The 125,284-nt window shown below is 49.2% G+C and overlaps 24 protein-coding genes across 24 annotated transcripts; 9 read left to right on the forward strand and 15 right to left on the reverse strand.

Annotated features, from left to right (window-relative positions):
- Positions 1-8,564: 8,564 nt before the first annotated feature.
- Positions 8,565-11,071, forward strand: N7446_012321 (DUF3435 domain-containing protein; the record flags this gene model as incomplete). Its single annotated transcript, XM_058521063.1, has 4 exons — positions 8,565-8,905; positions 8,962-9,223; positions 9,271-9,593; positions 9,652-11,071. 4 exons carry the CDS (start codon positions 8,565-8,567, stop codon positions 11,069-11,071), a joined length of 2,346 nt encoding a protein of 781 aa, XP_058366429.1.
- Positions 11,072-13,694: 2,623 nt separating this feature from the next.
- N7446_012322 (uncharacterized protein) lies at positions 13,695-14,989 on the reverse strand (the record flags this gene model as incomplete). The annotated part of the gene is made up of 5 exons (XM_058521064.1): positions 13,695-13,998; positions 14,074-14,617; positions 14,696-14,732; positions 14,782-14,801; positions 14,851-14,989. The coding sequence occupies 5 exons, from the start codon at positions 14,987-14,989 to the stop codon at positions 13,695-13,697; spliced, it is 1,044 nt and encodes a 347-aa protein (XP_058366430.1).
- Positions 14,990-30,346: 15,357 nt separating this feature from the next.
- N7446_012323 (uncharacterized protein) lies at positions 30,347-32,486 on the reverse strand (the record flags this gene model as incomplete). Its single annotated transcript, XM_058521065.1, is given in 5 exon segments — positions 30,347-30,846; positions 30,868-30,881; positions 30,895-31,289; positions 31,342-32,171; positions 32,468-32,486. The coding sequence occupies 5 exon segments, from the start codon at positions 32,484-32,486 to the stop codon at positions 30,347-30,349; spliced, it is 1,758 nt and encodes a 585-aa protein (XP_058366431.1).
- Positions 32,487-33,993: 1,507 nt separating this feature from the next.
- N7446_012324 (uncharacterized protein) lies at positions 33,994-34,695 on the forward strand (the record flags this gene model as incomplete). Its single annotated transcript, XM_058521066.1, has 1 exon — positions 33,994-34,695. The coding sequence occupies one exon, from the start codon at positions 33,994-33,996 to the stop codon at positions 34,693-34,695; it is 702 nt and encodes a 233-aa protein (XP_058366432.1).
- Positions 34,696-35,948: 1,253 nt separating this feature from the next.
- On the forward strand, positions 35,949-38,165 carry N7446_012325 (uncharacterized protein; the record flags this gene model as incomplete). The annotated part of the gene is made up of 1 exon (XM_058521067.1): positions 35,949-38,165. One exon carries the CDS (start codon positions 35,949-35,951, stop codon positions 38,163-38,165), a length of 2,217 nt encoding a protein of 738 aa, XP_058366433.1.
- Positions 38,166-38,376: 211 nt separating this feature from the next.
- Positions 38,377-41,060, reverse strand: N7446_012326 (ATP-binding protein; the record flags this gene model as incomplete). The annotated part of the gene is made up of 8 exons (XM_058521068.1): positions 38,377-38,526; positions 38,581-39,000; positions 39,048-39,120; positions 39,176-39,362; positions 39,413-40,250; positions 40,300-40,415; positions 40,468-40,571; positions 40,627-41,060. The coding sequence occupies 8 exons, from the start codon at positions 41,058-41,060 to the stop codon at positions 38,377-38,379; spliced, it is 2,322 nt and encodes a 773-aa protein (XP_058366434.1).
- A 1,760-nt stretch (positions 41,061-42,820) lies between these two features.
- N7446_012327 (uncharacterized protein) lies at positions 42,821-43,276 on the reverse strand (the record flags this gene model as incomplete). The annotated part of the gene is made up of 2 exons (XM_058521069.1): positions 42,821-42,858; positions 42,919-43,276. The coding sequence occupies 2 exons, from the start codon at positions 43,274-43,276 to the stop codon at positions 42,821-42,823; spliced, it is 396 nt and encodes a 131-aa protein (XP_058366435.1).
- An 836-nt stretch (positions 43,277-44,112) lies between these two features.
- Positions 44,113-44,472, forward strand: N7446_012328 (uncharacterized protein; the record flags this gene model as incomplete). Its single annotated transcript, XM_058521070.1, has 1 exon — positions 44,113-44,472. One exon carries the CDS (start codon positions 44,113-44,115, stop codon positions 44,470-44,472), a length of 360 nt encoding a protein of 119 aa, XP_058366436.1.
- A 17,851-nt stretch (positions 44,473-62,323) lies between these two features.
- Positions 62,324-62,803, reverse strand: N7446_012329 (uncharacterized protein; the record flags this gene model as incomplete). The annotated part of the gene is made up of 2 exons (XM_058521071.1): positions 62,324-62,406; positions 62,530-62,803. 2 exons carry the CDS (start codon positions 62,801-62,803, stop codon positions 62,324-62,326), a joined length of 357 nt encoding a protein of 118 aa, XP_058366437.1.
- A 15,800-nt stretch (positions 62,804-78,603) lies between these two features.
- N7446_012330 (uncharacterized protein) lies at positions 78,604-79,176 on the reverse strand (the record flags this gene model as incomplete). Its single annotated transcript, XM_058521072.1, has 1 exon — positions 78,604-79,176. The coding sequence occupies one exon, from the start codon at positions 79,174-79,176 to the stop codon at positions 78,604-78,606; it is 573 nt and encodes a 190-aa protein (XP_058366438.1).
- A 205-nt stretch (positions 79,177-79,381) lies between these two features.
- Positions 79,382-80,194, reverse strand: N7446_012331 (ankyrin repeat domain-containing protein; the record flags this gene model as incomplete). The annotated part of the gene is made up of 1 exon (XM_058521073.1): positions 79,382-80,194. One exon carries the CDS (start codon positions 80,192-80,194, stop codon positions 79,382-79,384), a length of 813 nt encoding a protein of 270 aa, XP_058366439.1.
- Positions 80,195-80,507: 313 nt separating this feature from the next.
- On the reverse strand, positions 80,508-81,718 carry N7446_012332 (Short-chain dehydrogenase/reductase SDR; the record flags this gene model as incomplete). The annotated part of the gene is given in 3 exon segments (XM_058521074.1): positions 80,508-80,678; positions 80,696-81,022; positions 81,140-81,718. 3 exon segments carry the CDS (start codon positions 81,716-81,718, stop codon positions 80,508-80,510), a joined length of 1,077 nt encoding a protein of 358 aa, XP_058366440.1.
- A 962-nt stretch (positions 81,719-82,680) lies between these two features.
- Positions 82,681-83,473, reverse strand: N7446_012333 (Ankyrin repeat-containing protein; the record flags this gene model as incomplete). The annotated part of the gene is made up of 2 exons (XM_058521075.1): positions 82,681-83,354; positions 83,404-83,473. 2 exons carry the CDS (start codon positions 83,471-83,473, stop codon positions 82,681-82,683), a joined length of 744 nt encoding a protein of 247 aa, XP_058366441.1.
- A 1,544-nt stretch (positions 83,474-85,017) lies between these two features.
- Positions 85,018-85,838, reverse strand: N7446_012334 (bZIP transcription factor; the record flags this gene model as incomplete). Its single annotated transcript, XM_058521076.1, has 2 exons — positions 85,018-85,613; positions 85,676-85,838. The coding sequence occupies 2 exons, from the start codon at positions 85,836-85,838 to the stop codon at positions 85,018-85,020; spliced, it is 759 nt and encodes a 252-aa protein (XP_058366442.1).
- Positions 85,839-87,328: 1,490 nt separating this feature from the next.
- Positions 87,329-88,915, reverse strand: N7446_012335 (uncharacterized protein; the record flags this gene model as incomplete). The annotated part of the gene is made up of 3 exons (XM_058521077.1): positions 87,329-87,459; positions 87,501-87,709; positions 87,771-88,915. The coding sequence occupies 3 exons, from the start codon at positions 88,913-88,915 to the stop codon at positions 87,383-87,385; spliced, it is 1,431 nt and encodes a 476-aa protein (XP_058366443.1). The 3' UTR covers positions 87,329-87,382.
- A 4,449-nt stretch (positions 88,916-93,364) lies between these two features.
- N7446_012336 (uncharacterized protein) lies at positions 93,365-94,390 on the forward strand (the record flags this gene model as incomplete). The annotated part of the gene is made up of 1 exon (XM_058521078.1): positions 93,365-94,390. One exon carries the CDS (start codon positions 93,365-93,367, stop codon positions 94,388-94,390), a length of 1,026 nt encoding a protein of 341 aa, XP_058366444.1.
- A 522-nt stretch (positions 94,391-94,912) lies between these two features.
- Positions 94,913-96,293, reverse strand: N7446_012337 (SDR family oxidoreductase; the record flags this gene model as incomplete). Its single annotated transcript, XM_058521079.1, has 4 exons — positions 94,913-95,491; positions 95,543-95,725; positions 95,797-95,924; positions 95,993-96,293. 4 exons carry the CDS (start codon positions 96,291-96,293, stop codon positions 94,913-94,915), a joined length of 1,191 nt encoding a protein of 396 aa, XP_058366445.1.
- Positions 96,294-110,372: 14,079 nt separating this feature from the next.
- N7446_012338 (trichothecene efflux pump) lies at positions 110,373-112,612 on the forward strand (the record flags this gene model as incomplete). The annotated part of the gene is made up of 9 exons (XM_058521080.1): positions 110,373-110,564; positions 110,644-110,730; positions 110,794-111,295; positions 111,353-111,445; positions 111,503-111,617; positions 111,676-111,742; positions 111,795-111,959; positions 112,024-112,165; positions 112,227-112,612. 9 exons carry the CDS (start codon positions 110,373-110,375, stop codon positions 112,610-112,612), a joined length of 1,749 nt encoding a protein of 582 aa, XP_058366446.1.
- A 1,118-nt stretch (positions 112,613-113,730) lies between these two features.
- Positions 113,731-114,345, reverse strand: N7446_012339 (GPI anchored serine-threonine rich family protein; the record flags this gene model as incomplete). The annotated part of the gene is made up of 1 exon (XM_058521081.1): positions 113,731-114,345. One exon carries the CDS (start codon positions 114,343-114,345, stop codon positions 113,731-113,733), a length of 615 nt encoding a protein of 204 aa, XP_058366447.1.
- A 1,713-nt stretch (positions 114,346-116,058) lies between these two features.
- Positions 116,059-116,684, forward strand: N7446_012340 (uncharacterized protein; the record flags this gene model as incomplete). Its single annotated transcript, XM_058521082.1, has 2 exons — positions 116,059-116,325; positions 116,382-116,684. 2 exons carry the CDS (start codon positions 116,059-116,061, stop codon positions 116,682-116,684), a joined length of 570 nt encoding a protein of 189 aa, XP_058366448.1.
- A 7-nt stretch (positions 116,685-116,691) lies between these two features.
- N7446_012341 (uncharacterized protein) lies at positions 116,692-118,696 on the forward strand (the record flags this gene model as incomplete). The annotated part of the gene is made up of 3 exons (XM_058521083.1): positions 116,692-117,456; positions 117,513-117,659; positions 117,725-118,696. The coding sequence occupies 3 exons, from the start codon at positions 116,692-116,694 to the stop codon at positions 118,694-118,696; spliced, it is 1,884 nt and encodes a 627-aa protein (XP_058366449.1).
- Positions 118,697-119,570: 874 nt separating this feature from the next.
- Positions 119,571-120,326, forward strand: N7446_012342 (uncharacterized protein; the record flags this gene model as incomplete). The annotated part of the gene is made up of 2 exons (XM_058521084.1): positions 119,571-120,209; positions 120,270-120,326. The coding sequence occupies 2 exons, from the start codon at positions 119,571-119,573 to the stop codon at positions 120,324-120,326; spliced, it is 696 nt and encodes a 231-aa protein (XP_058366450.1).
- A 119-nt stretch (positions 120,327-120,445) lies between these two features.
- On the reverse strand, positions 120,446-121,552 carry N7446_012343 (uncharacterized protein; the record flags this gene model as incomplete). The annotated part of the gene is made up of 2 exons (XM_058521085.1): positions 120,446-121,035; positions 121,120-121,552. 2 exons carry the CDS (start codon positions 121,550-121,552, stop codon positions 120,446-120,448), a joined length of 1,023 nt encoding a protein of 340 aa, XP_058366451.1.
- Positions 121,553-124,437: 2,885 nt separating this feature from the next.
- Positions 124,438-124,891, reverse strand: N7446_012344 (uncharacterized protein; the record flags this gene model as incomplete). Its single annotated transcript, XM_058521086.1, has 2 exons — positions 124,438-124,833; positions 124,880-124,891. 2 exons carry the CDS (start codon positions 124,889-124,891, stop codon positions 124,438-124,440), a joined length of 408 nt encoding a protein of 135 aa, XP_058366452.1.
- Between the last annotated feature and the right edge of the window lie 393 nt (positions 124,892-125,284).

Here is a 125,284-nt window from a genome sequence, read left to right on the forward strand (position 1 = left end):
CCGGAAAATAAAAGGTAGGCTGAGGAGCTCGGAGTGGAAAATGAAGAGAAGAGAAAAAGAAATCATCGTCACGGAGAGGCTCGTCTGGGATGCCTCTGGAAATGGAAGGTCGCTGCCTTATAGTATTAAAGTATGCAGATTCTTCTGAATGATCATGTCCTGTACTGAATCCATAGTCGCCTTGAGTAATGTGGTGTCTGTTGCATTGGTGTAATGGATATAGATTTCGCGGTCTGGGATTCGGTTGATGCCACGGAACCTGTCCGCAAAGTACCGCGCAGAAGCATCATAATCGGTGTCAGAGCCAGTGTAGTCTGGGAAGTGCTTCGAGATAGGAGAGATGGCAAGCTTCCCCTTGAACAAATCGATCTTGTTGAGGAAAAGGATGATTGGCTTGCGCTTGAACCATTCACCGTTGACTAGAGATTCGAATAACATCATGGCTTCGTGCATTTGGTTCTGTGGTGGGGATTAGCGCTGGTCGAGAGAGCATGGGAGATATTGCGCTTACAGCGTTCTGGTCTTCCACCAGACATTGGTCGTATCCTGACAAGGCGACCATGAACAGTAGACACTGAACACCCTCGAAGCAGTGGATCCATTTCTTCCGCTCTGATCGTTGTCCTCCGACGTCCATCATTTGAAAGTTCATTTGCCCAAGTTCGAAGAGAGTTTCCGTGATACCGGTCGTCCGGAGTCGAGCTTGGAGCATGTCCTGGTTGTCCGGAAGCCAACCCGGTGTAAATATGCGATCCAGGGATTCGTAGAAACTGCGATGGTTAGTTTGGGCCCATGTAAGACACATGTTCCGAAATTGACTAACTAGCACAGGTTGTCATGGAGAGCGAACTCGTGCCCTCGCGCAACAGCTGTCTGCACACCTGTATCCTTCCACATCGCCCTCATAGCATCCCGAATCGTCAGGTCTGAGAAAGCCTCGTCCGATCCTACATCTGGGTCGGTGTTGTCTAATAACTCCGCGTATGACTTTCAAACTCGTTAGCCAAAGCACACTTCTTGTGACAAGAATGTCAAGTACCTTGGTCTTTTCCTCATTCTCGAAATTGATACCCTCGGCATTCATAATATCCAACAAGACCTTGAAGGCGATGACAAGGTTCGAGTAAATAACGGCGCGCGTCGTATACCGCTCCTCCTCGGGAAATCCTCGACTGTGAATGATGCGCATCTGCTTGATAATGGTCGATTTCCCAGATTCTCCCGCGCCTGGCCAAGTTGTCAGTACTGCATTCAAACAAACCGACATGGGTTCACTCACCTAGTAGCAGAATCTTGATGGTCCGGTCGAGCGTCTTCTTGTCATTCTTGATACCCCATTCTATACGCGCATTGCGCTGCAGCGCCTCCTTATCCGCCTCCGCCGGCGTCGAAACTAAGCAGCCCATGATTCAGGTTGAGGATAGATTATCTAGCGCGATGGTTGTTAGTAACGATTCATTGCAAGCTGAACTGGTGCGACGACAGACTCGACGCATTGGGTGTGCACGAACTGAGTCGGAGATGCGACTGGATTGCGCCACCTCGGGTGTCGACAGTCGAAGCTCAAAGACACAAGACCCGAATTCAACCATCGGGACCGAAGGCGTGGAGGTCGCCTACCTTCACAAAAGACCCGCGATTATACACCCGAAGCCTACCTTCACTGAGAAATGTGATAGGCAGAAGCTTGAAGGTTCGATTGTTCCCCACACCTTGCGACCACGTTCCGTTGCGAATTCGGAGCTACTCCATTAGATGGGGACGTGTTGGATCCCCTGTACTGATGGTATTGTCTTGTCACCTCTTTTGTTGACATTACCAAAAAGTTAAATCAGTTTAGCAAGCTGATTGGTCAGTCACTATCGTAGATCTGGTCAGCTTTAATTCCTTCTAGAACGCCTCAAATCTCAATCGGGGATTTGGGCTCATTGAAGCGAGGGAACTTTCGTCTTTGCCATTGGTGGCTGATAAGGTCCTATGCCGCGTAATACTGGTCGGCCCCTATCTTTTTGACCTTCTTTGCGTGCAGTGTGTGCATTCAACATTCAAGCCTCACATTGCCACCCAAACCAAGAACGCTAGCCCTTCATGCTTATAACAGCGGAGAAGGCGAAGGAAGCTACGATGCGAGAGACGGGTGATTGCATTGAGGAGGGGCCGTGTTTCCACGCCCTCCTCGAGCAGCTGGACATGGATGATGATGATGATGATGATGATGATGTATTCATTTGCCCGATCAGGCCTGCCCACAGCTGGAAAAAGGTGGTCGCCAGCCCACTGGGCGACCGTTGGAAACTCGTACGAATTTCTAATCAATCGCCCTCCAATGGAAAGATGTAAATTGAACAAAAGAAATGCACGGATCAAACATGATAAACAAAAATCCAAAATGAACGTCATTTACCCCTGATGGTGGGAGGCCCCGCCCACTTCACACCATTCCGACGTCCACTTCTCCCCAACCGTTCAGTCTTGTCGGCTGCCGCTTGCGCGCTCGCTCAGATCAAGGGAATGCAGTGGACCTGGCACTGCACTCCTCACGGGCGCCATCCTTCTTCTTGCGTCACACTGTCTAAGGGATCGTTATCTCCTAGCTGGACATGGACCAGCTCCCCCTTTGTTCTCACGGTGCCTGGCGAGAAAAATATGCCGCTTGGGGAAAATTTCGATGCCCTTCTCATAGTCAGCATATGGGTCTAAAACTGGGAATTGTGGCCTGCGAGAGGAAAGAGACCCGGTGTGGGAGAGGGTTGTGTATGGAGTAGACTTTCACTCTGAGATTTCAGGGACTGACGGAAAGCCACAGGCCATGAGGATGCCGTAGGTGCAGAAAAATTTTCTCCGAAGCTAGGCGGGGAAACTGGCGGAAGCGATGGCTACGAATAGGCTGATGATGAAACAAAGCAGCCAGCTGGCGTCGTGAATATTAAGTGCCGCTTGAACTCGAGCGCAATGTTCACTGTCAATCCAGGTGTGCCAGCGTTTCTCGACATCGGCGCTGTCGAGTATATCTTGTGATAGGCCAGGAAGAGGACCCAGCCGATTTGCAACAGCTCTCATTGCTGTTGTAAGTTGCCCACGGAGGGAGGCGATTCCGTCTTAATTTTAACCCAGGCAAAATTCCAACGCATTGGTTGTATGCTCAACCCAGGCGACAACCAGATTCGCACGTTGGCATTCTGTAACTCACGAGTAGTCATTGCGTCTCCTCTGCTGTTCCCATGTACAGTAGACCTCATGCTTGGTGACCTTTTAGACCAGCTGGTTTCGGCATGCAAACACCGCAAGCCCTCGCTTAAAAAGACAGAGCAACGAACTGATGCTTTTCACGAACCTTATTCCTGGGTACAAACGACACGATAGTAGTCGCAGCAACTAGGGAACGTTCGTACCGCTTCAATCTTCACGATGCAGCCGGTGGTATCCGCAGAATATAAGAGTCAGCTTTGCCCTCAGCTTAATTCTGCATCTCCTCCTTCGCAAAAAACCGCCCCTATTCAATCTCAACATGGTGGACCAGAAACTCATACTTGGCACCCAAATCCTCACACTCCGGTTATATATGGCTTTGGAAGCACATCCCCTATTTCAACCAACAGAAGACATCAAGCCCAGGCCCAATTCGCTGAGAAAGTTGTTGCGGGCATCCGCTCTGGATGGCGGCCCATTTACTGAAGACGGAAGCACGAGGGGTTCTTGCGCGTCATCGCCCGATGTAAGCCCCATATAATGCACATTCTGGGAATTGGAACTGAAAGATCACAGTTTCAAATCGAATCTCCGTCCTCGCTTGATGCACTATCCGACTGCGAAGAGGAGACCTGACTTGCTGTAGCGTTTACGAAGGGCCTGGCTCTTTGACTTGGAACGAGAACAACTATAGTGGACTCTAGATACAAGACGTAGCGCGAAGCAGCAGAAGGAAGGTAGCCTCCTCGCGTTCAGGAGAACCCAAATACAGTGACTGGCCATAAGTTTGGACATCCTCCTTAGACCCACTTTCATACCGCTTTTCTCTTTAGCCGACACCGCCTAGTAAGACACGCTAGCTACGCGTCGCTATTTCTCGCGATTTTAGCCATTCTAGCTATTTTATAATACTATTTCCATGAAGCCTACCTTTCAAAATCTGCTATTTTTACTATGGCTCCACGCTCAGAACTTACACCTGCTTTACGCGAGAGGATCTGTATAGACCTCGCCACGACCCGCGGGTCACCCTGACGACCCGGACCACGACCCGGACCTCGGAGGGTCCTGGGTAGTGAGTCCCGACCCTGACCCTCCATGAGGGGAGGGTCGTTGAAAGTGCCCCCGACTCTCAGGGCCACGACCCGACCCTCATGGTCGTAAAACAATGCAAACACCAGCATGTCGCGCGGTGCACAAATTATGTAGGTTTTAGCTGTATTTTTGAGTATCTCACTTACAGCAGTTCTAGGCTTACTTTGCTACCTTTGATCACTTTGAATGCATTAAACAGATAGATTGAAGAGATGAACTGAATAGATGAATTGAACGAATTAACTATATATCCAATATTTCATATCCATCAAGCAACCTTGAACGCTTGCGAACTCTACCAGATACTCGGTGCTGTATCTCTGGCAGGCATGTCACTTCACTATCATCTTCCTGGTCACCTCCTGTATCCTTGGCTATACTGCTTAAGCATCTTTTGCCAAGTGCGTTTGTAGATAGGCCTTGTGAAGCTGCTTGGCCAGGCGAAGTTGCTTGAAACTCTGTAGAAGGCCCCTCATCCTCTTCATCATCACTGATTGGATCAACGGTGATATGTTGCTGTGTTCTCTCTTCCTTTGCAGCCTGTATCTCCTGGGCTGAAAGATATTCAGACAGCATTATTCGCTCCTCTTCAAGAATCTCGAAACGCGACGTGCACATATACATCATAAGATCCGAGATTGTTTGAGGCTGTAGAGAGCCCCGCCGATAATGACAAATATCTCGCGCAGAGTTGAAAAGCCGTTCTACTCCTGCACCACTAGCTGGAATCGAAAGAATATCCCGTGCAAGCCTCGCCATTCTCGGGAATTCATCTTGGTGATATTTCCACCAAGTTCGAGGCTGAGCATTTGGTACTGTGTCTGAAAGAGAAATAAGTAATAAATTCTGTCGAAATTAAGAGAAACTTACTACTATCAAGATACCTTGTCAGCTCGTCAGATTGAACTCGCTGTGGAATCTGCGATTGCTGCGACTCGTCTCGAACACATGCTAAATCAAATTCATCCGTTTCTGGAATCATTAGAGGAGCACCTAATGTCAGCTGCTCCCGCGCAAGGTTCTCAGAGTACTTTTCGAGAGAGGACTCAAGGCTCTGGCGATAGGTTGCTCGGTAATCAATTCCGCCTTCCTCTGGGTCCCAGTCGGCGGTTGAGAAAAACTGAAGTTTATCCTGCGGAGAAAGGATTGTGCCAATGGCATAGAGATCGCCATCCATATTATCAGTGTCTTTATAGTAGACTGAGAGCTTGCTTTTTGCCGCTTCGAGTGACATAAGCATTCCTTGCTTCCAAGCGACCCTCTTCCGTCTAAGCCGTCTAATCGACTTTTCTATGTGATCAAATAGCTTATTGTAGACCTTAAAGACCCGGTGGATAGTGACGTCCTTCGACTTTGAAAGAAGAGTTGTGAATCGGTGAAAAGGCTGAAGGATGCAGATAAGATAGTCCACTTGTCGCCACTGCTCCTGACTTAGGGCAAAATGTTCTTGGTCGTACTGTGTACAGAAAGCATCGAAGGTTTGCTGGAGTTTCTTTGCGCGGACAAGCATTAAGAACGTGGAGTTCCATCGAGTAGCAACATCCTGAATTGGCACGAGCTTTGGCTCCTTAGTTTGTAAGTTGTAGAATGACTCTCGGCGCTGCGGACTCGCGTTGATATAGATCGCAAGGCTTCGAACCTAAGAGACAGATTAGGATAATGAATGGTAGAAAAGTTACGATATCTCACCTTATTTAGAGTGTCCACGATCTCGCGTTTCTGCTGTCTTGCACGAAGACTATCCACCCGGTCATCAGACCATGCCTGTTCAGCTACATCATTCTTTGGAGCAGCCTTCATCTTCCCAAGGAGGTCTTTAAGGCTTAACTGGATCACATGGGCAATACACGGTATCCGAATAATAACGACATCGTTGGCGGATTGTAGTGACTCAATCGCGTCGTGGACACTTGCCATAAGGGTAACGTTATTTGAAGCGTTGTCGGTGGTTACCGTAAGCACTCTATCTGTGATCTGATACTCCTGTAGCAGCTTGAAGAGCACTTCACTCAGATTTGCACCTGAATGAGATCCATGTAAGTGTTCGAATCTGAGTAGTATCTCATTGTACTCCCAGTCTTCGTCAAGAAAGTATCCCGTAATCGCTATAAATGCCTGCTTAAATGGCGATGTCCAGCAATCTAGAGCAAGTGATAGCTTCGCACCAGAAGGGAGTCTCTGAAGGATACTCTTTTGGTTCTCACGGACTAGGTCTCGAAGCTGCCGGCGCATAACCTTAGCAGAAGGAATTTCCGGCATTGACGGTGCAAGCCGGGCGTAGGAGATAAGATCACGGAACTCGGTGTGCTCGAGAAACAGAAAGGGGAGATGCGATACAGCAAGAAGCTTAGCAAGCTTCTGCTGCCAAACTCGCTCATCGAATCTTCGTACCGTCGCATTCTGCGCCTAAACGTCGAGGTCAGATTTAGGATCGTCACGGTTAGAGTTAGGTCTTATCTATACCGCATGCTCTAATGCAAGCTTGATATTTGGTTTCTTCCCTGCAGCTGAGGCAGCTTTTCGGCAATTTACCTCATTATAGTGCTTATTCATTGAGGTCGTCCCTGAATGAGCCCAGCCAGGGTGATCAAGCACCTTCCGACATTGATGGCACATAACCCCAGGCTTTCCATCTTTTTCAAACGCGACTTGGTCAAAGTTTTTCCAGCACTGGGCAGCTCGTTTTGTATCCCAAGATATCTGTTTCTTTTGGCCAAAATCGGTATGAAGCCACCACTGCACGAATTCGCTACCCATTTCCGGTGAGTATAAGATGTACGATCTGATCCGATCGGGGCAAATCCGTGGAAGACAATCAGGTGCCGCTCGATGTAGAGACGAGGGAAGGGAGGTAGTTTGACTTCCAGATGGGATAGAGGAGTAAAGCTGATTTGAACTATCATTAGCAATATATTCAAGAAAATCCGAGGGAGGACCCCCATAAGCAGATGAAAAGTTATCAGAGAACTGGGACATTATGAAGATGGTTAGGAGAAGAAAAGTCTTACCTCGATCTCTTGTGCTATTCAGTAAAGAACTCAGGGGTAGTTGAGTCTTGTAGACAAGGGTCTACTTCGCAAACAAAGGAGAAAAAGTGATATATCATATTTGATACTACCGATACTAATTGGCTAGAACAAGGATTATGAGGGTCACCCTGAGGGTTATGAGGGTCGCCCTTAGGACCCTAGAACTCTGGAGTCACATAATTGAACTTAATCGACATATTCTGCTTAATTTTAGCGTAGCATAAGTGTTTAGAGAGTGAATACAATATATCAAATACAATGAAGTCAGGATTTCCAGTGGTTTTAGGTTATATCCAGAAAAATGTTAGCCGTCTCTGGATTGCGGTGCGACTACGTTCTGCACTCAAAATATATATTTCCACATCGTGATTTGCCAATCTCTCCAATTCTTTACAATACACACCACAACGGTCTCCCTTAGACCTGAGAATCTGTCAATTGAGTATTACCAAGCAAGAAGACCTGAAGACATATTTCATAAAAATACACAGGGGTCGGATAGAAAAAGATGAATTAAGTGTGTGACAGACGAAACAGGTATAAGAAACAGTAATTTATTGCTATCTGTCAGCAAATTTATCCATCCTAATCAGGGAAGGTGTGAAGAATTTATGCATATGCGGGTCGTGAGGGTAACTTGGCGGGTGACCCTCCAAAGATTTTATGACCCTCAGGTGCGGTGAGGGTCGTCAGCCTACGACCCTCCCCTCCGGAGGGGCGGGTCAAGGGTCGCGAGAAGGGACCCACGGTCCGGGTCATGGCGAGGTCTATCAAAGTGCGCCGAAAATGGCCTCCTCGGCACCGATCTTCCGCACACGCACTTACGGCCCCAGAGCCACATTGCTCTCGCCTGCCCCCCTTTGTCGTGTTGTCACGCTCTTGTTCAGCCATGTCGGTGCCTGGGCGCGTGGCTCCCCTTTCCCTCGACCCTGAGCCCCGCTCCTGCTTTCCATCGACTTCTACCCACCTCCGGGCCTGGTCCTTGAGCGCTACGACGACCCTTCGTTTTCTGAGGTCGCCGAAAATGGCACACTCCGTCTCAGGCTCATTGGTCGCTGGGCAAATGTGGTCGATGGCCATAAAGCTGCCACCAGTCCCTCTTCACTCTTCTACGCAGCCCTCCTCTCATCTGGTACCTGTCCTTTGCTGGTCCCCCCTTCAGCGCGTGCCTCACGGTCGTTCGTCATTCCCGTTGATTTGTCTACCTACCTGGAGCGGCTTCGCGCACATCTTTGTTTCCCCAGAGGCAGCATGAGCAACGTTTCAGATCCATCCTCTGCGACCGACAGTGACACTTCCGGGGTATCTTTCCGGCCTGACTTCGATGCGACCGATGACTCCGATTCCGAGGAAGCCTCAAATTCAACCGAGCTGACAACTCCGGAACCCATCTGTCTTCCTGAGAATCGTAGCGGGCCTTCAACCCCTCCAAAACGACCAGTGCGACGCCTAGCGGACGCTGGGGTTCTGCCCGATTTCAGCGATGACCCTGATGACGACACAGACGAGGACCTTGCAGATATACCGCTTGATTATGGGCACTCGGAACAAACCAAGGTTCGGGGTCGTCGAATAGAAAAGCGCTGGCACAAGTGAGTATTGATTCAGACCTACGCATTGTGGAGGTGGTTACTGATGCGAGGAGTAGGTACTGCCGAGTGAAGGCTGCTCAGCCTGGTGCGCTTTTGAAATGGGATGATCCGGAGGAGGCATTGCGCGAGGTTACCCCTAATGACGTGCATCGATTTTTCAACTACTGCATGAAGCTGAAATACGGTGAAGGCGGTCGACATCTGAAGGGAACGTCGAAAGCTAGCGCCCTGAAAGCTGACTGGAAAGGATTTCGAGGTTACTACCGGAGAATTACACGGGCCAGGATAACTGCTGAAGATAGCGAAGAGATTAATGCGGTAAGTTATTCCCCTTCAACTGACGCTCGGAGCTGACTGAGTTCCAGGGTATTCGGAAACTCATCGATAAATTCGACCTCGATCAACAACAACGGGGCAAGGAGCCGGTGTACGTCCAAGACATGACTGAATTGAACGAGACCATTCTCCGAACACAGGAAAGACGGTTTCATTTTGGATACGAACGAATCCAGCTCTGTCTCTTCAACATGCTCGGTATTTTTACCGTGAACCGGCTGCATGCTCTTCTTTCGCTACAATTCAAACATCTGAATTTCTCCATACAACACAATCCCGATGGAGGCCCTCCCGTACTTTTGGCGGAGATCAAGTCGGAGCATACGAAGAAATTCCTCGGAACTTCGCAAGTGTATGTATGATGCATTGGACCCGGCGATGAAGGTCCTAATATTAACACTAATTCTTAGTAACAATTTTCCTTTTCCTGAAATCATCAACGATCCGTCGCTTGTCTTCAGTCCTCATACATTCATCTTCGGTATACTTTTTTGGCTTCAAGCCTTCGAAGTCCCCGCGCTTTCCTCCATGGAGCGCCTTCGAAAGCTGTTCGTGGAAGGCGGTCGACAACAGATGGAACTACCCTTGAAACGTGAAGTCGAAAACTATTATGTCTTCTGCAAGACAGACGTAGTCAATGGACGTGCAGTTCTCCAGTGGAACCAGCCGATGGCCGAGAGCGCCATGTCTGGACGTCTGAGAAATCTAGGGGAGATCCACGGCTTCCTTCAGTCAATGTTCGCCCATCGTTTTCGCTATGGAGGGGGAAAGATGTTAAACGAAAGCAGCGCGGTCAGCGAAGCACAGCAAAATCTGATTATGAAACACGCTGACACTCGCACGTTCTTGAATCATTATCTTCCACGCCACATCGACACCGATATGCAGAGCGTTATGAACGGCCGCGAATCCAACAGGTCTCTGATGCGCGCGATCACCCGGATGAGTAGGTGGATTGACAAAAGACGCCCTCGACATCTTACTTCGGAGCAGCGAGCGTCCCTTCGCGAACATCCAGAATATGTCGAGGCCACTCGGCGAATGAGGGAGCAAGCCGAAGAGTGCAAATGCGATCCCAGTGCAGCGATGCAATCGCGATTAGAGAAATTGACACGCGAAACCTCAAATACATTCGGTCGGTTGGAAAGAGCACTGAGACGAAAGGTCCGCCATGAGTTCGACCGCAAACAGGCCATAATAGACATTGAACGACAGCTCTCGGGGGCTGCTGTTGATGACGAAGAGGCGAAGAAGGTACTTCAAGTAGAAGACCAGATGCTACCAGAGCAGATTGATCTTCTTGAGAAATTATTCACATGGCCTACCTCTCAATCCCTGGAGGCGGAGTGGCAAAGAAGGAACGCTGCTGTGGCTACGATCTCCCGATACTGTTGTTTCCTTGAAGGTGGACCCTTGCGTGGGCGACGTAAACGGGCTGCACCAAGTGATGGGTTCGATGAAGAACAGACCAACGTGTTTCCAGAGCCGGCCAAGAAGAGTTGCAGCTCTCCGGAGCCCTCGCAGCAGGATATTCTTCTTGTGAAAGCCGAAAATTACATCAGAAAGGCAAAGAAGCCTCGACGATGTTTTCAATGTTATGGCGACACCCATCTTCCTATTCATCGCCGGACGCAGAAGTATAGCGAATATAAGCCGACTCTACGCCACTTTCGAGAGAAGCACTTGCAGGATCGAAGGTGTTATATGTGTGACGAGGATCTGCTACATGAGATGCATCTTCGCAGGCATGCAGAAGAAATTCATCGCCTCAGCACCGAACGGAATTACTATGTCAAAGAAGATACGGGATCAGACATTGACACTGATTAATTGGGAGGCTTGCAGGTTTTCTGTTAAATTGAAGAAATTTTAATGTTTTTGCTTGGGATCAACCTTTGATGCTTATTATATTTTCGGTGACAGTGCTCTGGTTTTTACCTTCATTAACTAAAGAAGTTGATGCGGGGTTGGACGGGCTTTGGTATAATTCCGGGCTTTTTGATCCGAATCCTTCAATTCGATGAGGGTGATTTTGGGTAACGTATTCGGCATGCGAGCTGGCCGGGTAAGCGAGCTGGCCACCCACCCAAAAACACCTCATGTAATTAGACCGTCTTTATTCAACCACCCACCATGCCACCAATTCGCTCTCAAAGCTCTCAAAAACGTACTGAGCAAGAGGGTAGGATCTTGTTAGCTATTGAAGCCATTCAGAAACAAGAAATTAGCTCTTTACGCAAGGCTGCAGAGCTTTTTGATGTCCCCCGCTCTACGCTCTCGGCGCGTCTTAGTGGTATCACCTACCGCGCCGAAACACGCGCTAACAGCCATAAATTGACTGTTTTCGAGGAGGAATCGCTATATAATTGGATCATCTCACTAGATGATCGTGGAGCTGCTCCTCGGCCGAGTACTGTACGAGAGGTAGCGAATTTACTACTGGAAGCGCGTGGATCTACTCCACCCATTACGGTCGGCGAAAAACGGGTCAAAAACTTCGTCAATCGATATCCTGAGCTCTCTACTCGATTCTCTAGGGCTTACGACTACCGGCGAGCTCAATGCGAAGACGAAAAGGCGATTTCAACGTGGTTTAACTTCGTGAGGTCTACGATCGAGAAGTACGGTATTCTAGACGATGATATCTACAATTTCGATGAAACCGGCTTCGCCCTCGGTCTTACAGCTACCGCAAAGGTTGTGACGAGAAGAACCTACGGTCGGAGAGCTGTTTTACAACCTGGAAACCGCGAATGGGTGACTGCAATTGAAGCTATAAGCGCGGCAGGGTGGGCGCTACCGCCATGCGTTATCTTTAAGGGCAAGGTCTTTATGGAGGCCTGGTTTAAGGATACCAACTTGCCGTGGGATTGGCGCTTCGAAGTCAGCAAGAATGGATGGACAACCGATGAAATAGGCCTCGCATGGCTTCAAAAGCACTTTATTCCATTGACTACTAGCCGGACGAAGGGAAGGTATCGTCTCCTAGTCCTCGACGGCCACGGCAGCCATCTTACGCCTAAGTTCGACGATATCTGCTCAAAAAATAGGATTATACCGATCTGTATGCCGGCGCATTCATCTCATATCTTACAGCCTCTCGATATCGGCTGTTTTGGGGTGTTAAAGCGGGCATACGGGAAGCTAGTTGAGTCGCAGGTAAAGCTTGGTGTCTGTCGAATCGATAAAAACGACTTTCTTACGGCTTATCCTGCTGCTCGAAATGAAGCATTTAAGCAAGACACTATTCTGAATAGCTTCGCAGCTGCTGGTATCGCCCCTTTTAACCCGGATCGCGTGGTTTCGAAGCTTTCTATACGCCTACATACCCCACCTCCTCCGAGCCGTGGAAGCGATTCGAGCCTCAATTTTACCCCGAAAACTCCGTATACAGCGAAGGATGTACGGCGACAAGCATCATCTATTAAGAAAATGCTACAAGACAACCCATCGCGGGTAGAGGCAGCCTTTGAGCAGATCGTAAAAGGCTGCCATTTAGCTATCCATGGCGCTACTATTATGCGTCAGGAAAATAGCGAATTACGGGCTGCCAATGCGAAGACTACCCGAAAGAAGCAGCGTACAAGGAAGCGAATAGCTCACGAAGGTGGCATGACTGTTTTGGAGGCTTTATCGATGGTTTCAGGACAAGAAATAGCTGATGAAGCAGGATCAGCTAGAGAAGGAGGGTCTTCGCCAACACCTACTCAGCCTCCTCAGAGAGCAAGGCAGCGGTGTAGCCTTTGTAAAAATGTAGGACATAAGAGAAATAGGTGCCCAGAGAGGTCTGAATAGCTTCAGTTTCAATTATAAGATGTTGTGGTGCTGAAATGTACAATTTAATGCTAGTAATAATTGGTGGGTGGCCAGCTCGCTTACCTGGCCAGCTCGCATGCCGAATACGTTAGTTGTTATTTCTGGTTAGGTTTTAGTAATGGCTTAAGTGGAAGATACTAAGGGAGATAGGGAGAAGATATTGACACGAAGCGAAGTGGCAACTGAAAAATACATACACCTAAGTGAAAGGCATTGGTTTTTTAGAGCATCATATGGACTTCTGATTGGCTAACGTACCCCTACACATCAAAGAGCATCCCGCCATTGGCAGGTCATTTTACATGATCGTTAAGCTTATTCCTGCGGATCAAAAAAACCATGGAAGCTTCCACCATTCTTCTCTGCACGGCCGTTTGAAGTATAAACCCGATTATCAATCTAGATAAACCCCGAAGCCCAACCTTGGTAGAAACATCGAGTCACACATGATGTATACATTCAACCAAACTAAATTGCCCAATATCAAATAATCAAATAATATCGAATCTATTATTCCAAAGAATTCATTATAGATACACACAAAAGGGTATACACAACCAAAAGAAAGGCACCAAAAAAGGTGCAAAGGCTAGGGAGAGCCAAAATAACTCATGTACAATATACGTGCACGTCATGGTCATGAAGACTCAACAGTCTGAGACACAGCGACCGTTTTCCGAATCCCATCTTCATGGTTATAAGACTCGCTCGCCTCGGGCGCACTAACGAACGAAATCAGATGGCTCTGATCACCGAATGCAGTAGCCTTATCCCATTCGGAGGCAACCTTGGACGGGGCGGACTTCCGTTCGCGTTCGCTTAGGGCCATGTTCGAGCTGTGTTGGTAGTATTTGTCCGAGGCTGTCTTTTTGTAGTACGCCAGGAGGACGTTGAGGATTGGGAGACAGGCGCAGATTAGACCGACGCCTCCTTCGGCATTTCTGTTGTTTGTTAGGTTCCTGAATGGAACGGGGATGGGAATGGAATGCAAAGGGAAAGGGGTGAACATAACATACCCAGACAAGATGACTCGAACAAACATCAGACTCATGTCGGCCGAATTATCAACCTTCAACAAGAGAACTAGACGGTACAGACTGAACCCAGTAGCCAAACCACCAGCACCGAGAATACCTATCACGCGCAGCTTGCGGCTCCGCGACATTTGCAGGGACCACGTGAGCGGCAGGGGCAGGATGAGTATGATGATATCGCTGACAACGCTGATAACCGAGTCGGCGATCAGAGCGGAGGCTTGGTCGAGACAGGAGCCGCCCTCCGCTGGACCGAGCCAGTACATTGGGATCGGGGCACACATGCGGATCTTGATGATGAGAGCGACGATGTAGTAGCAGCAGAGACAGCCTAGGAAGATGTAGATGAACCAGACTTTGCCGCGGTAAAGAGCGAAGATGCGGGTTAAGACTGAAAGAAGGGCGATTTTGACGGAGAGGGCCATTGGGCAGTAAAGGATTGTTGCGATGTAGCAGAACTTTTTGAATTGGATTTGGTGTGCGCCGTCAAGTTCGCCGAAGTGGTAGCCGTCGGCATGTTTGCCGACTGAGGGGGGGTTGTTAGAGGTGGTTTGGTTAGATTGGGATAGATAGGGATAGATAGGGATAGATAGGTGGTACTTACTGACGATACTTATTGCGCAGTATCCCATGAACAATAGCTAGTTGATGTTAGTCTCTGTCGAGGAATTCGAGGTTAATTGAACATACCCAAGCTACGATACAGCTATCTAGAAGAGCGGTTAGAAGGAGCTGAATAGTGAACAAGAAGAAACATACAATCATCAACCCCTAGGGGTTGCTTGAATCGTATCCGGGTGTAAAAGCGCAAGGCGACAAAGAGAGTAACGATCGAAATACAGAGACATTGTGTGACGAGATTGATTGTGTTGAGGACATCCGTTGGGTGGTCAGACATGATGGGCTGAAAGACAAAGGATCACATCGCCCTGGGGAGCTGATGGGATAAAGAAGAACAATGGAACCAGTTCATGCGACTCAATACGATCTTGAAAAAAAATCTGATGAAAAGGGCAACCGAAGCGCCGACGGCGATCCCCAGTAGAGACTAGAGGGCTATCGATCCGTGGGGTCAATTCGGAATACCTGCGTTGTAACACGCCAATACTAGCCCCTGAGGCTATGAGACGCCTTCAACAGCGATCTCTTAGTTATTTCTTCAATCAACTCGTTCAATTGGTTCCCTCAGCACCAGCATGTACGGATATCCTACGATCTGATAATATATCAAATTTCTGGATGACTGGTATGGTTTCACTAGTACAGCCACGTGGCATTCGACTCTTCGTGCAAGGAGAGGAGAAGTACAACATTAATTGCGGGTGGAAATTATGGTTGCAGTTGTGTGTCAAGCAGAGGCTAAGGACGACCCAATAGCGGTCTTCGGGTTGTACTGAGTAAGTAGACTTTAATGTTTCCAGGCCAATGATTTTGGGGGGCAAACTGTACCTCAAAACCGGCACGACCCTACCTTGAGGGTCGCTGAATCCATTGAGGGTCTGCCAATAGCTGCCTATACGGCTATAAATAAGGAGACTATCCTGTGGTCTTATGACAATAGTTGTGAGCAGATACACCAGTGGATCGCCTGGGCCGTTACCTGGGCGCCTTGTTGTTACGCGGTGCCTGATAGTCACTGGTGAGTAAGTGGAGGCTGGATGATATTACCTTATTGTAAACAAGTATGTCAGTCACCGAGTGTTACTACGAAGTGAGCTCCCCTACTTGTAGGTTATGTTGTCTTGAAGGTGAACTGTGAAGTGCAAAATGTTACGAGACAAGCTGTCAGCAACCTACGGGGGATGACAACAGCCAACCAAACCCTCAGAAAAGACGAAACCTCAGGAATCACGTACAACCAATCACATCACCAACTGATAAGTTCCCAGGAGCAAAACAAGAGCGTGTAAAAACGACACCTCGAGCATGAGACTGTGATCGATCCCTGATCGTTCAGGCGAACGTGACCTTGGGATCCACCCGACAGAGGAAATCCAGTACATAGATGCCTTCTAGGTACCTCATGTCCTCTGCCGTGAGGACACGCTGTCCTTGATCACCCTGATTGATCACTGAGCAGTCCCTGTGTAATTGTTCTTGAACGTGCTCCACTTTGCTCCTGGGAGCTTATCGTGTGCATGTTTTGTTCCTGGGAACTTATCAGTTAGTGCTTTGATTGGTCACACGTGATTCCTGTAAGTTACGTGTTGTGGTTTTTGAGGGTTTGGTTGGTTGTTGTCACTCCCTGCAGGTTGCTGGCGGCATGCCTCGTAATACTTGTTTGGGCTATCGAAAGCCACACTAGACTTATATTGCTTTAAACATTTCTAAATGGCTAGACTTGCGACCATAGAAGTCATTGAAATCTATTAAACCAAGTTTAAGCATGTCCTTTGCCTGAAGGTCACTCGGTTTGGGCCGGAAGCGTGGGGGATTTCATGAACTATTGAATATTGTCCAAGGAACAAGGATATGGTCCTAAACCGCCAACCAGCCTGCCAACCAATGAAAGGCCAGTATTAAGCGGTATAGCTAATCGGGAAGGCGGTAGTAAAGGGTAGTCTATGACAAGGTTCACGGAAGGTGGGGCCGTCTGTGACAGGTCATGGGACACCCTCCGTCTCGGTGCACGTTGAATATCACGGCGGCTAAGCTTATGGAGTGGATTAGGGTCGGAGATATAAAGACGGGCTGCCCGTCTTCTGTAAATAAGCTAATAGGAATGTCAGACAATCGCTTATCGTAAAAATCCGAAAACAAATCGCTCTTAAGAATGCCTTCACATGACTGGCTTTTGAGGAGCCCAGGGTTCTTAAGCGGTCGAAGATGGAGGGTAGGCGCTCATGAGATACCCATTTCAGGACACGCATAGACCTATGCTGGTTGTACCAAGAGCATTATACTGACAAGACACGTGGTGCCCCAAGAGAATAGTAATAGAAGTGGTACTGGGATAAAAGACTGATCTTGTATCTATGATGGAGCTATGTAGAGTATCCTGTAGGGTGTGAAATGAGAGGACGTTTACAAAACTTCACTACCAGCTAGACCGTTTCAAGAGCAAGGTTCCCTTGGAAGGCTGAGAATAAAAGAATTCTTTCAAGAGAGTCCGGGTCATGGGAGAATCCTCTTGAGAGGAAATTAGTCACAGTAGGGCCAACTGAAGAGCACATGCGACGGAATACGTCATATGAGCTGGGTCTTCGTACTATTTCTCTCTTAGTCCAATCATTCTGGGCCTGGGCCAGTCTTGAGATGGTCTACAGCGGACCACAGGGTTGCGGACAGCGGTTTAGCTGGACGCTGTTCAGTGAGGATTGCGTTCATTGGCTTATCAGCTTGCTGTAGGAGCGGGGCCCTTCAGTGGCTTTCATTGGACGACAGTGTAACAGCGCTGCGGACGCTAGATTGTGACTGAGTGCGGAGCTAGCCTATAAAGAGCCACTAAACCCCTTTCTTGGCAGTCTTCTAGTACAGCCGTAAATTACAGCTTAAAAATAGTTTTTGTATTCCACTCGTATGGTCCTCAGGGGTTCCATGTTGACGAAGCAAATGGGCACGACGGGCCGACAATGGACCCGAGCCTAATGACATCACCTGCACCGACACATTTCTCCGCAATTTTATGACGGTACTCATTGTTATCATGCGAAGATAATGCACTGTACTCGTACAGTACGGTAGATCTCGTCCTAGTATCGAACTGGAGGGTTTAAGAGCCCCTTAGGGGCGTTTACCAAGAGGTCGAGGCAGATGAGCTTTACGATGAATTCAACTCACAAGCTGGACATGCGCTTCTTGTGCAGTATTCTGCATTAGGGGGCGGCAAGTCTGGGTACATGGGGCTTCTATGGCTTTAGGAAGAGCGTTTTCTGGCCTGTGTTGTTCCCAGGCTGAGAGAGACACAAACCCAGTGCCTTATGGCCAGGCATGTAATAGAGCTGTGGTGGGAAGGCTTTGGCTTTAGGCCCCGAGACCTAGAACAGTTGATTCGAGGCCACAGATTGAGGGCTGTGGACGTGGATCCACTTTGGACGTACGTCCACAGCTCTAGGTCTGCACCAGCCTCGAATCTGTCAACTGGCGGCCTGTATGGCTGAGTAGCCATGGGGGCCACAGGTCCGCTGACTACCGTCTATATGAGACACAGATCTTTGGATCGAGTCAAGCTGCTGCTGTATAAGTGGCCTGGTAAACGCTAGGAGCGGACCGGGCTGGCTTGCGTGTGATCCATTCTTATTTTGACTTGGTAGGGCGAGGCCAGCAAGATGGAGTACCGCCGTGTAGGCGGGCGGAAGTCACGGGTATTCGTTCTTTTTGGGTGCGATACAAGTATGACAGGTGAACCCTGACTGGGAGCCTGCAGTGCAGCCTCACTTTCACCCCGCTTTCTCTTGACGTTTCCACGACCAGCACTTCACAATATTTTCCTTCCTCCATTCCCCACAAATTCATAGTACAGGCCATTTTAAAGCAAAAATTGGGTTGTAATACAGTCCACTACGGATTTCAGGATCCTACTCCACGACGATTACACGGTCGGATGGACAAGTGCATTGCCGGTGGAGACGGCAGCTGCGAAGCTGATGTTGGACAACATACACCCTCCTTTACCTCGCCCGGCGATGGACCAAAATACTTATATCCTTGGAAGCATCGGGGAACACAATGTCGTTATTGCTAGCTTACCGAGTGGCGCATATGGCAATACGTCAGCTGCAACGGTTGGGATGCAGTTGTTGTCCAGTTTCACACCATCCGCTTTGGCTTTATGGTTAGTGTCGGGGGCGGAGTGCCAAGCAGCAATATTTACCCGTCCCAGGAACTATCTAAAGGGCCCTGGTATATACATCGTCGCCGCCCTACATGGAGATAGGGTTATGAGTGCGCAGAATGAAAATTGATATCTGGTATCCGGGTAAATGTAACTACTTCACGTAAAATCTTTCCATCTCTGGTCGTCTTTAAGCACGACGTAAGATACAGGACTCAAATAACGAACTTTGGAAAACCACTCCCACTATGCATTTCACAATATGGGATCCATCGATAATTCTCCGGTACGAGCCAGTTTGGGGAGCTTTCCCCTTCGACGTCCGCCCCCATATTTTATGGATAATTCTTCCATCGTAATTTTTATCGGCTTAGGATATGTGTTGCTCTGTTATCTGTCAGGGAAACGAAATAGGGGCGATGTAGAGCGACTATGAATTATTGATCGCGTCAAAACATACCAAACTTTCTGTCGAAGGCGGCCAATTTGGTGACTGTGACGCGAGCGTATATATCAATCCACTTTTCCTCATGCGCAGAACCAGGTAAACATCTGCTTCACACTCTTGAGAGTACTCGAAAGTTTTCTTAAACAGGCTGTGTCTTCCCTTAAGATTTTCTGACCGTCCCTCCTGGATTGTGATGTTTTTAAAAGAATACCTACCCGATCTAAAGAACAGCGTGTCGCACATGCTTGAGTGTCCATAGTGAGCTGAGTGAAATGGATTAGGCACACTTTCAAGCTGAAGGCCTTTGGTCTGGCTTTATGGGAGGAGCCTTGACTGATCTAAAAATAGGTTGTGGGTCTCGTGGAACTGAGATCGACCAAATCGTCTCCACACTGACGTAGATCCTTTTCTCCTTGCCCTGGAGACCTTCCTTTACGGTCAGAGACTCCCAGTGTCAGAGTGGTCGGGCAAATGGTGCTGAAGCGTCTAAAGAAATTATTTTATCTTCCTCAAGTCTTTGTATGAAGTTAACAAAGAGCTTGTTGTGGTAGTGGAGGTGCGTGGAAAAAGCCTATTGGATGTCCAACTTCGCGGTTCAGAACCGCCTACTCTGCGGCCACCAGGCTCACGGGGTCTTTACTTGGAGACTAGAACCTTCGATCCAGCATTGCCCCTCCATTCCGTCTGGTCGCGTACCATGCCCCTCACTGGCTTTAAATTGGTCGCTCCCCCCAGTCCCCTCTTCCGTCTCTTTTGTCCCCGACCTTCACTCCCAGCTTTGGCTTTCCCTGCTCAGGTGCTGGGCACCTTGTGCGTCCCATCCTTTTTGTACATTTGCCTCCCCTCCCCACACTCGTTTTCCTTGCCTCTTTATTGTTGGTCTGCATTAATACGGGAATTACAACATGTCCCAAGAGGAAGGCTTCATGCAGCAATGGGGGTCTGGACTATCTGAGCCGAATTGTTCGATATTGACAGATCCCAAGGACTCATCTTCAAATGGGAATTTATCGGGCTATCAGCAATTTGCAAGGTCTGAAGAAGTAAGTATCAGAGCTTGGATGTCATTAATAGGCTGCTGATGATTGTCAGTTCCCTGGTTTGGTTCGATATAACCTCTTAGCCCTTCAATCCCTTCCAGAGGCTGAGAGGCAGGATGTGGCCGCCAAAGTGGGTATTACATCGTTGATGGCAGCCATACATTGTCTCGACACGCCCGGAAATCAAGTCTTACTGGACTCGCAGGTTGGAGAAAATGACGGTGCATAGCTTGTTCCATTTCAACTGCTGCTTTGATTTGCTACGCAATTTATTCGACACCGCATGTACTGATTTTATATCTGTAGGTCCTACGACGGAAGCCACTGGCTGGGGTGAGTTCAGTGAGTTCACCCACGGTCTCGGTATCTCGCCCATACCTTCGAACTCGGAGATTAGTCCGCCAAAACCACAGCCTTTGGAAACAACCTCCTATCCAACCCCCCAGTCTGTTCCCAGTCCGGACGCAGGAACCAATACCTTAGGCTCTGATTTCTCGACTCCGGCGGATCTCGATCCTTTCCAGTTGCTAGATGTGCCAAGACCCGCACATTTGTACCCGACCCAGTCCACATTCGATTATACGCCGCGACCGACAACTGGCCTAGAGGATTCTACGCTACATAATACGCCCGAAAATATGAATGGCGTTGGCATGGGTCCACCACTGGCAGAGCCAGCGGCGCTCATCTCCCAAGCTGCTGAGCAATATTTAAGTCCACATATGGTGGATGACCCTGCTGAGGGAAATCAATTCGCTAGTCAGTCTCTTTCCCTTGAAGTTTTGCAACATGCCCAGGTCCCTGAAGTTGCGCCCCTAGACCATGCTCAAAACATGATACTATTGTTTCCGGATTTAAGTACAAACAAACTTCGACAAGCTATGGAACTAGGTGACCGTCTTTTTCCCCAAGACTTGGCCCACTTGGAATCACAAGTCAATCACTGGCAAGCTGAACAATTGTGGAGTTTCGTGGGTGTTTCACCAGGGTCGTCTGCAAGACAAAGGATCGCTGGAATCTGTAGATACATCAAAGACATGGGCAATCCAACCGCGGAAAACTACATGAGGATCCGACTCGCAAAAGTCCAAGTCAACATGCTCTATGAGGCCATCTACAAAGAGGAAAAGAATCGGCGTCTCGGTCTCGGATCGAGAAAGTTCACGACCCATGTTCTTAACTGCATCGAGGCAGCCATTAGCAATCCTGGTGACCGACGCCTTCCTGTTCCTAGAAAGTCACTTGTTCGCGACGCTATCTTTCGGTATAAGCAGGTTGGTAAAAAATGGTCGGTGTCACAAGGTCTAAGTATGACGTTGCTTGTTGGCCAAGACTGTGGAAGGACAATGTAAGCGCTACCATAAAGGTCGAAAAATCCCTGGCTAATATCATGCAGAGAAAGCGGCCAATTCACTGAGATGCAGATGAAGGCTTTGATGTTCCATGTTTCGGCAACTCGGCCTGATATTATCAGTCTCTGCAGCAAATTAGAACATGCTGTCAGCTATTTTCTGGCACATAATCAGTTGCCAGCGCATCCCACGTTGGACGACGTTCGAAAAATGATAGGGATTCACAATTCAATGACAGCGATCGTAGATTAACGGGGATGGACAGGTTAAATATTGCGCCGTTTTCTTCAGATGAATATCCAAGTCCAATTTGGCCTGCGCTATATGCGTTTGATTTTGCTTGGTCGAACTCTTTTCAGTTATCAGCAAATAGAACATGAATCAATAAGTCTCGCCTTACCGCGTTCGTGCAGTAGATCGTGTCACTCACTTCGTAGTACCAGGAAGAATCAGGAGCTCCGGGCAAATCGGCCGTTCAAGGACGAGGGGTTTTAAGCTAAAAGGTAAATGAAAATTGGATCGCTGTGAAGAACCTGATAGTCTTCGCGGAAAGAATTCCTCTGGGAGTATGCCTCTTTTTGTATGCACCACCAAGAGTGGAGTTAAAACTCGTATGTAGCAACGAGAAGCACCCGGGAAGGAGCTTTGTTACGGTACCGAACCACTGATTGAATTTGGCGGTTCGAGGGTAAATACAGTGGTGTATCATAAGTACAGTGGTGTAACATTAGTATTTGACCTCTAGTACTTCGGGCCTTGACCGCCTTTCATACCGCCTACTTGATTAGGTCATGAACATCCTATATACCAACGCGTTTTAACACAACTCTCGCATTCTTGTGCTTAAACATGCCTTTGATACACGGGAAAAGGGGTAGTGGCTGATGTTATTAATTATGAAGGATACTGTCGGGACATATCCTCCCGCCAGAATAAGCAAAGACATGTTGTACGTAATCTTGCTAAGCTGCGGCTCCCGCCGTATGGATTCAGGGGCTTTGGACCATGGCACGGAACACATATCTATCATACATGAATCAATCAACTTTCGCTTTAGGAGAATGAGCACTGTTCACTTAACTGTGTATACGGTACCTAGCTGGTGATACCAACAGATACCCTACTAGCTATTAGACTGAAACTGAAGTTTCTGAGGTTTCTGCACGGCAGTATAAAAAAGTGGGTCTTCGGTCAAAGTACCAGAGGTCAAATACTTATGATACACCACTGTACTGTGTGTCCATTGGTCGCACACCCTGTTGGCGGTTCGGAATCGCGACTCTGGAAGAACCTGTGCAGCCGCGATTCCTCTTTGCACCAAACCATACGATCTGCTTCCAGGAGTTTCGATCGCCTTAAGATCCGAGGCGGGTACAGTAACGTCCCCAAGGATGGAAGCAGTGTTTCTGGGTTCTTACAATCAGCTGCATCGAAAGGCCAGAGCGAAGGCTGAACTGGAATATGCTGTACAGTAAAATGTGACTCCAACCTAAAGGACGTACACGTGGTATCGTCTGCCCACAAGTTACAACAGCCTAGTATTTCCACTGACTTTACACTGTGCTTCTACAGTGTTGGTCGAGCGCCCTTTCAGCGGTTTAAAACAGCGACTCTGAAGAAAGCTATTTTGAACCGCCACTTTCTCATGCCACCAAACCTTACTTAAAGGAACAGAATCCACGGTGTAGACCTCGCCACAACCGGTTCATGGGTAGGCAAAGCCCAACCGCACCCCAACCGCACCCCAACCGCGCTAAATATGGTTAGGAATGCCAACCGCACCACAACGCAAACCCGCATGGTTAGACCGCGGTCAACTGCAGAAAAACCGTTTTGCATAACTGATCTAGATAGGCCATGCCAAGCTACATAACCTTGATGATTTATATTAATAAATTACTGTCTGGGGTAAGGGGCCTGTTTGACATTCGTGGCAGCTTGTAATCCATGATTGCTTGGTTCCCCTAATGGGTATTGTAATGACAAGATCTTGTAGGGGAAAGAAAACTTGAGAGAATCGACCGCAAGTCAAGGACAATTACGACCTTTAAATGTTGTGGGCTGAAGCGGTCATGTCAGCCTTCGAATGCATATTCACAATTATCTTTTCGCGAGTCAGTCTTATCGGCACCGGTTCTTAGGAGCACTGTGGATGTCAATATTGCCTCAAACGCGGTATAGGGGTAAGAGACCTCAGCAGATTAGCAATATCCTCAGAGTGGTCGTGTCTCTCCACTAAGCCAGCCTACATCGCTTCTCACTTGGAACGTTACGTCAGGTATCATCTCCTTCTATTCTGGCTGCTATTCTGGAGCCTGATCATCCTCTCGCATATTTGCTTGGATATCTGCTGGGTATTTATGACAGGGAGTTGAGAAGCTCCACCATCGCTTCATTTCCATACCGAGCTGCCCATAATAGTGGTGTCCGATCATTATTGTCCGTCGAGTCCACCTCCACATCATCTCGCTCAACCAGTAGCTTCACCACCGCTTCACGTTCATACTCAGTTGCAAAAGACAGTGACCCAGCCGCATAAGACAGTGGTGACCGACCGTACTTATTCTTCGAGTCTGCCTCCACATCATCTCGCGCAACCAGTAGCTTCACCACCGCTTCATGTCCACCCCAAGCTGCGTACGATAGCGGTGTCCGAGCCTCATTATCCTTCGAGTCCGCCTCCACATCATCTCGCCACAGTAGCAGTTTCACCACCGCTTCATATCCATTCAAAGCGGCACACGACAGTGGTGTCTGACCGCAATTATTCTTCGAGTCTGCCTCCACATCATCTCGCGCAACCAGTAGCTTCACCACCGCTTCATGTCCACCCCAAGCTGCGTACGATAGCGGTGTCCGAGCCTCATTATCCTTCGAGTCCGCCTCCACATCATCTCGCCACAGTAGCAGTTTCACCACCGCTTCATATCCATTCAAAGCGGCACACGACAATGGTGTCTGACCGCACTTATCCTTCGAGTCCGCGTCCACATCATCTCGCTCAACCAGGAGCTTCACCACTTCTTCATATCCACGCTCAGCTGCCCATAATAGTGGTGTCCGATGATTATTGTCCATCAAGTCCACTTCCACATCATCTCGCTCAACCAGTAGCTTCACCACCGCTTCACGTTTATACTCAGTTGCAAAAGACAGTGACCCAGCCGCATAAGACAGTGGTGTCCGACCGTACTTATTCTTCGAGTCTGCCTCCACATCATCTCGCTCAGCCAGTAGCTTCACCACCGCTTCATGTCCACCCCCAGCTGCGAATGATAGTGGTGTCCGGCCATCATTATCCTTCGAGTCCGCCTCCACATCGTCTCGCTCCAGAAGCAGCTTCACCACCGCTTCACGTCCATCCCAAGCTGCGTACGATAGCGGTATCCGACCCTCATTATCCTTCGAGTCCGTCTCCACATCGTCTCGCTCCAGAAGCAGCTTCACCACCGCTTCATATCCATTCAAAGCAGCACACGACAGTGGTGTCCGACCGTACTTATCCTTCGAGTCTGCCTCCTCCACATCGCCTCGCTCCAGTAGCAGCTTCACCACTTTCTTATGTCCACACTCAGCTGCGACAGAGAGTGGCGTCTGACCATTCTTGTTCTTCGAGTCCGCCTCCGCATCGTCTCGCTCCAGAAGCAGCTTTACCACCGCTTCACGTCCATACAGAGCGGCGAGAGACAGTGGCGTTTGACCGTTCTTGTTCTTCGGGTCCACTTGAGTACTACTTTTCGCTAATAGTAGCTCTTTCAGTCTGCCCTCAGCTTCTTCTGCGAGAAGGTGCAAGATTGTATTTCCTTCTTCATCCTGAACAGAAGTGTGTCGGAACGTCAAGACTCGGGCGAGGTCAGGAACGGCGCGTAAGAGTGATAATTGGTCACGAGGGTTGAGATTCTCCGCCGTGAGGAGAATGATCTCTCTTGGGAGATAAGCACGATCTTTTGGCGTTCTCATCGTCTAGCGCATGAGAGATACGGAAAGATAATAAAAACCCACAGCAGTCTGGTCTTCTTCTTGCCACGCTTAGAGATGTCGCTAACCTTGAGCGCTGTTTGGGGAAGGACGTGGTTGTTAGCAGAGGTTCGGGGCTTTCCGTTTTGTTATACGGTTGTATTCCTGCTCATCCCAGATATCTCCTCGATTCCACTTTCTCAGGATCATAAATACGGAGAAACTTGGAGGTGGTAACGTACTTAGGGGCGGGCTCTGCTTGAACTTGCCAGCCTTGTCAGAGTCCTCCAAAGCAAAGCGAGAGTGGAGGTGAAACATCAGCAGCGGACCTTGCCTTTTCCTAATGCAAAGTCGACAAGCTTTCTCGAAGCCTTTTTAGGACTGGAACCTCGTGGAGAGATCAGCCGTGGCTCAACGAATCGAACAATCTCGCTGCCCGAGTTACGCCGCGTGCCTGGTGGTGGGCCAGCAGGCATTGGACGGAACGGCCGAGGACAAAAAGTCAATTTGCTTCACTCCCAGCCGCTGTGTGAGGTCACACCCACCCGGGTGCCTCTCCATTCGGCTGCCTGTTTTCCTGTGGTCTGTACGGCTACAGCCACAAATCTTATCTCTGCGTGTTCCCAACAACATTCGTGCAAGACACCGGTTTCTGTCTCAAGTATATTCAATCATAGACCAACAAGTCATCGTCCTCAGGAGTTGCCAACGGAATGAACAAGACATCTCACACCGACGAGCCCCTCGAGGGTGACGGCTACAACCAGAGCCCCAATCCAAACTCCAACGACCTGACCACCAACGAGGACTTCAATGGCCTCGTCAATCGTCGGGCCGTGCGAGAAAGCGACTCACAGGCACTGCCAAACGCAGCCTCGAACGTCCCAGGGCAAATAGCCAGCGATGCTCCTACCGAAAACGACGGTCACGGCAAGGCCACCTACCGGCTGGCTCAGCGGTCAATTGATCGTGGCCAGTCCCCTAAGGGCGGTCTGCAAATACCTGGAACCGCCCACCCCCGGGTTGTCCGCCAGCTTCGGCTGGTGCTGACGCCGCCCGCGTCGCGCTGCCCCAGCGCGTCAGGAAGATGCTCGCTATCTTTGGCTCCTTCATTGGGCCGGGCTTTATGATTTCGGTTGCCTACAGTATGTTCAGGACGCTGGCATCCCGCAGCCTTCCCCTTCACCTAACTTACATGCGTGCACCCAGTTGATCCAGGCAATTACTCGACCGACATCGCCGCAGGAGCCTCGTACCGCTTCCGCCTATTGTTCATCGTCCTCCTCTCCAACCTATTTGCCATTTTTCTCCAGAGCCTAGCAATCAAGCTCGGCACCGTCAGTGGCTTGAACCTCGCCGAGGCCTGTCGCGCGTTTCTCCCGCGATGGCTCAACTACATCCTATACGCGTTTGCCGAGGCTGCCATCATTGCCACGGATATAGCAGAGGTAGGCCCCTGATTCACTCCCCGATTGGCTTGTGTGTCGACAAGTGCTGACTGACCAGGTGATTGGATTTGCCATTGCATTAAACCTTCTAATCCCTCAGGTACCGCTGGTCGCGGGGTGCGCCATTTCCATCATCGACGTAATGGTAATCCTGCTCTTCTACCGCCCAGATGGGTCCAGGAAGGGCCTACGGTACTTCGAAATGTTCATCATTTCCTTGGTTCTCGCCGTGGTCGTTTGCTTTTGCGTCCAGATGTCTCTGATCCGTGTCACTACCCCCGGTGAAGTCTTCAAGGGTTATCTTCCGTCAAAATCTCTTATTGAATCGGAAGCGTGAGTTCTAAGTTCCTCCATCGCCTTCATACCCGCTCTAATGCTTTCCCAGTATTTACCAGGCCTGCGGAATTCTTGGCGCAACAGTCATGCCTCACAGTCTTTACCTAGGGTCGGGCATTGTTCAACCCCGCCTACGCGAATATGATGAGCGAAGTAGGCTCTTGCCTCGTCAGCTTACATCGAGGTATTCGGTTCTAGATGATGGTATCGACAAAGGCTACTACGTCCCGTCCTTGGGCGCAATTAAGCACTCGCTCACGGTCTCGATTCTCGAGCTGGCTATTTCGCTCTTTACATTCGCCCTCTTTGTCAACTCCGCCATTCTCATCGTTGCCGGTGCCTCGCTATACAATAACCCAGATGCCCTCGACGCCGACATCTTTGGTATTCACGATCTGCTCTCCAATTCTATCTCGCCCGCGGCAGGTATGATATTCGCTCTGGCATTGCTGCTATCGGGAGTCTCGGCGGGAATCGTCTGCACCGTCGCCGGCCAGATGGTTAGCGAGGGCGCACTGAACTGGAAAATCAAGCCGTGGCTGCTCCGCCTCGTGACCCGCAGCATCAGCATCACGCCGAGCATCATCATCGCGGGAGCCGTGGGTCGCAAGTGGCGCTGAGCATCATACTGCCGTTTGTTACCGCGCCGCTCATCTACTGTACCTGTCGCGATATATATATGACGGTCCACCCCGGCAGAACGCGCTGGCGCATGGCGGGCAGGAACGACGAGAGTGAGGTGGACCAGGTAGTTGGAGAGGGAGCCGAGCTCGAACGCGAACGTATCAAGATGACCAACTCATGGTACACAGCGATCCTCGCCGTCTTGATTTGGCTTTTCATGTCAATCATGAACGTGGCTAATCTGGTATTCCTGGGCAAGTAAATGTTACGGTGCCGTAGTTATCTACAACTGTTTCGGTTTGCAAGGGTCAACACAATATTCCCAGTGATATTCATATATCATCGCAAGGAAATTCTAGGAAACTTGGTTGTATCGAGTATAACGTGAGTTTGAGATTGCACCTTATCAGTCTTTAAACTGTCCAAATGTCGCGGTGGGCAGTGGTGGCAGGAGTCGTCGATAACATATTGTTCAGGTAGTGGAAATATAGATTGACCATCGAATTATACATATCTATTATCATTACTCTTCAGGATTTTCCCAAGATAATTTAGGAGCGATCAAGAGCGCGTCATCTCTTTTACCTTAGTCCAGATGTCTTAATTCATTAAATATCGTTTGTTTGAATTTTGGGGATTTTTGTTCTAAGAAACCAGGGGGTGATGGGTTGAACCCAAATCGCCATAATCGCAGGTTGGTGCGGTTTTTTCCCGAGCAACCGCAGTCAACTGCATATCTGATTATCAGAACCAATCAGCCCACGAGAAGAGCAGATCAATAAAGCATGATCTATGCGGTAACCTGAGTTCTTTGAACTTGAACCAGTGAGGATTGTACCATCATCTCAAACAACCCATGTCGCAGATTGTAGCAAACAAAACCTCTTTTATGCTCTTACATTTCAGCGTTCCCCCCTTTCGATGCTGATGTCTTGAGCATTTCAATGAAGCGACGAAATACAGTAGATGACTAATGAGGATTCGCGAAGGCCTCAGGAGTTAAGACTATTAGAAGAGACAGGACCGAGTTTTTCGAATGTGGTTATTCTGAACTGCGAACTTGAAATTATGCTTGAAGTTAGGAATTGACCCTCGACCGCATATTAGGGGGTTTTGGAGGAATGGGGTGTTTGCGAACGCACAGCGCTTGTGGTTTTCTGGAGGGCTGATTGGACATCGGTATTTGGCGGTTTGGAACCGCGATCCCACAGCCTTCTGATCTGATCTTGGAAGCCTGGTATTTCTCTAGCCTCCACTGACCAGATACCTGAATCTGGGAGCTTCTACGTATCCTTGGTAGTAAAGACGCTTCTAGTGACCTGTTAACTCGGTTTAGGTACCCAAGCTAGTTAAAATGCTCCTTTCCAGGGGGAGCCGAGTAGGTGGGAATGCTGATGAAACCAGAGAAGCTGGAGACTACAGAAATTGTTCCCAGAAGCGCCATCTGACAAATAGTCAAAGGATCCCAAAGCCATTGGGGGTCTAACATCTTGAACGTAGTACGTGGATGAGAGGCAATGATGGTATCAGGGCAGCGGTGGCGACTGAAAGACATACCACTAGAAATTCATCTGAGTCTTTATAGTAATTCTCTGCTACCAGAATTTGTTATGCATGAGGTTGTGTAGTGATATGGGTAGCAATAATCAATAGGTCCTTGGCTCGCAGGGCAGATGTTTGAGCTCCTGGAAGTGTGAGGGTCTCACGTATACATAGAGGTGGATAGTGTTTCACGATGAACAATCAATATTAAGAACAACTATAGTTGACTCTAGATACAAGACGTAGCGCGAGGAAGCAAAAGAAAGGTAGCTTCCTCGCGTTCAGGGGAACCCATATCACTAAGTGGGTCCCGCGCAGATCATATCTCCATCCGTTCCGTATGCTTCATGTATATCCTTGACACGGTTCATGGATGCTTGGGTTTTACCACTACGCCATCTGGCCAAAAAGGCACAATGTTTGGTCAGCGACCAAACACCCAAGCTACTATATATGCTGGATCTCTGACAAACTGTATGGGTGCTCCCAGGAACCCATACTTGAGCCCCAGGAACCGGAAATTCGTTCCCAGGTCCTGATTAAAGCTTCTAGGAACAGATACTTTGCTTCGGGGAACTTGTGACGGTTCATGAATGCTTGGGTTTTACCACTACGCCTTCTGGCCAAAAAGGCAAAATGTTTGGTCAGTCAAGACTCTGCTCTGCACAAACCTCTCATCAGGATCGAAATGTTCAACCTTGGCCCGGATAGGAACAAGCATCTGGCGCTTTCCCCTAGAACCCGATATCGAGTATCGAGCGAGCAATCGAGACCTCAACTCGCGGAATTGCCCGAGGTGGTTCCTGCTCTGACTCGGGCTCTTCATTTTCATTGATTTCAATGGCGCCATCGGCATCCGCAAAGGGCAAGCGCGTGGAATCTGCTGCGGAAATGCCCAATCTCGTCGCTGGAGAGGCTGAAGCTGGGGACATGATTCGGTCGATCTTTTGGTGGGTGGCATTTAGTGTTGATGGTGGGCTTAGATGTGCCGCTTGTGGTATTGTCTTTGACTGGGGGTTGTGGTCGAGCTTCAGTTTGGACTCTGAGACGTGGTCGGGCCGGGTGGTCTTGTTTGTGGTTGTCTGGTCTGTGGTCGACACGGTGATGTGTACTTTGCTTCTGTGGCGAGGCAACCTGGGGTGGCTTTTGACCTGTCTGCGGTTGAGAGTCTTTTCTTGGTGGATGTGTAATCTTCCATGGCTGTTGATCCTGCCTTGGAGGAACAGGGTGAGTACTGTTTTGCTGTTTTGCGAACGAGTTTGATCGAGACTTCTGCGGCGACAGAATGTTCTTCGGTGGTTGAACAATTCGCTGCTGGTGGGAAGCCTGTGGCTCATGCTTGATTGCGGGAAGAGGTTTATCTAGGCTGCTAGGTGATCGCGGGGTATTTGAACTCGAGCGCTCGTTTAATCTCGGGATGACAGGTGATTCGAATAAAGATGTGCTGTTGATGTTCGAGCTGTTGCGAGAGTGGTTTGCCGATGCCTTAGACGGACTTTCGACTGGCAACGTATTGGACCTGATTAGAGGGCCTGGGCCGCGAGAGAAGTTCTGCGTGCCGAGTAACCGAGCCGCCTTGGACGGCTGTGAGCTTGGGAATAAGGTGAAGCTAGATCTCGCGGGCGACGTTGCCCGGCGTTGTGGCATTGGAGGTGGCGCAGGCGCTTTCAGAAATCCCTATATCATATCAGTAAGTTCTATATCAAGACATATTTCGGATAAGCCCTACATTTGCGTCCGGGACACGGAGATTGTCCAATGTCTTTGCCCTTCTGGCCAGCAGTGAAGGTCTCTCGTTCTTGTTGACAACGTCGCTGAACATGACACTATATCGCTCCATTCGGATATCCGGGATGTCGACACTCAGCAAGGGCCTTTGAACGGGTGGTTCCTCTGGAGGCGCTTTGCTCACGCTCAGTGAAAACTTCCGAGAACGTGGAGGGCTTTGATTAACGCCGCCCATGGTTGCCTTAGGGTCTACCTCAAAAGCCGGCCACTCTTTCAAAGAATTATTCCTTTCCTTGGGCTTGTTGGAGTTCTCGGGTTGCTGAGCCAAGCTTCCATGTAGTCGATTTGATGGCGATGTAAGTGCATTCTTTGCCTTGAACAGTCCCCCAATCTTCTTCCACTTGCTCTGTTTGTAAGCCTGGGGGCTTTGTGTCATTCGCTCTGGCTCGAAGATTGCTGTATCGAACCGAGGCGGCGGTAAAGGTTCATCTTCGTTGATCATGCCTGGGCTACCCAGTGCAACTCCTATCATATACTGCTCGGTCGGTCCGTTGCTAGATGGAATGACTTCATCCGGTGGCGATGTCACTTGGAAGTCGAAATTCGCACCAGGGCCTGGCGGTGGTCTTCTAAACCACCCCTCTACTGGAGAGGGCTGTCGGAAGTCCCATTGTCCAATAATTCCAGCCCGGGTTAGACGTTTTGAAGGTTGATCGTCAAGGTCGCGAAGGTCATTCCGGGGCAAGGCGTCGCTATAGGTCAACACGGGAAATGATATGGTCTCGGTGGGCTGGGTGCGAGACGTGACTGTTGTCGTGCCTCTCGCCACCTCTTATGGGTATACTAGGATCCAGCCAGTATGCAATAGAAGATAAACAGTAAGAAGTATAACAAGTTCAGTCGATTAAAATAAGACCCCAGACCTTAATAGTAGGGAAGGAAAAGCCTTCCAGAAGGCGAAACAAAATCAAAGAAAACAAATAACGAAACAGCAGGAAAGACCGATATTAAAGAGAGCAATTAGCGGCAATAGAGTCAGGGTGGAGCCAACAATAACGACGGACTCTGTAGATGAGACAAATATCAGCCCAAGTACTTAATGTTGTGCCGAGCCCAGATTGGCGCACGACGCCACATCTGAGGCATGTCTAGTCTGGGGCCAAATCGGACCAACAAGCGATCAAAGACGGGATCAGAGACGGATAAGAGACGGATCAGAGACAGGGTCAGGCCCACAGACAGGGCCAAAGACCAGGGGCAGAGACCTGACGGTCAGACGCCGCAAAAATCTCTAGAATTCGAGGGGCGCCTCAGCGCTAACATCGTTAGCATCGGGGCCTTCCCGAACGGCCCTACCGCTTAATACTGGCCTTTCATTGGTGGCAGGCTGGTTGGCGGTTTAGAACCATATCCTTGTTCCTTGGACAATATTCAATAGTTCATGAAATCCCCCACGCTTCCGGCCCAAACCAAGTGACCTTCAGGCAAAGGACATGCTTAAATTTGGTCCAATAGATTTCAATGACTTCTGGTCGCAAGTCTCGCCATTTAGAAATGTTTAAAGCAATATAAGTCTAGTGTGGCTTTCGATAGCCCAAACAAGTATTATGAGGCAGGCCGCCAGCAACCTGCGGGGATTGACAACAACCAAGCAAACCCCCAAAAAAACCACAACATGTAACTTACAGGAATCACGTGTGACCAATCAAAGCACTAACTGATAAGTTCCCAGGAACAAAACATGCACATGTCAGAGATCGAGCATATATAGTAGCTTGGGTGTTTGGTCGCCGACCAAACATTGTGCCTTTTTGGCCAGATGGCGTAGTGGTAAACCCAAGCATCCATGAACCGTCACAAGCATGTTCAAGAACAATTAAATTACACAGGGACTGCTCAGTGATCAATCAGGGTGATCAAGGACAGCGTGTCCTCACGGCAGAGGACATCGGGTACCTAGAAGGCATCTATGTACTGGATTTCCTCTGTCGGGTGGATCCCAAGATCACGTTCGCCTGAACGATCAGGGATCGATCACAGTCTCATGCATGAGGTGTCGTTTTTACACGCTCTTGTCTTGCTCCTGGGAACTTATCAATTGGTGATATGATTGGTTGTATGTGATTCCTGTAGGTTTCGTCTTTTCTGAGGGTTTGGTTGGCTGTTGTCATCCCCTGTAGGTTGCTGACGGCTTGTCTCGTAACACTTTGCATTTCGCAGTTCACCTTCAAGTCAACGTAACCTAACCACTCAGGCCAGGAGACACTGTTTCTATATCTTTAAGGGCCTCAAAACACCCCAGGGTAGGAAGACGATCGTGGAGCCACGTGACGAGAGCTTTCGACCTGACGCGGGCTGTGTTCTGAATTCCTGCTCTCCCCCCGTTCGTGTATCTCCAACCCCACTGGTTTGCCTGAACTGTGAAACCCACTGCGGGAGTGTCAACATGACATTCTTGACTCGGGGTGCCAGAAGCCTCCTCAAAAGCCATATTTCTCATTGGAACCTGTCAAAAACGGTCACATTCTCCACGCGACGGCTCAACCCGAACATCCACCGCCCATCACTTCACAATACCACACCACGGGCATGCGTGAAGAGGCAAATACTTCAATTCCTTGCTATATCGCTATCGTCTTCATCACCAGCCAGGATGCTCGACTCCAAACGTACTCCATCCATCCCCTTCTACCATAATGAAGCCGATGTCATCGAGAAGAACATGCTCGACGACGGCTTCCGGACATGGGGCCTCGTCATCTACAGATGCACTTACAAGAGCGACTCTGACTGGAAGGAGTTCATGCGTCGCTTTCTCTATCATGTGAGAGATACGCTCGAGTATTACGACGGCCTCGATATGCTCGATTCATTCGTGCCTGCGGTGATGGATGACAAGACGCGTTTTGATGGCGTGACTCCATCTATTGTGCGTGATTATTTCAACCAGTGGGCGCGTACTACGTGTGAAACCGAGCAAGGCGTTCCGTTTGATCGTGCCCAGTGGGCAAATACGGCACGGTATAAATTCTGTATCATGGTTGATGAGGAGGCGTTGCAGTCGGTTCTGGACATTTCACCTGAGGATGTCGTGCGTTATAATGACACCGGCTTTGTGGTTCTGGTTAATGGCAGGTGGGAGCCGCGATTCCTGAGTGAAGAGGAATTAGGAAGTTATACCAGTCCGCCGCAAGAGAATAATTTCGAGCCAGTGCAGGGGTGCACGCTGGAAGATGTGGGCTGGATGAAAGTGCGCTATGATCGGGCTCAGATAGTGGCCTCTGCTTTTATGCGCAATTGTCTTGACTGGGAGCTGCAGTATAGGCGTCCTCCTGAGATTACTTTCAACTGCTGATCTGATCTGACCTTTTCTCTTTTCTCCTGTTTCTTTCTTATCTTGGAGCTGGTTTTACTAACTAACCTACAGTAAGAAGCAATACACCGGAAAAACGTCCAATATAGACTAGTGTGTCTCTTAGCGTTGGAGCCTAGAGAATCAATCGAAGAGTGTAGGTGGTCGCACCAGTTTCGGGACGTACTGTAATCATAGGGTTGTCCGTTGCCAATTCTACCTGAATACCATAACGATGTCCTTTGCCGACCCTTGGCTCCATTGGTAGACCATTAGGTCAATGAGTCTCTACACAAAATAGAGGCTCACTTAGAGCTGCAGGCAACGTTCCAGACCTGGGACACCAGCGTCGCTCTACACTCAGGCTGTGCTTGGCTGGATTTACGGTATGGCAACGATTGCTTGCATCTCAAGGGCTTCGCAGTTCGCAGTTCGCGGTTTTGAATAGCAGTTTGGTTACAATTCCCCATTTACGTACTGGATCCTCAGTTAGCCTGGAGAGTTAAGCAAAAGTGGGAGTGTCGGCGGTTTGGAGTTCGCGGTTCTGAACTGTAAGACCTCTCCTCCACTAGGCATCTTACGCAATATTTAAGAGCCAATCCTCCCCGAACAGATCGATGTGTATCCTGGACTGACAGCTCAACCAGGACCATCAGCATTAAGCAAGCAAGCCCGTTCCTGACAAGGGATAGGGCAGGTACGTCTTGTCAATTCCGTTGGGTAATAACTGCATGATGTCTAACCCCAAAACTGGAGCATACAATAGGGTGTTACGCAAAACAGACGGACAACGAGAGAGGTAAGCCTATTCTCTCTAACTAGTTATTTGGAAAGAGCTTTTGCTGACTACTAGCATTCCTCACAGCGAGATCATACAACGCAGTTATGCTTCGAATCAAATGGCTTTTATTGGAGGAAGTGGGCCTCGCGAGTGCTACAAATTGAAATAGTCGTCTCGCTACGGTGACTGTACTTTGAGGATCGGAAGGAGGACCGAATTTATCTTGTACTGACGTGGCAAATCCAGATACCATCGAGTCCGGCGCATGTCTTGGAGACAATGCCTGAAACCAACCGAAGTGCAACGTGCATTGATGCCTGAGGCACCAACTGGGTCAAGAGATGAGTAAGCTGATAAACAACCAGACGAACATCTTCCCGCGACAGCACATTCCCTGCGCCAGCTGGCCCCCCACTACTTTGTTGACTCAGTTTGTTTCGTTCGGTTATCTGCTGAATATTTCTTTTAGAAAGGGATGGAGGAAACAATCGCCGAATTACGACGTCAGGTTGAAGAACAACAAAGGCTCCGAGAAGCGGCTGAGCGCCGCCAGGAAGAAGCTGAGCGCCGTGAAGAGGAAGAGAGGCAAGCACGAGAAGCGGCAGAACGGCGAGTGCAACCCAATCCACTATTTCACCTCCTCGATCGCTGCCACAATTCTCTGTCCCAAGCGATCCAAGTTGAGGCAGATGCGACCCTCACGACGCAGGGCGACGCGGCCGACCCAGTGAACCGACTCTACCCCAAGCATATCGTCCCTTGGCTTGACTTCCCCCAGCTACAGGAACAAGTCTGGGAGAAATTCGACCGCACCGCTGCCTTTACCGCGCGCCCCCTATTCCCTTCTGATGCCCAAATCGATTATGTCGTTACGAATATCCAGAACAAGCCGATCTATTCGGAAGCGTCTCTTCGGAATTTTGAGCGAGACACGGTGGATAACTTTGTCGAAAAAGTCATTAATGCTTTGCGAGACGATGAACCCCTTCGACAGGAGTTTGGAATCCAAGGCCGAGTCACCTTCTATGATCGCGCGAACCCATCGGAGACTTCGCTGGAGAACAGCTTGGAGCGAATGAGTCTTCACGACGTGCGTACACCCCGGCGGCCGGCGGACCCTAGGCATGGAAGGGGGAGAGGAGCGGCGCAGAGACAGAAGAGGAGTGGGACTGCACGAAGACGCAATCGGCGCGCCGACCAGTTCTGCGTGCACCTTGTGGCTAATGAACAACACATACCAGTTTATGCAGTGGAGTTCAAAGCGCCACACAAAGTGACAATTCCCGAACTGGTGGCGGGTCTTCACCAGACTGATCTGGCTCGCGATGTCATTGACCAAGAAGGTGACACATTTGAATTTTATGCCACCCGCCTCGTCGCCGCCGTGGTCACTCAGATATTCTCGTACATGATCGACAGTGGAGTTCGATACGGCTACATCTGCACTGGAGAGGCTTTCGTTTTCCTCCATATTCCAAAGGATGATCCTACCGTTGTTCAATATTTCTTGTGTATCCCGAATCAAGATGTGCAAGCGGACGATGAATTGCGCCTCCACCGGACAGCCATCGGTCAGGTGCTTGCGTTCACCCTTCAAGCGCTGGCCGTCGAACCTCCGACTCAAGAATGGCACGATGCGGCACACGACAAGCTAACGACCTGGAAGGTCGAGTATCTCGACGTGTTGAGGGAAATTCCCGAAACTCTCCGTAAAGACCCGCGGGCCTCTAATTATCGGCCCTCGCACTGGAAACGAGAGCGGAAACGAGATCGGAAAATACACAACACACGCTCTCGTGCTGGCGCTCGTTGTCAACCGGGCGCATCTACACCGAAGCACTCGTCGACTGAAGGCAGCGGCAGTGATCAAGAATCGCACTCGCCATCTACCGCGGCAGCATCGCGCATCCGATCGAGCCGTGGCCGAGGCAACAACCGCCAATCAACTAGGGGAAGCGAAAGGACACGAGCCGACCGGGACAACAAACAGACTTCTCGAAAAGACAGGCATTCTACACGACCATACTGCACCATTGCCTGCATCCGCGGCATGGTCAACCGAGAACCTCTGGATAAAAAATGCCCTAACTGGAAACTCCACGGTGGTCAGAGACACTCCATGGGACCGCAGGAGTTCAGACGCCAGCTTCATCGTCAACTTGCCCGAGATCGAGATCTTGGATTCGAACAGCTGCATGTCTGTGGTCGGACAGGATACCTCATGAAAGCCACCCTCCTATCGCGCGGATACACTGTGATCATTAAAGCCACGACTGTGGAGAAGCAGCATCGCCTCCAAGCGGAAGTGGACAATTATCACCATCTCAGGAGCTTGCAGGGACAACACATTCCCGTCTGTCTTGGAGACTTTAAGCCTCGCGTTGCATATTGGTACCACGGCGAATTAATGGCCCAGATGATGATCTTGAGCTGGTCAGGAACGCGGCTTCAACATGTCGTCAATGATGGGAATTCTAGCTTCTTCGACCGAGAGCGCGACAAAGCTCTGGCTGTGCTCCGGTCGCGCGGAGTTATCCACTGCGACAGTGAGTGGCGTAATATGCTGTGGGATGACCTGAGTGGCCGTCTGGTCGTCATTGACTTGGAGGATGTGAAATGGTTGAAGCGGCCTCGGGCCCTTGAACCTACGTCTGGCAATACACGGCGTGCTCGTGTCAGAGCAATGAAATAAGTGCCTGGCTTGAAAACAGTGGAAAATTTGCGATATGGCAGAACCTTAAGCTTCTAGCTGTCTATCCGAAAACATTGCAAGACATTACGCCACAAGACCTCGAGACCTTTCTATTAAGATCGTGAGTTAAATAGGCATGTTTGCAAAGAGAGCCCGATTGCTCGACAGGCTTGAGCGACGAATTATCCACATGATTTTTCCAGGTACGGTGCTAGAGATACATCCCATCAACCATCCCCTGTCGACCGAACTCCTTCGAAAATTTCTTATTCGATTCCGAGGCTAACTCCAAGAATTTATAGCTCACTTGGTTGCCATCCGCCTCAGCAAGAGCATGTGCGATTGCTGCAATGTTTTTGATCTAGTTCATGTTAGTCAGCAAGTGAGAAGTGCACAGCAGCGCTCTGGAACCCACCTCTCGTCCATTTAGAGCTAAAGACTCCAGTCGTCGGAGGTCGTGTTCCTCAACAACGGCAGGTCCTTGCATCGTACATGCCTTGGACAGAAACGTTGACCAGAGATCTCTGCGAAACTCTCTCGTCAAATTTTCATACTCGACGGTCAAGTGGATCCGGCTCAGGATTGCATCGTCAAATTGGATACCCCGATTCGAAGTCAAGAAGAGAACTCCTTGATAATATTCCAGCTTTCGTAGGAATATGGTTACTAGTCGATTGTGGTTGTCATGGAGCGCTGTGCGGCTTGCCATGAACGCGTCCGCTTCATCTAAGAGCAGTATAGCATTAAAGTGCTTCGCGATTTTGAAGATGACTTCAAGCTGTGCTTCAAGCGCATGAGAATCTCCGTGGTCAACAACAAGTTCGCCTGCGGATATCTGGCAAAGTTAGTAAGGCCACAATCTGCGCGACGAAGATTTCATACCGAATAGAGGGGGAGCTTGAAATATTCCGAGGTGGCCTCAACCGTGAACGTCTTTCCGACGCCCGGTGGGCCACTAGCATGTGTTAGACTGGACGTCTTGATATAGTACAGACGCTTTGCTGACATACTTCAGAAGGATGTTCAGTCCTTGGCCCTTTCCACCAATAACGTCGTCAAACGGTACCGTCGGTATCAGACCCAAGCGTGTTTTCGCCAATGACAAGAGCATTGTCTTGGTCTGTGAAGGGATCTGCAGGCAGTCGAACGATCCGGGTGACCAATCTACGCCCCGAAGAGCACTGACTGCGCACTCCACTGAAATCACATTAGCCGGACACTAAAGCATTGTCAGTAGTGTCACATACAGAACATTTTCTCCTTGAAGCTGAAACAGCAAACTGTTGGGCAGGCGACCAAAAAATCAGCCTCGCTCAGCTTTTGTGCATCCACACCGTCTCCTCGCATTTTCTCCTTTTCCCGCTCACGGTCCTCCATGCACATTGCACCTATGTCAATGACTGCAATTCCATCCTTTTCCTTAACCCCTCGGTCGCGGAGTGACGGTCGGGAGTAGTTTGGCTGCATTTCATGAAAGAATGCGGCGTCCACTGCCACTCGACTGTTGACGTTGACTTTGATCGCCTTCCCCTTGTTCATAAAGAACGCACTGCCGTTACAGTGCCGAATGTGCGAGCCGGCCAAATCCCGAAACTTTTGGCCTCTTTTGACCAAGACTTTCCGGACTTCCTCGTGCCTTGGATGGTAGCGGAGAGGGAAGGCCTCAAGGCTCTCGATCGGCCTTGAACCCCGGAACTTTGCGACACGCAAAAATATTCCGGCCTCGCCGAACTTGACTCCGTCATAATCGATGAATCGGCACTCGAGATTCCACCACGTCTCGTCATTTTGTGTCATCTCTTCCCCCGCGTCGAATCTGACACATCGTGGCTCTTTTGTGCCAATGCATGTGGTATAAACATGGCAACCGGGCTTGCAAAGCGCCCAAAGAAGGTCATAAGTAATATGACCGTGCTGCAACATTGATTCGAGACGCGGCGAGATAGAAGCATATGCCTGCTTGAGGTGGTCGATGAGCAGGCGGAGATGCTCCGCATGTGCCGAGTCATGGTCCGAGCTGTTGTCCATGTTCTCCGCACATCTGTCGAGCTCTGGGAGGAAATGGAAAAGGACGTTTTGCTCGATCTAAATCCACGTCAGCGTTCTCTTCGAGATTCTACTTAGTGCCAATTACCGAGGGCTTGTCCTCCATCAGGCTGATGGCCTTGATGCCGTGCAAAACCACACGCAGGATGTCGCGCAAGCCTGCCGATTTAATGTCTATGTACGGCGTCACCTCGGAATTCCGTTCTAATCATACTATTAGTATTGTTTCGGTCCGTCACGCAGGGGTCTGACGTACCGACACGTTCACGGACAACGAATGCATACTCAGCATAGTCGTCCAGATCAGTGCTGGTCTTCGTCGGCTCGGCTATCTTGTATTTACATGCCTCTTTGTCCCAACTGGACCTGTGTCAGCAATTCCCGAACAAGAAATGGTCTGATGGCTAGCTCATACGTTTCCACGACTGTTTTGAATTGGGATGCCGATGCCCATTTCTCAAACGATTTGAAATCATCTGGAGTAGTACAGATTGGACGATAGAGATCGATTTCATCTGCCGCCTCTACAACCTCTTCCTGTTCATTGTTGGCAAGGCCAGACTGAGCAGGATTAGTTGTCACGAAGGGTCCAACTGAAGCACCTTCATCGCTGGTGAGTTTCACCAGCAACTGCTTCAGTCGAATCATATCGGGGGCTGCTGGGGACTGGTCCTGGGAGACAGGACCGTTTGGAGGTTCTTGGTTGGCAAGGTCGAGCACGTTTTCAAGGAACACACCAAAGAGATGCTTAAGATCCTTCACGATAGCCTGAGACGCGGTTGTCCCCTTCGTTGGGCTATCTGGGGGCGTCAACCCTTGGTGACAGGGAGAGGAAGTCTTCAATGCCATGTTGTGCAATTTGAACAGCTAAGAAATATCGGTGCAGTATGGGAAGCTGGTATGAATTGTCTAAGAGATTGGAATGCCGATGATGAGCAGAAAGGTCGATGAGAGCCCGAGGAATTGCTTCTTCTTATATGTTCGTATCCTTTCGTCCATGCCGATGGCGTCCAGCGGTATGACATTGTGCCGCGAGATACACGATGGACGCCTCGAACATGTTCGATTGTTTAGACACCTTCCAACCTAGGTATCAATAGCTCGACAGGCGTGCATGATTTGCTGTACCCGTTATTCCGTGCGCAGCTAATGTAACTCCTTCTATGTCTGGTTATGGGTATTGGCTCGTGCATTCTCTTATTCAGTCGTGCTTGCTCTTATTCAGTCGTGCTTGCACTTATTCACTCGTACCTGCTCTTGTTAACTCGTGTCTGCACCACACTGGTTCGTGCAACGTGTGGCTATTTTTTGGTCTTTTCCTTTCTATGGCACAAGTATTCATCTCGTAAAAATCTATACTCAGATTAGAAAATACGCTTGCTTGGCCGCATACGTTCTGACTTATTCTTAGTTCGTTAGATAATCCTTGAACAGATTCCCAATTCGTTGAGCATGCACGGCTGAGTTCAGTGATTCGATTCGGCACGTGATCAGCCTTTAACCGTGTCCCTGACTGAAAGGTCCACTCTATGTATATAGAACACAAATCCTCTGAACGGAAACACACTCTCACGCAATACAACGCCATATAGTGGAAGCCCTCTCTTGGCTAGATACGTAATGCTGCCCGAATTGCTCCCTTCCGATCGGGCTGGTCTGGCTTTGTCAGGTCGCAACAACCGAGCCCCGCCGACACCCCACCAAAAAAGCCCCTCACCACTTTACATTCATACCCCTTCCAACTGGGGACGTATACAGTCTGCGTTGCTGTTCAGGTTCGACCGAAAACCCGTCATCCTTCACCCATCTGCTTCCGGAATATTAATCTGGCCCTGTTCCCCCAGTTAAAGTGAAATCTACTCGTGAAATCAATCTCCAACGATTCACAAAAATATAGCAGCACAGTTAGGTGGCTCCTCGAAGATTATTCTGGACAAATTCTGAAGACTTCCCAAGTCATGGCTGAGAAAAGTGAAGTGATAACACTGGATGCCGCTCCTCACGACGATGAGAGTCTTAGGAAGATGGTCCAAGAGAAGGTGGGAAATGTCCTGCATGTTTTAATCCTCCTACTAAAGTAATAAACAGGTGAAAAGAAATGTTACCCTCGACAAAAATTGGACAGTCGGCGTCAACCTTGAAAGCATAGATCCTTCAATACCCGCGTTGCTTTTAAAGAAAGATGGTGCATGGGGCGCCGTTAGGGTCGACACTAGCCCTGTGTTGAATGAGGTTTCAGGGCCAGGGATGGACCCTGGAATTGCCTTGATTCTCGTCAAACCTGGCGAAACCTGCAGGTTTTATCAAAGTCCTTCAGTTCGATACTTCCGTTACGCCAGTTAGATCCCGCGCGACTCGAATGTATTCGACCAACGCCTCACTTGCTCTAAGAGAAAGTTCAATGCGTGCGGTCCGTTCTGAGGAGGAGTCGAGGTTTATATCGATCCATGGCAATGGCGATCCAAATAAGGGACACATCAGTTTCAACCTTGGCGAACCAAGTTCATACTTTTGGAAAAAGTTCAAAAGCTCCGTGAACCCAATATCGACAACCGTGGGAGGAGGCTGAGTCGTGGAAGAGTTATCCTTCGGCATATCTGCTACTTGTATTAGTGATCTTTTCGTTGAGGAGCGACTTGAACCTTACCTGCTGTATATTTTTTTTGGAATTCATCGTTGCAGACTTCCTTGGCCTTGATGATAAGACCATTCGGGCACTTGCGGATGGTTTTCCACCATTGACGCACTTCTAGCACGGTTTCCTCCGAGATTCTTGCCAACCTCGTGATACTTATCGCTGTAGCAAAGAGGAAGAAAACCTCTTGTCCCAAGTGTCGGAGAATGTCAAATAAAAGCTTTCGCGCCCGTAATCTTCCGAAGCGTTGTGCTTCGGACAACCCAGCCAACACAGGACATTCAAGCAAAACCAAGCATAACTGTAGTCGCTCATCTTGATGATGGAGCAAAGGTCGGTTCTCTTCATCGAAAGTCTTTAGTTCCTTTTGGAGAAGCTGCAATACTCCAATCTTCGGCCGAGCCGTCTTCCGTCGTCCCGATGACGTCATTATAATTGATAGGAAATATGAGGGGTGGGTGAGTAAGAAGTTGCACGAGGCAGTCAGAGTGGATAAGAGAATTGAAGGGGGAAAAAATACTAAAGTAGGACAGATGGCGAGGGTAACGTAAGGGTGAAGACGAATATGTAAGAGTGAGGACGAGAACGTAGGAGTGAATAAGAGAGGGGTTGGGCGGTGGCGTATCTTAAATAGAATTTCAGCTGCTCCTCAGTAAAGTTCTCTTATTGGTCCGCTCACATAGCTCCATTCTTTACGTCTATGTTGAAAATGGCGCATTGGCGCTCTTCAAAACAAAACCCGCATGTGCATGGTTTTGATTCGCGGACGCCTGTGCAGAAACAGCATGTAACTAACAATGTGGCTCGAAAAAACCCTTGCTGCCACGTCAGTATAGTTTGATTGGATGGGGGCTGCCAGGCAAGTCGCCCTTGGGGCAGTTGAGCCTTGCATAATAGCAGCGGCCTCAGACCTGCGCACGCATCTGATTTGTTAAGCTTAAGCGCCCTACTAAATCCCCTCAGTCCGATTTCTTTTGTAGCTGGCCGCTGACTTGTGATGTGACAGCTGCATAAAGAGGTTTTAGTTCGGAAGATTCTCTCACGTTTATAAAAGCTGGCCCCTCGACAGCTGTGGTGAATCTTACCTCCCAACTGCTTTTCTCAGCGACCACTTGAACTAGCCAACATTTCGTCAATTCTATTCAACAGAGCTGTTGTAACAATTTACTATCGTGAATAACAAGACAAAGCTTCAGTCGCAAGGTAGATACTCTTCCCTGTTCTGTGAGAAAACACTTGTTGACGGCAACCAGCACCATCAACCACATGCCGAACAAGTGGAACAAAATCAAGGACGCCGTCCTTCAACATGCAAATGGTTACAAAAAGCTAGTGCGACCAAGTGTTGCCCTCCACAAAACCGCTTTCCCGAAGACTGCGGCAGATCTCGAGAGTCTAGGAGTGCGTTTCGACTTCGCAGGCACTATTGAGGAAAACGGGAAGAAATTCCACAGATTCCAGGTTCAGGTAAATTCGGGTAACAAGATCCCAACTTCCTGGAAGCAGTGGAGACAAAAACACGAAAAAGGGACACACGGAATCGTTGCAACTGTCAAAATCCCCGACGGTGGCACTAAGGAAGATGTCCAGGCGGCTCTTGACGCTGTCGATAGTGAGATCGACTAGATAGATTCTCCCTTCTCGGAGGCATAAGACATGTCGAGTTCGCGCATCCCGGTGATGAGGCCACTTTTGTATCTAATTTGTGCTCAGTCAGCATCCGAGGCCATTTACCTCAGGATCTACCCAGAGCACTTACAGTGGTGTTCCATGAGTATTTGACCTTGGGTGCTTCGGGCCCCACTTCAGGGTCTGACCGTCACTTTAGACAACCTACTATGTTTAAATACGAAGTTGGGCATTACGGCGAGACAACTCTTTCTTGGCAAAAACGTTTTCTTGAAATATCTAACCAATCAGAGGTCCCAAGGCCTCGTGAATTAGTTCATCGTAATCGTAACCTCAAGCGCTACGGCCTGATACCCTTTTCATAGGGGAGATGGCAGCGATGGTTGGGACGGGTGCGAACGCACAGATTTTGCCCCCTGACAGGAGAGGAACACCAAAAACCACGGCCCTCGCGGATCCGCCCCGATCCATGGACGACATCGCGGAAGGGGCCCGCCGGGTGCTTAACCACATCGAGAACAATGGCACGGAGGACCGGTACGTCACTGGATATATTCGTGCCGTCCGCCAGTACGCACTAAACGCCCAACGGGGAGACGGTCAGGGGATGGCCAAGGTGCTTGAGGCGCTGACCAAGATCAACGCCGGTACTGAACGCCTGAACCAGCGAATTAATACCATTGAAAAGACAACGAACACATTATCGACGGCACTATCTACCCCCGCGGCGAACTCTGCGGCAGCGTGGCGCAACTTCCGGGCCAAAGAATGGCAGCGCGACTTGGCTACGGCTGCGGCTCCTATCACCCGGAGCGGCGGCACATCGTCTCCAGGAGTACCGGAAATGGAACTTCGCGAGGACCGAGAGGTCATCGTCAAGGTCGGAATGAACCGCGAGCAAATCCGTGGATTGACACCAAAAGATCTGGTCGAGAGGGCTGAACGACAGAGGGTATCAAATGCCCGTCAGAAGAATTCAGGGGTACTGGCCGGACAGGCTTTCTTTGTCGCCGCTCGAAAATTGCCGTCGGGGGATGTGGCAATGATCGCCAACAGTGCGGCAGGGGCAGAGGTCCTCCGCAAACATGCTGCGTGGCTGAGAGCCTTTGGACCAGGCTCGGTGGTCCAAGAACCGTCATGGGGAGTGGTGGCGTACCATATTCCCGTGAGGTCGATGAAGGTTACCCCGGAGACGATGGTTGACGTTGCGGCTGAGCTGCTCAGGCAGAACAACTGGGGCGAAGGCGCCAAGATTCAGTATCTAGGATGGATGACCCGTCCGGGTGAGAGGGCGGAGGGCTCCATCCTGGTCGAGTTCACCAGCCCAGTCGTGGCTAATCGCGCGATCATCTCGGGAATCGTGTGGGGGAAGCAAATTCACAATGCATCACGATTCTGTCGTGAGGGGCGGATAAAGCTATGCAGAAAATGCCAAAAGCCGGGGCATATCCAGTCACACTGTTCCAACTTCTTCAAATGCGGTCACTGCGCCAACGGACACCCGACCTGGGAGTGTCCGTCGACGAAGGGGCAAGCGATACCAGTCAAGTGCGCCAATTGTGGCGAAGGGCATCGCCCTACAAGTCGGGAATGTCCGGTGAAGGTTGCAGCGATGAACGAAGCCAAACAAGCGCTGGCCAACTGCCCTGCATATCACCGCGTTCCTATGCACCTCCAAGTGACGGCAAGCACCGGCAACGAAGCACCTTCGACTAGGGCAGACCCCATGGTTGCGAATGGACTCGAAGCGTCGATACACGCTCCGGAGGGGCAACGGGGAGAAGAGCCCCCATGGAACCCCCAGGATGCTGTACTCGACGTGGAGACTGCAGCGATAGAAGTAGAAACATTACCAGAGGAGGTCACTGAACCGACTCAGCCTACTCAGCTCAAAAGAGGCCCTGGTCGCCCAAAGGGCTCAAGAACGAGGCCAAAGAATCCCAAACCAACAGTGATACCGCTGGCATGCCAAGGGTCCACAAGGCTCCAAGCGGCCTCGAAAAGGCGCCGCACAGGCGAGCCGGACGACACCATGGACGAGCAACCAGACGACAATGAATGGCTCAGCATTCAACCCACTCCGGCCAGTTTCCCTCAACCTGACACTCAGCAAGATAGCCTAGAACACCGACTTACCCAATTCATCAACGAGGTCACCACTGTCAATGAGGCCAGTAACACGTCCGGGCCTGATGACGAGGGAGAATTGGACCCGGAGAGCCCCGAATACCGCAAATTGGTGATTCTGAAATACACGCAGCGGCAAGCGATACCGATTGGATCATCTCCGCTGATTTTTACGACGGATGCACCAACAATCGAAGACCCAAATGATGAAGTATGGCACGAGGCCAGCGAACGAAGCGATGACGAACAAACTCATCAATGAAATCGTTTGAGATTCTTCAATACAACGTACACAAATCGTGGCCAGTGATGGCAACGTTCCTCAGAGACAGAAATGTCCTCGCGGCGGACGTCGTCGCGGTGCAGGAGCCATGGAAGAACGAAATGCAACACACAACACGCCAACCAGCGACGGCAACATTCCAGCTAATTTACCCACCAAAAGCAGCTGCCGACGGAACAACCCAAGGCCAGGACAATCAAGTCCAAGCCTCGGATCTCTCCCAACCGGGCGTATGCCTGTTTGTGTCTAAAAGGCTTGACCCGAGCACTTGGTCGTGTCAACTCGTCTCACAGGACTACCAGTTACTGAAACTTAGAAAGGCTCATCAGGGCAGAGACTGGACAGATCTCTTCATACACAACATATACAATAGGCCGGGCAGCAATACTCTTAGACATCTGAGAAATGAGCTGTCAAAACGACCTCATGGAGAACACATCATCCTTGGAGATATGAACGCGCATCACCCGAGATGGGGAGGAACAGGGACCAGGCTCGATCAGGAGGCCGAGCAACTCCTAGAAATCGCCAATGAATGGGGACTCGAGTTGACGACCCAACAAGGCAGACCTACCTGGTCTCGAAACGATCAGTCGTCGGTGATTGACCTCACCTTCATCACATCCAACCTTGTCAACAGGCTTATCAATTGCGAGAGGGCGGATGACATCGAACACGCATCCGACCATTTCCCGATCAGGACTGTGCTTGATATTATTACACCCATTGCAGTACAACAGAAGAGAAGAAACTGGAACGCAACCGATGATCAGAAACTCATCCAGAAGATCGAAGGAGGTCTACGGACAGGAGGCCTATACCGGGCAAATCCGCAAAGGATAGAAGCCAAATGCCAGGAGCTGATGGGAGCGATCCAAACAGCAATCGAGGAATCAACCCCATGGGCAAAACCATCCGCGTGGTCGAACCCCGACTTTGACGACGAGTGTAAAGTTGCGGTCAAAGAGGTTCGTCGCCTCCGTCGCAAACATACGAGAACTCAAGACCCCTACGACTGGATGTGCTACTCTGAAGCACGCAACAGAAAAACACGACTCGTCAAGAGAACCTTGTCAAGGGCGCACCGGCGCCGAGTCCAGCAGGTCATTGAAGATGGCCCACAGGGTATGTGGCGATTGGCTAAATGGGCAAGAAACCGAGATGGGGCCTACGAGAAGGGTATCACCCCTTCGCTGAAAATACAGGATCCCCAAATGCCTGGAACTCTCGCAGAAACAGTTGATCAAAAGGCAGAGGCATTCCGGATTGCCTTCTTCCCCAAACCGCCGCCAGCCGATCTATCCGACACGGACTCATTCCAGTACCCACAGCAAATCGAGTTTCCAGCAGTCACCGCTCAAGAGATACAGGAGGCGGTGCGAGGAGCGAAAGCAGGGAAAGCACCCGGAGAAGACGGTATACCAAACTCTCTCTGGCACAAGCTTATCGAGATACCGGTGGTTCTAGCAACAATGGTCCAGTTATTCAACGCATGCATAAACACGGGATACAACCCGTCACATTTCCAGCGCTCAATCACGGTGGTGCTCCGGAAGCAAGGCAAAAGTGACTACCAGCTCGCAAAATCCTACAGACCCGTCGCGTTGCTGTACACGCTCGGAAAGTTTCTGGAGGCAGTTGTCGCGCGACGGATCAGCTACGCAGCAGAAACCAACGGTTTACTCCCACGAAACCATCTAGGCGGGCGAAAGGGCATATCCACCGATCATGCTATCCACACTATCATCGACCGAATCAAGACTGCATGGGGAAAGGGCAAGCCAGTGGTATCTCTGCTAATGCTGGACGTGTCCGGAGCGTACGACAATGTCTCCCATGAACGTCTACTACACAACCTCAAGAAACGTCGCTTGGGACATTTCGTTCCCTGGGTGAGGGCCTTCTTGACCAATCGAAGCACAAGGATCCGCATGCCCGAGGGCACATCCGATCGAATCCTGACACCTACAGGCATCCCTCAAGGATCACCGATCTCACCCATTCTATATCTCATCTACAACGCAGACCTCGTTGAGAACTGCAGCAACGGTGTGACAAGCAACGGGTGGGTCGACGATGTTTGCTTCATGACAAAGGGAGACAGCGAACGCGAAACCATCAAGAAACTCAGAGCGGCATGCCGCAAAGCCGACCAATGGGCCGAGAAACATGCATCAGTTTTTGACCCGAAGAAGTATGCACTCGTGCATTTTGTAAACACCAGGGAAGTCGACCCACAACACACATCGCTTTCTCTACGAGGACACACGGTGACAGCGACGAGGACGGCTGAGCGGTACCTAGGCTATTGGCTGGATCCGGGTCTGGAATTCCACCATCACCGCGAGAAAGCGGTGGCCAAGGCCGGTGTCTCTCTCCACGCACTACGAAGCCTGGCAGGATCAACGTGGGGAGCCTCACTCTATGCAATGCGAAAGATCTACCAAGCGGTGATAATCCCGCAGATGCTCTTTGGGGTTTCCGCGTGGTATCAACCTATGCTCATCAGTCACTCCAAGGCACGCATAATCAGTCGGCCTTTCGTGGCAATCCAGAAGCAGGCAGCATGTCTCATCAGTGGAGCTTTCAGAACTACGGCAGCAGAGGCACTGAATGCAGAGCTTCACCTACCGCCTATTTCTGTTCACATGAATCGACTGGTGAAAGAAACGGCCCTTCGACTACGGACAGGACCAAAGTTCGCTGTCCCGCCAACGATGTTACGTCGACGACCGGCAGATGAGAGAGACTGGGCTGGATGGTCACCGATGGAGGCGCAAGCTTGGAAGGCGGGCGGATGTCTTATGGCTCCCCCGGATACTTTGACGAGGAAATGGGAGAGTCGAAAGGCATTCGTCCTGGCACCATGGCAAGCGCCACCAGAGGTAATCATCGAGGACAGAGAAGCTGCGGTGAACAATCACAACCAGATCCTGATGAAAGACCCAAGAGAAAGACCCTTGATTCTGTACACCGACGGGAGCGGAATTGATGGAAGGATCGGAGCGGCAGCGGTCGTGGACCTTGAGGATCAACATGCTCATAGCCAGATGGGAGATGATAATACGTCCACCGTATATGCGGCAGAGCTTCGAGCCATTGAGATGGCACTTGAAATGGTTCTGGAAAGCACAGAGCCATGGGCTAAGCAGGCGAAAAACGGGGTAGTCATCTTTGTAGACAGCCAAGCAGCGCTGAAGGCGCTGAGACGACCGCGGATGCCGTCAGGACAGGTCTATCTAGCAGGATGCCTCAACCTGATCCGACAACTTGCGGGCAGAAGCATTCGGACAGAACTCAGATGGATTCCTGCGCACCAAGGAGTCATTGGCAACGAGATCGTGGACCAACACGCAAAAGAAGCGGCGCAGGAACAGGACGGGCTGCATAACCCCCTCAACCGAGACATATGTCTCGCAGCCGCAGCGAGACGACGAATTCGCAGAGAAGCGAAGCTGGAGTGGGACAGAACGTGGGCCAAGGAAGCGACCAGTCGTCCGACGAAACGCTTGATTGAAGCACCAACAAAGAAGACGCTGGAATACTGGACGGGCTTGCGCAAAGCGACGACATCGATTCTGATGCAGCTTAGAACTGGGCGAATTGGCCTAGGGGCTTACCTGAATCGTATCAACCGACGCGAAACAGCGCGGTGTGATTGCGATCTTGGCAGCCAAACAGTAACACACGTCCTACTGGAATGCCCCTTGCACCAGGACGAGCGAGACTGGATGAGAAGCGCTCTCTCATACCAGGGAGTCGCTCTCCACCGGGACGAACTCCTCACACGACCGGAGGCCCGCACAGTTGTGGCCGAATTCATGGTCAAGACCGGCCTCCTAGGCCAATTTCAGACAGTCGACCCTACGGCTCTGGGCGAGGAAGGGGACGACAAAGGAGCGGAGACAATGATCCCTTAGACAGTGTGACGGAAGAAGAAGGATGGCGCCCATTAGGAGTGCAGTGCCAGGTCCACTGTACTCCCTTGATCCAAGCGAGCGCGCAAGCGGCAGCCGACAAGACTGGACAGTTGGAGAGAAGAGGGCGTGGGAATGGTGTGTTGAAGCGGGGCCCTGGTCCTACCCGCGACCAGGGGTGAATGACGTTCATTTTGGCTTTGTGTTTATCATGTTTGCATCCGTGCATTTCTTTTGTTTAGTTTACGTCTTTCGATTCGAGGGCGATTGATCAGAAATTCGCAAGGCGAGTTCCCTGACGGTCGCCCAGTGGGCTGGCGACCACCTTCCAGCTGTCGGCAGGCCTGACAGCACTCCCGCATAGCAGCATATATATAGAGCGAGCTACATCGGGCAAATGAATACATCATCATCATCATCATCACTATCTAGACCCTCTAAACGTTCTTTTTTATTATGTACTCCTAGGAACTACCTGGTAAGTAATATTTAATAATATTGTAGAGTTAATATTATAAACAAGGGATTTTATTCCTTTCCAACAGTAGATATAGTGTGGTGGTGGTGGCGTGGCGTGGTCCTTTCACATATAACTTTTAGATGTATGGCTGCATGCAGTTGCGGGTACTATACAAAGCTTTTACCGTTGCGGGCAAATATCTAGTGATAGATAATTAGTGATTCCTGGCCGGACTAACTAAACACATTGGTATTCAGCTTACTAGGCCATAATTCTCTATGCTTAGTATATACTGAGTGAAATTGTCCGGGGCTACTGCAATTCGACAGTATTTTTCGTGATGCTGAACCTCCGGTTCGAACCGAACCACGGTTCCATTTGGCCTAATCGTAGGCACTGATATGGTTGGTGCTTTGATTAGTAAATGCTGACCGGCGGAATAACTATTACCCGGCTGACCCAATGTCACCTGACCGAAAACTTACACCGTCGGTTTCTGACGTCTTCTCTCAGCCTGCTTCTTCCCTCGCAAATTCTTTGTTTAACCTGAACACCAGATCGTCATGGTCGTACAATTTTGTGAGGATTGTGGTCACCTACTCCCTGTGTCAGCTGCGGACAATATACCTTGTGAACTATGTGGAAAAGTCGCAAAGAGTGTGTTTTTCAAATCGCTGGGCTTAGGCCTTGTTTGCTCTCAGCTGACCATGTTTATCCGAACAGATACAATGCTCACTTACACACACGTATCTGAATCTTCGAACTTTCCTTCAAAGCTCAGGGATAAACGCTCTCAAACACAAATCCTCACCCGAAAAGACATTGGCGATGGACCCATAACAGAAATGGAATGTCCCAAATGTTCAAATGCGCGGGCCACCTGGACGGAAGCGCAACTTCGAAGCGCTGATGAAGGAAGCACTATATTCTATTGTTGCACAAACTGCCGCTATAGGTATGCAAATCGCTCTTGCTATTGCCGGTTTTACGCACTGACTTCCCCTTAGGTGGAAACAAGACAACTAAAGTTTTGTTCTTATCACCACGCCCCGAGTTACCGATTTCATATGTTCTTGTCTGTCCGTATAGTATAATTATTGCATTTGGAGGGTGTTGGGGTTAAGAAGTTCATATTGTCACTTTTTTTGGCTTCCTCGAAAACTATGGTACATGTACTATACTTGGACAGATTTCTATCTGACTAGACCCAAAGAAAGAAGGCATGGACTTGGAGCAATCACAAAGATACACCACCTCACAAGGCTTTTCGGTATAAGATATGCCACAGACTGGAACTTCCTACTACTACGAGCACAACTTGACACATTTAACGTTATGATTAAAAGCGATACAAACTCCTGGAAGCTGTACAATATAAAGAAAGAGCAAGTTGTATTGTTAACTGAGAAACACTCCTATAGAACAGCTCAAAAACCAGTCAATGCCGCACTCCATGAAGAACTCCACTTGTCGTCTTGATCCCCACTGCTAAAACTGTCCGACTAGCCTGCCTGTTGCTCCGTGTTGCTCAGCAGATGGATGTTACGGACGACTACAGGGTCGTCGCTATGTTAGAAGATTCGGGGTTATACTTGCCTAGTGCTTCTCGCTTGTGCTTCCAACGCCAACGATCTGTCCCTCAACCGTACCGTTGCCTAACGGGCCTTATACGGGCTAGACCCTTTTGATGCTCCAGATGGAACTTGAGATGGGAGGCCAGAGAACTAGTTTCATTCGCCAGTCACCAATAATTTTATGCTTTTGATAGTTATGCTGGAAATTGGGGGAATATAGTATACTCGCATTGGTTCGAGATCAGCGTACGAAGTCCGCGCTATTGTGACTTTAAAGACCTTTGCTGTAATAGAAACTGCAGCCTGTTTCTAAGACAAAAGGCTCTCCCTTTATCGCATGATACTTCAATTATCTACTCCACGCAGGGGCTTTGGACGTACAATTGGGGCAGAAAAATTCTCAATTTTGAAAGAAGGGATGGATATCGCGCCAGTTATCCCCTGGCATGGTGTCCATTACAGAATTACCCCTACGGGTAAGATCAGTCCGGGCCCTGCCCCCAGGGATAGAAAACATCAGAATAGAGGCGGATCGTTCGTAATAAATTATCCCGTACTATTTCGCGGCGATAACTGGCTATCCGACTAAGATTAGAGGTCAGCTTTTGCTCTCCATAGTTCACGGGCATTATATTAGCTCACATCTCATTTTGGATTTTCATGACACGATAGATATCATGAGGGAAATCCTCCTGGATAGGGCCTGAATGACCGGCTTCATCGATGTCGATGACGATATGAAACCTCGAATCTGCTTTCCCGGTTGAAGGATGGAAGTGCCAGAAATGCCTCCCTTGAAGTGCCTCCTCAGCAGGGCGATTGATGAAGATCAGGAGTGCCTGCACACATGCAACAATCTCTGAGGGTGATATGTCTGGAAATTCACTTTCTCGAAGTCGCAATATGACTCTCTTAGAAGACATTGGAAGATTGAGGTTTGAATCTGGTGTGAAAGGAAGGCTGTCATAATCGAGATTTCACTTGTAGCTCACCTGGCTATATTATGAGTCATCAACCCCTTGCATCGGAACTGAGGTTCTGATAGGGATATAATCTTGTTCACCGAAATACCACGCTGACTCAGACGAAAAGCCACTGACATGTTCGCATCTTCACGTACAGGGGCACAGTGCCTCTTGTATTAAAAACCATGAATACGCCATCTTGCGATATGTCGAACCGGACTTGATCTAGTATCCGATGTCCCTTCAACGCCGACTGAGATACCTCAATTCTTGCGTATTTGGAATCTTATAACTGGCTCATGGCTGCTCCCGTCGGCTAGACAAGAGTTGAAGTAGCTCTTCAGGCTTTCATACTCTTGTATAGTCCTGATGGGGTACGAATATCTAGTTCCGGGTCTATGGGTTACTGTTTAAAAGAGGGGAATCATGCGGGAAGGCGGGACTGGCTGGCCGGGAAAAGAGATGCTTTCCTTCACCTTCAATATTTCCGTGCTGCGTAGTATCTGATGGAGGTCCATGTAAGAGGCCTTTCAGGCTGTCTTTAATTACGTACTTTAGGTCGCTATGGTCCGTGTTTGTAACTAAGGACTTGTGTAAATACTGCTAGATGCTACATGCCAGAGAATAGTTGATCGCATCTGAACATTTGAACGAAGGCTTGTGTATAACTCTTGTGAGATACGTGGCGGAGCAACAAAAATGAGGACGAGGCTTCGACGATGACAGGAATCACCGCATATTGCCATTGAACCCAGGGTCCAACATCAAGATGGCAGCAGAGTGAAAATGAAAATTTAACTCAATATAGCTATGAGGCTTTCCACAGCCATACACACAGCACCGATGTAATTCCCTACTTTCCATCACGGTCCGAATTCGGAATCCCAGGAGCTGCTAGGAGTCATGCCACGGCATGATGGGCATATACCAGGGTACCCTTTGTCTTGTTCACGATAAATTCGAGGAAGATCTCTCAAATTGCCGTCTTCGTCTGTGCAAGGGGTTCGGCCAGGACGCTGTTGGGCATCAGTGCAGAGCAGGACCCCAATATAAGAGGTGCACCCACAGCCATTTGCACCGTTGAATGTCGCATACCGTGACCAACACATCTAATTGGAATGTTAGAACAAATGGAATCTGAAGCAATGATTGGAAATCTAAATAAATACCTTCAAGGAAAAGTCGCTGTGTCCAGTACGTTGATAAGCGCTGGGAAGATTTCAAGTATCTCGTCGTGCAGGTGCTTTAAGAACTACGTTTGAACGGGGAAATTAGTAAATTATATACCACTGGTATTTCGCACGGTTGTCGTGTATTATTCGACGAAAAACTTTAGGGGCAAATCAACGAAAACATATCTACCAAGGAAAATTGAGACGATTGGAGGTCACATGCCTTTTTCCAGCCCATCAAAATAATTTGCGCGAGGACTTTTTTTCTTTTTGTGAATTGAGATGTATCCCAGGAGCTTTAGGGAATAGGTCTGTGCTCTCAAGTCACATTAAGACCCCCATACCCCTCAACGCCCGCCAGTCCTATCTATCCCACGACCCATGGTGCGACGGATTGCTCTCCCTAATCATTTGCCTATATCCGGTATGCGGTCGGATCGCACCGTTTCAGCTGTCGGGCCCAGATCCTCCAGTGGAGACATCTTGGTGCGATAAATCCGTCGCTCATGTTATAGTGCGACTCATTCTGAGATAGCCAGCATCTCAAGTTATCCAGTGCTCAATATTGTTTCTCCAAAAGTACTCTAGGGCTGTCCCGTGCTGAGAGCAGCTTCTCGTATGCTGTCGGTAGAAAACACTCAATGAGGCGAGATTGTCCCACTATCTTGGTGCGTTTAGTTTGTCGCACCGTGCTTCCTGCGACGCATTTGCCACGTCTCCTATATGGATTGCGCAGCATTGCATATACGTACAGTGTGCCGGGTGGGTTCGGTCAGGGTAGATCATGCTCTGGCTCAGTGAGCATGGTCACGCTTCTCTTTTCCCTTAATACCGTGGGATGCCAGAGTATAGGATGTTGCACGTGATCTTGATGATAGATAGATTTAGACCTCGCCAAAACCCGCCCACAACCCAAACCCGCCCACGAAAACCCGCCCCACGGGTTGGGTCGGGTCTTAGTCAGCAGACCCGTGGGCGGGTCTTCATTTTGAGAACCCGACCCGCGACCCAAATGGGTACCCATATAACCCGCGATAGCCAAAAAAGAGTGATTTGTCAGCTAGCATAAAATAATGCCGTATCTTTGATTTATATCAAGGTATGGCTCTGGTATAAGTATGGTCTAAAGTTTTGGAGTACATAAATTTGAGGAATAAAACAGATTAAGCTTAATTCATAGACTAATACAGCTCGTAACCCTGCAGCCGGCTTGAAGGTACTGTTACCCTACCGGATGATCTCTTGTGAGACCTATCGCCGAGGCGTGTGACCGGAGGTGGGAGCAAATCTCCATCGTCGTCCTCATCTTCGGCCACTTCAGCCATCGCCGCATCTTGCACTTGATCATGGGCTGGAAGTTCCTCTGAGGCTGTGCTTTCTACTCCACTTACCCCTTCGACGGCGAGACCTGTTTCGGAATCCTCAATGGGATCGTTCTCCTCGACATCGCTGATAGGAGCAATATCGTCTTCAGTCTCCTTTAACGCCTCATCTTCTTCGAGGGCTTCCTGGCCCTCCCTCTCAACCGCTGGACTTTCCAGAAGACTCAATTGCCGGCTCTCCAAAGTGAATCTTTCCGAGCACATGTACATCATCAAGTCTTGAATGGTTGTCTCGTTGAGGGATCCGCGGCGGTAATGGCAGATATCCCGTGCGCTGTTGAATAGCCTTTCAACTCCTGCGCCCGTAGCAGGGACCGAGAGCAAATCGCGAGCCAGTCGCGACAGGACTGGAAATTTACGCTCGTTCTCCTTCCAATATGCGCGGGGAGGAATTGAGACAGTTGCTATGAGGAATTAGTCTGTCATCAAGCTTCAGCGGCCCGATAATACTTACCCTCGCGAAGATATCGATCGACCTCGTCATGCTCGAACCCTTCGTTGACTTGTGCGTCTTGTGACGGCCCAAGAAGCCGATCTAACTCCGAGGCTTGCAAGGAAGGGCGATGCACGGTACGGAAGAGCATCTCAGGATTCCGTTGCTGATATTGCGAGAAACATGTCCTGAGGTATTCACAGTATTTTTTGGAAGTTTCACTGTGGCACTGCGAGTACTCTGCGTCGTCAAAAGCGCAAAGCTTGTATTGAGGAGCAAGTAGGGTCCCCGTGCCATAGAGGAAGCCGTGATCACGATACGTCTTTTCGTAGTATTCTCTCAGCTTCTGCTTCGCGACAAGCAGCGCTCCATACATGTCCTTCTTCCAGGGGGTCGTCTTTTTTCTCAATTTTCGATTTGAGCGTTCAATGTGTTCCAGTAGCTTCCTGTACACGAGGAAGACGCTGTGAATTGTCACGTCTTTTGTCTTCATCAGGGCCATGGTGAACTGAAAGAACGGCTTCGTCAAGTGAACAAGATAGTCAATTTGCCGCCATTCAATGTCAGTGATTTTAAATTGTGAATAGTCATGGTCTCGGCAGTATTTGTCGATGGTATTCCTTAGTCGGCGCGCTCGTCGAAGCATCAAGAAGGTGGAATTCCAGCGGGTCTGAACATCATGCAACGGGAAAAGTCGCATTCCACCAGATTGGAGGCACAGGAATGCATCTCGCCGCTGGGGGCTGGCGTTGACAAAAACTGCAAAGGACCGAATCTGTGGAAGAGGCACCGTCAGCAATGTCCAAATATGACGGGTCCGAAATCAACGGACTCGCCTTTGCTAGAGTATGCGCCACCTCACCATGGTCCACTGAGTCCCTGAGACAAAGAGCTTGTGAATTGGACCAAAAACTTCTCACTTCTTTATTCTTGGGAGCAGCTCTGATATGCCCCAACAGCTGCTTGAGGCAAAGCTGAATCACATGGGCCATGCATGGAACACGGACAATGGATTCTCTCGAGCCGATGGCGCCACTAGAAATGAGTGATTCTTGCAGCGCTCGGATGAGGGTTTCATTATTTGTTGCATTATCCGTGGTAACGCTGAAGATACGACCCAATAGCTGTCTTTCTCTGAGCAGCTGGAGGAGCACGTCGCTCAAATTGACTCCTGTGTGAGGTCCATGCAAAGGCTCAAACCCAAGAAGCAGCTCGCGGTAGTTCCAATCTCTATCGATGAAGTAGACTGTAATTGCCATGAATGCTTGCTGGAAGGGACTAGTCCAACAATCTAATGCAAGTGAAACTTTGGCGTCTTCGGGTAGATCTCGCAACTGTGATTCCTGTTGTCCTCTTACAGCGTCACGCAGGCGTCGTCGCAAGGTTTTTGCTGAAGGCATTTCTAGCTCTCCCGGTCCGAGGTGGATGAACTTGAGGAGTGCTTGAAATTCAGGGTTTTCAACGGTCTGGAAGGGCAGACGAAGACAAGCAATGGTCCTCAGCAGCCGCTCCTCGAACTGCGATGTGGTGAACTTGTTCGGACCGGATGGTACTCCCAAGAAGGCTTTCTGGATTGAGTTTGACACGAGAGCTTGATGGCATGTTCTTTTCTGGCCCTTTCGACAGGACTTGGATCTCTGGTGCTTTCCCATTGCGCTTGTGCCGTGCTTTTTGTGCTGTGGATGATCAAGTAGGGTCAAGCAAGCCCTACAGATCACTTTGGGAATGCCAGTTTCAATGCCCGCAACTTGGTCGAAATGCTTCCAAACTTCAGCGTAATGTGACTCCATCGACCACTTTATTTTAGACCGTCCGTCGCCATTCAGCACTTGACCATATTCTGTTTTTTGCCACCAAGTCAAAAAACTGCTGGAATGTTCAGGCTCGTACAATATCCAGTTCTTTCTGCGGTCCGGTCCGACGCGTCGAAGTATCGTTGGAGGTTGTTGAGCGGGACTATCGACGCTACGTCGGGAGCCAGTGAAAGGCTAACTGGTTAGTATGTGCTTGCGTCTCTGAGTTGTTGAATTAATCTGCGATTTTGAGAGTATCGTACCGAGGACTGGAAGTCCGAGTCCATGGAAACATCTGATGATGGCTCAATGGAGAGCAAGGGGCTCAAAGACCGATGAATTGACCGCGAGGACATGGCTTTTGGAGATTCGATGCTCATAGCTCAAGCTCGTTGGAGTTCCAAGAATTGGAATTTTCGTGGGATCAGAGTGATTTTTTTTCCCAACGCGTCGCGGTGGTTTTTTGTATGAGATAGTGGGTCGCGTCAACCCGCGGGTACCCTAAACCCACGGGTACCCAAAACTCGTGCGACAGTAAAACGATGGCGAGGATGCTTCTTCACTGGCTGGTCAATCATTTTTCTGGATATTATAGCTTAAAGTGTCCTCGAGAGGCTTGATATCAATAAGGGTCGATGGATGTTCTTAGTGCCAACGCTGGGATGCAAAAGTGTTCGGAGAGCGCGCTCTGGCTGGACAATTGCCTGTACATATATAATATATATATTATTGAGGTGGTGAGACATTTCATGAGACGGTATCTCCCATATAAAGTTGTGACAAAATTAAATTACCAATATTACCACTACTGACTAATACACTTTTGTTCACTTATTATGCATTTTGGTGGGTTATATGGGTAACCCACGGGTACCCGCCAAGAACCCACGGGCGGGTTCATGAAGGCCAAAACCCGCGCGGGTTACCCGTGGGCGGGTAGGAGAAAGCGACAACCCGCCCCAAACCCGCGTTTGGCGAGGTCTAGATAGATTGGTTTGCTTTCGGTGGCCCATCCGTAAGTTGCGGCCCCATAATCGGTTGGTGCCTTGTATGTCCGTAACAGCTCAGCAGTTGGAATAATCTTTTGCTATAGGATTATACGACATGGGCTAGGATACGGGCTTGAGTCCAGATGTCAATTCCTAGGAAAAGCATCCCGGCCAAAGTGGAAATTCTACTCCGTTATCTCGCTTGTGACGCAAATGACTAGGGTGAACAGGTATACTCCTGCGGCTGACTCAATCGTTGCCTAGACGCATTTCTGACACCCGGGAAGTGGTGGCGCATCCACGGGAACTATTCAACTACAGCAGCGGTATATAACCTGCTTCCGGTCTCAGCGAGTTCCAAGTTATTTATAAAGGGTTTCGTTCAATCAATCTCAGCCCAACCAAATGTCAGCCAATTCCGATGATCTCGAATCATGCCGCAGTCAAGAAACACGCTCCACTGCTACCGCCCCCTACGAGCCACCGCGAACTTCCCCCAGCAAAGCTATCTTTCTCCATCAAGCGGGCCCTTTTTTGAAGCATACAAATTCTACAGAGCAGGAAAAGAGGCAACCTGGGCATGCGCAGAGCGAACCGAGCTATATATGAAACAAGAACAGCTCTGCAACCTGACCCATTCGCGTGCAGAAGAATTTGAGGTTGAATGGCAGTACCAAAAACTGAGCCCCAACCAGCGTGCTCAAGTCGACCGGCTCGTCCAAGACCGACGAGCAGAATGTCCCGGGATGGTATGGAGCTACGTCTATGCTAACGAAAATTCTTATGCAAAGGTGACTCGAAACCCTCGTCCAGATGATTCCGAAACAACTTCCATGGTGATTATTCTTATGAGGAGACCCATGGAACCGACAAAGTACCCCATAACGCACATGGGAGTTTATATGGACGTCAGAGAGCTTCGTTACCGCCATGAGGGTTCGAGGAATCATTCCATATCTCCCAGTGTAACGCCCCAGTGGAGGCATTCAGGAATAGACCCGGCTGGATATTATGGAGCCCAAGGACCGCATTCTGCCCCAAGGCCAGTGGGACGGTACCCGAGCCGGGGATCGGATTCCGGTCGGGTGGTGGCATCGGTGTGCTCGACTGGACTTGACTCGGGTCTGCTACCGGTATATGACGAGTAAGCTGTTCCTATACCCTCTTCCTTCAATTGCCATATTTGCTCGCCAGGAGTGGTCGAAGTTTGGACTACTCACAACTAGCTCAGTTCTCAATGCTAATTTTGCGGTTCCCAGTGGACATTTTAGCGGGGACGGGGTATTGTCATCTGGCCGCCACCATGATCCACCGTTTGATCAGCCTGGTGGTGCATTACTTGTCACTAGCAGTTTTAAAGCGCCACCACAGCTTCCTGGGCCACACCAGCAGTCGTCCACCAGCCAGAGCTCTCGCCATTCAAACTCACCGCACTATCCACCCGACTCAAATGGACTAAGCCAGAAGAGAGCGCGGTCCGGAAATCCTGACTTTGAGTTTACTTCCGCAACGTGCGGGCGAAATGGAGAATTTAGAGCACCAATTCCGAAGAGAATCTGCTTGCTCCAAGGGATCTATCAAGACCATGGCGTTCAAAGTCAGGAGACGAAGTATCGTACTTCCTGAGCAGCACGATCCTAAGTACCACCCTGGACAATTCAACTTTGGCTCTGTGAAAGCAAGCCGACTTGAATCTCACAGTGCTAGTTGGATTTCTTTTTCTTTGAAGTAGGGTAATTGGAATAGCTGGGCGATGATCGGAATAGGTATTATATTGAGGAATTATATATAATAGGGGACGGAAACAATTTCATGTACAGCATTCGAAAAGTAAGATGCTTACAAGTGTCACGCATTGATACTATAGTTCCAGTCTTCGTACAAGCTCTCTCTTTCTGCATTGCGCGATAGCTTCATGGAATAGATGCAACTTATAAGGCAAATATTGAGGGTTTATCCCGCATTCACACCCACAAGGCTATTGTGTCCCTCGAGAGGTGCCCAATAAACCCTCCGCATTTAGTAGGTGACTTATTTCTGGGTTGCCGAAAAATTTCTGACGACAGTAGAAATGAGCCAATCCAAGCTCGTCCTGTCACCTTCCTCTATACGGCCTCTGATTAATTTCCAAAAAAAGCGTGCGTACAATGCGAACAGGGGTAAAACTTCGATTCCAGTTGCTCTCGACAAACACCGACCTCAATTGATCCGGGAAATTGTTACCACGGTACAGCTTTGGCCCTGTGCAATAAATTCTGTGCAAGCGAGTATGTGAGCAAGGAATTAGTTCAAATATCAGACGGTCTTGCACTTTGGCGGGTTCGTTAACTTATTGTTCGATAGATCGGTCCCACGATTCCTGAGACGGATTGCTAATCACTACGATCTCACAAGTTTCATTCCTAGTAGTATATTCTGGCAGCTGTGGGACGTACCGTTCCGAAATCTCGAAGCTTGAGCATCATAGACCCAATTCCACTGAAGAGCCACTAATAATCAATCATTCCCAGCCCCAGCCCACCCACCCCAGTTCCGCCTTTTAATGCGAAGATAGACCATGTATATTCAACGCAGTGTATATCGAGCCACGCCGGATATTGAGGGGAGACAAGTCTACAAATGTGCGGGACCGGGATCTAAACCGCCAAGCCAAGTGCATAGTACTGCCTGCGGGTTGGAGATCCTTGGGGGCTCTGTTTAAAAAGAAACGGTCGCAGCTGTGAGCTAATACTTATGAGGAAGCTAGAATCAATTCATTCGACTGTGTACATTTCCTTTTGTTTAAGAAGCGCTTTGCCTTCTCCGTGAGGGGTGTCATTTTCAAACGAGCAGCTTCCTGTTCTTATATATTAGAAAAAAGTTCAAGGACTGTCCAGTTGTTCGATATAGAACTCACCATCGCAGTTTTCAACCCAATGTCAAGACACCATCAAGGTGGTACCATGTTCGATATTCTTACCGATCATTTTCAGAGGCTGGTTAATGCGACCACCCGCGATTATGCCGCTGAGTGAACCCAACTGCTCGATATTCGAGATATGAAATCGGTCGACGTTCTTGGAGGCTTCTTCTCGGGTATAGCAAAGCGCCCGCATAAGCCAGGGGAGTCGTAGATCATTGGGTGTCCTTGACAAAGCGTAAGGCCCTTTCATCTGATTCATTGGAATGGAATAGTCTCTGAAGATCAGAGATACTTCTGGAGATGAGTTCCGACGAGATGACACTATGGCCATACTGACAGAAAAGACACAAACAAGGACTGCAAAAATGAGAAGCTTGGCAATTTTTTATTAGGCATTAGAGGTGACGGACGTGATTCGGAGAAAGAAGCAGGTGAAACACTTTAAGAACGAACTATTTCCTCGTTCTTGGATCTCCAAAGACCATGTGTTTGGCCTATCACTTAAATTTGGAGTCGGATGGCCCGTCCTGGACATGCTCGGAATCATGGGTCTGATCGGTTTGGAGCCGTTGTATTGGTCGGGAAGCAGCAAGCCAATTATAGCACTGCTCCTGAGTTAAAAGCACCAAAATCTGACGTCTGGCTGACCCAGTCGGCTTCCAGGAACAGGACGCTAAAGGGCTGTGTTGAGATCCGATCACTGGACATCGACAATTTGGCCGTCTTATGCCTAGCCCCTTGTCCTGCAACGGAACTAACTAAGCACGCTACGCGCTATGATCTGGCGAATGAGACTGAAGGCGAACCATAACAAACATATTCAATGGTCTTGTAAATGCCTACTAGTAACACATTGGCCTGGAGTATCAATTGAGGTTATGATTTGCTTACCTGTCATTGATTCCTGGGAGCGACGAGCTCAAGCAAGTTCGAGTTCGAAGCATACCGTAGAGGGTGATACGGAATAAGTGGTTATTTCAGAAAAGATACGTCGGGCAATACCATACCTAGCAACCGATATTATGCAAAGGTCCACGACTAGTACACTTTTTCTTCCGCCCGAATCCCTTGCTAGTCCCCTGCCGATCCTGAGAGTATCCTCTTGGCCTAGCCACTAATTCCACCTTAGGATGTAAGGACTAATTAGATTTGATGTTTGGCTACGCAAAAGTTTATCGATCATCAATCGAATTGGGCATTTGCTATGGGCTTGAATACAGGCTCGGGTTCAGATGTTGATTTCTAGGGCATAGACCGGTCATAGAAGTTGGACCTCGTTATCCTGCTTGTGACGCAAAAGACTAGGGTGCACAAGCATGCCTCGCGTGGCGGACTTGATCGCTGCCTAGACACAGTGAAGCGGTGATGTTCCTGCGAACCGTATTACGCAGCTTGTCGGTGCTGGCGTGGTCAGTTGGATGCACTGGTCGAGATATCGAGCCCCATACAGCCAGGCTTTCAGCCATTTGATTGCCCTGGAGCGCCATTTTCCTCGCACTGGTCTGGAATTCTGGTCACATGCGCTGCAACAAAGTTGACTGGTCTGCCCGTGGGCTAGAGAGACTCTCAGTGGCGAGTTGTCCCACACAATTTCCGCGCGTACCTCAACTCTAGTGCAGCCACCATGCGGTGAGAGTAGCTCGTTTTGACCAGGAAACAAATAGATCTACAGTGACTAAGAATCGAGTTCCTACTGATTGGGAAGCTAGTGCCTTCAGTTCACCAAATTTGGCTAGGTCCTCACGGGCGAAATCTCAACAGCTCCATTTGCTGTTTCTTACAGTCCGGGATTAAGGACGCTCGTTCCTATCTTGTGGAACCATAACCGCCCTGAGGTGGATGGTCAGATGCCCAATAAAGGTGCTAAAATTATCTTTAACCCGTGATGTGACATATAAGCCCGTAAATGCCTAGCGGTCATCCACAGTGGCGCCCAATGTCCGAGGATCAGAATCTTAGCTGTGCTGTATACCAACTCGAAGGATGCGAACGGATCCACATTGAGCCAGATCTCTCTGTTTGTCCCCAAGCCTTGGATGTGATCCAACCCGCAGCAGCAGTGATAACAACGCCTATAGCTAGAGCTACTAGTCACTAATAGGCCGCTGCCTATTCAATCACCAAGCCTAATTAAAGTGAACCGTGCACTCATCACTGCAGTCACGATGTCCGAAGTAAGCAGGAGACTCGAGTCGCTCCGGATAACCTCCGCTGCGCGTAGAAACGAAGCAATCACATTATTAGTCTGGCAACTGTGGCTTTGATACAGTGAGATTCAATCAGCTCACCCTTGGCGTGTATACAGGGTAGGCGTCATATCAGACGGTGTGCTAGTGTCTGTTTTAGACCGTGAGTCATATCATCTGCTTATGTGATTTTTCTGGCCCACACTACGGTGTTCTTGAACCAAAGGCTTAAATGGACAGGAACGGAACTTCGTGTCAGTTTCATTTCTGGGTCTATTGCACTGATTACTTTGGCATCTGCCATTTTCTCAAGGTTCGATATCTTGTCTTACCACGAGTTTGATTCGCAGGAACTTCTAACTCTTATTATTTAGTGACCCAATTCATTACCATTGTGATCAAGAAAGATGAACAACGGGCTTTTTCTCATAAAAACCAAATTCGGCATCTACCGTGTTGCAGAGAGCCTCCGACAATTCTACGCCCCATGGGAAGAATACCTAGAGAAGCGGAAAGAGGAGTGTGACCCCCTGGAAAATATTTGCAAAGTATCTGGAATCAGCGTGAGAGGTTGGCTCTGCAGATGGCAGGGGGGCGAAATACGGGCATCCCTGGGACAGCGTGCTAAGCATGACTCTTCGCCAAATATGTACGAGGCATGGGGGGAAAGTTGATCCCGGAGAAAATATATTAGAAGCTTTGATTCGGGAATTCTTCGAGGAGACCGGCCTGATAATTACTTGCATATATGATCAAGTGGGCGTGAACGACGTGTTTGAAACACCAAAAAGCGAGATATGGATTGAACAAATTCATTTCCTAGTTGAGGTCAAGAAGTCTTCTCGCGGTGGACCCCACCCCATCGTCTTGCATCAGGATGAGCATCAAAACTTTATGTGGGCTTGTGGCAGACTTAACGCATTGCGAGATCTTTCAATGACGCAAGCTACCAGAAACCATTTTGAACCAGCATTTGCAAAGTTCAGGGAGAATTTTCCTTGTCCCAAATGGCAGAAACCTTTGGCCTTTTTTAGGGACGCATTTGAATAGCTAGATAAACCACCTGTCCGACACTAGATACGCCCTGCCCGTGTAAAGTGATGAAGTGGGTAGATGGCTTTGGCCGTGTATTGATTGATGCCCAAGGATGTATGAGGGCATACAATCAATCAGCGTGCATATATTATTTAGGACAAGAAACCGCTCATGGTTAATTTAATCCCACGCATTATTAATCTCGAAACAACACAATATAATAAATTGGTCAAAATGTGCACGGCACCATCGCATGCTTTGCCACTTCAAATTTGTGCGAAGCTAACATATCGTTGATTTGTCCATGATTAGTATTCCCCAAAGGCCAATTCATGAGAGGTGTTTAAAACGATCGGCGGATGACGAGTGGGGGAGTGGATCCATTCCTGAACTCAATTCTACGTATCTTTTACACCGGCTGTCCAGGGTAGCAATTGACCGGGCGGTGGGATAAAAATAAAAATCATCCAGTTACACACTGCTGTGTTGACCAATCTCATTTTTGCACATCATCACAGATCAGGAACTGAATACTGGTGACGCGCGCTACCGCACGCTGTGGCCCTGAAACGAAACCGGGGGGAAATGAGGAAGAATTTACAGATGTCATGAACATTGAAAGTTTGGATTTGGTAAGGTGCCGGAAAGTTACACGAACGTTCGCTAGGATACGCTAATTGTACGCAAGCCACCTCACGTTGTCCTGTGGCGTAACGTGTGATTGGATGAGTATCGATGCAGAATAGAATATATCTGCAAAAGGACCCTTTAGTGAAGAGTTGCTTGTATGTTTCAATTTCCCTGCCATGCAGCAATCGTTTCCTTCTCGAGCTCTTGAAGTCTTTGCATTTCAGTCAACAGCCGAGGATCGGGTCCGAATCGAAGGTCTTCTATTTCGAGTTTCTGCAGAAGATGAAGTCCTTTGGAGGATCGAAGCCGGGATAGCTGCACATATAGCGAGCAATACTTCCGATGGCGATCTTGCCCCCGGATGGTGGGGTCATCTTTAAGGTCTAGGATCGCAGCTGCAAGAGTCGAGCCTTGAACTTTGTAGTCGGTGAGGCAGAACGCTGGGCACATGGGAACCTGCTTTCTTCGGACCGAATAGCCCTTCATAGTGATAGATCGCTCTAATGGAAAGACTGGCACGATGGAAGGTTCAAGGTCTTGAAATGCAGTGGGTCTTGGTCTGTCTGGTTTGAATAAAATGCAGGCAGGTGGCTTGGTGCACATGATATAGAGGTCGTCGATTTCAAAGAATTCAGCTAGTGGGGAGGTGTCAAGAGGATGGTTTCATCACTGTTTACGAAAGATCAACATACCGGCCGGATCTAACACGACTCCTACAGCAGTCCCCGCTGCGCCATTAACCAGGCCGAGCAGGGTGCAGATGTTGGTCAGTACAACGGCAGGCATATTTGGGGTGTAGAGAAAGAGTCCGGGAAAAGGGATTTTGGTTCCTTGGTCCGGTTGCTGGAGCAAGTCGTCTGCACGAAGCCGCAGGTTGATAGGACCAGTAGACCTGGTCCGCGTATGAAGCGCAGGAAAGACATATACATTCTGACACCGGGTCCGCGCGAATTGCTCAATTCGAACGCGGTTTACCTGGTGACGCAGAGAGTTTAACTTCACGACAGTGGTGGCGTCTTCCAACAGCGGGCTGACCAGGGACGTGATAGTTTTGCTGTTAAGAAAGGCTCGATCGGCTTCTGTCAAAGTTCCTGTCCTCGCTCGTGAAAGGAGATCACGAAACGGAGCATCTTCTGATTGTCTCATTTGCTCATCCAAGATGATTACCTGTTTGAACTGATGCCAGAGGAGCCGACCGTTCTCATCCTCATCTCTACCCCTTCTAGGCTCCTTCCATAGGGCCGGTCCCCGAACAGGTGGAAACTGGAAAAAGTCACCGATGAAGATGACGACAGGAAGCCCACCGAAAAGATCAGTGGAGGATCTATCGAGGGATTTGGCGATCTTGCAGTGATTATCGATGACTTTGATCATGGTCAGATCCATCATGCTTACTTCGTCCACGAACATGATGGTCTTGCGAGACCAGAGTCGTCTAACTCGAGATGTCATCGCAGTTCCCCGTGAGCGGTCGATAGAGATCCCTAAAGATGTGTGGTACGTATTCCCGCCAATGTTATCGGCCGCTGCACCCGTTGGGGCCATGAGGATTACCTCGTGTTTTCGTCCGATAAGGTTCATACCGGCATCAATTGCCTTGATGATCTGGCTCTTACCCGTGCCCCCTTCACCCCCGACATACAGGAGGGTCTGTTTGCGTTGCGCTGAGTCATAAGGATGGTCCGCCCAGGCCAAAGCTTCAGATAGCACCCTCTCCACGACCATTAGCTGTTTCTGATTTAGGGGAATCACTTCAACGACCAGGGACGCCAGAGAGGCGCCAGTGGGACTCTGGTCAACCCGGGACTGGAGGTCATCCATAGCAGGGACCGTGTATGAGCCAACCAGTGTAGGTTCCAAGATGCCATCTTCAATCTGGATGTCGAAATCGTCGAGTGCGAAGTTAGAGCTGGTGGCATTACGATCTGTGCTTTGCCCATGATCAAGATTGGCGAAACTTTTCAGGTGAACCTCCCACGCTTGTAAAGTGGATGGTGGGAGGTACTTTAGGCCAGATGTTTCGTATGCAGGAGTATGAAAGATATCCAGCGGCCGGAGGTTCTGTAGTAGCAAGCTTCGCACTGGGGTTATGGCGCGGAGCAAGGGAGGAATCCGGCGTCCAGTGACCAGCGTCTCTCGATGCCATGCTTTCCTGATGGAGTGATAGGCGGCGATCAACGTCTCGGTGTTAAAAGTCTCATCCTGCAGTTGAAAGCATTCATCGTTCTCGTCGCCATCAGAAGCAAAATTTGGCGGCTCAAATCCGTCAACGTCATGGTGAAATGAATCAGCTGCGCCATTCGCCGACTTCCACAAGCTTGCATCGGCTTGGCAGTCTTCCTTAGACTTCCGCAGCAACTCGATGTTTCTTGCAAATCCCCGATTGTGAAATGGGAGGGTTGGTTCAACGGCAGCCCATACTTGAACATGGGCGTCCCGCTTTGTCGCATGCCGGCGGAAGAGATCAACCAATTGATCCCAGGGAACAAAAAGGCCCAGTAATATCTCAGCCATGTCATTTATAATTGCAGTCGTTTTCGGATGGCCTCCCGGAATCGCGTCTTCTGCGGCCTGGAACTCCGTTAGCTGTCCATTGAAAGTCACGGCGGCCACCTGGGACGTTGTGCGCGCCAAGTGCTGTACATGCGTGCCATATCTAGGATGGGTTGGTTCGAAGTCCACGTCATTCGCAACAGCGTCGCGTATATTCTTAGTCTTTACAAGCATGCAGTATTCAAATAATGAAAGAGGAGCCAGGTGCGGTCCACGCCACTTATAATTGTCAAAGATGCTTACGGGGCCGGTGTCGCCCGTTTCATATGTGCAAGGTTCTTCTGCCATGGGATCAGAAGAGGGGCCGCTTTCAAGGTTATCTGGCTGAATGATTGCCCGAATATAACGCCTTAGCCACCAGAGGTTGATACGGACGAAGTTGTAGCTGATCGTGTAATAGGTTGGTAGCTGAAGCAAGACGCTAGCGACCTGCACACCACTGATCTCTCGGTCATGAGAGAGGGCATTAAAGCAGCGTAGTGCAAAATTATTGACACCTTTTTCTCGAAGTCGGAGATCTGTCGCTGTTGGTGGCTCAGCAACCTTTGCATTCTCAATAGATTGCTTCAACAAAGCCGCCTTGGCAACCATCTGCCAGGGAGAGACGTCATCTTTCGTGGCGTAGTTGGTGATGTAATAGATCAGCGACAAAGACTTCGAGACTGTCGGAATCCAGGAGATGTCTTGATTAGAACGAACACAACTAGCAATGGCGGGGTTCCACGGGTTTATCCAGGCATGGTTTCGAGCGAGGTGAATCAGTCCAAAATCATCTACCTTAGAGGCAGGGACCAGATCTCGAGGCATGCCAAATCGACAAGCATTCTTTCCGGGACCTGTTTGCCGGTACTTGAAGCATGTGGCGAGATGGTGTTTCGAATGGACTTGTGTTTTACGAGCGACACAATTGCTGTCATACGATAGTCGAAGATGGAAGTCGTCATCGGATTCAAAATCTTTGGCCGACGGTGGCATGCCGGGAAGGTTCACTTCAGGGTCTTGCAAAATACTCTCATCAACGCCTTGGGTAATGATTGACTCTAAGTAGCGAATCATGCGAGCCGCAAAGTCGCTATCCTGGAGGAGCCGATCTCGCAAAGTAGTGAAAGCCAGGTTTCCTCGCGCCCATGCTAATCCGTGGAGATGTAACATGCCTCGACCATTCGTCTCGACAACAGCGAAATGGTTCGAGAGATCGCCAAGGATACCGATCCGGTCAGTATTAGTAGCGAAAAGGCCGTCCAGAACGGCTTTACAGACTTGATGGAAAAACTCAGCGACTGCCACCGGATTAGAGGTAACGGCGGCCTCACGGATAGCGGCATTTGCCGCAGCCAAGTTGTTCCCAGAGTACTCTACGCCAGCCAGGATCAGGACCAAAGGATTACGTAGGTCAGAGGGGTTGATAGTGATCCAGAAAGCTGGCATACCGTACCGTGTAATCAGTCCTCGAATTTCAGAACGCATTCTTAGTTTCTGGGCGAAGGATCCCGGGACTTGCATCCCGACAGTCTCGATATTTCGCAGCAGTCGTCGGATGACCGGATCCTCAATCTTCTGGCCGCTTTCGATGGTCTTCGCTGCATTCTGGAGTTGGGTCACTGTTAGAGAGGCGATGTCGTCCACTGCCGACTGCCAGTTCTGCCGTTTAATGAGGAATGCGTTCCCTAGCGAGGATTTTCGGAGTTGGATCACATCATACAGCAGGTACATGAACGTTTTGTGGCGTGCGAACCTACAGGAATAAGGAGAGACAAAGATCAGTATCTATAGAATTTTTTTTTTTTTTTTTTTTTTTTTCCAAAGAAAGCCACGCACCTTCTACTGTGGTGACGCAAAGCCCACTCGGCAAACGCTCCAATTGACACCGGGACAGTTCGTTCATCGAGATGGCCCCCAATGCCTCTCGGAAACAAGGTTGGAAACGCGGCAGTAAAGTAACGAGGGTCCGTCCAGTGATTTACCAGGGTGGTTTGGCCACGGATTGTGTAAGAAATTAATGGTATCTTTCGATGACCAAGGGGCCGTGTGCCTCTTGCACGTTCTCTGGCTGAGGTACTCTCACTCGACGGGGCCGGTTGGTTCGTAAGGACGGTGAACAATGCGTCCAAAACGCGGCGATCCAGGTCTTGACGTTCTCCGTTTATGTCCGTGGCGACAGAGCCGGTATTGAAAGGGCTACCGCCACTCGCGTCGAATGCACTATCCTGGGCAGCCTGAAGATCGTTCTCGTAGTTCCCTGTCTGTAGATTTACGGTGTAACCTTCGCGCTCGTGGTGATCCGGCTCGTCGAGATAGATGATGGTATCCCGCAGGTCCGGCGGGATAAAGTCATCGCCCCAGTCATCGATCATGGGACGGTTAATTATGGTGTTACGGTAGAGGTGGTTCTGTTGGACAAGGTACTCCAAGGCTGCCAGAACCTTCGCCTTCCGCACGAGTAGGAATTGGATCAGGTCCGAATCTACGGGAGGTCGACGACCCAACCAGAACACCTTGATCAGACTATGTAATGTCAACTCCGGGCTCGGTAGGATCTCGAGAAGTGGTTCTGGGTCCTGTGGGATGACAATGAAATGGCCACGGAGAGCACGGTAGTTGATTGGCGAGGAGCGGCCACCTGGTCGCAGTTTCAAAACGACACCGAGAGGATGGCACTTTGCAATGAGACATTCTTCTGTCAGAGTGAGGCCTTCCAGAGCAGACGGATAGTCCTGGCACCGAGTCACATTCACAAGGTTCTTCGCAGAGAACTTGGGGATCATATTTCGATTGAGCGAAGCATGGCACGACGAGCACAGATTCCAAGTGTTACCATGTCGGCCGCAGGGATCAAGACTCCCCAACAGTGACAGCAGCAAAGGATCCTCATTATGTGCGCGGTAGATATCTGTGTCGGAGACAAGTTCCCCGCACGAACAACAGACGCATCTCTTCGCAGCCGCAGAAATCTCATCCTCGTATCTGGCTATGGATGCTCGTATATGCGAACAGGAGATATCCGGGGGAAAAGCATCGGAGGCGACGGCACGAGCCTCTAGCTCAGCACGCAGGAAACCTACCGCTCGATTTAAATTGGCCAGCGACCTCTCCAAATCTACCGTTCTCTCCCTGTTGACCGTGGCCTGTAAAGGATTCGGATAGCATCTTGTCTCTATATTGATGGGAGATGCCTGTGAGATCCGTGGCGACTGTGGGGAGGACACCGGCAAAGGACCTGCAGGAAGTAGCACTCTCTGGGGTCCCGGCCCGGTTCTCGAATATAATGGCACAGGGACGGGCCGAAGCGCAGCGTTTAGAATATCGAACGATGGAGGCGGAGCCATCGGCGCTTGCGGAACTGGTGCCAGAGGCCGCAAACGGGATCTCCTTTCTGGCAAGTATGCTACAGTATCATGTACAGAATTGTCATTAACAGGACTTGGTATGCGGAGAGCTGGTGCTAGAGGCCTCAAAGGAGATGCCCTTGCGGGCAAGGATGCTCTAGGATCACGAACAGGATGTGGCGTGTGTGGAACTGGGGCCAGAGGCCTTAGAGTAGAACCTCCTGCAGGCAAAAACGTTCCAGGGTCTCGAACGGGCTGCAGTGTGTGCTGAACAGGGTCAACAATGCAGCAGATAAGAAGGACGGACCACTCCCAGTACCTGGTACGATGCTACCGTCCTCCGTGTAGCTGCCTGGCGGCAGCGATTACACGTCCTATGATACAACGACCGGCAGGGGCGTGCACATGTAGAGCACGAAAAATGTAGCGTCGAAAAGGCAGGAACAGTAGGGGAAGTTAGAGGCGGAGGTGGCCCAGTTAAAATATTACTCGTGCCTACAGTAGCTGAAAGCTGTCGGGCTCTGACCGCCCGTTGAGAAGCCGTCCTGCGGCAATTGTCGCAGGACCGAAACTGTGTAGAGCGCCATGGTCTGGCGCAACCAGAGCAGAAAGAACGTTGCGCAGGAAGAGATGTCATTAGAGAAGAGATGGCTTGAAACCAGCAAACGGCATCCGTTCCAAGGCGCACTAGGAGAGGAGCGACAGGAAAAAGTTGGGGCCAGCGAGAAAGATCCGTGTTGATCATTCATATAGTAGAAGTCGAACACGTCACCGTGCGCATGAGTGCATAATAGTACTATCTGCAGGATGCTCAGGACAAACAAGGGTGGAATCATAATAGAAAGGCGAGAAGGCCGGAACACCGACTCCAAGACGAGCGGGAACACCGGGATCCCTAGACACGGAGAAAAAGCAACAGAGGCCGAATACGAATTCGGGAAGCACGAAGCCTAAGGAGGAAGGAAAGGAAAGTAGGTGAGCAGCAATCAGAAGAGAGCGCGGAGAGACAGAGCAGCAATCGGAGGAGAGCCTGGAGAGTCGCAGCAGCAAACGAGAAGGAGCGTATTGGCAGTCAATAGGAGCATTCCTTGGCACGAGAAAGCACCAATTAGCAACGAAAAAAACGAAGAGTTTGGCAGTGAGACTGGAAGACGCGCGCTGCGCACGCTGTGGCCCTGAAACGAAAAGGGTTGACGAGTGAACTGGATTTGAAGAGATAGTATGACAATGAACGCTTGCTTTTGATAGGGCGCGGATAATAATTATGCACGGATAAAAGTATGAGTCAAATATATGTATGCCAAGCCACGCAGTACGATGTGGCAAAAGGGGTGATTGGTTGAGCATGTGAGTAGAAATATATCCGTAAAGTTAAATTGAATTATTTATCACGGGATGGGGCCCCTAAGTATATATTGCTACTAGTGTTCGTCTACCAAAAGTTTGAGGTCTAAAACGAGTACCTTTACGTTGATTCATCGCAAGGACTATTCTGTTATGGTGGAGCACGGTCTCATTTATTTGAAGCTTCACGCCAAGCAGCAATCGTCTCCTTCTCGAGGTCCTGAAGTCTTTGCATTTCAGTTAGTAGTCGGGGATCAGGTCTGAATCGAAGATCTTGCATGTCGAGTTTCTGCAGGAGATGAAGACCTTTAGAGGAACGCAGTCGAGATAGCTGCACATACATCGAGCAATACTTCCGGTGACGATCCTGTCCTCGGATCGTGGGGTCATCTTTAAGGTCGAGGATCGCAGCCACAAGGGTCGAGCCTTGCACTTTATAGTCGGTAAGGCTGAAAGCGGGGCACATGGGAACTTGCGTTCTACGGACCGAATAGCCTTTCAGGGTGATAGATCGCTCTAAAGGAAAGACTGGCAGGACTGAAGGTTCAAGGTCTTGAAACGCAGTGGGTTTGGGTCTGTCCGGTTTAAACAATATGCAGGCGGGTGGTTTGGTGCACATGATATAGAGGTCGTTGATTTGGAAGAATTCGGCTAACAGAGAGGTGTCAGGCAACGTTCATGACTATTTATGGATGACAAACGGACCAGTCTGATCTATCACGATGCCTACAGCAGTCCCCGCAGCACCATTGACCAGGCCGAGCAGGGTACAGATGTTAGTCAGTACGACTGCAGGCATATTTGGGGTGTACAGAAAGAGTCCCGGGAAGGGGATCTTAGTGCCTTGGTCCGGCTGCTGGAGCAAGTCGTCTGCATGGAGCCGCAAATTGATTGGGCCAGTAGACTTGGTTCGCGTATGAAGCGCAGGAAATATATAGACATTTTGGCATCGCGTGTGTGCGAATTGCTCTATCCGAACGCGATTTACCTGGTGTCGCAGAGAGTTCAACTTGACTATGGTGGTGGCATCTTGCAGTTGAGGGCTAGCCAGGGATGTGATGGTTTTGCTGTTGAGGACCGTTCGATCGGCTTCAGTTAAAGTCCCTGCCCTCGCTCGCGATAGGAGGTCACGAAACGGAGCATCTTCTGACTGTCTCATTTGCTCGTCTAAGATGATCACCTGTTTGAATTGATGCCAGAGAAGCCGACCGTTCTCATCCTCACCCACTCCCCTTCGTGGTTCCTTCCATAGTGCCGGGCCGCGAACAGGTGGAAACTGAAAAAAGTCGCCGATAAAGATTACGATGGGAAGACCACCGAAAAGATCAGTAGAGGATCTATCGAGAGATTTGGCGATCTTGCAGTGATTATCAACCACGCTAATCATGGTCAAATCCATCATGCTTACTTCGTCCACGAACATGACGGTTTTACGAGACCAGAGTCGCCTCACTCGGGAACTCATTGCAGTTCCTCGTGAGCGGTCGATGGAAATCCCGAGAGATGTGTGGTACGTATTGCCGCCGATATTATCGGCCGCGGCACCCGTTGGGGCCATGAGGATCACCTCGTGTTTCCGCCCGATCAGGCTCATACCGGCTTCAATTGCCTTGACGATCTGGCTCTTCCCCGTGCCGCCTTCACCTCCAACGTAGAGGAGAGTCTGCTCGCGCTGCGCTGAGTCATAAGGGTGGTCCGCCCAGACCAACGCCTCAGATAGCACCCTCTCCACGATCATCCGTTGTTTCTGATTTAGGGGGATCACTTCGATGACTAGGGATGTAAGAGAGGCACCAGTGGGATGCTGGCCAACCCGGAACTGGCGATCATCTATATCAGTGAACATATCGGAACTAGCCAGCACGAGCTGCAAGATGTTATCTTCAACCTGGACGTCGAAATCGTCAAGTGGAAGGCTGGATGTGGCAACCTCACGCTCTGTGGTTTCCTCATGATCAAGGTTGGCGAAACGTTTCAGTCGAGATTCCCATTCCTGCAAAGTAGACGATGGGACAAATTTTAGGCCGGATGTTTCGTACGCAAGAGTGCGTGAGATATCAAGTGGCTGAAGGTTTTGTAGATCTACGTTTCGAGTTTGGGTTGTCGCGCGGAGCAAAGGAGGGATCCGCCGCCCGGCTACTAGAGACTCTCGATGCCATGCTTTGCTGATGGAGTGGTAGGCTGCGATCAATGTCTCTGCATTAGTGTGTGCTGAACAGGGTCAACAATGCAGCAGATAAGAAGGACGGACCACTCCCAGTACCTGGTACGATGCTACCGTCCTCCGTGTAGCTGCCTGGCGGCAGCGATTACACGTCCTATGATACAACGACCGGCAGGGGCGTGCACATGTAGAGCACGAAAAATGTAGCGTCGAAAAGGCAGGAACAGTAGGGGAAGTTAGAGGCGGAGGTGGCCCAGTTAAAATATTACTCGTGCCTACAGTAGCTGAAAGCTGTCGGGCTCTGACCGCCCGTTGAGAAACCCTCCTGCGGCAATTGTCGCAGGACCGAAACTGTGTAGAGCGCCATGGTCTGGCGCAACCAGAGCAGAAAGAACGTTGCGCAGGAAGAGATGTCATTAGAGAAGAGATGACTTGAAACCAGCAAACGGCATCCGTTCCGAGGCGCACTGGGAGAGGAGCGACAGGAAAAAGTTGGGACCAGCGAGAAAGATCCGTGTTGATCATTCATATAGTAGAAGTCGAACACGTCACCGTGCGCATGAGTGCATAATAGTACTATCTGCAGGATGCTCAGGACAAATAAGGGTGGAATCATAATAGAAAGGCGAGAAGGCCGGAACCCCACCGACTCCAAGACTAGCGGGAACACCGGGATCCCTAGACACGGAGAAAAAGCAACAGAGGCCGAATACGAATTCGGGAAGCACAAAGCCTAAAGAGGAAGGAAAGGAAAGTAGGTGAGCAGCAATCAGAAGCGAGCGCGGAGAGACAGAGCAGCAATCGGAGGAGAGCCTGGAGAGTCGCAGCAGCAAACGAGAAGAGCGTATTGGCAGTCAATAGGAGCATTCCTTGGCACGAGAAAGCACCAATTAGCAACGAAAAAAACGAAGAGTTTGGCAGTGAGAGGCCAGCAAAGGTTGGCGGGCAGCTCGCGCAGGGTTGTAAACCCTTTCACTACGTTCCTTCGTTTCAGGGCAGGTTGGCGGGCAGCTCGCGCAGGGTTGTAAACCCTTTCACTACGTTCCTTCGTTTCAGGGCATTTTTTTTGTCTCGTGGTAGACCCCACAATTGCAAAGATATCATAACAAGCAGTTGTTGTTAGTATTACAAATTCATCTGTTCCATTCTACACGCGTGGGAAAGCCCCTTGCTAAAGAAGTTTACTGTCCATGCTGTAGGCCGATTATGCGAGTTGTCCAATTGCCTTGACCAGTTACCTGAATATGGAACACCAATGACACAAGTTGTTGACGGGAAATTCGTCGCCTGTTTTTGCACTACCTACTGAATTAACGGTGGAGATGGCCAGGTTGTCAAGAGGAGAAATGATCGTCTAAATATTTGCGACGGCTGTTGACAGCGCAAGTGGAAATGCGGCGGCAAGAAGTCAACGTGCACTCGGTGTGAATGTCTGGACCTAGCAGCATTCGTTTATTCCGAGACTCCAAATCGTCACTAAATTGTTGAGTGAATGGGCCAACTGATCTCGTTCAGCCCTTTCAATTTTTTACCAGGCCGCGTTCAAGAAGTTACTTTTGTTCATATGATCTTAGCGGGCGGTTGTTTTAATAGAAGCCACCTAAGCTACATGGGTAATAACCCCCAGTTGACAGAATACACAGCGATAAAATCAGGACAACAGCACGGCTATCCTCTACCCTGGTCGAAAATGTGGCGGGGAAGCCGGAATACATAATTTTCCGGTATGAAAATGAGCAAGGCTAGAATTACACAATGTTATTGTATAGTAAATCATGGGTAATTTAATGCCCTACCTTATGTAATAGCGATGTTTGATGGCAATTTGGACGTCTAAATTAAAGCAAGACAGAGACTGATTGAGGGTCCTATAGTAGTAAACGGGCAACCAATTAGTGGCAGGGAATGGCGTGTAGATTCGATGACATGAACAATCAGCTCCGGGGTTTGAAATACGCGGTTTTCTGTATTTACTCCTTTTACGCACCAAATGCTCCGAGGGTCTTAGAAGAGGACCACATGTCCCTCTTGGCCAAAGTAGCCAATTTTTCAGCGTGTATGTTCTTGTTAAAGCCTATTAAAACTTTGAGGCCGGTTATTCAGTTCAGCCATTCGCTTCGTATCCAGTACAACTTTCTTTTGCAGCTTCAGTAAACACACTAGATCACATGATCAGATGTTGAGCACTTGCGATGGCAAATTGAGGGTGGTGATCTGGGGTGACCATTTGGTTTATTTGCTCATTTTACCTCCAGAGTATTTGCGCCCTCCATCTAAACAAGTATGGTACTAGACTCCTCAGCGGCACCTTCTGCCTTGGGGGAATGATTTACACTCCTTTCAACGGTGATGATACCTACCGGCCTGAATTTTGCCTGATCTCTTGGAACGGACTCCCTCGTATGCCCCTACCCCCGGTTACTTGATCCGTGAATGGACGCCATCGGTAATTTGCCCTTCACCTAATCCCGAGGGTATACTTGTTGAACATCCTCCCGCATTCCATCGACAATTATCCGATAAACTGGATGTTCTTCCTGCAGTTGAACATGAAGGCGGAAGTACATGGATAATCTCAAAATTGTATTCACTACCAGGTTAAGTGGAAAGTCACTCTCAATAATCAGGTTGTTAGGAAGGACACAGAACAAGACCTGACTCAGCCACCAAGATCTTACTGGCAGCAGTTGAAAGAGAAAGCTGGACGTCTTCTACATCGGAAAGTGGCCTGTTTGGGGCTGAGCTATTCAACATTTACTCAAATGTTTCAAGACAGCGCCCATACATGGGCACTTTTGCATCGCTAAGTTACGCGTTCCAGCTTGACAAGGTCGTCACTCCTGAGAGAGCGTGCTTTAATCGCTTGTGAGATTTCCATTAAGGTCCGAGCCGCTCAATATTGAATTGGCGCATAAGGAGACATAAAGTTGAACGGGCCACAGGTCAAAGCCTGTAGAGTGGCAGCATTTCTCAGTAGTGGTCCTTCTATTTGCCCATCTTGCGGAACATCCACTTGAGACCTGAGTGGCTCATCTATTCGCTGCGCTCCCTCATCGATGAGTAATTGAATAATTTTTTCATCACATCCATTGTGATCAGCCCAGTTGAGCACAGTATTCCCCTCCCGGTCTTGAGGTTCATTAATCTGGACCTTGACTCCCACGACAGCCAGAATAACCTTGACCATCTCAATATTTGGTGGTTGAGACCGTACTGCAATCATCAATGGCGCCCGTGCATATTCATGGTTGATATCGACTCCCGGGACAGCAAGAAGTAATCTGACAACCCGTACACTTCCAGATTTCAAAGCATCTGGTATGGCCACCATGGCCTTATTACTGGGGCTGTGATTTTGTTCCTTTCGTGAGCATACCCGTGTCTCAACCTTCCCATCCGCTCTTTCCACCCTGTCTGTAACTTGGGAATAGTGATGCATCATCTCATCCAACAAAATCTGGGTCATTTCCGCATGACCATTCTTCGCTGCACATTGGAGAGGGTTCCCCCGTGACTCCGGACATGTCCCTCGCTCTATGAGCAGGCGGGCAATCGACAAATGACCTTTTTCCGCAGCGCACGCAAGGGGGTGTCGATTCTGAATCAGACCAGAGATACTCGTACAATCTATATTCGCATTATATTCAAGTAGGGTCCTAACCAACTCATCATCATGCCCATTCCATGCCGCGAGTGACAAAGGGAGGCGGATTCCCCTGACTGAAGATAGATGCTCGCCACGCTCCTGCAAGCCGATCACTCACATGGCCATCTGGGCTTGCGCCATTGTGAAGAAACAAGCGAACCATGGCAATCGAGCCAAAACCCCTGGCGGTAGCCCAGTATAGGGCACTTCGATAATCATAGTCCAGAGAATCGATGTTGGCACCGTTTTCAAGAAGCAATTGTATGACAGAAATGGCACTGTCTTCCAAAGATGGCATTCCAGTCGCCGCCGGTTCAAGTTCTAAGCCTAATTTGTCCTGTGGGCCTCGTACTGCCCAGATCAGTGCCGACTGCCCAAAAGCTCGGTCCTTTGAATTCGGATTGACACGGTTTGTCTCCAGTAATGATCTGACAATATTGAGGTGAGCCCCTTGTGCGGCATATGACAACGGTGTTCGTCGGTATGGGTCAATGTTATCTGGATCAACTCCTTCCATAGACAGGAGAGTTTTCACAACACTTATCTGTCCGCGCTGCGCGGACAGTGAAAGCGCATCGTTCATATGTGGCAATAACATTTCTAATCCGAGATGGCCATTAGCCTCCAGGAAAAATTGCACAACCTGGTTGTGACCATTCTTCGCTGCCCAGTAAAGAGTTTGTGCCTCATTATCCCGGTAGCTCTGGCGATAAAGCTCAGGCATGACCAAACCATAAAGACCGTGACATGTTTGTGCGAGATGAGCCACGTCGCCTTTTGATGGCGTGTATTTGATAATGACCAGAATTAGCTCCGGGTGATGATCGAATGAAGGCATAGTGAGAATGTTGTCGGAAGACTGAAAGCGTGTAAATTGGCGTCAGAAGGATATAGCTGGACTTTGCAAATGGCGGGGAACTTGAATGGACTGAGAGAACCGGTGGAGAAGCAAACAAAAAAATCCAACAAGATTCGGGTAAATTGAATTCTAGTGACATTTCATTGGTCAGCGAGCCTTTCTTGGTATCTTGAAAGGGGCTTCAATCTCATGTACTAAGTGAACGGGTAAGCCACGGTTTGGACGGCTTGGACGGTTGAGTGTATACAAGCATTACACCGTTTTGTCCACTTGAGACCTTTTCTAAAATTAACTATTGCTCAGCAGGCTTCCACCGCCACCCCATACTCGCTACCCGCGCCGCAAAGAGAATCCCACACCCTAGAAGCAAACATGTGCCACCCCACACCTGTGCCCCAATATAGTCCCGTCCCCGACCTGAATCAACCTGCCCGCCAACGGAGGTCCGGTCAAGCATGGGATGCTGATAATGGTAAATACCATACCAATTCTGGTGCCGCTTTTACTCAAATCTTGTGTCAGACTAGCGAGAGTCGAGGGAAAGAGACCCTGAATGCTGGCACCAAAGAATCCAAGAAAAACAATCCAGACTATATCAGATGCGAGGGATTGCACCGAGTGCCATATGTAGACACTTAAACCAGCAAGGAAGATGACCGGAATGAGTACCGTAATAGCACCGAAGTAGCGATCTGCAAGCAGGGCTGGAATGATGCGACCTGGGATTCCAACGGCGTTGAAGATAAGAAGAATGCTATACGATGTTGCTTGTGATACATGTAGGTTATCGAGGGCGTATGGACGAACCTATTGGCCGTTATCAGCATGGAACCCCAAGGGGAGAGAATTAGTCTTCATATTAGGGCAAAGGTCAACTCACATAGTAATACGCAAAGTATGTCGCCCAGAGCGTGAAGAACATACTGACAGTAAATAGTAGATTGTGGTGAAGTATGTTGACACTGACGCAATTGTTGGGCAGAAGATGAGGCCATTGCCCAGGCCCTGACACACACCCTGGGCTAGAAACACCTGCCAGTACTTTGTGCAGAGACTCGTCACGAACACGGCCACTATCTGCATTGCACATCCGATCCACAAAACTGGCCGGTAATACCCGGTATCAAATGCCCGCCCTGAGACTGAGCCGATAAAAAAGATGAGGAACACCTGGACACTACCAACCCAAGAGATGGTGGAGGCAGGCAGGGAGAGCGATGAGGCGTAGTAGGCCTGGAAGATGCCGAAGCTGTTGGCATAGCCCCAGGTATTAAACACGACAAGGTGGCCCGCGAGGACTTGCAGCCAGGCCACAGGGCCGCCATTTGGTGGTGGGTAGTTGGACTTTGGCGCATCATGTCTCTGTTCTGTAAAAGTGTGTAATTTAGGCCCTATGGCGGCGGTATATGCATACGCTTCTTCTGGAAGAGAACAAGAGGCTCGAGAGGCCGCTCTGTGCATTTCGATTTCGGATTCTGTGCTGGCCATCCCGACCGCTGACATCACAAAAATGGGAAGGGATAGGAGTAGTAAGGGAAGACAAACAGTAGACTCGGTCCGCTTATTGAACGGCACTGGAGGCACAGGGATGGCTCGATCTTCTTCGCATCTAGCACTTCACTTAGGAGTCCCAGCACCTCGGTTCCACTGGTCGAACACTGAGATCACAAGAGATAAGCAACTGAGACCCTGATCGACAGTTGGTCAAACCTTCCTAGCCGTGCCGCACAGCTCGACCAGGGCTCCGGGACGGAATTCTTTCTCCTTTCATCCCCGTATGCAGCGCCCTAAAACCCCTCGATCCAGACCCCGCTTTGCATCAAATGTAATTGGCCACGCCAGTCGACTGGGGGTCGAATGTAACGGTAAACAGGTCGGTGAGATTGCGGGATTAGATACTGACTATCAGCAAACCGCCCCCACTATCTTGACACACAGACCCCCGGCGTGCCTGCCAGTATTGACACGTCGAATGACAGGATACCCCACAGCCACGTTGAAGGAGGATTGGAGGACTGCTGCACCCGCGTACATAAGCTAATGTTTATGCCGTTCAAATATGACAGCAGGATTGCAAGCACAGGTGTTGCACCGCAATCTTGTAGTGATGTCGCCTTCACATCGCCCCCAGAATCCGCAAAAGTTGACTATCATCTTCTCGGTTATGGAGTTTAAGGACACATTAATTAAATTCTTATCCGCGCTGCTAGAGGCGATTGAGTCAAGACCAGACGATTTGTGTCCTTTACCCATCTGTCTTATTCTTGGCCCAGCCAACCGACATCCTGATCGAGTTCAGTCAGAGTCGGAGTTTGACCCAGCACACAAGCCGTATACAAACGTTTAAGATGCATGAGATGATACAACAGTAGTTAATGCTCCGTCTGAAGGGCGTAATACTGAATAGCTGCATCATCTCTGGTTCTGTTAATCTTCAAGTTGTTATGCCCTTGTTCGAAACAAGCTTATCTATCCTCTAGAGGGCCGCATGACGGATGAGCAGCGCTAGTATTAGCTTTGTTGACAAATCTCGAGCTAAAAAAGGAGCTCCAGCGAGAGTTGGACACAGTAGCGGAACTCTCTGCCGAAGCCAGGAGCACATCAGACCATGACGACGACGATATGGCCTCAATAAAACTTGAATCTGACAAAGAGTCCAACGGCGATTTCAATGACATTGATGTGTGGAACACCAAACCTGATTTCGGCATGGATGATGTGCAGGATTCATCAAGATTCGTCGGGACCTTATTAGGATACTGCCTCAATCTACTTATATCCGTATGCCCGGACTGCTGGAGATCGGCAAGGACCAGGCTAGCCCACGTGTAACTCCGAATGCTTCTGCCCTTGAGGTTCCGCGTTAAATCCTTGCGCAACTTCTGGCGCTCTCTGTCGTTATCTTGGCCCGGACGCAACTCCGCAAGCATTTGATCTACCTTCGTGTCGATAAACATGTCAATGTCATGCCGAATCAGAATCGAGTTCAGAGCGTGCTCATCTCGGATTGTGATAGAGTCCAAATTTCTGAACAGGCTTCGAAGCTGGCTCTGAATGGTCGGATATGGTCTACTCGTGAAGATAAACTTCAAGGTGTCAGAGCTCAGTGTGGCTTTGCACGCCTCCTTGGGGTTAGAATCTGAGCGTGTCAGTAATACTGCGCATCAAAATATCGGGCTGCCACTCACTATAGTATCGATTGTCGAACTGGACCTCCTCTGCCTCGACAATATTGTGTTTGTATGCGATATTATCCATTGTATTTCAACTAGCCCGTCGAGCCCGCCTACTCCGTACAGTTATTTTCTCTGGGAAAAAGCGATTGTCAGATTATGCATGAGAGAGTCTTGGCATCAGCAACTTCATATCTGTAGGCCGCCAGGACCGCAAGAGCTTTCATTACTCAAAGCCATTATAAACAGATTACTATCTGCAGCTCCAAGCCACCAATATATGAGGTTCAAAGATAGATTTAACAGACAGTTCTAAGGCATTGAGCGGTAAACGCTATATCTGGAACCACTCCCAAACCCATCGCACAGGGTTCTCCCACGTCTTTGCTCAGAATCTGCGGCAGGTCTCGGTGGCAAAGTTCTTAATTACGCATGGGGCGGATTTCCGCGCTCGGAATAGTCTCCGGGAGACGCCCTTTCACGCGGCAGCGCGGGGTTTTTTAATGATAATGTACGCTGTGATGCGAGAGATGAGCAAGTGACGACTGCGAACAAGATCAGGCTTCAGGATGAGATGATGCGTGCTCTGCAGGAGGCTGCCGGGGAGGATACTGCTATGTTGATGAGCCAACCAAATGCGGAGGGTAAAACTCCGCAGGACTTCCTGGAGGAGACGAGAAATCGGTGGCAGTGATGGGACCAGCGCATACCAGGCCCCAGAAGAGGCAGAGGCAGAGGCAGAGGGCAGCCAGTAGGACCATAATTACAGTTCCGGATGTTGGAATATCTGACTATGGAGGTTCTCTTGGCAAGAAGTTTTGTCATAAAAATGAGGTGTTTTAATTCTGACTCCCTGAAGAGGTACTTCTACAGCTATTTGTAGTAGTAAAAATACAATAAGCGAGAGTGCGACGGACCTGCAAGAGTTCCATGGTACAAAACATCTAATAAGCCCTATATGGTCGTTGCGTATGAATTCAGAGATGTTGAGGCCTCAGGCTCACTGAGCCAATATCTCAACACCGGAAGAATCTCTCAGGTCCTTGCCATACGTCAGTTCATTATAGTAAAAAACCAATCACAAGTGCTACCGGCCCCAGGCTATATGTTTACCAGTAATCACTACGATGAGCAACTGCCATAGCTCGAGTCGCAGTTAGCCGAAGAACAATAGTCACTCCCCGATCCACTTTCAATCTGGTCAGCCAATCCCATTTTGCATTGATCTAGAGCTAACTTACCAGTATCCGTACTGCCTGCAGCAATCTCCGAACTGAACGGGCTGGCCGTGGTGCGCTTGAAGAGCATTCGAGATCACCGCAAGATGAATTACTCGGTCCCTCCCACATTTTCAGTCCACAACTTGACTCATTCTATGCGCTCTGCATTCAACTTTGCGACGTTATCCGCAAGCAATTCACTGGGAACACATCGCATATGCAGCGAGTTCAAGCGTGAGTGGGAACGTGAAAATAAATGCCTCTGGTACATAAGATGTTGTCGCTAGTGATCGTGCGTGTAGTAGCATGCAGGCGGTGTCACCTGGAGAAATGCAGACAGAATAGATAATTAGCTGGCTGATCAGACGGTCAAGTGTGCACATTTGTACATGCATATGCACTGAGAAACTCAACGAGAAATATGTACCGGAAGACCATCCGGCAGAGCGTTCTGGGGGTGTGCTTGTTGCTGCTGTTGGCAGAGTTCGAAGTCTGCCTTTGTTGCGTAGCATATGCTGAATAGACTCCTGTAATCCTCGTCGTAGGCGATATTGCTCGCCGTGTGCAACGAAGGGACCATAGGTACTACTGAGAAAACTGGATCGCTGTATTCCGTCTGATATGTGGCAATTTCATTGTGGTTATTCGGGGTAGTATGGTAGAAAGGAGATTGGAAGTAGGCTGATTGCCGGTTAACGTCGCATGGGGACATCGAAGGATAGTAGAGGGCTTGTGGAGAGAATTCCGAAGGCTGGCGAGTGCATTGTTGAGCGAAAATGTTTTGGCGATCATCTGAACTCGTGTAGGACTCGCAGGACAAAGGTCGGTCCGATGAATGCGAGTTGTGAGGCTTGACATCTGCAACAGACTTAGACGTTCGCATCTTTGTTCGAGTTTTGGTCGCAGACAACTTTGTTAAAATTGGCTTTGCGTGTGATTGTTCCGGAGAAGCTGAACACGCAGCTTGTCTCTCCAGATTCTCCAGTCGGTGCTTCAGCTTCCTGCCTGTTGGGTCGCGGCAAGTGAGAAACATATACGAGACTGTCAAGTCAATAACGGGTACCTACGGTAGTTACGCTGAGCTATGCGGTTCTGAACGCGACGGCGCTCTGTGGGATCGGAAATTTTGGACCAGTCTTCATTGGCGTGGGCGTTGGGGCTGCATGTGCTGATATTGCTGTGACCACCAATAGAGCCTGGATGGTTATCGTGCTCAATGGACAAATGCATGGTGGAGACAGATGGAAGGGGGTCGGCCGTATGAGAAGTATAAGAAGGATGAAGAGTACAGAACTGTATACGGGGCCCCGAAACCAGTTTCAGCATTTCACCACTTCATTCTCTTCTCTCTCTTCTTTTTTTTTTTTTTTTTTTTTACCCTCCCTCTTTCGCAAACGTTACTCTGAAACAACGCTCTAGCCTTGTTATGGCCTAGTATATGTAATTACTCGAAATATGCTGTAAAGGGAAAATCACATGATGAGTGGCCCCGTAATTTTCCAGAAATAATCGTACGGTACCCTTTATCCGCATTCAGAGCATTCCTGTTCAGTGGAGGAGTCAACATTCTGGGCAAATATAACGGAGCGGCAATGTATACAGCAAATATATCAAATATGTATAAAGCTTGGAGGTCAGTGTGAATCAAGTGTATGAGATTAAGGCCGTTGTTCCTTCTAAACAGTAGCGGGGTACATTCACGATCCCTTTCGTCATCGAAATCTTCCATCAGTTGAAGACAGTAGCATCATATCGACAAAAAGTAACACAAATGTCTGGGTTTTCCTATTCGTTTGGTCGCTTCTATGCGAAGCGAGGGGCAAATTCCGATACCCCTGATACGCTAATACGCTCAACCATCGATGGCCCGTGGAAAACAATGATACTGGCCCTTGTAGAATTGGTGAGTAACGTGACGCCTGCTGCGGTCATGGTTTCCAAACAGGGCATTTTTGAAACGATCGCCCATCGCTTGATGAGCCGACCGGAGGAGTTCCGGTTTTTGTTGACGGGAAACTAGCCAACAATTGGAGGGACCGAACGATAGAAGCCCGATGCCACAGCCCTCACCTTCCCTCGTGTGGGTTAGGTTCACATCAGTAGTACTAAATTGGGGTTCATGCCAGCCAACACTGACGAGGTAAATGAGTCATACAGGAAATGAGACCCTAATAGAACGACAGAAAAAAGACAAACACCCTACCTTGGCCTGTGGATGCTCCCGAATCTAACTCCTGGCCTAAGCTAACCTATCGACTAGCAGATTATTGACCTTTACGTAGCCGTTGACACGACATCTGACCTTTTTCAAGCGCGGGTGGTGCCGTGCGGTCCGTCCGATGAGCTAAATTGATTCAGTAAAAAGATTTGATTGGACGACATGAACTAATGGATTAGTTGACATGCAAAACTATGAGATTGAGGGCATGTTGAGATAATTGAGATAACCATCGGGAACACCGAGATTTGCGGGTTGAATACCAGTCTCGCTGATACAACCGCTTTTTAGTGATGAGGGTTGATAGTGAATCTCTTTCCAGCCACACCTAACATGACATCCAGCACTTCTTGGACGCTTTTCAAGCCGCCCTCTTTCTTGGTTGGGGCGGGCTGGACCAATTCGTAAACTCCACATTTCACGTCAGTGCAAAACACCTTGAGATCTTGAATAACCCTATGTGAGTATTCGTCATGCAAAAAAAAAAAAAAATACGATGATAGTCATGTATTGTTCATCCTTCGTTTTCTTCCGCGGCGCCTGTCTATGGGCCTGTCTATGGGCCTTTGTGCGAGGATCTGTCGGAGAACGGGGTCGTCTCGGTTCTTGTCGACGTGATGCGCATGGACATGTCTGCACGAATGTGATTGTGAGAATTGGCCCATGTCAAATACAGGAGGCTCGGAAGTGTACTAACCATTGAAGATTGTCGGGTCGCGGGTATTTGTATTGCTGGTCCGGACAGAAAGGGCAGGCGTAGCCCGGGGAGCTGTTGACGAGGCCGTGGCGCACCATTTCGTTTTTGCGTTTGAAGCCTTTTCCGCCGTGGGCGCGCGGACATCCACCTACTGGACAGAAGTACGGGCGGTCTTGGGAGTGCACTCTTGCATGAAGCTACTGTTTCGTTAGGTGGGGGTTTTCATGGAGTTGTTGCTTTGGCTTACTTGAGCAGATACTGAGTTCTGAATGGCTCAGCAGCACACCCGGGAATCGTGCACTGGTGATTACCCACGGATCTCTCGTTAGCTTGTGAAGTGGACAAAGCAAGCGAGACATGGTCTCCCATGCTGGCGCCAGCGTGTTCCGTGCGCATCGAATAACCGGTGGCTGGGATTTTGACAGACCCCGGGGGAGCCTTGTGCTGGTTTCGGACTGGCATCATATCAAACCGGGGGTGTCCACGCCAGAAAGACGTCCGCGAGGCTAGAGGAGAATTGGTGGAGGCATCCTTCATATTCAACGCGGAGATCTGAGAGTAAGGACTTGCGGGAATAGAGCATTTCCCCGGGTACGGCCGGTCAAATGAGGAGCTGTTCCCTGAAGTTGTTGATTCGGGGCATGAGGACAAAGGATAGGGTGATGAGATTGTATTGACTGGCGGCGGGCCGAAATCTGACAATACGCTGAGGGCTTCGCAAATAGACGGTAGGGGCTGGCTGTTGCCGTTGCTCTGTGGGTATTTCGCAAGGATGGTTCCAGGGGGTGGTTGAATAAATTGTAGTGAGGGCAAGGTGCGTCGAGACTTGAGTTCCGAGAAGGTTTCGTTGGAATTATGGAAGCAAGCTGAAACTTTATAGCTTGCGTTACTGAACGCTTGATCGTGGATTCTCGTTGGCGGCAGCTCCATCTTGATATAGCTCTGTATTGGTGCTAATATAGACGTCAATCGGGAAGGTATCGTCTCGATCTTCTCATTTTCTGAGGCTGGGATTGCCTCCCGTTCCTTTGGCCGATGCCCCGGAGAAATAGTTGAAAATGGAGGTGACTTTCTCACATTACTAGTACCGAGGTCAGGCGGTGACTTTTGTTTCTTGCCAGGCAATGGCTCAAGAGCAGAAGCCCTTGCGGTCGCAGCAACCTCGGGCTGGTTCGGTGCTTGAAACCGCATCAGCACTCGGGCGCCCTCGCCGGCTGAGTTTTGTGGTTTCGGCTCGTTGGGCTTATGGTGTGGACCCGCTAATTCGACGTCTATTCCAGGGTCGGACTTCCTGGGGACAAATGATGGTGGTGACGATTTGTCCTCTTCGTAGTTGACATTTGTCGCCTCCATCGGCGGACACCGATTATAGACGTCATCCGAACGATACATAGAGGGCCCATAAACTAAGTGGCAATTTTATGAGCATCTCGCCTTATATCGGAAGTCGATTTTGACAGATTGAGTTGATGATCAAATAATAGATTTTGTTGTGATATGAGGCTGGTGCAGATCAGGCACCAAGCCGAACCATCGGAATTAATCCCGAGATATGTATACGAAGAACCAAGTTGATTTCCAATCAACTTGTTCTTCTCGTTGTATAAATAGTCTCAAGTTTCCCACTGAATAATAGATGAATCAATCTTCCTTTGAAATACAACAGCTTTGGTGATTGTCTGTAAGACGGTTAGAGGGCTTCACGTAATCGTGACACTTCCGGTGGTTGGATTCCCGTCAGGTATACACAGGATATCATGATAACGGCATGCAGCGCGTAGACTAATACAATGCGACTACACGTGGTTCTGCTGCAGAGTGTCGGAGATAGATGTGGGGTTGTGCTTCTATGGCCCAGTGTGGTAGGGGACAACAATACTATTTCGCAGTAGCGGATCTAATGTCGTTTCCTGTTGAACAAAAGGGGGGCGCCCCGTGTCATAGACACGGTCAAACAGCGGTATGAGGTGCAGGACTATTCAGGTGCTCCAACATTTTCATAGGGTGGTGAGTATCACGACTTTTGCGATCTATGCCACAGCCGGCCCCCACATTTATCGAAAATCCAAGGCTTTAGGAGTGGCCAAAGAGACTCAGTCTATCAGTAAAGTAATTAGCATTACACGATCGGTCACACCCAACATCACGATTGCCGCGGCGAAAGCCTTGGCGTTTGAGCTAGCCACGCCATATTCAACCTGCATAGAGTCCCAGCAATCCCAAATTGGAAGCGGGTTAAGCATGCAGGTAAACAAGAACGACGCGTGTGGAGTTACTTTAGATACTCCTTCCTCTTCTTCATAGCCATGATAGCTACCTGGTATGGATCTTTTCATGAAACATTTACCCGATGTATAACGCAATCACGAGCCATTACTGACAAGACTCCCAGACACCATCATTTGTCAGTCGAATTTACGATCTGGTCAATTCTAGGGAACCAAATGTCGGCTTGAATTTGGCTGGAGCTTTTGTCCTTCCTCTGCAGGGGTTTTGGAACGCCATTATTTACACATCCACCGCGCTCCCAATATTGAAGTCCCAGTGGGCTTCCAGGGTCACATCCAAAACACACTGGAGGCCACCTAGAGGAGTTGTTGAAGAGAGTGCTGATATTTCGCTCGAGGCGGGATTTGACGGGAGGTCTAATACAGGCAGCACACTATCTTTAGCGATCTCTCCACCAGTTCAGTTACAAAACTCTGCCAGTTCGAGATATACTGTATATGCAGGACTAGTTATCCACAAGCTGTGTATAGAGACTCATTTTTCTACTACGTACTTACAGTCCTCCGGGTTTCCTACGGGTGAGTAGGCCAACCATTCTGCCTGCAAGCGTGGTGATGTTGCAAACTTGGTAGCAGAAGGCTACATATTACAAAATACCCAGCATGGAATTGCGAAACCAAGCAAGGGAGATGATAGGAAACACTTTGCTGTTTCAACTAAGGCTGGAGGCTACTGTACTAGTTCCATTCACAGCGTAATAGATCTGCCAAAAATTGCTACAGGATGAGTTTTCATAAGACAATTGGTCCTTGTTCGAGTACCAAGAGGTGAAGTTATCCGTGAGAGATATATCCAGCTGCTCCTGCTGTATCAATGTGCGATTGAGTCGAAAATAATTGGCTATAGAGGTTCTTGTCACTTCCATCTATCTCTTATGCCTAAGGGTGACTGAGAATATCTGCGATGATAAGAATAGAGGTGGCTTGGTGAAGGGTGAACGGTTAACTGCAAATGATCGACAAACAGTCAGCAATAAATGGTAAGCAGCAGACGGTTAAGAAAATGTTAAGAACAAGTCAAACTGCAAACAAACGCACTAAGGATTCCTGGGGTCAATAACCGAAAAGCACCCCGTTTGCACATCAGTAGAAGGTCGGTCGTGCAAACACCCAGCCCCCGAAATTTTGGCCTATAATAAATTGGTCAAAACCTGCACGGCACCGTCGCATGCTTTGCCACTTCATATTTGTGCACAGCTAGTATCGTTGATTTGCCCGTGATTAGTATTCCCCCGAGGCCAATTCATGAGAGGTGTTTAAAACGATATCTAATCGGCGGATGACGAGTGGGGATGTTAAGTGGATCCATTCCTGATTTCAATTCCACGCATATCTTACACCTGCTGTCCAGGGTAGCAATTGAGCGGGCGGTGGGATAAAATAGAAATCATCCAGTTACACACTGCTGTGTTGACCAATCTCGTTTTTGCCCATCATCACCGATCAGGAACTGAATATTTCATTGTCTCGTGGTAGCCCCCACAATTGCAAAGATATTTGGGCGTTGAGGAAAGACGAGCAGTTATTATAATATGAATTTACAAGTGCATTGGACTGCATTTAACATGGTGGGGTGCAGTCTCTAAAACGGCCAATAAATTGCGCCTCACTAAGTCCGGCTACCTACCTGTGGCCCAGCTTCATACGTTCTCCATAGAGGGAAAGACACCAGGTTGCCATCATATCCTGCAGGATCGCAGCAGAGGAACCCAGCAAAGGGACTTGTTCACCACCAGCAAGGTTGACCGATTGCAGTCTTAGGGAAATATCATGTTGGGTCATATTTGTTGGCCTCTGCCCAGAACACTCCTCAACCTACGTTGCGTCCTAATGCACACTCTTAAATGCGAGTCCGTATATTACAGGCTCAATATCGTGTCCAAAATGGTCACGATTATTGAGATACGGAATTGTATTATATCGCATTTCGCAGTGTTTCGGGGTATTCTCACTCGCCCCGTGTTTCACCCTCCCGTGTCTCACTCCCTCCTCTGGATTGGTACGATATTTTAGAGGGCAAATGCGCCTCCAATCAACTACATTAACCGAAGACTAACGCCCCCTAGATGTAACCAAAGCCGAAGAAAGCAACGTCGGTCTGTGTAGGTTCTGTCGGAAGTGCAGAATAGGTATAAATTCAATGGTTCCACCTAGGGAGGAGTCCCATTTCTGCCATCATCCTTACCCAGATTCTTTGACGGAGTTTTGAGCCTGTTTCAAATGAAGTTTCTATATTATATTCAAGGACTTGTTCTTTCTGTGGCCTTAGCTGACTATTGCAACTGTGGAACTCAGTCCGCTCTTATGTTTCCAATCCTGAATGGGCACGTGATAAATGATACATATATTTAGTTCCCGTAGACAACTACGTTTTGACGAAGTCAATCGTGCCATCCTCCACAAAAAAGCAGACAGAGTAGAATCAAGAGTCTGTACGACCATCTCTTGCCCTTCGTGAGCATCGCGTTGACTTGGAAAAACGGAAACTTTCATTTGTTTAAATATCGCATGATGACGATACATCGATGCCTTTTGGCCCCAAGCCGTCTCAGGTATAAATGGTACATAAGTGGCTGAAGAAACCGGAAAATCCATGAGCGGGACTGTCATACCTGGCTGGCCAATAATAAGATTGAAAAAAAAACGTATGTAGCTCCGGTGGCAGTGCCCCACTGAGCCTCCGGATCCACTTTTCGGGGCTTGCTCTTTACATGTATTCAGTTCTCATTAACGAACTGGAGCCTTCAGAGCAACGACGGAGCTTCGGACATTAGCCTTGCATTTCACATCCAGGCTGGGACGAAGCACAGGGAAAACAGGTGTTCTACAGACCTGTTTTCGGTATTTTCCGAAGGTACAGAGGATTTCGAAAACAGTTTACCCCCCCCCCCCACACACACGATTTCTTTCCCAGAGACCCCCAAGGACGTCTATTCTGGATCCGCTGCGTTTCAGATTCCCCCGCAGCCAATAATACGGTGTTACGCCTCAAAAAAGGTACCTCAGCTAGCCAAAGTTAGATTAGCGCATTCTGAGTGGGGCGCTGGGAAAGATAGCGTATGTGTTTGGGGGGTAAACTGTTTTCGAAATCCGCTGTAACCAGGCGATAGACACTGACCTTGTTCATCTCTCACCCCCAATTGCTGAAGAGTGAACGATAAATTTCCCTTCGATCCACGATCGCACGACTTGAGGGCTATTCCTCGGCCAAATATAGATCCGTTTGTTTATGGAATCTGACATGGATATGTGAATTGTGCTATGAAACTGAGGCATTTACTTGATATTCGCAGATAACTAACATAGTAACGGGCATATAAAAGGGCACCAACCCTCGATCGAACCGAGAGCTGTATCAGAAGCACTCGAGAGTTGGATCCTCTTTGTGTTTCTCTTCTTTCTCTGTTTTTTTGCGACATTTCCATCCATCTTCTTACCAGTATACTAATATGTGTGGTAGAACCGTTCTGCCTTACTCCTGTGGGATATTACTGACTAGACATAGATACTATTCAAGCCACGGAGCCACGAGAGTGCTCTCAATATCTCAATCATGTTCAAGAGCATCTCAGATCACTTTGGATCCGTCCTCGTTTCCCTGCTAGCTATTCAAGGGCTATGCTCGGCATTTGCTGTCGAAACAAAGGAGACACTAGACCAAAGCAGTGAGAGTGAGCACGGCGAGCTAGCTGTCCGGACAAGCGATCAGTATACAATCGTTCATAAATGGCCCAGTGCAGGCGCTGCTGCGGTCATCGGAGCGAGTGGTGCACTCGGCTCTGTGATTACTGGAGCTGTTGGCAACTACTTTAGTTGGCTTGGTAACCAACCGAACGCGGACAAGATTTGTGGCAAGTCAGCGATAATCTCCGTCACTGAAAATGGAGTTGGGTATAAATATTATGTGTATTCATACACGACAGGGAGCAATTGCGACAGCACTCAGCGAGCAAAGACCATCACCAACGCTCTCTCAGATGCATTCGATGAATTACACTCTGAGGGTGCCTCTGCAGTGTGCATTGATTTTGATCACCGCGGCACATGGCACGGAGTGATTGGTCTCGCCACCGATGCCTCAGGCCACGACCCAAAATCCGCTTGCTCCGACCATCACAAAGGTGCAAAAAGAAGCAACCCTGGGTTTCCTGAGCTCGAGACAAGGAGAACCGCGAAGAGAAATGAGATTGGACTTGTGAAAAGAACTGCAATCTCCGTCTCCGAGAGCAACGAAAAGTCAGGAAGTACCAAGTTCAGTGATCCCAACAAGTCCCAGGCAGTCATCATTGGAATCGCGACCGAGATCTATCAGAAAAGTGCAGCCAAAAGCTGTGATCACGTTACAGGCCGCCTGACGGACGCGAACGGAAAGGACTATAACTATTACTACTACGCCTCAGGGCGCAATTGCGATACTACTGCTGAGATCAAGACAATCGTTTCTGCTATTGACGATGCTTGGGAGGGCCTGGGCAGCATCTCGGCACTCTGCATGACACTGAGCCATGAAGGCACATGGCGGGGCCATCTTGGTGTTTCTGCAATGCAAGCCGATTACCCTGCCCAAAAGTTGTGTTAGATGAAAGGATCACACCAAGATATGTATGTCTGACGAAGTCCAGAGGTGTCTACCAAGGACATTCCACTAACGTAATCCTTGTCAGAGAAAGGAAAGGAAAGGATGTTTCAACGCCATAACACATGTCTGCAATGATACAACATCAGTGCCTTGGTTTACAACAGATCGAATGGGTATCATATTATCTACAGGATGGTGGCGCAGTTAAATGCCCTGACCAGATATCTGAATATGGAATACCAATGACATAAGTTTGTTGACGGGAAAGCGCCGCCCTTTTATGCACTGACCTGGGAAAACTTTCATCCTCCCATAGTGGAAATCCCTCAAATAAAAAGTGAAAGTTCCAGGGGGAAGCTATATTGAAAAGCCGGATGGAAATGACCATTTGTTGTGGTCTTTGGAGGAGGTAGGATATTCTGACTACTAATAATATATCCATAGAAGGGGTTAAACTTAAAGTTATCCAATACTTTCAAGTAGACTAAAAGTCTTCATAGACTATGCCCAATGGATGTATGACTACAGCATGATCTTCGTATCTCGCACTCGATCAAAAGCGGTATACCACGATTCCTTAGTGGTGAATACTTCTTCAAATCCGATAGACCTCGCTCTACCAAGATCGAAAGGGCGATCGAAATCCATCAGGCGTAGACTGCCCATCCGCGACCCAGTGTTGTGCATACTCTTGTAGATGATATCCTCACGAAGGCCCCTCTGACGACAAAGAGCCTGGAGCTCGTCCCGGTGTTGATCAATATACTTAGTGGGGTGTAGGCTTGCATCATCTGGCCCCACGCCCTCCAACCCAAAGTAAGCTGCCAAAATAGGCCAGCGCTCAGACCATGAGACAGGGGTTGCACTGTCAGCGATGTTGAAAGCACGTGCATGGACCTTTTCGCGAGACTGCAAGGAAGAAAATATGCAGAATCGGGCAATGATATCTTGGTTAGAATCTGTGGACAAAAGGCGCCATGTAGTGTCGTTTCCAGGGAATGCAACACGAGCCCCTGCTCCTTCAAGAGCTAGGTAGAGTCCAAGGTAAATACCCATTGTCTGAGCCATGCAGTTAGCATTACCAAAAGGAGCGACCCCGACCTGACACAGTTAGACATTTTCTTAGATCAGTAGGATTGTGACACAACATACAATAACGTCTGGGCGGACTTCACACCATGACCAAGATTTACCAGCAGATAGCTCGTGAAGAAGGTCTACCTCATGATAGTAGAAAAGGTCCTTGGCATACTCTGCTGGGACGCGTGGGAGATCTTCTTTCAGTGGCACCTGTCCCCGGAAAGGGAACTTATCGAGAAGGTAGACACCATATGCCTAATAAGACAAGAGGGAAGGGTCAGTTTCAAGGATGTTTTTTTACAAATTGAATATATGTTCTGCTTCACCTTTGTTCCTGTGATCAAGACCACGAAAGCTAATCTGGAGGAGAGGGTCTCTAGCGATTGAACTGCAGCACGCAGCATCTCCTTGTTAAGACGACATTCCTCGGCGGCATGATCACTGGCTCGATATGCTATCAACCAAAAATGAGCATGCGCCGTAAAGACCAGGAAGAGTGGGTACAATCTTTCGGTTCATTACCAGCATAATATACGTGACTTATTGTCTCCACTGAAAGAACCTTTTGTGAAAGGGTCTTTTGCAAAGTAGTGTCATCGCCGCCCAGGAGATCGATCCCAGAGACGATCTGGGGACGATCATCGCGTGGCCATTCAGCCTCTTCAGAAGTAAAAAGCCGATTAGCAACGGCCGTGATCTTCGAAAATGTGTTGGGCGAGGGATATCCTGAGAGCAGTTGATTCACTAAAGCCCAGCCATTGATCCCAGAGCAGCCAAAAACCACAGCATGATTTCCTGCCTGATCTTGGAACTTCTGGGTCATTGTTAAGTAGGGTTCACCAGCTTGTAAGAATATAATTGCAAGGAATAGAATAACCTAATAAATAAGAAAAGGGGTACAATGAGTGCCAATAAGAGATAGGGGGGATTTTCCGATAGTACACGAAATTGTACAGTGACGCAGCAAAAGTTTAACAACACCCTGGACCCACTCCTATACCGCCTTTTGTTATGGCCTACACCGCCTACCAAAACACGCTAAGCTAGTCTCTCGCATAGCGCATGTCTCGCGTTTTCAGCGCTTTTATACCCCTTTTTACCCCCTTTTGCTCGTCTAAAAGCGCCTGTAGATATGCCTACACGTCTAGAGCTTACCTTGGCCATTTGTGAAAGGATCTGTGAGCTTCATTCGGCCGTTCAGTGGGGTTACAGACGTATCCATAAGTAGGGCTCCGAAAGGAATAAATGAATGCGAATATAGGGCATATTCATATTCGCACCCCGCGAATATGAATAAATGAATATCGTATTCGCGCGAATAAGCGCATTATTCTTACCTCAGTTACCTCAGCCGCCCCCAAAAAGGCGGTGAATTTGGCCATCCACCGCCTGCTGTTTCCAGCGATGCTGACACACCTTTTTTGGGGAACGTCTGAGCTGGGAATTTGGTGGTACCATACAAGTTTCCGGGGTTTTTGCCCGTGTTTATATGGCGAAGTTTCCAGGCGCGTCTTTCAATATTTCCAAGTTTCTCGCGCACCCACGCGAATATTAAGAATCGGGCGACGATGTCTTCTGCATCTTTCTGAGCTGAACCCATTGACACCAAAATTGTATGTATAACTGGAAAGGTGGGTGAGAAATATGTCCTTAAAATACCCGAAGGAACCCTTTCTTAAGCTGTCAAAGCCATTATATGCCCCAAGTATTCCGCCAAAACCTCCATGAAGCATATATTGACATATTTTAATGTATAGTGGCTACATCTGATCCACAATATTAACTCTATCGCGTGAGAATTGACTCCAAACCCGCCTCACGATGCCAGATCGACGCCCATCACGACGGAAGCCTCCTCGGAAATATAACGCGAAACTGAACGACCCCGGAAATGGACAGACACAGTTGGATAACTGGTTGGCCTCTGAGAATAATCGAACTTCTTCAAAGGCTGGAGAGCCTATTGAATTGGGAGTGGAGTACGAGAATGAGGGCGCAACTGTCTTGCTGGAGAAACAACAAGTTGAGAAGAATTCAGTTCTTCAAGCGCAGAAACTGATTCGCGATGCGTCTGAGAAGCGTAAGGATGAACAGGACCAAGCCATCAGACAAGCAATTCGAGAGCTGTATCCCTATTATCCACGTGCGGGTCAGTTGCAAGCATTGAGACAATTGATCTACCTGAGAAAGGACCTTATCCTGATTGCGAAGACGTCATTTGGGAAGAGTATGATATTGCAAGCAGTGTCACTCTTGCTTGATAAGTCTATCACCCTTGTTGTGCTTCCATTGAATCAAATTGGCGTTGAGCAGACCAATTACATCGAGAACATTGGAGGGCGACCTTGTTTCCTAAACAGGGAAACATTCTCATCCGAACTTCTTGACAGGGTACAAGCGGGCAAGTTCACACATGTCCTCGTGAGTCCAGAGCTTGCAATCAGTGACAAGTTCCGTTCAACTGCTATGCATCCAGGTTTCCGAGACCGGCTGGCTCTGGTTGTTGTAGACGAAGCTCATCTTGTGGCTCAATGGGGCAAAGATTTTCGAACGGACTATGCGCGATTGCATCAATTGCGAAGTCTATTCGGCAGTGGCGTCCCCTGGTTTGCATGCTCTGCTACGCTTGATATGAATACATTGCGCGTTGTTATTGAGGGACTTGGGTTTCCAAAGGATGTTGAAATCTTGCGGACATCCGTCAATCGTCCAGAGTTGCTCATTCAAACAGCTTGGATCCCACAAGGCGCGCATAAGAAGGCAACGGCCTTGCGTTTCCTGTTTGACAATGGTCCTTGTCAGCCCATTTTACGACCGTCACGAATCCCAAAGACATTGGTATTCTTTGACTCGAAGAATGATGCATATACTGCCATGGAAAATTGTCGGTATTGGCTGCAGCATAACAAGCAACCAGATGGGGCAAGTGTTCAACATTGCAACTATACCCTCAAAGAGGCAATGGATACGGTGAAGGTCTACCATAGCGACACCGCAAAGGGAGACAAGGAAGCAATGATCAAAGAGCTTCAGAAACCCGGACCGCAATCCAAGCTTCGTGTCCTCATGACCACCGAGGCACTAGCGCTCGGAGTGGACCTCCAGGATATTGATCAAGTTGTCATGTATCGGTTCCCCAAAAACCTACAACCAGCAACGCTCTGGCAACGCGGTGGTCGGGCATCTCGCCTTGGACAGGATGGAAAGATCGTTATTCTCGTTGATCAGTGGATACAGGGGCGTATCAAGAAACGTGCCGTGAAACGCAAGATTCATACAGAAAATGATGATCTAGCGGAAGACAACCCACTGGCCGATTCAGATGATGAAGTCAAAGAAGCAAACCCTGAGAGACCACAGAAAGGTGGACGCTTAAGTCATGAAGAGCGACGTGCTGTGTTGCCTGAATTTTGGTATCTCCTTGCCAATGAGCCTACAGAATGCCTCCGGAAACGGTTCCTGGACTACTTCAATGAACCTGAAGAGTTCAGATGTAATCCTCGGCGTGACCGGTGCTGCAGCAACTGCAATCCTGAGTATCAGCTCAATGATCCAACTCGTTATCTGTATACTGAGCACGGTCCGAGGTCAGGACAGATGGACGAGATAATCATCAACCAGTTAAAATATTGGTCCAAGGAGGTCCTTTCAAGCGCTTTGAACGGAGTGAAGTTCATACCTGATTGCTCAAGCATACTGGCAGAAGAACAATATGTCCATCTTGCGATATATATTGAAAATGCCACCTATTCGGAGCGGGAATATTTCCAGGCAAAGGATCTTCAGACAATATTGGGAATATGGGCTTTGTCGAATCAGCTTGCTGAGGGTCTTGTGGATGTCTTGAAGAATGCATATCAAGCAGCCTTTATGGCCACTATTCAAACCCCTGCAAAGAGGAAGCGTGTGTCGAATGACTCTAGTCAAATGAGTGAATGCAGCAACCTCACATGGTCTTCTGCAGTCACGCCAGAAAGCACCAGTCAACCAACTCCATCTCGGAATATCTCTCCGTGGGTTGATATTAACACGCCATCCCAAGCTTTTATGGACATGCCTCCTCCTTCGGCAACTCCAGTTCCCAAACGCAAGGCCCTCGGTGTGGTATCAGGAAATGGGCGTCGCGTGATGAAGGGTGGAGAAGACCTAGGTTCTAAGGTCTGGTAGAGAATGATGAACAATCCATCTGATGCATTCCATCAATGTGTGTCAGTCACCTTATAATATAGCGTGGGAGTATTATCAATGGAATGAAGAGAAGTATAGCTAAAGCTGTCCCGGCAGCAACCTGCTATTCAGTGTCATGTGTCATTCTCTTCAATCTCATCTAGAACAGCAATAGGAGTCGATGTCATCTTGCTAAAATCAACTTCTTGTGCCCACTGTCCGTTGACGACGAGGCTATTGAAGTTCTGTACGGCTTTGAAGAGCTTTTCGCCAATTGTTTCTGTGAGTATATCACATGGTTGAAAGCCTCTTGTCCGACCATTTGGTTGCTTTTGGATGCACTTCGAGATCTGATAAGCTAGATGACGAACATCCTGGCTAGCATCCTTATTTTGGTGTCGCCCATTGCTATATTCTCCAAAGGTAGCCTCCAGAAGCTCCTTTAGATCAGTACAGTAGCTGGCTGTGAGAGCAGTTCGACGGAACATGGTAGTGATGTCCAGATTTGAGGTCCGTCGAGTCGACATGAGTGTCTTCATATGAAGATTGAAGAACTCATTCAGTCGATCAATTTCGAACCAACCGTCCTCCGCACCCCGTAGATTCACAAGTCCGTTGGCAAGAATGGCAGTCTGCAGCTCGGGATCAGCTACTTTGGTTTGAGTGAGCCATGTCATATACAAGGAGAGGAAAGAATATCGGGTTTTCTTTGTGCCAGGGAAGAGGAGACAACATTGTGCAAAGATCCGCTGGATAATTCCAATGTCACCAAGTTTGATGGCAAGCTTCAAGGACTTGTAAGTCTCCATCTGCTGAAGGAATTTCGCATGTGCTGAGAACTCATAGTCGACTGGTTCTCCTTCTCGTTCACGAACCTTAGACTGCTGCTCTTTAAAATGGAACAGAGACTGGCGTATCTGATCCACAACGTCCAGGAATTGACCCCTTCCGAGGCTTTGAATCCAATCATCCACATCTTTAGCATCCGCGAAATTGACTGTTAATGGGACAAACTGATAGAACATGGCCGTGACGCGAGCGTCAAATGAGCGAGTAGCCACCTCTTCTTTATGGTGGAATGGACTTTTGTGTCCCTGTACGCAACCGAGACAGACCTTATTATGATGGATCGTCGATTCAACGGTAGGGTGGTCTGTCCCAGCATAGAGCTCAAAGATCATATCCAAGTAGTTCATACGCCAGTGGAACAGTCCGGGGATTGGCAATATCCAGCTGAAACGATCGAAAAGACGAGAAGCCTCCGCACGTTCTTTTTTGACGGCACGAAGGAGTGACACTGTTTTCTGATCTCCATAAACCAGTTGTAAAAGCCCATCAAGGTCTGTATCATCATCATCCCCCAGTTGCTCCAGAAAGACATTCTGAATGACCTTGTATGTCCCCTCTGTCGTGCCTTCGTTGTATAACATTGGCCCAAGGCTGTAGTGAATTGTCTTCTGCGCTTGCAGTCGTTTAACTGCTGGGAATTCAGGCCAGTCAATAAGATGGGCTCGCGGTTTCATCTGGCCTGGTTTGACGCACGCTTCCGCAGTAAATAGTTTCTCTACTGCCTCCCGATGAGTATAGCGAATGGCCTCTGCAATCCAATGGCGCTGACATTGATGGAAGATCTCATCATCCTGATTGCCTGGTGCCATGTAGATATCATGAGGACTCAGTGTAACCTCTGGATGGAACATAGATCGGAGAAGCCCTCCTGCAGGGATGGACTGACCGATACAAAGCTTGCCAGTGGTGGCGGAGATATGCTCTGATGGATCACGAATAGTTTGATGTCGAACAGTCTGGCTGTAGTCAAAGTTATCCCATGCCACAATGAGATTCCTGCGAGAAGCCTGGGCATTCTGTTTCAATTGTTTCTGTACACATCTTGGGGTAAGAAGTCAGCCAGAACATGTTATTCTCCGGTAAATGCGGTTATAGTACCTGTCCTAGTTCTGCAAGTTCCTTCCGTCTGTCCATGATAGTCTGGTATGCTGAGTTTATCCCCAGGCCAGCCAGAAAGCTAATCACACGTCGCTTGACACCCATTGCATGTAAATACAAGCCGATCAACATCGGGAAGTTGTTGCTTTTCCGTGGTGCAAAAGCGCAAGCCAGAATTGAACAGACCATCACAATGCTGCCCTGGTGGATCTTGGGTGTATCGCGATGGTTTCCTGGAGGTGTCATGATGCTAACGAGCAGTCCACAGAGCTCTGGAGCTTTCCTCTGCATCTGCGTAGCCAAGCTAGAGATGTCCATATCTTTAGGGTCCACATTGGACTGGAACTCGCCGAGTATATCTCCGTTAATCAGCCCTCGAATCTCGGTCTGTATCCGAGACACGAGATCGGATGCACCAGTGGCATATATGTCTTTTGAGACACTACCTAGCCGCTCAATAATTTCAGGTTGCCCATATATAGCGTCAGACAATTTCTGTGCTCGATACGATGTCGAATATCCATTTTTTTTGACTGGTTGTGCATGCACCATGTGGTAAAGAAGATCCTTGATTGTCCACCGGTGCTTATCATTAAGCTCAGCCAGTACCATATCGACACGTTCGCGTGGCTGCAATCCTGAGATATAACGAGATCGCTGAGTAGACGCAGGTGGTTCTTGTAATGGTGAACTGGAAGAAGGCCACTCGAGGGAGGATTGTCGAGCACGCTTTCGCGATCTAGAGATCATATTGGGCAAATCCGGTGATGCCATTCTTTCTAACAATGTCAGAAATACTCTCAGAGAGCTTGAGAAAACACACCTTGACCAAATGGTGGGGTTGCTGGCGAGAACCGGAAACTTGTATGTACGGAAGGGGTTCCCGGCTCAGACCACGGGCTGATGAAGCAACCCAATCGGGTTAGCGTGGCAGAATCGGCAGAATTCTGTCTCATCATTGGCTGTGGTCTGAGGGAACTGAGGTAACATTATTCATATTCGCATTCATATTATTCATATCATGCATTTTGCGCGCATTAATGGATCTTCCGTTTCCCCGGTTTTTGTATTACAGAAAAACACGTTTCCACTAGCCAACTTGTATTTCAAGTGCGATCACGGCCTCGGTCAAGCATAGTAGAAAATATTTCCCATGCAATCCATGTTCTGAAGTATATACCCTATATTGTAGGGCTCGGTAAGCTCTATATATTCTGCGTCATTATTTTTCGTGATTTTTTATAGGTAAATGTCTAGTTTTGGTGACCAACGGTTGCTACAGAAAGTCGAGCGAAATTATATATATCTACAAGTCGTCTTTCCACATCTTTGCTGCTCTAGTTAAATCGACTACCATAACTTCTCTTGTTCCCACTCGATCTACTCCAAAGTTTAGATTTATTATAACCATGACTATTGGCACGTAAAAACGCGTTTATCATGCCACCTTAACTCACTTCTCATGCAGGTTACAGATTGTTTACCATGAGAGTCGCGAGTGAGAAACCGCCGCGTGTAAAGAAAAGACCTATCAACTTTCCACTTTACTGGGATTCGCATCAGGCGAAAGCATAGCTAGTGTTTCCCCATCATTGTTTCATTCTCACCGTTCATTTCCGACCCGCCATGCTATCAAGTATTGTCGAGTGATACTAAAGGTGTGCCCCGCCTCGCTCCCAGGTACCACTTGGACTACTAACACTGAGCAAATACAGAATGGCATCCTCACCTAACCCATTTGTGCGAAAGACGCGTGGTCTTCCGCGTCGCGACTACAATGCTCTGAACAATGGCACACCCTCCCTACTCCCTGAGCCATGGGAAGGAAATATTCGTGAAATAGAGAGCCCCTGCTCACCAGCACCATCCGAGTTTACAGAAGGCGAAGAGACGTCCCCATCCGTGCTGTCCTTACCCATTCCCAGGTCTTCGCCCGCACCGCTAGATCCCACGCTATCAGGGTTGACTAGCAGTCAGAGTAGCCCACCGACTTACAAGAGACGAAAAGCCAAGTCATATTCTAGCTGGACCCTCGAGCATTTCTGGATCACAGAGCTAGACAACACCTGGCGTCGAAAGGGTGGGCCACCAAAGAAGGATCGGCTCTTAGTCTGTAGGCAGTGCAGTTGGTCATCCAGGGATTCGGCACGCTATGGCTCCACTTCGAATTTGTTGGCCCATCTCCAGGCTAAGCACCGCATCAGTTCCGGATCAGACATCACGTCATCGTCAACTATCGGAACGACCCTGGACAGTTTTTTGACACCTGCAAAAGAAAGGGCGGGCCTTGAACAAATGCTGATACAATGGGTTGTCCAAACGAGACAGCCGTTTACGGTAGTGGAGCATCCGGCATTTAGGGCACTTTTTGAAGCGACAGGGGCTATATTACCCATCAAGACGGCCGACACTCTCTTCAACAGGATCAAGGAGGAATTTCGCAAAAACCGGACTTGCGTGAAAGAAGAATTAGCCAGTAGTAGTCGCACGCTTGCGCTGTCTCTTGATGTTTGGACATCGGAGAATCAGATAGCGATCATGGGCATCATTGGCCATTGGATCTCACCCGAGTTTGAGAAGCGGGAAGAGCTTCTGGAGTTTACTGACATATGTGGACCGCACTCTGGGGAGAACCTTGCGGAAATTGTGATTAGAATGCTCGAGGAACTAGACGTCGCGCCAAAGCTCCTCACAATTACGGGGGATAATGCTGCCAACAATGGAACTCTCTGCGACAGTCTTCACGCCGAGCTTCTCAAGAACTATGACGATAAAGACGACCAATTTCGCATCAGACCTCTTATGCGGTTTCGTGGACGGCAGAGCTTCATTCCTTGCCTTGCCCACGTCATAAATCTCATTTGCAGGGACGTACTTGCTTCCCTGAGGGCCGGCTCAGCTCGAGAGGCGAAGGTTATACTGGACGACATGGCCACACAAAGTAGCCCAACATTCACCTCTGCCCACAGCACGAAGGGAGCAATCATGAAGATCCGGCTGCTGACCCTATGGGTTGCCCGCAGTCCACAGCGCCGCCAAAATTGGAAAGATGTGTCACCAGCCAAGCAAGTGGGCTACGATGTTGACACTCGATGGAACTCAACCTATATCATGATAGCGGACGCCCTTCGGCTACAGAAGGAACTTGGACAATTTGTTCGGATGCATCCAGAAGTTCACGCCCTTCAACTAAACGAGAACGAATGGTCGATTCTTCAACAAGTAGCGAAGGTTCTTAAGCCATTCTGGGATCACACCAACTCCGTATCAAAATCTTGTCCCACGATTGTTGAGAGCTTGCCTATCTATTGGAGTCTAGACGACCTCCTTGACGAGGTTCAAAAAGCCGAAGGTGATTTTGAAGGTGTGGATACTGAGATCCGGGATGCGGTGGAAAGAGGAATCCAAAAGATGAACAAGTTTGCGAGGAAGATGGACACCAATCTTCTTTACTACGTGGCTTCCGTCCTAGACCCGCGTATTAAATCGTCTTTGATTGGATCGCAGATGAGCGAGCAAGATGCGGGACTGATCATCTCTCAAGTGCGGGAGTTCCTAAAGAGGGAGTATCCGCAGGAGTTGTCCATGTCGTGTGTAGTGGATCGCCCGCCGGGAATGTCAGAGACTATGTGGAGGACGCTGCGAAAAGTACAGCCATCACAGCGGACGCTTCTTTCAGACATTGATAGATATCTAGACGCGCCACCGGTGAGTTGGTCCCACCATATGATTGACGATGCAGACGAGGAATGGGTTCTCAAATGGTGGAAGGCAAATGTATTTAGCTTTCCACTCATGGCAAAGGCAGCCCGAGATTTCCTGCCAATTCCATCAGCGGAGGTAGGGATTGAACGCGAGTTCAGCAATGCCAGGGATGTATTGGGGCTCAGGAGACACTGTCTAAATGCGGAGACTATGCGGTGGCTTATGCTACTGAAGGGACAGTATCAAAAATAGCGTTCCAAAAAAGTGATTGTGATAATATTAAGATTTATGGGAATGTAATATCTTAGAGATGGTGAACGCATTTGTTACAGAGTCTTAGGCACATGAAAATGGGTTCCTGTATTGAGACGTAACAACATGAACGGTAATGTATGCTCTCTCAGTATATGAATAAATATGATCATTCATGAATATTCATGAATAATGCAATATGAATAAGTCTCTTATTCATATTCATATTATGCAATTCATATTATTCATATTCGCAAATATTCATGAATATTCATGAATGATCATATTCCTTTCGGAGCCCTATCCATAAGAGATATCCATGGACCTCGATATCTGTAATACGTTATACGATCAAAAAAAGCAAGAAAGGCAAGCCAGCGTTTCAAAACCTCGATCCTGTCGGCCTAAAGAGCTTAATGAAGCTGATAAAGTACGTCTTATAGACGCAATTTACGAGAACCCCGAGTCACCCGTCAGGATCTTCTTGCTGAGGTCTGTTATAAAGTCGAAATAGACTCGATCCGACGTCTCTTAAACGCTGAGTATCTCCGGAAATGGCGCTGTAGCTGGAGATCCTATTTGACCGAGGAACATGCTCTTAAACGGCTTCGGTAGGCTACTAAATATCAACAGTTTACGCCCAACGAATGGGCTCGAGTCTTTTGGTTCAATGAATGTACGGTTAAATGAGGCATTGGAGTACGCCGTGAATGGACTTTTACTCGGCTGAAAGATCAGCTGCGTCTCGGGCAAGTTCAAGGTCTTCCACGAAGAGGGAAGCAAGCTAAGCAGATGTTTTGGGCTGCTTCCTCTGGCGCTACATGTCGTACCGGCCCTTGTTCCTCTCTTCGGAGATCCGGATTCTGAGCACGGAGGTGTGAATAGTGTCGTGATCCGGGATTTATACCGCCGAATCCTTCCTACCTTACTTGCGAACGAGGGCTGCTTTTTTCAACATGATAACGCGCCAACGCATACAGCGTACGTCGTCCGAGACGTACTACGAGATTTAGAGACCGAGATTATGGAATGGCCTCCGCATTCGCCTGACTTAAACCCAATTGGAAAACTATGGGCGTTAATGAGAGCTAAGATATATGAGCTTCGGCCTGGTTTTATTAGTATGAAGAATAATGAGCAGACTAATGCTATACTAGTAGCTACGGCACAGCTTGCATGGAAACAATTAGATCTAGGTCATTCACAGCATCTCTCTGAGTCGATGCCGCACCGAGTACAAGCTATTATTGATAGCCAGGGATGGTATGCGCAGTACTAATGAAATGATATTGAGGTTTTAAATTCGGCAGAATATCACTAATAATGGGCGGGTCCAAGGGTGTTATTGAAACTTTTGCAGCGTAGCTGTACATTATCTAGCTTTAAAATGGAGTTGGGCAACACATTAATGTCTACCACTTCATAGGCTAGTTCTGGAACCAGACAAATTTCCGGATGGAGGAATCGGTGCCGAGGTGCGTCTCAGGTATGGTGAAAGTTAGAAAAGGCCCCACAGAAAAGTAGACTGGGGGCGGCTCAGACAAGGCAAAAACAAGGCTCCTGTGGCGCGGGGACTACTAGCATTGGCAGTCGAGGTTCGATGGGGTCCGGCACCTTCTACATCAAACAACCAGGCGGAAGGAAAAATGGAGCTGGAGGGGAGGCAGCGTTCAAATAATGTGAACAAGCCCGAGTGGGGACTTGGTTGGGCAAGGATCATATTTCCACTGCTTAGTGTCTTAGCGTTGCTTAGGCTAAGACGCTAAGCATTGGAAGGGCCCGAGCACTATGGACACTCGATCGGCCGGGACATCGGGAATTGCACCTCAAATGCTGACCAATAAGGATTCTCCCAACTTCCTCCACTTTTTAAAACCAATTGATTGTCTCCGGGAACGAAAACAGATTGTTCGCTCTTCAGAGTTGTGTGTCCATGCAGAATTACCTTGTCCCTTGGGAATGGTGGCGCAGGCCTTTTTGTACGCTTTTTCGTGAGAATCTGGTATTTGTCTCGGATCGACCTCGATGATGTCTTTCGTGCGATAGGCTGGGTATGTCAGATCACTGTCGATGCCGCTGCTTATTTCTCGTGGCTAATGAACATTTCCAACAAGATATTTGCATTTGTCGAATGTCTAGTGTGCATTTTGAGTATGCTCCGGAATCTTTCATATCATTGAATGTCAGATACTAACCGTCAATTGCGCTGCAGTGACACGATACGGCTACGGCACACATATTGATGCTATCCACGTCGAGAACTACAAATGTTTCTTAAGGTAAGATTCACTATCCTGTGCGCACCACGGTAGATGACCGCTTGATATTAACTGGTCTGTAACCATTTGCAGCTTGACTTTGTCACCGAAATCAGCTATCTGCTCTCCCTCGGAGCCACCAAGATCTTATTCTGCCTTTTCTACCTGAAGATCTTCCAGGCCACTGGTTCAAATTAATGTGCTATAGCTTGATGGGATTATTGATTGCCGAGACTATTGAAGAAACCTTTGTCGTGATCTTTCAATGCTGGCCCATCCGCAAAGCGTGGGACGCCGTCGGCACCGGGGAGGGCAAATGTCTGTCTCTCTTTGGATTCTATTATATTTCGTTTGGAATTCGATTAGCGACGGATATTGCGCTTGTTACACTCCCTATCCCTTACCTGATTCGCCTGCAGATGACCATAGGCAAATGAGCGGGCCTGATTTTCATGTTTGCGCTCGGTATTCTGTGGGTGTCCCCTGGAGGGTTCCAATATTGGACATCACTAACGCTCATCTCTAGGGTGGTAGCCACCAGTATCATCCGCGCTACCAGGTATATCTCAACAACTTCTCCGCCGATCATACATGTAAGTCTGCCTTTATCCGTCACCATATCTGCCCCAGGATTGCCTTTGACTGTTTCCATAGGAGAGCTCGTGAGCCCGCTGAACTGGTCGTCCGTTGAGCTTGGAGTCGCCCTCTTCGTCGCATGTTTGCCCTCCTTAAAAGCTCTGGTCACCTTGCTATTCCCCTCACTGCGTCGGTTTCTCGGTCTATCCAGCAGCGTACGGATGATCCTCGATCTTGGGGCAGGGCCAGACGATCCCACATCGGCCAAACAAAATTGGGCAGCACCACCACCCACACTCAAACTGAGGTCGAAGCGAGCCGAGATGGCTCCAAGGGACGCATTATATCCTCTCAATCTCCAGTGGGGATTCAGGTCACCACGGACGTGAGCGTAGATCGATCATCGGAACGGCCGCCCCAACAGCAGTGGCCACTCGATGACTGAAGCGGATTGGCCTGTGGTTTTGTCGTGGACCCGGAAGAACAGAAAAAGGGGTCATCTTCGTACTTTGTAACGTCGCCCCCTTCTCCCTGGATTGTACGGTATTTCCAGTAATTTGTCTCATAATCGAATCCAACGATCTGATAGACTCGCAATTGGAGATTTTGGAATTGATAGTACAAGGCTCTCCACGACCAGCATAGAAATGATGACATGGCCGCAATCAGTATGATAGATATCTCGGTCATGTCGGACACAAGTTCAATTTGAAGTTGTCCCAGATCACACGTCGGTCTTTTCCCCTTTCTAGCTAGACTCGGCATCAAATATGGCGCAGGATCTCGGTCTGTAGATCTGTAGATTAGCATGCTCGTCTGTACGGGCCCCAAGTTCCTTCGTGGTCCGGCCTCTCAACTGGGTTCGCTTTCCCGTGAACCCACCTTAAAGCCGAACTTAATATCTCGCATAAGACTGATCTAAACTGTGAAGCCGGAAGGAGGAGCGTAAAGTAAACTAATTCATGCTGCCCCACCTAGGTCCATGTTCGCTTGCCGGACTCCAACCAATACGTCAACCGTGCGCTACCGACCGGGAGGGGCCACCCATTAGCTCTCAGCTCGGGGCGGGATTGTCTAGCGCCATACATGTAGGGAGCCAGCAAGAGATAGAAGCAATTCAGTCGGATCTTTGCATAACTAAACCACAAGTCCTCAAGCATGCAGGGGTCTTTCCGCTGATTCAAGTGTGGACCTGATTGGCAGGATAGACAAGCATGGAATCGTATGTAGAAGAAATAGATCGAGGGCATGAACATCATCCCATCAATCCTTCCAGCGTGCTCAGGCAACATCCGGACGAGTAGCTGGTGACTGTGATTACGACCAATCGTTGTCTTGCTCTTGGAAGTGTGAGCCAGGTAAATTAATCCACCCAGGGTGCCCCTTTGCGTTCGGAATAATCGGTTCGCGCCTGAGTTAGCTCGCCCGCCCCCTTAATTTCATATTCAGAAGGCTATTGAGGCGACTAAAAGAGTGTGGCCAGGCCAGTACTACTACATCAGCCCCCACCCCCTTGCGAGTTCTCAAAGGGCTCTTGGCTCGGTAGTTGTTCGCGCCACAACTTCTGATAGTTAAGAGACTGGCGAAATAGGCGTCCGGCGATTTACTCAAATACAGAACCCCATGTGGTCCGGCGTGTTAAGTGACTGGGAATGTTTAGGACAGCCTAGTCATTCTTCAATAATTAATGAGCTCTGTGTATCTGGCCAAGCAGCTTGTCAAGCCACTAGTTGCACCAGAGTCATCAAGAACCCACAAACAACGCGCTGCTCCGGATGCGGGTAGACATCCTCCCACTAATTTGGCCGGGTGGTCGGACATTCCAGAACGCCACCAGAAGTCCCGAGACATCGCACCGCCGAGTTTCCGAGTCTTCTTCTCCCCCGTTGATTCTTCCTTTTCCTTATTGCTAGCTCTGGGATCGCCACTTATTTCCAATTGTTCGCATTTGGGATAAATTTCATCATCTGGCGCACCACGCAACAAGTGCAATCAAGATGGTGAACACCAAGTATAATGTTGATGCTGAGGCTTTGTATGTTCCCCCAAGCCCCGCCAGGGACGTCAATCAGCAGGCAGTGGACCTGGATGAGCTCCCAAATGGATACTATCGCAGCAAGAACTTCATCGGATCACTGATTGCAACCTGTCTTATGGCGATCAGTTTGTACCTGGGCTATGTGTTGCCTGTAAGCCCTCCAGACTTCCATGCATTAAATATGATTGAAAAAGAAAAGAAAGGAAAAAGAAAGACTAACACCCACCTAGGTAAACAGCTTAGCTGCCATCAATGCGGATTTGGGACCCGACCCCAACTATAGCATGATTTCAACTGTTTTCACATTGATCTCCGGTGTAAGGATCGCCTTATACCTGAAAATTGCATAGTTGACACGGTGTTCATTGTTCGGTCATTAGGTCGCCATTCTTCTGGTCGGACGTCTTGGTGATATTTTCGGCCGTCGCTACTTCTTGATCGGGGGCCAGCTGCTAGGTCTGATCGGTGCCATTGTCTGTGCAACGGCCAAGAATGTCCCTACTGTAATTGGTGGCAGTGCCCTTTGTGGCCTGGCCGCATCGGTGCAATTGACTTTCACATTTGTGATCGCTGAGTTAGTCCCCAACAAGCTGCGACCCATGATCAATGGCGGTATCTTTGTGACCACAATCCCTTTCGCTGGATTCGGTGGCCTCATTGCCAAACTGTTCACCCAGAACACCGAGAAGTCATGGCGTTGGAATTACTACATCAATATGATTACCTGTGGTCTCTCAATCATCTTGTATGTGTGCTGCTACTATCCGCCAGGATGGGAAATCAAGCACAAGGGCCAGAGCAGACTCGAGGGGTTAAAAAAGTTTGATTATATTGGCTTCGTCCTCTATGCGGGGGGATTGGTCCTGATGCTCCTTGGTCTTTGTAAGTTCATCTGGAATATGCCCTCGCGAGCCAAATACTGACCGTTGGTGATTGTAGCCTGGGGTGGTTCATCCTATACATGGAGCTCAAGTCATGTGATTGCCGTTCTTGTGGTCGGCTTCGTCTCGCTGATTGCGTTCGTTGCCTATGGTACGGTAGCTCCTGTCAAATGATCCCCGACTCCCCTTTTCCTAATTCACCCTCTAGAGATCGCTGTTCCCCTGGAGCAGCCGCTCCTGCCCTTGTATCTGCTCAAGAATCGCGGCTACACCGCGACTGTTTGCTCTGCCCTGGTTGGCAATATGGTTTACTTCTCTATGAGGTATGCAGACTGATAATTACGAGACTGAAAAACGCAAAACACTAACAACCTCTGACAGTCTGTTGTGGCCGGAAGCCATTGCCTACTTGTTTACTACTGACTCGATCACGGCTGGTTGGCTTGCGGTGACTACCGTACTTCTTATATGAAAAGCGTTACTTGTCTAATATTTTATAGTGCTCTACGGGCCTGGGGGTCATTGTGGGAGAAATTGTTGCGGGTGCTCTCATGAAGCGTCTTGGCTACTCCAAATACCAGCTCATTGCGTCGACAATCTTGATCACTACTTTCTCGGGCGCCCTTGCTGCTATCAATCAAGATAGACAGGCTTATGGCCTCGCGGTAAGTGATGATTCATTACGTTCAGCTCCGAATAGAGATTTCTGACATGTTCCCTATCGTCTAGTTCACTGCGATCGGTGGTTTTGCTGTTGGGTATCTCGAGCTCATTACTCTCATCATGTGCCCTCTGTACTGCGAGCCGGAGGATATTGGTCTTGCAAGTGGCTTTCTTGGGTCGGCGAAACAAGTGGCAGGAACAATTGCCAGTAAGTGGATGCATTTGAGACTGTTCTATATCCAGAGGCATGGTCGACTAATCTCTCACAGCCGTTATCTATATTGCTATCCTCAACAGCCGTGTGTCTGCCGTCCTCCCTCGTGATGTCTCTGCAGCTGCAGTGAAGGCCGGCCTTGCGAAATCATCTGTCACCTATCTCCTTGAGGCTGTCTCTGCCGGTACGACTACGGCGCTGCAAGCTATTCCTGGTATGACCGATTCTATCTTGGCTGCCGTCGGCGATGCCGAGAAGACCGCATATTCTCAGTCCTTCCGCACAGTATTCCTCGTAAGTATCGCATTTGGCGGCCTTGCTATAATTGCTGCAGTGGTTTCCGTTCCGATCGATGATAAGCTCAACAATGTCGTTGCGGCAAAGCTTTCGGGTACTGGTGCAAGCCGGGCGGAGTTGCAGACAAACGAGGAGAAAAATTAATGCCAGTTACTCACGCCTGCAGCGATATCACAAATACTCATTTTGTGACTGCATCAAAAGATTGCTCTATTAGACGATATCAATAGGCCAATGTTGACTTTTGAGAGGGGTTCTTTGGCAAATTTATGAAATACAATTGAAAAATTAGATCACATAAACCAACCCCCTTTCCTCTACTCCAGAATATGTGCATGGCCTAGCCACTCACATTCCTAGATTATTCTTCTCCTACTAAATAGTCACGGCTTCCAAGGTTGATGTTTACTTATGATACTTCAAGTACAAATGATCGACCGTGGACGAGAGACTGGGAGAGTCGAAAAGCATTTGTCCTGGCACGTGGCAAGCATCACCAATGTGACGATCGAATACGCGATTTCCAAATGGCACTTGCATCTCCGCGGGGCCGCTTTCGGAATAAACTTTATGCTAAGCTTTAGCAAGGTTTTTCAAGGCGGAGAAAGAGGGGTTATGGAGCGGTCGGGGGCAAATGGTGACTTGAGGATCCTATAATGGACCCACTTGCTGACAACTTGTGAATAGGAGCACGCAGCCCCAAGATTGGCCCCTTACTGGTAAGACGCAATTGGACCCCTTGCTACCTTGGACATAACATACACATAAACTGTATGGACAACAATGCATCCCACTGGACATCAGCGCAAGCCCCGGATAGCAGAGCACCCTACTGTACACAGAAAAAGTGGACAGGACGATCCCAATGATTATCTCGAGTCCCACCAGTCTCACTTGTCATCAGAGGGTAAAATTACGCTCAGTCCTTGGCAGTTAAATTCAAGGACGTCAAAGGGCTCCAAACACAGGACGTAAAGTACAAAGTACGCGTCCGAGTGATGTGAAAGGGGCCGGAAATAAAGCATTCGTAGATTCAAGGGATATTCCAAAAATATTATCATAATGAACACGCTTAGCCTAAGCATAAACATAAAAAGAAAAACTAATAATCACAATAACCGAAAGCCCGACCAGTTATTGGGGTGGTATTTCGTACAATATGCCAATGGCAGCCGAGGCAAAAGCGGAGAGCTGTTTCAGGTACAGCGTCCAAGAAAAGAAAATATTATCAATAAATGGCAATGGAAATGTGCCGAATGGGATCAATTTACAGCATGGCGATGGCACCAGCGACGGCGGCCAGGGAGGCCACCAGAGACGCGGTTAGCGACACCGGCGTTGGTGGTGGGCACGGCGGACTGGGAGGCCGAGGAGCTGGCGGCGCTGGAGCTGGCGCTGGTGGAGGAGGCAGTGCTGGAGCTGGAGCTGTCGGTGGTGCTAGCGGAGGTGCTGGCAGCCGAGCTGGAGGACTCCGACGAGGTGCTGGAGGTCTTGCTGGTGGTGGAGGTAGAGACGGAGACGATCGAGCCCTCGACAGTGAAGCGGGGCAGGAAGTTGTAGTCGTTGTCGTTGTCGTCGGAGATAATCTCGATGGTGTAGTCGGGCTGGGCGGCCAGCTTGGAGGGCACATCCCAGGTGTAGCTGCCGTCGTTGGGGATGTTGGAGGCGATGACACTACCGGAGTTGGCGGTTGTCACAACTCCCCACTGCAGGCGCAGAGTGACTGTGCCGCTGGTGGAGGGAGTCCAGGTCAGAGTGGTGGGCTCGCCGACCTTGAAGGTGTAGCCATTGGTGGGAATGTTGAAGGAGTTGTCCGTGCTGGAAGCAGAGGCAATGGCGGCCAGGGCGACGACGACGAAGGAAGTGAAGAAACGCATGGTGATGGGTTGCTATGTAAGGACGGAAAGGTCTATGTGCAGATAAAAGAGTAAAAGAGTGAAAAAGGGGAAATCAGAGCCTTAAAGGAAGGGAAGGCGAAGTTTAAGAGGCAAATGGAAGACAGAGCCGAAAATGAGGCGCAAGCGGAGGCTAGCGTTATAAGAGCGAGTCCATGGTTTGTTAGCAGGAGACTTAAGGGACTTCCGAAACCCAAAAGAGGCAAGAAAACCAATAGCGTCAAATGCAAGGTACTGCGATCGGTTGTCACCCCAACTCTCTCGTGGCGGAGATCCACGAGCTTGCAGGTCTGTGGCCATTAACGGCTTTGGCTTCCTCGCTTGGCAGGGAATCTCCTCTGCTAACTGGTGCACCAACGGACTCCCTCTCCACTGCCGGCCTCGCTCGTGGCTTATCGGCCTAGCTAGCTGTAGCTGTGGGTGTGACTCCCGGGATATCGACACAAACATAGTCGCCCATATCCAAATATGCGCAAGATGTCCCAACAGCTGGATTCCAAGCGTAGAAATCATCTAGTGAAATTCTGGCTGTAGAAGCTACAGCATAACAGGTATCTCCCGGTTGAACGAGATGAAACTTATCGCAGTCACTTACCATCCCACTCTCAATTGGAGAAGGAAGTGGAGATGCCACCTGAGGTAGTGCTGGTGGTAGTGATCGTATAACCGAGAATATCAACACATACGTAGTCACCCACATCCAGATATGAACAGCTGCTTCCCACTGCCGGGTTCCATGAGTAAAAGTCAGCAAGGCACTGGCACAGCCATCCTCAGACTCAAATATTTATGCAACACCATTCTATTTAGCGCCGACCGGTCTATCACTGAAAAATCGGCCGATCTTTTCCCCAGAGCTAATCGATCATAAAGATGACTCTTGAAGCACGTCGGCCGGAGAGCGGGAGAGGGAAGTGACACCTTGTCAGATTCTCAAGAAACTTCCCGTTCCTCATGTTTGGCTTGTTTGCATCCCTATGGATTTTTTTTCATACAGTCGAATTCATACAACGATAATACGTAGGGCCATGTATTCTTCAGTGTAAGCCACCCCTCGTGTGATCTCCACCAAGGCCTCTAAACTACAGAATGAACTTGAGGAGCTCAGCCACATTAGAAGGTTGGCCACACTTAGGTCCCAAGTGGAAGGTCGTTAAACTACAGTCAAGAAAACCTTTGTCCGACTTTGAGGCAATTACGGTCCAAACAAAGTATTGTCGGAGAACGGATAGGCGGCCCTCGCTATTCTGACCACCAAAATGATTGCCAGATTCCTGAAGAGCGTTAGTCTAGGTATGAGTGGTTTACATGGTCCTATCACAGCAAGACAGCCGCGGGAGCCTATTTTCTGCTAAGCCTTAATAACCTCGCAAGCCTAGTGCTGTGTCTGTTCCACACTACCTCGTTTTGGTGGAAATTCGCCCTGTGGCGTTGCTGTTCTATGGCATTTCGAACCCCGGCCGCGTAACCTCGTCTAGGCTGAGGTCAAAACAATGGAGAATCAATTTGTCACCTGATTCATCTAGTAGGATCGCTGCGATAAGCTCCGATCAAGCCCTCAACAAGTTCACTATGATTTTAATTTTAAGCAGCCTTAACGCGCCTTCAGCCAGGAAGACACCCTGACCGTGCTTCCATCTCCTCCCGCCATCGATCTCAACGTCGCTCCACTATTGGTTAGCTGTTTCTGACAGTATGGCGACGATCAGGATCGCAGATGCCGCGTACGCGGGATATGAGCCGGGACAGCCACTGTCCTGCGATGATGGATCATCTATGGGCCCGGCTTTCTCCAAGTCGCAATCGATGGCCCGATCTTATCAAGAGGAAATCCACGAGAGCATCTACAATATCCGTTCTCGCTCCAGGATAACGGAGCGGATCAATAGCAGGATCTCGGCTGCGGAGCAGCCAGACGACGACCCAGGTTTGCGAAACCCGAGCGACTTCAAGCAGAGACAGGTAGGCAATGCGACCATGAAGGGCCATTGAGGGCGAACGTCACTCACCATTAACAGGTATTCAAAGGCAAGATGCTGTTATGGCTGGCATATCAATCCGTGGGCGTGATTTATGGCGATATTGGCACCAGTCCACTCTACGTCTTCTCGTCCACCTTTTCGTCCCGTCCCTCTCGACAAGACCTGATAGGCGCACTCTCCATCATTATTTGGAGCCTGTTCATGATGGTGACTGTCAAGTATGTGCTGGTGATCCTTCATGCCGATAACGACGGCGAAGGTGGCACTTTCAGCACCTATTCCCTTCTCAGCCGCTATGCAAGTGCTCTTCGCTATCTCTCCCTCGCAAAAGCTGACTGACTCACAGATGAATATCACCCACCGTGATCCGAGGGAGGCCTCGTTGGTCCAGATGAAACGGTGCTTGTCTGGTGACCTGGAGAGCGCGGGTCAGAAGGTGCGCCAATGCTTGGAGTCCAGTCGGTTCGCGCGAGGCCTACTGAAAGTGATCGGAGTGCTGGCCGTCACTATGGTGCTGGCTGATGGCCTGCTCACTCCAGCCCAGTCCGTTCTTGGAGCCGTTCAAGGCATTGAGGTTGTGCAGCCGAGCATATCCAAGGGCACATTGATCGGCGTTACTGATGCCATTCTTATCGTGCTGTTTTTTATTCAGCCGTTGGGGATCACGAAATTATCATTCGCGTTTTCACCGATCGTGATTATCTGGCTCGGGTTCAATGCGGCGACCGGTATATACAACCTCGTCAAGTATGACGCCGGGGTTTTCCAGGCTTTTAATCCTGGCCTCGCGTTCGAATTCTTGGTCCGTAACAAAGAACACGGATGGAGGATGCTCGGTGGTACTTTGCTCGCCTTCACGGGTGTGGAAGCCCTCTTTGCGGACCTAGGCGCCTTCAGCCGAAGAGCAATCCAGGTCAGCTGGCTGTGCTATACGTTTCCGTGCCTTTTGTTAGCATACATCGGCCAGGCAGCGTACATCAGCGTCCACCCAGAAGCATATTCGAATCCCTTTTTCAACTCGGTCCCACCTGGAACCATCTATCCAGCCTTGATCATCGCCATTTTAGCTGCTATTGTTGCATCGCAGGCTATCATTACCGCCACCTTCCAGGTAAGAGAGTTGTAACCTTTTATTTGCGGAAAGTCCGACTCTGATAATGCTGGCAGCTTCTTGCGCAAGTGATGAAACTCTCCTATTTCCCTCAGATCAAAGTTATCCATACTTCCCAGATATTCCACGGGCAGCTCTTCATTCCCGTCGCGAATTGGCTGCTGATGATTGGAACTATCTTAATCGCATCGATCTATAACAACGTAAGTCGTGGTATCTTCCTTTCTCTGTTCCGTTCTTTCACAGAAACTTATTCTATATCCCGTAGACAACATCCTTGGGTAATGCGTACGGTGTATGTGTCATGTTCGTGACCTTTTTCGACACCTGCATGGTGTCTCTGGCTGCAATGTTCGTCTGGCGGATCAGCCCATACCTTGTCTTCCTCCCGTGGCTCACCGTGGCCTGCCTGGATGGTACTTATCTCTCGTCGGCACTGACCAAGGTGCCTCAAGGTGCCTGGTTCACGATCTCGCTCGCTGCAATCCTTGCCATGCTGTTTCTTTTGTGGCGATACGGCAAAGAACAGCAGTGGTTCGCCGAAGCTGAGGACCGCTTCCCCACATCACATTTCATCGTATCCAGCCCAGATGGCCAAATGTCCCTGTCCAAGCGATACGACGACCTTCCAGTTAGCGTCAACCGCGGCCTTGGGATCTTCTTCGACAAAGCGGGCGAAACGACTCCGATCGTGTTCAGCCAGTTTGTGCTTAAGCTCAACTCTTTGCCCGAGGTGATTGTGTTCTTTCATCTCCGCCCCCTCGAGCAACCTTCAGTCGCGGCTGAGAATCGATTTACCGTGTCGCGTTTGGCCATTCCAAATTGTTACCGGCTGGTTGTTCGATACGGATATAATGACGAGATCATCACACCCGACTTGGCGAGCGTGATCGTCGACCAGGTCCGGAAATATCTAATGCCGAGTAGCCCCAGCGTACCCTTAGGCGAAGAGGGCGAGGAAAAGGATTCTGTGGCCCCTGACAGCTCGATGGCGGAGGTCAGCAGAGACGCCCACGCCTTCGTCGGTTCTGAAATCGCTCATCTGGAAGAGGCACATTCACACAAAGTGCTCTATATTGTGGGGAAGGAGCAGATGAAAATCAAGCCCGACACAACGCTCGTCCGAAAATCCTTGCTACACGTCTTTTTGTGGATCCGGGATAACACGAGGAACAAAATGGCTAACCTCCGACTGCCAACAGATAAGCTGATTGAGGTAGGATTTCTGAAAGAGATATGAGTGTGGCGATAAGTGATCTAGTAGCTTTAGGGCGATCAGGGATTGGGAAATTCATGTACCTCAGGCGAGGTTGTGAGCTCAAAGTCAATCATGTTAAATAAACAGTAAATACCGTCGTTCTTTATTGATGGAGATGGTGTTCAACTTAGAGGCTGCCTGCTATGGAGGATTTCGGACTTTATCTCATTGATTCATTCACACTATGTGGTTGTTGTTGACGATTTCCGTGCCAATTGAAGCTAATAAATGAGGTGATGGTTGGACTGATGTGTAATCTCGATTGGTGGCCTTTAATGGAGATTATCTCTGTCGCTTGAAGGCCCCGCTGACCACGACATTGCACTTTCTGGGTGGCTACGCCGCTGGCGAGAGTGCCCGAACTTTCCCGTAGCAAAGGCTGTTACGAAACAGGGACCACAAAGAGAACCCGTGAAACTCTCCGTTAAAACCTTGCATCGCGTCCAGTGACGCCATACATGTCAAGCTTCTCAAGCTGCGTGTGTCTTGATGAGATACTATAGAGCTCCCTTCACGACCGCTCTCATGGGATGGCACTGATTTGTTTGGAACTAGTTCAGCCCAGTATCCCAGGTAGTGCGCGGAAGTTCTCGTTTGTTCCCCGACTATGCCATTTAAATGCAAGGGAATCGGTCGGGTGTCCGGATTTGTTGCGAGGCTAGAAAGTCATCACAAGACTTCCCCCATTTCAGCAATGCTATACGGAGTACACAAGTTGTAAGTTACCTAGGATTTATTATAAAAGCAAGCCCGAATAAGTGCACACTTAGCTGGAAGTACGCATGTGTGTGTCCTTTTTTCCAACAAAAATTCGCCCCAGTTCCCATCGGTCTCAAGGGCCTCACTACAGCACAAGATGTCCGGCGCTTACTCTCAAGCACGAATGCAGCACCAGATCTTCTCCAAACCACGCAAGCCTCTGAAATCTCCAGATCGCCTGGTCGCCTTGCGCCAAGACTACATCACTAACTCGAAAACAACCCTCGTCCTCCGTCCCCAAGGCGACGCCCAATCTGCGGTTGCGTACAAGGTAAAAGACCAAGACGGGCAGACGGTCTTCACCGCTAGTGGATGGAAATACAATCATGGTTCCTGTCGGGAGGTCCGCGATGCCACTGGGTTGCCTCTCTTTGAGCTCCACCGAAAGATCTCCCTCAAAATTACATGGTACATCACTCTGCCGGGAGATGACCGCGGAGTGACATTGGCCACTTGCACTCCACGATTTGCACCCGCCTTTGGAAACTTTAACATCACCCTGAGAAATGCGGCTGCCCGTGACACAAAGTCGTTAGCTGGGAAGGAGCTCACCCTAGCGATAGAGCGGCATGGGCGCGTTCTGCAGAGCTTCGACGTGGTTGATGGTGATCGAAGGGTTGCTGAAGTGTGCGAAAGCGTACGCCACAACGACAGATTGGCGTTGACAGCTGGTGCACGGAGGGGTTATCGGCCTGCCCTGGATATCGTCGTCGCTCCTGGTGTCGATATAGCTTTGGTAAGTTTTTATATAAGATTCGCCAAGATTCGCTACAAGCGCTGACTTTGACCTTCCCAGATTGTGGTCATTGCCATCATCGCCTCCGATAGCGTCTTTGGTTCCGAATCCGGCTGAGGTCAACTTATATTGTGGCTATGATATATGTTCTAGCTCCCTTCTTGACAAGCTGTTGTTCCTGTTTAGATAAAGTATTTCCAACTAGGCACACTTGCATCCATCTATAGTACGCTTATTTATACCTCTGCTTCGGTCTGCTGTTTATGCTCCCAGCGTAACTGCTCAATATCATTTTCTTCAAACATGAAATTCCAGATTGTTTCGTAACACGTCAGTCGGTGTTTGTGTTCCCCCGGCAAATTCGTCTTCGAACTCTTGCTCCCAACATGCTGCAGTACACTAGGAGTCAATGCCCGACGTATCTCTTTGTTCTCATCAAAGTAGCTTTCGGTAAGCATGTCGACGTACCTAATTCTCTTAGACTCGTACCAGGATACCAAATCTCCGATGCGGACCTGTGGAAAGACCAACCCCTGAGAGCAGCAGCCGAACTCGGGCATCGCGTGCACTCCGGCAGGCATTGGGAGCATTGCGATCCGCCCAGCAGCAAAGAAGAGGATAATCAGGAGAGGAGTAATGACGAATGCGAGGAGGGCAATTATTTTGTTTGGAAGGTATGCAGTCGTAGCCGGGCGACAGTGGCAGATAGCCGTTGCTATGGCCACCACTCCCAGTGTGCCAAGGAGAGAAGACGAGAGGTAGGTGGGCCATGCTTCCGAGTTGCATCCAAGGAATTGTTCGGTGTAGAAGAGTCGAAGGTATAACCCTTCTAAAAGATTGCTTCATTAGTCCATCATTTCTCCACAGTGCAATTTCTATCGTCATGAGTAGGAAATGGTGCCATGCTTACACTTGTCTACACCCTCTTCGATGGTCTGTTGTTCAGCAACAGACAGAGCGTTTTTAGTCCGGTGATACCAGCCATCAAGAGCAATAATATCATTCTCAAGCATCACGGTGTATGAGGTATCAACGGATTCGCACGCTCCGAGGAGGTAGGTATAGTCTAACAGGCCCTTTTCGCGGGCAAAGGTCTTCGCGTCCGGGGTTTCCAATTTGCGGATGTGCTCTATATCCACCAGATCGGGGTCGTAGAGAAGACCCTTGTCGGCGAGGGCATGAAGCCACGGCTCCACGTACGCCGGATGCTCTGCTGGATTCGAGTGTTCGATCAGGAAGATCAGGTACAAATCTCCTCTCTCTGCCGCCGTAGGGCCCTCTAGCACTACTCGTGAGTTGCAGAGTGCCAACGTGCGAATGTGGTTTTTGCCTGGGTTGAGCATACAATCAATTCGTTTGAATTTTGCCTGGGTTAAAATCAAGACGGGAATCGCCTTTGTGGGCAACTTACATCGGCCCTAAGATCTAGTGCAATATACCAACACAACGGGAAGATTATCTGAAACGGCCGGTGCCGCATCTTCCATGTCTGACAGAAGGTGGGGATATTGAAATTGAAAGGGGAGGGAGCTCTTCCAGGGCACATAGAAATTCGTTCTGGATAGCCTCTGTCAGACTGGGGTTAGACCTAAACGGGGACACAACCACGGAGTGGATTTGACTGAGATTCTTTTGTCACACTCAGGGTGGAATCATTATTGTTCAGTGATGTGGAGCAGTGCCGATATGACAAGGGGCAAAGAGGAAATAGGCAGAAGATGAAAAATACGCACAATGACTTTAACGGGAAAAAATGAACAGATACTTATCCACGACTTGCTAGCCCTTGTACCACGTTGCCCCAAGTGTGTGGTTCGGTGGCTGGTTAATTAGGCAGCACATTGTTTATTAAATTATTCCGGTGATTTATTTTCTTTCCTTTCCGGGCCGACCACACCATATAGACCTTTCGGGTAATGTTGATGCAGTTTCCTAGCCAGCCAGCTCACCTGGATTTATCTACATGGTTTGGACGTCGCACAACAGGACGACTCTGGACAAACGAAAGGCGTTGTACAGCGACGTCGTTATTATCGGAGCAGGCTTGTCGGAAATCGACATGGCATGTCAGCTCCAGCGGCAGTTACGTGTTAGTGACTGTGATTTAAGACCACGCTCGAGAATTGGGTGGAGCGTGGTTAGCCAATAATGGTGATGTTCCTTGATTTCGTCTGCATATTACATAATAACAAGCAGCAGATCCAGGATGCAGTGTTGATATACCTGGCGCTTTATATTCGCTGTCATGGTTCCCGAATCCAGCCTTCACCAGCCTATTCCCTTCCCAGCGGGAAGTTTTATCCAACGTGTCGCTTGCGCTAACCACGTCACTGAACATGTGAGACCTCAGACTGAATGGAAAGGTGCCCGGCGGGTAAAGCTTCGAGTAGATGGCATGTATATTTCTGCGAATTGAAGACAGGAGAAGAATTCCTTCACGAAGCCAAAGTGTTGATCTCTGCTGTCGGGGGTCATACAAATCCCAATTTCCCCGTTCTACCTGGCTTGGAGCGGTTTGAGGGTCCAGTCGTGCACACTGCCCAATGGGAGAAGGAGTACGACCTCCGAGGCCTCAACGTGGCCGTAGTGGTAATGATGTTTGTTCAGGCCCTATGAGTCGTCTAGCAGACCATTGAATTAACAGTCCTGCAGGCTCCGGCTCACAGCTAGTTCCTGCTGTGATCAACCAAGTTAACAGCCTGACGCAATTGATCCGGGCAAATGTTCCATTCCAGCGCGCTTGCGTGATTGATTCCGGCACTGTTACGTGGGAATAGACCCCACAACATTACGTGCCGATGCCCATGGGCAATTACCGATTCGGAAACGCATGGCGCTTTTGTTTCTCCCACATTCCACTTATCTTGCTTCTTATCCGTTGGGTGATCTGAGCCGATTGCGCAAGTCGGCTCGAAGAGTGTGATGGCTCAGGCGGGGAATTCCCGGTTGATTTCATCATGATTGGTACTTGGACAGCTGCATCCATATACTGTCTTAACCACAGATCGTAAATTTTGGACAGGATTCGAGTTCACGCAGTGGAAGGCCGACACTGTGATTGGCAGGCAAAGGTAATTTGAAACAGCACTGGGACGATCAAGGCGGCATCGGTGCTTACAAGTCCGTGGCAATGAACGAGTTCCCAAGTATGTTCTCTATTTACTGGGCCCAAATTCTGGCAGGGGACACACATCTGTTCTTTTGCGATCGAGTGGCGAGTATTGTTCCCCGATAATATTGTGGTGAACTGTGTTGACACTCTTTACAGCTCGGTCAACCTTATTAGGATTGCACGTCCTATACTTCAACGACAGGCATCAATTGCCGAGGTGAGCAAAAGGGCTGAGGTCGAGTGGTGTGACACGATACAGACTGCTCTCAGCACAACGGTGCTGACGCGCACCTGTTCAATGTACGTTATCCACGGAGCATTGCATCGGGTCTTGGATAAGCTGACCATGTCCGATATAGCAATGTACCGACCCGAAAAGTGGATGGAACTTCTTTTCGTACCCTTTCAGTTCATTGTGTGTCTGGATTGGCACGAGGTTTCCTACAATGAAGCATTGGAAGTATCGCTAGCCACCCACGGCCACACGGAACCAGAGGCTTCGGGGCATATATTCAGCAGCTATGTGGTGGAGGGCACCTCTCTTGTTTTCTTGGTCTTTCGTACTTCATGTTTTTGTCGGATCATTTTGGACCATCTCAGACCCACCACTGGTGAAACCCTCAATATGCTTTCCGCCAAGTTGAATAAGAGTTCAGACGAGGTGTGAAGCTATCTAGTAGTCGGGTGCACCATTCTGTGCTGAAAGTGTATTTCGCTTCTGAGGCTTAGGTGAGCGCAGGCGAGCGCAGGCCTTTCTGGAATAGATCATTGAGTGCAGTATCGTAAGAGGTCCTATCTGATCATGTTACTGTAGAATTGACGAGGTTGATATGGATGCAGTAGCGAAGAAGCCACAAGTGCCACTATCAGTCGTGCTCGCTCAGGACGATACGCGGCTTTGATCCCATCAAGCCCCTATAACAGAGTTGAAAGTGAGCTCACCTTGACCATGGATCGCGCTTCAGAGGTTATTCCCCCTTCTTTGCCTTCGTGGTTCACGCTTTCTGGCTACTGTTACGAAGATAATTCTGATACGGCCCAGGCAAAGTGCGATGTAGTTGATTTGTGCTACTTGATCGCCTGTGTGCGCGCAAATGGGCATCTCAAGCGGTTTCATCAATTTGCACCACTTCCACTGTTGAGCTCGGCAGGTGCGGAGGCACGGCTGCCGGTGGGGACTCCCCCTTTCTCCTCGCACTTCTCGCACTTTGGTGCCTGCCCAGCCTCCTCCGCCTCCACCCCCTTCATCACCAAGTCAAACATCAAATCAAATGACTCTGCATCTCCAAGCCCATGTTTGATTCCCTGCTCTCTGAATAGGTAGTCCATCATTGATCCCATTCGCCGATTAACCTCATACAGGAGCTCGGTTAAACGGACGATTTCCTCTAGCTCGCTCCTAGATTGGCTGAGCGATTCCCGTATGGCGACTAGCTCTTGTTCAGATCGCGCTTGGCGGCGCTCTGCCTGGAGAGTGCGTGTATTGAGTGCACCAATAATCCGAAGAACTTCCTGGATACCGGTCAGCGGCACCGCGGTCAAAAACGGGTACACTTACTGAGGCATCCATGTCTGCGGGCGGGAAGTGGGCGAAGAGGGAATACGGTATCATTAAATGTCTTGGATATGCGCACAGAGGACCGGGGCCTTGAAACGAACTGAGATTTAGGATCCAATGGCTATACTTATAAGTTGTACACTGCATCACTTCAATACTAACTATCCATTTCTTGCCTGTCTTCTACAAAGACTTGAGGGGAACACTAGCTCACGCGCGGTATGAAGTGTTCATGATGGCTTTTAATGAGGATACCTGAGCGAGCCTCAGAAAGAACCTGGTGCTATGTTATTTTGTTAGATGTGTTCAACTTAGTGGCCATCAGTCACAGTACAACAGCTCGCAATGCGTTGGTTACAAATTCATGCGATTGGGGGTTCTTTAGCCGGCGAGTAGCACTTTCTA

Source organism: Penicillium canescens, assembly GCF_028828765.1.
Source record: "Penicillium canescens strain IBT 15451 chromosome Unknown utg000010l_segment0_segment0, whole genome shotgun sequence".
In the NCBI taxonomy this organism is placed as follows: Eukaryota; Fungi; Ascomycota; class Eurotiomycetes; order Eurotiales; family Aspergillaceae; genus Penicillium; species Penicillium canescens.